Genomic DNA, 144,179 nt, shown 5'->3' with positions numbered 1-144,179 from the left:
GAAGATCAGCCATGATCTCATTGAATAGCAGAGCAGGCTTGAGGGACCAAATGGCCTACTCCTGCTCCTACTTCTTATGTTCTTAAGTTCTTAAGTCTCATCAGCAGACAGTGTCTCCAACAAAGCCACATTCACCCCGCGTTATACTGAAGTGTCAACCTTAGATCATGTGCCCAAATCCACAGTGGGGCTTGAACCCACAACTGTCTGACTCAGAGACACTACAAACTGAGCCAACCTGACACTTGAAGAAGAAGACTTTAGAGTCTTGACAATGAGAGAAGAATCAAAGGCAGCAAAGGAATGAGCGATAGCAAATAGAGAGATGCTGAAAGAATGAACAAAGAGCTCTTTCACAAATGAATTAAAAAATCACATTGAACAATTTCCTACTGGCTTGATTTATGTACTGTTATGTGTTCCAGTTTCAACTTTTGTTGTGAATCTGAAACAAACTTACTTCAGAAGAACACTCCTTTCTCGTCGAGGAGTATTGCAAACTTCACCTGAAGATACAACTTCGCTCTAAATGCTCAATCTAAGGTTACTTGAAGTGTAACAACTGCCAGTGTAATTTTGATTATAAACTCTACTGAGACTGCTGACTCTTTCACTTGTGACCTAATATTATCTTCAATCAAATACTACAAATTTCTTGAAGCTAGCCCTGCTTTAGATTTGGACTTGAGTTTTTTTTATAATTTGCTTCTTTATGGATTGATTTAATTACAGACAATATAAATATTATCTGAAATATAAAAGCATTCACTTTCAAACAATGATATGTTAAAATTGTTAATACTTAAGCGCTTAAAAGACCCAGTATTTCCTTCCATTTACTTCAATGATATTTTTGGCCTTTCATAGAAACATAGAAAGTAGGTGCAGGAGTAGGCCATTCAGCTCTTTGAGCCTGCACCACCATTCAATATGATCATGGCTGATCATGCAACTTCAGTACCCCATTCCTGCTTTCTCTCCATACCCCTCGATCCCTTTAGCCATAAGGGCCACATCTAACTCTATTTTGAATATATCTAATAAACTAGCTTCAATAACTTTCTGTGGTAGAGAATTCCACAGGTTCACAATTCTCTGATTAAAGAAGTTTCTCCTCATCTCGGTCCTAAATGTCTTACCCCTTATCCTTAGACTGTGACCACTGGTTCTGAACTTCCCCAACATCGGGAACATTCTTGCTGCATCTAACCTGTCCAATCCCGTCAGAATTTTATACGTTTCTATGAGATCACCTCTCATTCTTCTAAATTCCAGTGAATATAAGCCTAGTTGATCCAGTCATTATTCATATGTCAGTCCTGCCATCCCGGGAATCAGTCTGGTGAACCTTCACTGCACTCCCTCAATAGCAAGATTGTCCTTCCTCAGATTAAGAGAACAAAACTGCACACAATACTCAAGGTGTGGTCTCACCAAAGCCCTGTACAACTGCAGTAAGACCTCCCTGCTCCTATACTCAAATCCCCTCGCTATGAAGATCAGCTTTCTTTACTGCCTGCTGTACCTGCATGCCTACCTTCAATGACTGATGTACCATGACACCCAGGTCTCGCTGCACCTCCCTTTTTAGTAATCTGCCACCATTCAGATAATAATCTGCCTTCCTGTTTTTGCCACCAAAGTTGATAACCTCACACTTATCCACATTATACTGCATCTGCCATGCATTTGCCCACTCACCTAACCTGTCCAAGTCCCCCTGCAGCCTCTTAGCATCCTCCTCGCAGCTCGCACTGCCACCCAGCTTAGTGTCATCTGCACACTTGGAGATATTACATTCAATTCCTTCATCTAAATCATTAATGTATATTGTAAATAGCTGGGGTCCCAGCACTGAGGACTGCGGCACCCCACTAGTCACTGCCTCCCATTCTGAGAAGGACCCGTTTATCCCTACTCTCTGCTTCCTGTCTGCCAACTAGTTCTCTATCCAGGTCAATACATTACCCCCAATATCATGTGCTTTAATTTTGCACACTAATCTCTTGTGTGGGACCTTGTCAAAAGCCTTTTGAAAGTACAAATACACCACATCCACTGGTTCTCCCATATCCACTCTATTAGTTACATCCTCAAAAATTTCTAGAAGATTTGTCAAGCATGATTTCCCTTTCATAAATCCATGCTGACTTGGACCGATCCTGTCACTGCTTTCCAAATGCGTTGCTATTACATCTTTAATAATTGATTCCAGCATTTTACCCACCACCGATGTCAGGCTAACCGGTCTATAATTCCCTGTTTTCTCTCTCCCTCTTTTTTAAACGTAGGGTTACATTAGCTACCCTCCAATCCATCAGAACTGAACCAGAGTCCATGGAATGTTGGAAAATGACCACCAATGCATCTACTATTTCTAGGGCCACTTCCTTAACTACTCTGGGATGCAGACTATCGGGCTCTGGGATTTATCGGCCTTCAGTCCCTTCAATTTCCCTAACACCAGTTTCTGACTAATAAGGATTTCCCTCAGTTCCCCCTTCTCGCTAGACCCTCGGTCACCTAGTATTTTCGGGAGGTTATTCGTGTCTTCCTTAGTGAAGACAGAACCAAAGTATTTGTTCAATTGGTCTGCCATTTCCTTGTTCCCCATTATGAATTCCCTGATTCTGACTGCAAGGGACCTACATTAGCCTTCACTAATCTTTTTCTCTTCACATATCTGCAGAAGCTTTTGCAGTCAGTTTTTATGTTCCCTGCAAGCTTACTCTCATACTCTATTTTCCCCTTCCTAATCAGGTGGCAGTACTGTCAGCATCAGGCACATCGAACTTCCCTTGTCCGACGTGCAAGAGACTATGTGCATCCAGAATTGACCTATACAGCCACTTGAAGACACATGCCATTGATGATTAGCACATCAACGTCTTTGTTGGATACGACAGACTACCAAGAATTAAACCCTTAGACCTCCTCTGCTGAATTCTAAATTTCTCCCAGTCCTCAGTTTTGTGCTTTTTCTGACCTATTTATATGCCTCTTCCTTGGAGTTAACACTTTCCCTAATTTCCCTTGTTAGCCATGGTTGAGCCACTTTCCCTTTTTTATTCTTATGACACACAGGGCTGTACAATTGTTGTAGTTCATCCATGTGATATTTAAATGTCTGCCATTGCCTAGCCACTGACAACCCTTTAAGTATCATTCTCCAGTCTATCCTAGCCAATTCATGTCTCATACCATTGAAGTTTCCTTTCTTTAAGTTCAGGACCCTAGTCTCTGAATTAACTGTCACTCTCCATCTTTATGAAGAATTCTACCATATTATGGTCACCAAGGGGCCACGCATGACCAGATTGCTAATTAATCCTCTCTCGTTACACAAGACCTAGTCTAGGATGGCCTGCTCTCTAGTTGGTTCCTCGACATATTGGTCTAGAAAACCATCCCTTATACACTCCAGGAAATCCTCCTCCACGGTATTGCTACTAGTTTGGTTAGCCCAATCAATATGCAGATTAAAGTCACCCATGATAACTGCTGTACCCTTATTACACGTATCCCTAATTTCTTGTTTGATGCTGTCCCCAACCTCCCTACTACTGTTTGGTGGTCTGTACGCAACTCCCACTAAGTTTTTTGCCCTTTGGTGTTTCGCAGCTCTACCCATTTAGATTACTATTGCGTTAATCTCCTCTTTAACCAATAACGCTACCCCACCTCCTTTTCCTTCCTTGAATGAAAATTAATTTGTTTAAGCTATATACAGTAATCCTTGTGTTTATAGAAGCTGCAAAAACATCGTGAGCTAGACTTTCCACTATGATCGCTATTGCCCAAAAATGGGCGATATTTCCAGCCTTAGTGCTTTTTTTATTTTTCAGGATCGCTGGAATATTGCCCATTTTAAAAACCACTAGTTTCGCTTTTTTAATTTGGGCGATAGCCTGAGCAATGTGAAATGGGTGATAGCAATGTATTCAGTCGTGCAAGGCTGACATCCATAGCAATGGCCATCTTGCGCATGCGCGTTTTTTTTCAGGCAAATAACTTTTCCCGTGATTCAGGAAGTCAGGGGTCACCTGCACATGCTCAAAAGGCAAAGGGAAGGAGAGAGAAGCATGGTTTGTGTGGAATCATTTTTTGAAGGAATTGATAGCAAATAAGAGGGAGATAGAGCGTGAGGAGTCAGGAGAGAGTGTTGAGGGGTTGCAAGGAGAAGGAGGGCGAAAGCTTTCTCCGATGAGGCGAACAAGGCCTTAGTCCATGAGGTGGAGACTCAGTGGGGCCAATTAACCCGAGGTGGGTGTGGGAAACCACTCCCCTCGATATACCAGCGAATATGGGTGATATCGCCGCTATATTGTCATCTGTGGCCCACAATAGACAAGAGGCAGACCAGTGCCGCGAGCGCTGAAATAGTCTTGTTTCATCCGCAAGCGTAAGTATTAAATTATTAAATTGTAATGATGCACTGACTCATTAATTAGAATGTAAATCTGCCAGATTGTAATTAAGCTGGGTAGTCTTGGGTAGCTTCCCTGTTAAGATTTGGACTGGGGTCGGAACCTGTGCTCTTTTACTCTAATGTTGCTGAGACGCCTTAAACTTAATCGACAGTATTAATTATTATTTAAACGCTTTGATTGAAAATTCACGGCAAAGGAATGACTGGAAACAGACAGACAACAAACACTCAGCATTTCTACCACTTCAGTTTAGAAGGAGAATTATTAAATTATATTGCTGCTTGTGCACTGTGAGCAACTTGAACTTGGGCACCTTCTCCTTTTTGATTAGGTTGGTGGATAGGGGCATAACTGAGTACTGAGGGTTCCGGTCAGCTTTGCCCAGACTTGTGAGTCTCTCCGGCTGCTGTCAGTCACAAAGTGACCCAGCCTGGACTGGAGGAGAGCGGCCCGACTCACTGTATGCCCTTGGACACTTTGGGACATTAGCTCCACCCACATGGAGGTCTCTGAGCACAGCCCAGGGACACAGTGACCCTCCCATTATGGCCCTCTCATTGCCGAGCTCACCAGCTCAACAGCGGTCCTGATTCTCCACCCTCCCCCCCCCCGGGGACCTCCATCAATTCCAATAAACTGCCTTCCTCCCCTCAGGTGCCTAATGGCACGGCCCTTAGTGGATGGGGCCTTTCCTGGAGATTGTACGCGAGAGAGTTGGTGTCAAGCATTAGTTCCTAAACACGATCTTATTAAATATTTTCTCGGAATGTAGATGTTATAACCATGCATCCATTGGATAAAAACGGTATTAGCATACAATGTTAATGTTAACAATGAATTGCATGTGGGGTGACTAATTGTGGATTACACTATCGCTTGTGTTTTTGTAATAGTTGCTAGGCAATTAGCTTATGCCATGCTCTTGTCACGTTTGCAGAGGATGATATCTAAGAATCAGTTGAAGCAGAGATGGACCGGAGGAGGGCCTACTGACCTTCACCCTATGACCAATCTGGAGGAGCGTGCTGCAGCCTTAGAGGGCATGCATGGTCGTTCTGCCACCCGTGGTGGTGCAGATCCCATTGTTAGGCCACATGAGTAATGTGTAAACCAGTGGTAAACCAGTGGTAATTTAAAGTAATTTAATGGCATTTGATTATAATATATGAATGATGTAATGTTATGCATGCAGCTTCTGTACTTGTCTGTACTCTCATGTTAATCATATGTAACGTCGCTCATTCACATTTATTGAAGTAGTGTTGCTCTTCGTACATATGCCTGCACAGCGCAAGCATTCTCATGTCTCCCCTTCTCTTCTACTAACCTCAATTATATTTTCTAGCTCCCCAGGCTCCCCAGGCGCAATGGGAGGTCGCTGGAGCATCATCCCTACGACTGCCGGTCATGCTGACTACAGGGGAAGAACAAGAAGATATGACGGAGGAGGAGGAGGATGAGTCTGAAGGGTCATCTGTGGTACCTGTGGCCACATAATCCTCAACGGATGAAGTAGTGGGGCCAAGCGGCTTGCAGCAGGACACTACAAGTCGTCCAGTGCCCACGCCGACTCCGCGCTGCGACGGGCAGATATCAACGAGGACATGGTGTCACTGTCGAGGGCAAGCGTCGACATAGGTCGAGAGCTCCTCCAGGCGATTGGTGGGTTGACCGGCAACATTGCCACACTATCTGCCAGAATATTGGAAGGCATGGGGCAGATGGTTGAGGCAATGGGGCGAACGACCAACTCTGTCGATGCCTCGTGGCACGTGATAGTTTCGGGATATGGCACTGCACCCCAAGGTGCCATACCACCATCCAGCATGACAGATGCGAGACAGGAGGAAGAACTTCCTTCTGACTCGGAATATGTTTCTTCGCAAATGTCTTCTCCTCGATCCACTGGGGTCATTCTGCCAATGTCACCCCCCCCCCCCCGCTCTCCTCCCCCACCGCCCGCCCCCCCCACCCTGCCCCACCCACAGCAGCAGCCCTTGATGTGCTCTACTGCAAGACATCTTGGTCCCGTTACTGGGGATTAAGTGGGAAAGTGGGGGTTATGACGAGGGAGGGTAAAGTTAGAGGAGGGAAGCATGGCCGCAGGTGGGGAGGGGGTGGGGCATTTAATATTTGTGTTTATATTTAAAAAATGTGTTTATTGTTGACTGTTGGGGATGGTGGGTGTTATCGTTGTATTGTTCTTGAAAACATTTTGTTCACTTGTTTGGGATTGGCGGGGGCAGGAGGGGTGGTAGAGTTTGTTAAAAAATACTTTAAATCATTTGTTAAATTATTAAAAAATGTTATTTAACGTTACAATTGTTGTGAAGTGTCTTCTAATAACATACGGTAAAACATCAATACAAGGGTTGCAAACATTGGCCACGGTCAGGCAAAGATGAAGCATAACATTTATGAGCTGCTGATGCAAGTGTTTTGCATCTGCGTAACAACAATGGGGCTTTTCCAGTGATATGGGGGTGGGGGGAGCATGGGGGAATTGATTCATCGCCAGGCAGATCGTCCTCCCAGAGGTCCTCGTCCTCCTCTTCCACCTCCCCTCCCTCCTGAATTGGATCAGCAGTCCCATTTGGCAATTTTTGTCCTCTCCTGATAGCTAGCTTATGCAACATGCAGCACACCACAATAAACTCAGTGACCTGCTCAGGGTGGTAATGTAGGTTGCCTCCTGATTGGTCCAGGCATCTGAAGAACTCCAATTGTCTTTTCGATGATATTGCGTGTGTCTATATGGCTTTCGTTGTAGCGCTTCCTCAGCTTCTGTCTGGGTGAGTGGTGGTGGGGGGGGGAGGGGGGGTCATGAGCCAACTGGCAAGGCCATATCCTTTAGCCCCCAGTATCGAACCGTGACCTTGTGGCTGACTCTTAAACAGGTCAGAGACAGTGCTCTCACGCAAGATGTGCGCATCATGGATGCTCCCTGGAAAATTTGCATTTACTGCCATGATTATTTGCTTGTGGCCGACAACGAGCTGCACATTCAGGGAGTGGAATAATCCCTTTCGGTTCCGAACCACCTCTGCATCCTGTAAAGGTGCTCGCAGGGCGATGTGCATACAGTCTATTGCTCCCTGCACTTCGGGGAAGTTTGCTATTCTCGAGAACCCCAAAGCCCTCTCACTCTGTGCCTCCCTGGTCATAGGGAAGTTTATAATATCCATCCTACATGCGTAAAGGGCTTCAGTCACCTGTCAAATACAGCAATGTGTGGCATGCTGAGAGATACCGCAAGTGTCACCTGGTAAGGCCTGAAAGGAGCCCGATGCGTAGAAGGAAAGTGCCGCAGTAACCTTAACCTCAATGGACAGTGCAGTCCTGATGGTGCTGGTAGGCTGCAGATCTCCCTTAATTAGCTAGCATATCTCACTGATGACCTCCTTTCAGAAGCGCAACCTTCTAATGCATGTGTTATCGGACAAGTCCAGTTATGATCGCTTATCCCTGTAACTGCATTGGGTGTAATGTCTCCTCCTCCTCAGCAGTCTGCCACCTCTTTGATGGAGCACAAAATGCTCTTCAATGAACCTTCTCCATCTCTATTCTGCAGCATGTGAGTAGTCCTCAATACTGGTTGAGAAATTAGAGGCCCCATCACTATAAATCACTATAAATGCCCTGATCTGTCTTCTTAAATTGTCCTCAACAAATACAATATAAACTGGAAATTAACCACAATGTGATTAGGATGATTGGCAAGATTTAAAAACGTCCTTTAAAATCACTCATGAATTACTTCTCCTCCCAACCATTTCAAGCAGCCTTTTATTAAAGATCCTCCAAGTTACAAAATGGCATCCATAAGGTCAGGTAATTGCAGCTTCCCTTGAGCGTCTTTTTGGGTGAGCGATCATTTGGGCGAATTATGGGTGAAATGCCGAAAGTAGCGTTCGGCGATAATCTGGGCGATAATCAGGTGCTAGTTTCCATTATAAACAATATTCTGGGCCTTGCACGAGAATGACGTCATTTAAAAAAAAAAATAGGCCGGGTGATGCAGTTCATTCCTGTATGCCGAAAGTTGTGCCGGCGATAAATGGGCGATAATCGGGTGCTAGTTTCCATTTTTCATCAAATCTCAGCACTTATATGGGCGCTATATGGGCACTAAATTTGCAATGTGTGCTGAAAGTCTAGCCCATTTCTGACTAAAAGGGGCAGGATAAAACCATACTATGAACACCATTTTGGCTAGATTTTCTTAAAGTACTGTTGCCATGATGAGCAATGATGGTACTACGTACATAGAGCAAGTAACCAGTTCAGTTTTGTAGAAAGTTTTTCATTGGCGCTCAAAATATAAATAAAGTGACAAAGTCTACCCTATGTTATTCACCCTTGACTGGTTTGCTTTCCTCCACTGACATTTTAACGGTTGCAACATCTCAGAAACCATTAGATGCCACCGAGCATTTGATTATTTCTATCGCACATATCCCTACAATTCTGAATTCCTTTCCGAACTGGACAGTTAACCAACTCTTGTGAAAATAGCATTAACTGCTTTTGCTGGCAATCTGTTCCTTGTTAGTTTTATATTTGTGTCCTTTACTTCAGCATTTAAAATGACCTGCATACATCGCGGCATTACTTAAATCCAAATCAAGTCCCCTCTTAATTTCCTTTTTTCAAATGAAAATAAGTTAAAATCTATGAGTCACTCTTCAAACTTATGTCCCTAGGGGCCGAAATTGGTTGTCCACCCATTTCCAGGCGGTATGCCGGTGGTATGTCATTTCATACCGCCGGGTATTGCTGGGGCGGAGTGTGCGCGATTTTCATTACTATTTTCTCGGCGATGTGCCGAACAGAGTGCAGCGGGTGAAGCGGAGTGCAGCCGGCGGTGTGCGGGCGGTGGGTCCTTTTCACTCGGGAATCTTCGGGTCCCGAGTTCTGCGCACGCGCATGCTGCTGCGAAGCTCTGCCCCCCGAGAGACACAGACCAGAATCGACAGAAACTGCCAGCCTGAGAGCGATGTGCAGGTCATTGGGTTGGGGGTTGCTTCTTGGGCGGTGGGGGGGGAAGATCACTTCTTGGAGGGAGATTGCTATTTGTAGGGGAGCTCGCTACTTGCGGGTGCGGGGGGGAGAAAATCGCTTCTTGGGGGGATCACTATTTGGGGTGAGATCGCTACTTGGGGGAGAGATTGCTATTTGTGGGAGAGATCTCTACTTGGAGGGTGATTGCTTATTGGGGGTAGATCACTATTTGGGGTGAGATCGCTACTTGGGGGGAAGATTGCTTCTTGGGGGGAAATTGCTATTTGTGAGGGAGATCGCTACTTGGGTTGAGATTGCTACTTGGGGGTGAGATCGCTAGTTGGAGGGGAGATTGCTTCTTGGGGAATAGATTGCTTCTTGGGAGGAGATCGCTACTTGGGGAGGAGATCGCTGTGGGGGGGCGGGGGGGGAAGACTGGGGGGTGGGAGAGACTGGGGGTGTGACAGATAAAAACATTTTCACAGCTAAAGGTGCATACCGCCGATTGAAGATTGACTTAAAACCACCTTTTCCAGGGCGGTCTGCAAGGCCGGTGGTATGCCAGCGGTGTCAACAATTTGGCAATTTTGGGTGGTATGCTGGTGGTGTGCATGGGCGGACGGTATACATACTGCCCAACGGTACGTCACTGATGAATTTCCTTCCGGGCAGTATGTGAGCAGTATGTTGGTATTTTTCACGATTTTGGGCGGTAGATTGGCGGTCTGCGGGCGGAATGCGGCGGTATGTCCACCAATTTCGGGCCCCTAGAATTATCCTTGTCACTTTCTTTGAGTCTGCGAATGTTCTTTGGAAGGTGGGATGCTCAAAATGTTTTTTTTTTGACTTCTAATCAAATACCCTTGAGATGTTTGGTTAATGCTGTGATAAACGATTGACATTGGCTGGATATGTTTAATGAATGGATCGCATTTCCACCTTTGCTAACCAAGACGCTTTCGACTGCGTGTGTATTTGATTGCTCAGCTGATAGAAATGATAGCATAGTGGTAATGTTACTAGTACTAGTAATCCAGAGACGTGAGTTCAAATCCCACCATGACAGCTGGGGAATTTCAATTCAGTTAATTAAATAAATTGGAAAATAAAATTTGTATCAGTAATGGTGACCATGGGCTAAAACCTCCACTTATTTTGCATGCTTAACGCTCACTTAACGGTCATTTTACCGCTGAAATGATGTAGAACGCCCATATATCACTCATTTTGGCACAAAATGAAAACTAATGGGCATTTTTAGGAAACTTACCACCGAACGTTACTTTCTCCATGTGCTTAACACCGGGAAAAAATATTACCGCCTGCCCACTTTCTTTGGGTGGAATCATCAAAATGGGCAAAATCAAAGCCCAAAATATCGCCCAGCATTACTTTCCGCACGGAATTAACGCCGAGATTCAATAATACCGTCTGCCCACTATTTTTTGTCGTAAAGAGCACATTTGACGAAACTAACGCCCAGGAGATCGCCCACCGTCACTTTCAACACCTCGCACACATATCGCCCACAATATTGCTCGCCCAAAAAAACGCCCATAAAAAGTGAAATTGCTCTGAACGAACGCCAGCGGCGTGGCTGCCATTTTTTAAATCGCAGGTCGCTTCATTCAAAAGGCTGATTCTACTTCGAGGCAATTTGCATTGACTCTGGAGTTCTTCTCAGGTGAAGTGACCATCTCAACAGATATATTTTCAGACTCTGGACTATTGGGGGTTTACTCGAGGTGTATTTTAGTGAGGATATCATTGCTTCTGATGAATCGGTATTATACTTTCATTGCAATGGGGCCAGCCATTTCTCAGCCTGCATCGATTAACACACAGATGCTGCAGAGTGCAGATGGCTCAATGTGTGATGCATATCATTATGTCCCCAATTTAAGACATGCAAGAATGAGGAGGAGGGCCAGACCATACACACTCCGCATGTACAAGGAAAAGAGGTCTTACCTCGACATCTCCGACCACACCTGCTGTCGGAGACTGCGCTTCCACAAGGTGGTGATCAATGAAATATGTGAGCTTATCAGGCCACATATGCAGCCTGCCATCAAGACATCAGTGTCGGTCGAGGTCAAGGTCACCGCGGCACTGTCTTTCTTTGCGTCCGGTTCCTTTCCGGCCTCTGCAGTCCAGATTTGCCCTCTGTCTCACCATGCAAACCATCGCTGCATTAGACAGGACACGGAGGCCCTGTACGCGAGAAGATTGGACTTTATCAGCTTCCTCATGACCACGGATTCTCAGACTGACAGGGCTGGAGCATTCTACCACATTGCTAAGTTCCCCAGGGTGCAGGGAGCTTATACAGTGCACTCACATCACCATGCGGCCACCTTCTCAGGACCCGGAGCGTTTTCGTAACAGAAAAGGATTTCACTCCCTGAAGGTCCAACTAATTGTCGACCACAACCAGATCATACTGGCAGTGAATGCCAAATGTCCAGGCTCACATCCTGCGTGAGAGCGCTGTCTCTGACATCTTTAAGAGTCAGCCACAAGGACAATGCTGGATGCTTGGTGATAACCAATATGACCCAGCCACCTGGCTGATGACCCGCTGCGTGACACCCACACTGAGGCCGAGAAGCGATACAACCGGAGCCACAGAGACACACGCAATGTGGTCCAGAAAACAATAATTGTGCTTAAGCAGCACTTCAGATGTCTTGGCCACTCAGGAACGGAGCTACAATACAACCCTGAGCAAGTAAGTAAATTCGTGGTTGTGTGCTCAATGCTGCACAACCTGGCTATCAGGAGGGGCCAAGAATTGCCAGAAGGCACTGCTGCTCCACCTCAGGAGAGAGAGGAAGAGGACGACGAGGTCCTGGACCAAACAATCAGGCTGGCTATGCAACCATGCCCACGACCGTCTTCAGACCGTACGAAAAGGGCCCGTGGTGGCTACATAGCTGCAAGATTCTTACGTGAGGAGCTGATAGCTGAACGATTTGCCTGAAAGAACGTTGATGTGAGTGACTACGCAGACTGCTATGTGTGTGCAGCTCAGACATCAATGGTGTCCATTACCTTGGTGCCAGTTAAAGTTTACATTGATTGAAGTTAAGTTATATTTAACCCTTTCATGTTAAGGAATCACCAGTGTGTAACGGTCCAGCTATCTGTGACAATGCGCAACAAGGTTACGTTCAATAAACATTTTTTTATACTAACAATGGTCTGAAATCATAAGTATCACAGGCAATAACACCCAACCCCTGCCCACACCCAACTTTTTCCACCATTGACATCAATCAAATGTTCAACATGTCCAGCAACACAGAATACAAAGGCAACGCAGGAGGGTGAGCCCCAGCCCCCATACATTACAACAAATTGCATAGACCAAGATGGAGATATAACACAGCCATCACCTGCGGACATGCACCTCACTTTCATTCCCCCCTCCCCTTCTTCACCCCACCTCTACCCCATTCCCCTCCTCACTCCACGGCGCTTGGCCGAGGAGCTCCTGAGGTAGTGCCTCATTGGGGGGGATGAAGGCAGATGTGGTGGTTGCATGGAAACAGGAGTGGGGGGTGCCGAGGGGGCAAAATTCTCTGATGCAGAAGCAGGATCTTGGTCCTTGCTCTCATCTGTCGTTCGCAGTGGTGGTGCGGAACCTAGGAGTGGAGTGCCGCGCTCTGGGGTCACTGGGAGGCCTGCGCCAGCAGTGTTCCTGGCTATGCATCCAGGGCCTCCACCATCTGCGGAATGTACTCGGTCATGATGGCCAGCTGTCGGGGTATGCCCCCAGTGCTTTGATGAGCTGGTCACCAATGTCTACAGTCCTCCTGGACAACTGTACCATCTCTACGCTCTCATGTGGCACTCGTGGAACAGACCTGCCGCATCCATAAGGTCTCCATGGTGTTGGCGCCGTCCTGGGGAAAAATGGGGTGCTCTGTGGTGAGGTGCTTGGGGCCAGTACTTCCAGAGTGGAGTCGGGAATGACCGGAGGACCACTAGATGGTCTTGGGGTGGAATGGCTTCTGAAGCATGGCGATGCAGGTTCCTCGAAGTCTGTGCTCTCATCTGTGGAGAACAGACCCAGCGGGTTGGCGGGCCAGAATCGGAGCTCCTCAGCAGATGTAGGATTGTCCGGAGAGTCGAGCCCCACGGTACCCCCACCTTCTGGCCTCTGTGGTCTTGTCTTGGGACGTGCTGCTGGCTGAGCTGCAAAACACAAATGAGGTTATTAGAGGAGAGGGGAGTGCTAGGGTCACAAGGTGAGTCCAGTGCTGCACACAGCACATGCACAACAAAAGCACCACTGCTATCAAAATCATCACAGACATCACATTTCATAACCATCAACACATTTGCATTGCAATGATTTTCATTAGGCCATCATTATTTTTATGACAATTTTAGAAATCATTTATCACATATGATTGTTCGGATATGAGTTGGTTGGGTATCTATTGACTTTACATTACACAATGGTGTAAGCTTTACTCACATGGCATCACTTCAGGGTCTGCAGAAGCTTCCTTGGCTGTCGGGGTGTGCTTCCCCATGAGTGCGAGCACTCGCTCCCCCGTCTCTGTGATGTCATTGGGGGCTGGTGGCCTCCACCCGTTCACCTCTGCACAGACCTCATCATTGATAGCTTCTTCTGTAAAAGGTGACAGGACGACATGACATGAGATCATTGCATGATAACCTTGCTAGGTACTGATACAACACATAACCGACAGATGTAATCATTATTATTATAAAATTATCATTCTTTACCTAAAGACGTGCATTGTTACCGCAGGCTTAGAGTAAAACATTCCCGGTAAAAGTGAAAGACCTCACATAGAAACATAGAAACATAGAAAATAGGTGCAGGAGTAGGCCATTCGGCCCTTCGAGCCTGCACCGCCATTCAATGAGTTCATGGCTGAACATGCAACTTCAGTACCCCATTCCTGCTTTCTCGCCATACCCCTTGATCCCCCTAGTAGTAAGGACTACATCTAACTCCTTTTTGAATATATTTAGTGAATTGGCCTCAACTACTTTCTGTGGTAGAGAATTCCACAGGTTCACCACTCTCTGGGTGAAGAAGTTTCTCCTCATCTCGGTCCTAAATGGCTTACCCCTTATCCTTAGACTGTGACCCCTGGTTCTGGACTTCCCCAACATTGGGAACATTCTTCCTGCATCTAACCTGTCTAAACCCGTCAGAATTTTAAACGTTTCTATGAGATCCACTCTCATTCTTCTGAACTCCAGTGAATACAAGCCCAGTCTTTCTTGATATGTCAGTCCCGCCATCCCAGGAATCAGTCTGGTGAACCTTCGCTGCACTCCCTCAATAGCAAGAATGTCCCTCCTCAAGTTAGGAGACCAAAACTGTACACAATACTCCAGGTGTGGCCTCACCAAGGCCTTGTACAACTGTAGTAACACCTCCCTGCCCCTGTACTCAAATCCCCTCGCTATGAAGGCCAACATGCCATTTGCTTTCATAACCGCCTGCTGTACCTGCATGCCTACCTTCAATGACTGATGTACCATGACACACAGGTCTCGTTGCACCTCCCCTTTTCCTAATCTGTCACCATTCAGATAATAGCCTGTCTCTCTGTTTTTACCACCAAAGTGGATAACCTCACATTTATCCACATTATACTTCATCTGCCATGCATTTGCCCACTCACCTAACCTATCCAAGTCACTCTGCAGCCTCATAGCATCCTCCTCGCAGCTCACACTGCCACCCAACTTAGTGTAATCCGCAAATTTGGAGATACTACATTTAATCCCCTCGTCGAAATCATTAATGTACAATGTAAACAGCTGGGGCCCCAGCACAAAAACTTGCGGTACCCCACTAGTCACTGCCTGCCATTCTGAAAAATATCCATTTACTCCGACTCTGTGCTTCCTGTCTGCCAAACAGTTCTCAATCCACGTCAGCACACTCAGCCCAATCTCATGTGCTTTAACTTTGCACATTAATCTCTTGTGTGAGACCTTGTCGAAAGCTTTCTGAAAGTCCAAATACACCACATCAACTGGTTCCCCCTTGTCCACTCTACTGGAAACATCCTCAAAAAATTCCAGAAGATTTGTCAAGCATGATTTCCCTTTCACAAATCCATGCTGACTTGGACCTATCATGTCACCTCTTTCCAAATGCACTGCTATGACATCCTTAATAATTGATTCCATCATTTTACCCACTACCGATGTCAGGCTGACCGGTCTATAATTCCCTGTTTTCTCTCTCCCTCCTTTTTAAAAAAGTGGGGTTACATTGGCTACCCTCCACTCCATAAGAACTGATCCAGAGTCTATGGAATGTTAGAAAATGACTGTCAATGCATCCGCTATTTCCAAGGCCACCTCCTTAAGTACTCTGAGATGCAGACCATCAGGCCCTCGGGATTTATCGGCCTTCAATCCCATCAATTTCCCCAACACAATTTCCCGACTAATAAGGATTTCCCTCAGTTCCTCCTTCTTACTAGACCCTCTGACCCCTTTTATATCCGGAAGGTTGTTTGTGTCCTCCTTAATGAATACCGAACCAAAATACTTGTTCAATTGGTCTGCCATTTCTTTGTTCCCAGTTATGACTTCCCCTGATTCTGACTGCAGGGGACTACGTTTGCCTTTACTAACCTTTTTCTCTTTACATATCTATAGAAGCTTTTGCAGTCCATTTTAATGTTCCCTGCTGATCGTCACTCATGACTGTTACCCATCAAATTCTATAAATACATAAGTACATGTAAATAAATGTAAAACTTACTCTTGCGGATCCTACAAGGTCCTTCCATTGTTTGCGGCATAGGTTGCCCTCACAGACCCCGTTGGTCACCGACGAGACCACCTCTGCTATCTCAGTCCATATCCTCTGGTAAGCCTTTGCGGTGGGCTTCCCACGCCCTCCCTGTTTCAAATCACCCCAGCGTAACTCGACCTCCTGCAAGAGGGAGGCATTTGTCTCATCCGAGAACCTCCTAGCTCTTTTGCGCCCTCCAACGTGCTCCTCTCCCAACTCACTGTTCTCTCTAACTTCAGTCTTCACAGCGTGCTGTGATGCCTCTTCCTCTCCCTCCATTATAGGCCAAATTCGGGCAAATATGTGGCTGGTAACAGCTAATTTTTTCTTTCCCGACTTGCTGTGAAGCTCTAAAGTCTCCCTCCTTCCTCCCAAAGCAGCCACACCATGTCCAGACACGCCTTCTGTCCCTCTGAGCTCCCTCTCTCTCTGTCTCCTCTTCTGCGCATGTCATGATGACCCTTGACCTCCTGGTCACGGGAATCGAGCATCGCCATGCCATTGCTAAGGATGGCCACACTTTACGGCAGAAGGTCAGCGTGATTTAACGCTACCGCCCATTTCATATCGCTCGCGGTAACGACCATTTTCAAAAATGGAGACTTGGTGCTTTGAGAATGGGCAAGAAGCCAGCGATCTGAAAACCCTTTTTTACTGCCCACGCTGAAAATAATGCCCATTTTTGGCCGATTAGCACAAAAGTGTAAAATCTAGCCCCATGAAACCATCGGATTGTTGTAAAAACCCATCTGGTTAACTCATGTACTTTAGAGAAGGAAATCTGCAGTCCTTACCTGGTCTGGCCTATATGTGACTCCAGACCCACAACAATGTGATTGACTCTTAACTGCCCTCTGAAATGGCTCAATACCGAGAAACAATAAGAAGATTAAAACCGGATGAACCACCCGGCATCAACCTTGGCACCAGCCTCGGACATGACAATGGCATACCCAGCCCAGTCACCCCTGCAAAGTCCCCCTCACCAACATCTAGGGAATTGTCCCAAAATTGGGAAAGCTGTCTCACAGACTAGTCAACCCACAGCCTGACATAGTCATTCTCATAGAATCATACATTTCAGCCAATGTCCCAGACTCCTCCATCTCCATCCCTGGCCAAGCTCATATTCTACAGGGTTGTAGTGATAGCTGCCCTCATGTATGGCTCAGAGACGTGGACCATGTACAGTAGACAGCTCAAATCACTGGAGAAATATCACCAATGATGTTTCCGCAAGATCCTGCAAGTCTCCTGGGAGGACAGACGTACCAATGACAGTGTTCTTGGTCAGGCCAACATCCCCAGCATCGAAGCACTAACCACACTCGACCAGCTCCACTGGGCGTGCCACATTGTTCGCATGCCCAACATGAGACTCCCAAAGCAAGCACTCTACTTGGAACTCCTACACGGCAAGCAAGCCCCAGATGGGCAGAGGAAATGATTCAAGGACATCCTCAAAGCCTCCTTGATAAAGTGTAACATCCCCACCGACACCTGGGTGTCCCTAGCCAAAGACCACCCTAAGTGGAGGAATAGCATCCGGGAGGGCACTGAGCACCTTGAGTCTCGTCGCTGAGAACATGCAGAAAACAAGTGCAGGCAGCCAAAGGAACGTGCGGCAAACCAGACTCCCACCCTTTCCTTCAAAGACTGTCTGTCCCACCCATGACAGAGACTGTAATTCCCATATTGGACTGTGCAGTCACCTGAGAACTCACTTTTATAGTGGAAGCAAGTCTTCCTCGATTTGGAGGGACTGCCTATGATGATGATGTATGTCCTGTCCCACCGGCAGGACAGACCCACCAGGGGTGGCAGCACAGGGGTATACATTCAGTAAGGGTATTACTGGAAGTCCTCAATATTGACTCTGGACCCCATGAAGTCTCATGGATTCAGGTCAAGCATGGGCAAGGAAACCTCCTGCTGATTACCACTCCCTCAGCTGATGAATCAATACTCCTCCCTGTTGAACACCACTTGGAAGAAGCACTGAGAGTAGCAAGGGCACTGAATGTACTCTGGGTGGGCAAATTCAATGTCATCAAGAGTGGCTTGGTAGCACCACTACTGACTGAGCTGTCTGAGTCCTGAAGGACATAGCTGGCAGACTGGGCCTGCGGCAGGCAGTGAGAGAACAAACACGAGGGAAAAACCTATTTGACCCTCGTCATCACCAATCTACCTGATGCAGGTGCAGATGCATTGATAGCAGTGACCACTGCACAATCATTGTGGAGACAAAGTCCAGTCTTCACACTGAGGACACCCTCCATTGTGTTGTGTGGCACTACCACCGTGCTAAATGAGATCGATTCAGAACAGATCCAGCAGCTCAAAAGTGGGCATCCATGAGGCGCTGTGGGCCATCAGCGGCAGCAGAATTATATTCCACCAGAATCTGTAAGCTCATGGCCCAGCATTTCCCTCACTCTACCTTGACCATCAAGCTAGGTGACCAACCCAGGTTCAATGAAGAGTGCAGAAGAGCATGCAGGAGCAGCATCAGGTGCACATAAATATGAGGTGCCAACCTGGGGAAGCTGCAACACAGGACCAAATGCATGCTAAACAGTGGAAGCAGCATGCTATTGACATGGCTAAGCGATCCCATAATCAACAGATTAGATCAAAATTCTGCAGTCCTGCCACATCCAGTTGTGAATGGTGGTGGACAATTAAACAAGCAACAGGAGGAGGAGGCTCCTTGAATATCCCCATCCTCAATTAATTGTGGAGCCCAGCACACGATTGCAAAAGACATGGCTAAAGACATTTGCACCCACCTTCAGGCAGAGGTGCTAAGTGGCCCAAATATAAACCTCCTCCTGAGGTTCCCAACATCACAGAAGCCAGTCTTCAGCCAATTCATTTCCTCCACATGATATCAAGAAACAGCTGAGCGCATTGGATACAGCAAAGGATATGGGCCCCGACAACATCCCGGCTGTGTGCTAAAGACTTGTGCTCCAGAAGCCAAGTTGTTCCACTACAGCTACTACACTGGCATCTATCCGACAATGTGGTAAACTGCCCAGGTATGTCCTCTTCACAAAAAGCAGGACAAATCTAATCCGGCCAATTACCGCCCCATCAGTCTACTCTCAATCATCAACAAAGTGATGGAAGGTGTCATTGACAGTGTTATCAAGCGGTACTTACTCGGCAATAACCTTCTCACCGATGCCCAGTTTGGGTTATGGTAGGACCACTCAGCTCCAGAGCTCAGTACAGCCTTGGTCCAAACATGGACAAAGAGCTGAATTCCAGAGATGAGGTGAGAGTGACTGCCCTTGACATCAAAGCAGCATTTGACCAAGTGTGGCATCAAGGAGCCCCAGTAAGACTGAAGTAAATGGGAATCAGGTGGAAAACTCTTCACTGGCTGGAGTCATAACCGAACACAAAGGAAGATGGTTGTGGTGGTTGGAGGTCAATCATCACAGTCCCAGAACATTGCTGCAGAAGTTACTCAGGGCAGTGTCCTGAGTAACCATCTTCAGGTGCTTCATCAATGAACTTCCCTCCAACATAAGGTCAGAAGTGGGGATGTTCGCTGATGATTGCAGTGTTCAGTTCCATTCACAATTCCTCAGATAATGAAGCAGTTCATGCCCACATACAGCAAGACGTGGACAACATCCAGGCTTGGGCTGATAAATGGTAAGTAACATTCAAGCCACACAGGTGCCAGGCAATAACCATCTCCAACAAGCGAGAGTCTAACCACAGTCCCTTGACATTCAATGGCATTACCCCCCCCCATCAACATCCTGACCAGAAACTTAATTAGACCATATTGTGACAAGAGCAGGTCAGAGGCTGGGTATTCTGCAGCGAGTGTCTCACCTCCTGAATCGCCGAAGCCTTTCCACCATCTACAAGGCACAAGTCAGGAGTGTGATGGAATACTCCCCACTTGCCTGGATGAGTGCAGCTCCACCAACACTCAAGCAGCTTGGCACCATCCAGGACAAAGCAGCTCGCTTGATTGTCACCCTATCCACCACCTCCAACATTCATTCCCTCCATCACCAGCGTATCGTGGCTGCAGTCTGTACCATCTACAATGTGTACTGCAACAACTCGCCAAGGCTTCTTCGGCAGCACCTCCCAAACCCGCGATCTCTACCACCTATAAGGACATGGGCAGCAGACGCATGGGAACACCATCACCTGTGAGTTCCCCTGCAAGTCACACACCGTCCCAACTTGGAAGTATATCTCTGTTCCTTCATTGTTGCTGGGTCAAGATCCTGGAACTCCCTCCCTGACAGCACTGTGGGAGTACCTTCACCACACGGACTGCAGCGGTTCAAGAAGGTGGCTCACCACCACCTTCTCAAGGGCATTTAGGGATGGGCAATAAATTCTGACCTTGCCAGCGACACCCACCTCCCATGAATGAATAAATTTAAAAAAAAGAAAGGAGGACTGCAGTGCTAAAATAAAACAGAACTAGTCTGAGCTCACTGGTTTAACTGCAGTTCAAAGGAGTGCCAGTGTTTGGCCTCGCTGATGACGTAACTAGATTGAGTAATTGTGTCAGACAGGCCATGAACATCCCAGATTCAATACAGTAGTTGGGTGATTGGTGTTTTTGAGGACTCTTGTCTGACGTAAATTAAGAGGTAACACCCCGATAATGGTTGAGAATGACTTACACCATTCCTGTCATCGGTGTAGCTGCAGTAACCCTGCCCCGGGCCTATCAATGGGCAGCCGGAGTGCCTGTCTGAATCAGTTGAAGGCCCTATTAACATGCAAATTGGGGTCCATGACCTACATAGAGCCCTGGCTGCCATTTTAGGACACTACAGGGCGGAACTTGTGGCATGCACGTCCCGCCCACTGTCAGCTGGTGGTTCACCTGGAGTGGAACCCGCCATAGGTTTTATTGCATATCCACGGGGCTGGGAGAAGCAAGAGTGTTTCTCGCAGATCAGGGATCAAGTGGGATTCTGTACCACAATGGACAGTGCCTGTACCCGCTGTGAGCAACAGTGTAGCTTGTTTTCAAATCACTCAACAAAAATACTCAAGCATGAGGTATTCTCTCAAGTGCAGCTGGCTTTGTTGTAGAAATAAAACATTGGGGGTAATTTTAACCTAGCCCACCAGGCGGGAAACACACGGGATCGGGTGGAACGCTGGTTTTACGCCCTGCCCAATACTATTTGCCATTGACTTCAATGGAGAGTAAAGCCAGTGTTGCACCCGATCCCATCAGTTATCTCATCGGCGGGCTTGGTTAAAAATTTCCCCCACCATCTGTACCAGAGAGTATTCTTTTTGAAGGTAATATGTGGTTACATTTGTAAATAGAATGGCTCCATGGCATTACTTACCAAGTTTTCTTTGCTTTAGAAAACAGAATGAAAAGAATGATGATATTTGCTATTATTAAAAGGATAAAGATAATAGACATAACTGTGATAATAACTTTCAAGTTTTCTTGTTTGTTCATATATCCACAGTCACATTTTCCACGCTCTGTGAGGAAAAAAGCATGGAATTAGTTGATAGTTCCAAATTGTGTGACTCGTTCTAAATTGTGTGATTGAGGTGTTAACCATTACATAATACTGCGACAAAAATACCAATAGATATTAATAGTTTCAATCATAAAAACTAATCATAGAATCATAGAATTGTTAGAGCACAGTAGGAGGCCATTTGGCCCATCAAGCCCATGCCATCTCTCTGCAAGAGCACTTCAGATAGTCCCAATCTCCCGCCCTTTCTCCGTAGCACTGCATTTTTTTTTCCTTCAGTTACTTATCCAATTGCCTTTTGATATCCATGATTGAATCCATAATCCTTTCAGGCATAACCACTTGCTGCATAACATTTTTTTTCCTCATGTCGCCTTTGGATCTTCTTTCAATCACCTTAAATCTGTGTCCTCTGGTTGTCGACCATTCCGCCAATGGGAACAGTTTCTCTCTATCTACTCTCTATAGACTCCTCATGATTTTGAATCATTGTCTAACTCACCAGGAAGTAAACCCACGGGATTGGGTGAAACGCTGGTTTTATACCCCACACAATACTTTAAAAAAAAATTACGGACAACCTTTGTTGACATCAATGGGACATCTGGGAATTCTGAAAATAAAACAAAAATTGCTACAAATACACAGGAGAGATCAATCAGAATCTGAAAGAAAAAAACGTTTAAAATTTTGGGATTTAATGTATGGTTGCATTTGAAATGTGGTATCTTAAAAAGCCACACTACTGGTTGGGCATTCAAATTTCTTAGCTGATAGTACAGGTTCTTGGCTGAAGTTCCAATTCCAGTTTTGGTTGCTGAGCAGTCACTACCTGGCATTGTGTAACATGTCAAAATGGAGGGCAAGTCCAGTAAATAAATAATCAGTGCTTAGAAAGACAAATGAGATATTTTGCTGATGAGGATCGTTCAAGAATATTAATGAGAGTTTCATGGATACTTTTAGGGGAACTAATGATAAATTCAGGAGGAATGAATTAACCAATGTATGTTCTACAGGTTTCACAGAGCTGTGAATGAATGTCCATGTATGTCTGGAATTAATCAATAGCCAGAGATTCAGTGTACACTATATATCTACATCTGTCCAAGTAGCAATACAGTTCCACTAGCAAAATAGTCTCAGTATTGTCATATTTACTGTCATTAAACCTTCTTCAGATCCTTCAAGATGGGAGAAAAGGGAAAAATGATTCGAGTGCTCATGTGGGGATTTTAATATCACCAATACTTATGTGAAAAATAACTTTGCTTTGTATTAAGAGACAAACCTTTGCAAGAAATATTCTAATCACTATATACTACTAGAAATAATGCAAGCTATAAGGTTAAGAAAGCCTCATTTTATCCACAAGCAAAATATAAAATGTCAACCAATCTTATTTCAAAAGAATGAATAACATAAGAATGAATCTGTAGATGCCTTTCACTCATGCCTACACCAACATATGTGAAAGGAAAGCCTGCTTGTCTACTTGCCCTACATATAAGCATGACAACTCATTATTGAGATACCAACATTGGATGATGCTACTTGAAGGTAAGTTGAAGGACATCTGGGCCAAATTCCATATTCCTGTTGCTCATCACAAGATACCATTTGCTGCCCAAAGAAAATTGAAGCATAGCTAAATTGTGAACTAGTTGAAGATGCTGGTGATCCCACGTTACGAGTCTTATCTCTAGTCATTGTCCCCAAGCCCAAGAATCCTAATAAAATGTGTGTCAATATGAAACCATCAAATAAGGAAATAATGCATGAATGAGATGATACCACACCCCTGAATGGAAATATAACAAAAGTAAACAAATAAAAGTTGACCCTTAATCTGGATATCATCAGCTGGAGCTCAACAAGAAGTGCCACTCCATTACCACTTTGCAACACAGGTAGGCCTGAAATGATACAAAAGACTAATTTTCAGTATGTCATCTGTCATGTATCTGACATGGCTACTGTTGGTACTATTACAAGGTGTGCCACCAGAGGGCACAGCAGTGGGAGACTTGTAGGTTACCTGTACAGGTGTGCCTGGCCTAGTATAAAAGGCAGACCACCAGGTGTGTTCCTCACTCTGGAGTTAACAAATACAGGACTACAGTCACTACTGTTCAAGTACAACACATTGCCTCGTGGAGTCATTATTAGAGAATCCAAGGACATAACATTGGCGACGAGATTACGGACTTTCATGCGAAAATGGCTACCCTTGGTACGTTGCAGCAGTTCGCCAATGGTGATTATTGGATGCCTTTGTGGAGAGGCTCGACCATTTCTTCACAGCAAAAGACCTGGCAGGAAGCGACCCGGCCACACTGGCTGATAAGCGCAGAGCTATCCTGCTAACCAGTTGTGGGCCCACCGTCTATGGCCTCATCAGGGACTTGCTGGCAGCAAGACAACGACAAAGACGTACGAAGAGCTCGTAACCCTGATCCATGAGCAACTCAAGCACAAGGAGAGCATCCTCGCCAGACACCAGTTCTACACCCACCGACGGCCCGAAGACAAGGAAATTGCGAAATACGCCGCAGACCTCAGGAGGCTGGCAGCACCGTGCGATTTCGGCAACCACCTCAACAAATCGCTGCGGGACATTTTTGTCATTGGAATCGGCCATGAGGGCCTTCTTCATAAGCTACTGTGGGCGGATACCACAGTCACACTGCAGAAGGCCATCTCCGTGAGACAGGCATTCATGACCTCGACCTACGGTTCTGGGCAGATGACTCACCCTCAGGACTCAAACCCGGCAGGTACTGTGCACAGAGTGGCACCTTTTAGAGGCTGGACTGTAGAACACGAACCCTCTCAGGTTCTCTGAGTCCCTTAACTCAGAGTTCACCAAGGGGGGCTAATCGATTAGCTCCATGCTGGCGTTGTGGAGGGAATCACAGGGCTCACCAGTGCTGCTTTAAACACTATATATGCAAGGGATGCAGCACAAAGGGCCACCTCCAGCGAATGTGTAAGAGAAAAATTACACACTGTGTCGATGAAGAGTCTGCAGATAGCCATGAAACCAGCGCAGATTTTGAAACAATAGGTAGAGAGGCAGCTCAGCCCCACGATGAGATCTATAGCATGTTTACCTGCACCACCGAGTGTTCCCCATTGAGTATGGAAGTCAAGATAGATGGCGTTCCAGTCTTCATGGAAGTGGGCACGGGGGCGAGCCAGTCAGTAATGAATCAAGAAGTCTTTGAGAGGCTATGGAACAATCAAGCTGAATGACCAAAGTTGGTCCCAGTTCAGGCAAAGCTGTGCACCTACACCAATGAACTTATCCCAGTCGTTGGTAGTGCGAATGTAGAGGTACTCCATGATGGCGCGGTGCACAAGTTACCTTTGTGGATTGTTGCAGGTGATGGAACAACACTACTCTGAAGAAGGTGGATGGAGAAGATCCATTGGAAGTGGGAAGACTTCACCCCTCCAGTAATCGACATCCTCCATGTTCAGAGGCACAGCAAGCCCTTACCTGAGGGTGGACCCGGCACCAAAAAGCAGACCAGCACAGCACCCAAGACACAGACTGCCCAGCACGACTGCTTGGAGATGATCCAGCTGAGACGACCTGAACGCACCTTCCAGGCTCCCGTGGCAGGACTCCGGAGGAAGAAAATCTGATCCAAAGGCGATTTCCCAGCTTTGTTGGCAGAACCCGGGGAGAAGAGGAGCACTGCAGTTGACATCATGGATGGAGGAAAGCTGGCGCCCAAACCACGAAGTGAGGCGCTGAAGAAAAAGATGGCCGCGGCCAGATCACAAGGTGCAGCACTGCTGGAGCAACACGTGGCACCAAACGTAGAAGATGATTGGGGTAAAGAAAGCAAGGCTCTCTTTAAAGGAGGCCTGCAACCCACTACAATTAAAGGGACAGTTCCACACACTCAAGCAATGTAATAGCAACTGTAAGTTAGAGATAAAATGTGTAACTGATGATCAGAGTTGTGTACATGCAAGAAGCAAGGAAAATTCACACGATCATGTAAAATGTGTGAGTGATGATCAGAGTTGTGTATATGCAATAAGCAAGGAAAAGTCGCACGATCATGTAAAATGTGTAATTGATGATCAGAATTGTGTACATGCAACCAGCGAGGAAAAGTCGCGTGATCGCGATCGGAACTACAGAGTATCCACAATAAGTAATGAAAAGTTGTGCAATGTAGGATTTCAACTGCACGCAGCCAATGCAGCAGGCAGACATCCATCGGGAGCACACAGGTCCAGCGAGCTACCCAATGCTGTAGCCTGCATCCCGGGGACCAGAGTTATGCACCAGGGAGTGTGGCCACAAATAGCCAATACACACAAGATGCAGAGCAAGTGATCTCAGAAGGGCAACAGCACCGATATCGATACCCTGCCCCTGATCGGCTCCACCTCTCAGGCACCCGATGGCACCAACCGCCATGAGCCTGAAAGAGCAAACTGTGCTAAAGCGCATCCCCCCAGACCCCATCACCACCAAGGCCATACCCGGAAACGAAGGGTCACCCGCTACAGTACCCCCAAAGGGGACTGGAACCAGCCAGGATCCCAAACCAAACAATGCCCAGGCTAGCGAGTCAGCAGTTCCCTGTGCACTGCTAGACAACAGCTCCTCAGGGAGCAGCAGCGACCCAGGGCGCAAAGAAAGGACAGTGAACCTGCCCGACGCTAGGAACCACGGCAACAGCCCCAAGAGCAGGCAACTTGAGCCAACCGGGTTCCCACTGCGAGGACTGAGCATCGCACCACCACCAGACTGCAGGGACACCATCCAGCAGTTCTGGAACTAGTGTGCCCTTACGCACCGGTCACCGCATCGATAATGTATCTCACCAGTCTAACGTACTTGTCTCACAACGGAACCACAAATGTAATTCAAACTTGTTTTTCTGAACTTGAATGTATATGAATGCAATGAGCCTTCGGCATAATCTATATGTTGTGTGTGGGAGGGGTTGGGGGGGAGGAGAATGGAGTGGTCAGGGACAAACAGCAACCACCAGCACTCTACTGCACCAACCACTCACCCAAGATCGAAACGACCTGCCAAGGGTCAACCAGATAGAACCCCAGATAGAGCTAAGCCCAGAGCACAATCAACGCAGAGGCGATTAGCACTAAAGACTTAGGGGAGAGTGATGTCATGTATCCTACATGGCTACTGTTGGTACTATCACAAGGTGTGCCACCAGAGGGCACAGCAGTGGGAGACTTGTAGGTTATCAGCAGCAGAGATATTGCAACACAATACCTTACAAGTGTGCCTTTGCAGCATCCGTCACAGGTTGTGAGAAAATGACCTTATGCTGCACGCAAGAGTGAAGGAACATGTAGACTATTTTGGCCTAACCTTTACAAAGTAGGGCATTTCATCAGACCCCAAACAGGTCAATATAATCCACAATGCTGCGGGCCCAAGTAAGGCATCAGAATTCCACAGTCTTCTAGACAAACAAACATACGAACATTGACGGACAGGAAAATACCCTCTAGTCTATCCTGCCTGTCCCACACAATTGTGATATCTTTTGTAAATTTATGCAAGTAAATAATAAAGAACAACAGTCCTAAAACCAATCTCCTCTGGACATTACTGGTTCCCGGTCTCCAAACAGATCCAAATCCTTCTATAACTACTTCTGCCAATGTCCTTCCAGCCAGCTCTCAATCCAGCTCAATATATTAGCAATAATACCAGAGGCTTTGATCTTGTGGCCTTGTCTGGTACCTTGTCAAAAGCTTTTAGAAAGTCTAAGTGGACAATGTCTATTGGTCTCCCCTCATCCACCACCTTGGTGACTTCTTCAAAAATATAATCAAATTGTAAGATGGTATCTCCTCTTTTTGGAGCCATGTTGGATGTCCCCAATATGTCCCTCTCTATCCAATTAGTCATATACAGGTTGAACCTCTCCAGTCCAGCACCCTCGGGACCTTACTGGTGCCGGACCACAGAATTTTCCGGACCATAGAGTCCCACACTGGAGAGGTTCGACCTGTATTGCATCCTTAATAATTCCCTCAAGCATCTTTCCTGTTACTGATGTCAAACTAATGGACCAAAAGTTACTTGGATGCATCTTGTCTCCGTTTTTTAAAGCTGGGGACTGCATTAGCCTCCTTCCAGTCTGTGGAAACCGTCCCAGAGTGCAGTGAGCTATTAAAAATATGAGCAAAGGTCTCGCACACCACGTGTCCCATCTCCCTGAGGACCCACGGGTGGATGTTATCTAGCCCGGCTGTTCTATCTATTTTCAGGTTCCTAACTCGATCTAAAACAATAAGTTCATCTATGTTAATATTAGTTTTATTAACATCAGCATTAAATTCTAAAATCGAGTATTGTCTTCAAGTGTGAAGACCGATGCATAATATTTATTTAATATTTCTGCCATGCCCAGTGAGTCCTTTGTAACCCGTTCTTGAAAATCTCTCCGCAGCCCAATAAAGTTCTTGACAGTTCTATGACTCTTCACAGAACTGAAAAAGTTTTTCCCATTACTTCCACAATTGTCTATGATCGTATCCTTTCAGCTGATCTAATAGCAGCCCTCATTTACTTTAGCTGTTCCTTAGTACTTAACTTTGTTTAGTTGAGTATTCGATGTCTTTAATTTGTAGAAACATTTTTGTTTACATCTTATCTGTTCTTGTACATGACCAGTCAGCCACATTGGCATTTTCTTACTACATGCCCTTCTTTTGACTGTGGGGAGATGCTCACTTACTGTTCCTGTTTTATTTCCAATTTGGTTATAATTACAGAGCAACTGCTGACTCTAACGGAGCATAACATTGGGTGGAGTGTAAAACAGGTGTCTAAGCCTCCCACCTTCTCAAGGGCGGTTAGGGATGGGCAATAAATGCTGGCATTGCCAGCAAAGCCCACATCCCATGAATGAATAAAACATTTTAAAAACATTTTAAAATCCGAACCTTTCCTGTTCCTGCCGAATGGTTTAAGTTATATTCGGGGCTTAAGAATTTAAAAGGCTGCATTGCATTTTTTCATAATAGCCACCTGTAGAGGGAGATCTCAGATCATATTTATAAATATTTATAAATTCAGCAGAGGATGTAATTTTACAGAAAATCAAACGTAAAATCACTTGCCAGAGATTTAATACTCCTTGCATATGTAGAATTATCAAAGTGATACAAGGCATTAGAAAATGCTTCAAAAACAATTATCTAGAAGAAAGCGGCAAGGTATGACAATGTCATCCAATTGGCACATTTACACTACAAGTTTAGTGCCACTGCAAAGTGGTTTTGATTCCGTACCAACACTAAACTTGTGCAGCATACATCAGGGGGCCAAATTTGCCCCTTTTCTTCAGGCCTCTTAACACCGGAAATCAGCAGCCTCGCTGCGGAGTGCAATGGCCGTCAACTTTTCATGTAATGGCTACCGTTATCAAAATTCCGGCAGTGCCCCGCTTCCCCCCCACCCCCACTGCTTCGCTGCTGCCTATCTGTGCTCAGTACGTCATCACAGTGCGCACCGCCGATCTACCCCGCCTCCCCGATTGCAAAATTCCGCTGTGAAAATCTTCGGCCCACCCAGCGGTGCCAAAACAAGCTTTTTCACAGTGGCCCAGTGAGGTTGTGGACTTCTGCAATGGTGGAATGGCTCCCCTTAAATGGGAGGTCCTACTGCCGCTGCCACTATGTTTTTATCTTTGGCCGACTGCCATGTCAGCCTGACAATTATGCCCCCCGGGTTCGGCCGGGCTGCCAACAGCCAAAACCCTCCCTGGTGACCCAGTGGACTGAAGTTTAAAGGTCATGCAGGCTTTCCCCTTTAAGTGAAGGCGGAGGAGCCATGGTGACACGGTGCCGTGATGACATCATCGCAGCGGCCACTCCGCACTGCCCCCAACTTCCGCCCCTCTAGTGTTGTCACCGACGCATAACCGCCCCCATTAAGAGCGACTTCCGGATCCGAGTGAAAAAAAACAATGAGCAGAATTTCGCTCAAAAGGCCACTTCTTGAGCAAAAACCATAGAAGCAGGGTGCGTGCACACCGTTTCGGGCAGGGGGCAGTTTCAGCCCTCAGTTTTTAAAACCTGAACTGACTCGAGCGAAGTAGAGTGAGACTCACTCCTGCTGGGATGGGCCCCCAATATGAATTTCAGCAGCCCTCACGTTATAACTGTAGTATTGGTGTGAGTATGAGCACAGTATAAAGGAGCGGCAGGGAGCATCTTCAAAAAAACACTTGTCAGTTGACGAATGCCTTTGGTGCTTCTCAAAGCACCTTCCAAACAGCGTAAACCTATTTCTACAGATCAATCGATGTGGACAAATTGGTAAGATAAAGGTCTTCCATTTGTACCTATTAACTAACACTTTGCTTCTTGTTACATAATTGGGAGTTGGTGATCCTCAACGAAGGAAAGTTGAATGATTTCTCATTACCTTTAGCTTCCCTGATTAAGTAGGCTCTAAAGTCAGTTTTTAGTTCTCCCCTGCTGTGGCGTTTTTGCTCTTAATCACAATTAGTGTAGCCAAATGAGGGAGTGAGAATCTTTCTCAGTGTAAACATGTTGAATATGAGCTTGGACTCTCAAGGAAATGTACCGTTTATATAGGGAGTTTGCAAAAAAAGTAGGATAGTGAAGGATATCACAGAATAGTGCATTAAAGCACAGGGTTGTTGATATTTTACTCCAAACTACTTGATCTTTATTGCGTTTCTTTACTGATTATACTTATACACCATGATTTATTTAAAGAGAGCTCTCAATCATTTGAGCATGCTGGGCAATAATTTTACCATCTTCAGGCAAAAGATCACAGTAGGTTCTTGAGTCATTTCTTAACCAATTATCTGCACTCGTGATTAAAGTCCTTAGGTCACTGAAGATTCGTCAGAAGGATGGGAATGATATCGGACTGATCAATCCATGGATGCTGCTCCACCCAAAATAGTGGGATTATTATTTATTTTCCCCATACATGTTGTAAACATGGGTCAGTGCTCTGTGCATGCTTATCTTCTTAGTGGGGGGAGGCCAGCATCGCAAGACCTGGGTGGGCACGGGAGTACAAAGGGCAGCGGCAGCTTGGAGCAGTGGGAGGAGGCCAGCTGCAGTCGGGGCAGAAAGTTAAAAAAAACCAAATCGAAATGTGATGTCACAGCCAAGCAGGTAAGTGATTGGCTGATGGATTGGTGAGTATTTTTTCTTTTTTTCTTTTCTTTAAGAAAACTTTAGCATTGTTGTAGGTTAGGAACTGCAATTAAATAAATGTGATTTTTATTATCTGAGGAGAACCAGTTAATTAAATCGGCTATTTGCTGAGTAGCGGCTGGGTGTGTTTTGCTAAGGTTTAGAACTTAGAGGTTCTACTTGATAGTTGCGAGTGTAACTAGAGGGATGGCAGGGCAGCTCAGTCCCGTGGATTGCACATCCTGTGGCCTGTGGGAAATCCTGGATGCTTCGCACAGCCGGGATGACCACGTGTGCAGGAGGTGTCTCCAGCTGCACCAACTCGAGCTCCGTGTTTTGGAGCTTGAGCGGCGGCTGGAGTCACCGCGGTGCATCCGTGAGACTGAGAGCTACGTGGCTAGCACGTTTCTAGAGGCGGTCACCCCGCAGCTTAAGAGTGTGCAGGCAGATAGGGATTGGGTGACCCCTGGAGAGAAGAGGAACACCAGGCAGGTAGGGCAGGAGTCCCCTGAGTCCATCTCGCTCTCCAATCGCTACTCTGTTCTGAGTACCGGTGGGGGCGATGGTGGCTCTGGGGAGTGCAGCCAGAACCAAGTCCACGGCACCACTGGTGGCTCAGCTGCACGGGGGGGAGGAAGAAGAATGGAAGAGCTATAGTAGTAGGGGATTCGCTCGTCAGAGGAGCAGACGGGCGTTTCTGCGGCCGCAGACGTGACTCCAGGATGGTATGTTGCCTCCCTGGTGCCAGGGTCAAGGAAGTCACTGAGCCGCTGCAGGGCATTCTGGGGAAGAGGGTGAACAGCCAGAGGTTGTGGTCCATATCGGTACCAATGACATAGGTAGGAAGAGGGATGAGATCCTGCAGGCAGAGTTTAGGGAGCTAGGAGAGAGATTAAAAAGCAGGACCTCAAAGGTAGTAATCTCCGGATTACTCCCAGTGCCACGAGCTAGTGAGTACAGAAATAGGAGGATAGAGCAGATGAATATGTGGCTGGAGAGATGGTGCATGGTGCAGGTGGGAGGGCTTTAGTTTCCTGAGGCATTGGAAGCGCTTCTGGGGAAGGTGGGACCTGTACAAGCCGGACTGTTTGCACCTCAACAGAGCCGGGACCAATATCCTCACGGGGGGGGTTTGCTAGTGCTGTTGGGGAGGGTTTAAACTAGCTTGGCAGGGGGATGGGAACATGAAACTAGATTCAGCAGGGAGGGGAGTAAAGCTGGAACTAGAAAGCAAAAATAAAGAAAGTGAGTTTGAAGGAGAGAGGAAACAAGCAGGAAAAAAGGGTAAAAAAACTAAATGCACGTAGCATTTGTAACAAAATAGATGAGTTGACGACACAAATTGAGACAAATGGGTATGATCTGATAGTCATTACAGAGACGTGGTTGCAAGGTGACCAGGTCTGGGAATTATATATTCAGGGGTATTTGAAAATCCGGAAGGAGAGACGGAAAGGAAAAGGAGGTGGGGTAGCTCTATTGATAAAGGATGGAATCACTGCAATAATGAGAAACGATACTGGCTCAAATGATCAGGATGTTGAAACAGTTTGGGTGTAGATAAGGAATAATAAGGGGAAAAAGTCGCTGGTGGGTGTAATCTATAGGCCCCCTAACAGTAGCAACTCTGTTGGTTGGAGCATAAACCAGGAAATAGTGGGGGCTTGTAAAAAAGGAACAGCAATAATCATGGGTGATTTTAACCTCCATATTGATTGAACAAATCAAATTGGTCAGGGTAGCCTTGAAGAAGAGTTCTTAGAGTGCATAAGGTTCCTTGAGCAGTATGTAACGGAACCAACGAGGGGGCAGGCTATCTTAGATCCGGTCCTGTGTAATGAGACAGGATTAATAAAAAATCTCCAAGTAAAGGATCCCCTTGGAATGAGTGATCATAGCATGATTGAATTTCAAATTCAGATGGAGGGTGAGAAAGTTGGATCCCTAACCAGCGTACTAAGCTTAAACAAAGGAGACTATGAAGAAATGAGGGTTGAGTTGGCTAAAGTGGACTGGGAAAATAGATTAAAGTGTAGGACGGTTGATGAACAGTGGTGTACATTTAAGGAGATATTTCACAACTCTCAAGAAAAATATATTCCGTGAGGAGGAAAGGGCTTAAGAGAAAAGGTAACTAAAGAAATAAAGGACGGTATCCAATTAAAAACAAGGGCATACAATGTGGCCAAAACTAGTGGGAGGACAGAAGATTGGGAAGCATTTAAAAGCCAACAAAGAATGACTAAAAAAATGATTAAGAAAGGGAAGATAGACTATGAAAGTAAACTAGCATGAAATATAAAAACAGATAGCAAGAGTTTCTACAAGTATATTGTTGTGTCCTTCGATGCTTTAATAATGACTCCACGAGGCAGTGTGTTATACTTAAACTGTGGTGACCTTAGTCCTTTATTAGTTAACTCCAGAGTGAGGATGACACCTGGTGGCCTGCCACTTATACTAGGTCAGGCACACCTGTACAGGTAACCTAAAAGTCTCCCACTGCTGTGCCCTCTGGTGGCACACCTTGTGATAGTACCAACAGTAGCCATATAGGATACATGACATCACTCTCCCCTAAGCCTTTAGTGCAAATCGCCACTGCATTGACTGTGCTCTGGGCTTAGCTCCATCTAGGCTCTATCTGATTGATCCTTGGCAGGTTGTTTCAATCTTGGGTGAGTGGTTGGTGCAGTTTAGTGTTGGTGGTTGTTGTTTGTGTGCGTCTCATATACATTCATGTTCAGAAAAACAAGGTTGCATTACATTTGTGGTTCCATTGTGAGACAAGTACGTTGGGCTGATGTGATGCATTATCGATGCAGTGCGTAAGGACAAACTAGTTCCAGAACTGCTGGATGGGTGTCCCTGCAGTCTGGTGGTGGTGCCATGCCCAGTGCTGGCAGGGGGAACCCAGTTGGCTCAAGTTGTCTGCTCTTGGGGCTGTTGCCGTGGTTCCTAGCGTTGGGCAGGTTCACAGATGCCTGTGCCCTCCCTGTCCTTTCTTTGCGCCCTGGGTCGCTGCTGCTCCCTGAGGGTTACGGTTAGGGTTCGGGTTACTGTTACTGTTGTCTAGCAGTGCATAGGGAACTGCTGACTCGCTGGCCTGTGCGTTGTTTGGTTTGGGATCCTGGCTGGTCCTGGTCCCTTTTAGGTGGACTGTAGTGGGTGACCCTTCGTTTATAGGTATGGCCTTGGTGGCGATGGGGTCTGGGGACTATGCCTTAGCACAGTCTGCTCTTTCAGGCTTGTGGCGGTTGGTGCCATCGGGTGCCTGAGAGGTGGAGTTGATCAGGGGCAGGGTATCGAGACCGGTGCTGTTGCCCTGCTGAGGTCGCTTGCTCTGTAGCTCATGCGTGTTGGCTGCTTGTGATCACATTCCATGGTGCATAACTCTGGTCCCCAGGATGCAGGCTACAGCATTGGGTAGTTCGCAGGACCTGGGTGCCCCCGATGGATGTCTGCCCGCTGCATTGGCTGCGTGCAGTTGAAATCCTGCATTGCACAACTTTTCATTGCTTATGATGGATACTCTGTAGTTCCGATCGCGATCGCGTAACTTTGCCTCGCTGGTTGCATATACACAATTTAGATCATCAATTATACATTTTATATGATCAAGCGACTTTTCCTGACTTATTGCATGTACACAACTCTGATCATCACTTACACATATTACATGATCGTGCGACTTCCTTGCTTATTGCATGTACACAATGCTGATCATAAGTTATACATTTTGTCTCTAACTTACAGTTGCTATTACATTGCTTGAGTGTGTGGAACTGTCCCTTTAATTGTAGTGGGCCGCAGGCCTTCTTTAAGAGAGCCTTGCTTGCTTTACCCCAATCCTCTTCTCCACTTGTTGCCATGTGTTGCTCCAGCAGCGCTGCACTTCGTGGTCTGGCCGCCATCTTTTTCTTCAGGGCCTCATCCCATGGTTTGGGCGCCATCTTTCCTACATTCACGATGTCGACTGCGGTGATCCTCTTCTCCCTGGGATCTGCCACCGAAGCTGGGAAGTCGCCTCTGGATCCGATTTTCATCCTCTGGAGTCCTGCCACTGGAGCCTGGAAGGTGTGTTCGGGTCATCTCAGCTGGATCATCTCCATACAGTCGTGTTGAGCGGTCTGTGCCTCGGGTGCTGTGCTGGTCTGCTCTCTGGTGCCGGGTTCACCCTCAAGTGAGGGCTTGCTGTGCCTCCGAATGTGGAGGACATTGATCGCTGGAGGGTCTTCTCACTTCCAATGGATCTTCTCCATCCACCTTCTACCGAGCAATGTTGGTCCATCACCTGCAACAATCCACAGAGGTAACTTATGCACACTGCCATCATGGAGTACCTTTATATTTGCACTACCAACAACTGGGATAATTTCATCGGTGTAGGTGTGCAACTTTGCCTGAACTGAGACCAACTTGGGTTGTTCAGCTTGATTGTTCCATAGTCTTCAAAGGCTTCTTGATTCATTACTGACTGGCTCGCCCCCGTGTCCACTTCCATGAATACTGGAACGCCATCTATCTCGACTTCCATCTTCAGCGGGGAACACTCGGTGGTGCAGGTAAACATGCTATATACCTCATCGTGGGGCTGAACTGCCTCTCTGACTATCGTTTCATCATCCGCGCTGGATTCATGGCCATCTGCAGACTCTTCATCTATACAGTGAGTCATATTTCTCTTACACATTCGCTGGAGGTGGCACTTTGTGCTGCAGCCTTTGTATTCATAGTCTTTAAAACAGCACTGGTAAGCCCTGTGATTCCCTCCACAATGCCAGCATGGAGCTACTCTCGGCGGACTCTGAGTTAAGATACTCGGGGGCTTGTTCTCTCTTCCCTGAGAAGGTTCGTGCTCTACAGTCCAACAACTAAACGGCGCCACTCTGTGCACAGTACTTGCCGGGTTTGAGTCCTGAGGGTGAGTCACCTGCCTAGAACCGCAGGTCGAGGTCATGAATACTTGGCTCACGTAGATGGCCTTCTGCAGTGTGACTCTGGTATCCGCCAACAGTAGCTTATGAAGAAGGCCCTCATGGCCAATTCCAAATGACAGAAATGTCCCGCAGCGCTTCGTTGAGGTGGTTGCCGAAATTGCAAGGTACTGCTTGCCTCCTAAGATCTGCGGCGTATTTCGCGATTTCCTGGCCTTCAGGCCATTGGTGGGTATAGAACCGGTGTCTGACTGAGAGGATGCTCTCCTTGGGCTTGAGTTGCTCCTGGATCAGGATTACGAGCTTCTTGTACGTCTTGGTCATTGTCTTCTCTGGTGCCAGCAAGTCCCTGACGAGGCCATAGATGGTGGGCCCACAATTGGTTAGCAAGATAGCTCTGCGCTTATCAGCCAGTGTGACCGGGTCGTCTCCTGCCAGGTCGTTTGCTGTGAAGAAATGGTCGAGCCTCTCCAAAAAGGCATCCCAATCATCACCATCGGCGAACTGCTGCAACGTACCAAAGATAGCCATTTTCGCGTGAAAGTTCGTAATCTCGTTGCCAATTGTTGTGTCCTTAGATGCTCTAATAATGACTCCACGAGGCAATGTGTTTTACTTGAACTGTGGTGACCTTAGTCCTTTATTAGTTAACTCCAAAGTGAGGATCACACCTGATGGCCTGCCTTTTATACTAGGCCAGACACACCTGTACAGGTAACCTACAAGTCTCCCACTGCTGTGCCCTCTGGTGGCACACCTTGTGATAGTACCAACAGTAGCCATGTAGGATATATGACATATATAAAAAGGAAAAGAATGGCTAGAGTAAATATTGGTCCCTTGGAGGATGAGACCGGGGAATTAATAATGGCGAACATGGGGATGGCAGAAACTCTGAACAAATATTTTGTATCAGTCTTTATGGTAGGGGATGCTAACAATATCCCAACTGTGGATAGTCAAGGGGTTATGGGGGTGGGGGGGGGGCGAGGGAGGAACTTAACAAAATCATAATCACTAAGGAGGTGGCACTCAGTAAGATAATGAGACTAAAGGCAGATAAATCCCCTGGACCTGATGGCTTGCATCCTAGGGTCTTAAGAAAAGTAGCAGCAGGGATAGTGGATGCATTGGTTGTAATTTACCAAAATTCCCTGGATTCTGGAGAGGTCCCAGCAGATTGGAAAACTGCAAATGTAACACCCCTATTTTAAAAAAGGAGGCAGACAAAAAGCAGGAAACTATAGACCAGTTAGCCAAACATCTGTGGTTGAGAAAATTTTAGAGTCCATTATTAAAGAAGCAGTAGCAGGACATTTGGAAAAGCAAAATTTGGTCAGGCACAGTCAGCATAGATTTATGAAGGGGAAGTCATGTTTGACAAATTTGCTGGAATTCTTTGAGGATGTAATGAACAAGGTGGATAAAGGGGAACCAGTGGATGTAGTGTATTTGGACTGCCAGAAGACATTTGACAAGGTGCCACATAAAAGGTTACTGCACAAGAAAAAAGTTCACGGGGTTGGGGATAATATATTAGCATGCATAGAGGATTGGCTAACGAACAGAAAACAGAGAGTAGGGATAAATGGTTCATTCTTGGGTTGGCAATCAGTAGCCAGTGGGGTGCCGCAGGGATCAGTGTTGGAACCCCAACTATTTACAATCTATATTAATGACTTGGAGGAAGGGATTGAGTGTAACGTAGCCAAGTTTGCCAATAATGCAAAGATGGGAGGAAAAGCAATGTGTGAGGCGGACACACAAAATCTGCAAAAGGACATAGACAGGCTAAGTGAGTGGGCAAAAATTTGGCAGATAGAGTGTAATGTTGGAAAGTGTGAGGTCATGCACGTTGGCAGAAAAAAAATCGAAGAGCGAGTTATTATTTAAATGGAGAAAGATTGCAAAGCGCTGCAGTTCAGCGGGACCTGGGGGTACTTGTGCATGAAACACAAAAGGTTAGTATGCAGGTACAGCAAGTGATCAGGAAGGCCAATGGACTCTTGGCCTTTATTTCAAAGGGGATGGAGTATAAAAGCAGGGAAGTCTTGCTACAGTTGTACAGGGTATTGGTGAGACCACACCTGAAATACTTGCGTGCAATTTTGGTTTCCATATTTACGAAAGGATATACTTGCTTTGGAGGCAGTTCAGAGAAGGTTCACTAGGTTGATTCCAGGAATGAGGGGGTTGACTTCTGAGGAAAGGTTGAGTAGGTTGAGCCTCTACTCACTGGAATTCAGAAGAATAAGAAGTGATCTTATCGAAACATATAAGATTATGAGGGGGCTTGACAAGATGGATGCACTGTTGGGGAGACTAGAACTAGAGGGCATAATCTTAGAATAAGGGGCCGCCCATTTAAAACTGAGAGGAGGAGTAATTTTTTCTCTCAGAGGTTTGTGGATCTGTGGAATTTGCTGCCTCAGAGAGCTGTGGAGGCTGGGGCATTGAATAAATTTAAGACAGAAATAGACAGTTTCTTAAACGATAAGGGAATAAGGGATTATGGAGAGCGGGCAGGGAAGTGGACCTGAGTCCATGATCGGATCAGCCATGATCGTATTAAATGGCGGAGCAGGCTCGAGGGCCCGTATGGCCTACTCCTGTTCCTATTTCTTATGTTCTTATGTATAACAATTACTGCCAAATTAACGTATTTCCAGTCCTAACTCAACTCCTTTAAAAGAAAGAAAGACTTGGATTTATAAAGCACCTTTCATGACCACCGGATGTCTCAAAGTGCTTTACAGCCAATGAAGTACTTTCGCAGTGTAGTCACTGTTGTAATGTCGGAAACGTGGCAGCCAATTTGTGCACAAACAAATTCCCACGAACAGCAATTTGACAATGACCAGATAATCTGTGTTTTTGTTATGTTAATTGAGGGATAAATATTGGCCAGGACACTGGGGATAACTCCCCTGCTCAAAATAGTGCCATGGGATATTTTACTTCCACTTGAGAGAGCAGACGGTGCTTCCGTTTAACGTCTCATCTGAAAGACGGCACCTCCAACAGTGCCACTGCACTGGAGCATCAGCCTAGATTTCTTTGTGTTGACAAACCCACAACCTTCTGATTCAGAGGCGAGAGTGCTACCCACTGAGCCATAGCAAACACAAACAAACATAAATAAATAATTCATCCATCAAAGCTAACTGAAGATTTTGCCATGCTACGGAGACCATGTGCTAAATTGTGAACTGGAATCTGGCTCCTCATTTGAAAGTTTCTGCATTCACTAAAAGTGTTGGTGAGATTGAATCTTCGTTGAACGAATTACACTTTTCCAAGTAATATTTGAGGGAAAATAATTGTTTCCATCAGGCCAAAAAGAGAATCTGAAACAGAATAGAGCACCACTGAAATGGAAAATTAAATATTTGAGAAAATATCTAGCTTCTGGCTGCCCATTTGTTCCAAGTAGACTAATTAGTAGAAAGCATCTATTTTAATTCCTGTCAATCTGAAAACTTAAGTTTCTTTATTTCTCTCAAAAATGAATGCTTATGTATATGGAAAGAAGATGAGTGGCTTTACACTGGGACAGAGAGCTCCTGATGAATCTATCCAATTATTTACATTGGTGGATGGTGCAGCTTAACACATTTTATAAACAACCCCTTTCAGAGAATCAGCTTGGTTAGATTATTTTGAAAACTCTTCTCCAGCCTCTTTTTTAAGCTGTTATAAATCAGTTGGATCGGTTGGTTGAAATTAAAGGTGTTGAGCCAGTTTTCTCTGAACATTTTGGAAAGCTCCCTGTTAAATGTTCTAAGGTGTACGATAGTAAAGTGCTCCATGGAGCTGCAGATTCTTTTCACGAACAGTTAGTGGTGGAGATACTATAGATGCTCTTGTCTTCTGTTCTCATTCTGTTATCTTATAGAGCATAGTTGGTCCACTTCAGTATCAAAGCTACTGCTTTTGGTCCTTCAAAGCGATTTAAAATAACTTCCAAAGATACCACTACTTTATAACTTGAACCGCTCTTTACCTTGGTCAAGTTGGTTCTGTTTCATATAGTATGTTAGCAAACTTGATTCATCTGTGTAAAGATCTTGGCTGTCCAAGAAATATTGTTGGCGTAGATTCAGAGAAGCCCTTTGATAGAGGTACCTATATCTTTTCCATATAATTTGGGGTTATCGTCTACTTTTGCTCTTCATTACAATGTGCCCTTGGCTACAGTTACCTCTTCTGCTTGTTTCAGTCCTGAACCATTATTCATACTCACCTGAACAAAATGACTGCAACCATTTATTCAGACAAAAGCAAATCAACTTCCTTTGCCCTAATACTGGAGCAAATGAAAATGATTGTGCACACAATTTCTACATACCCAGCGTGGCTATTTTGATATACTCATTAGCTTTTTGTAATGTAGAAAGACGAAAGAGAAACCCAACTATGCTACTCAAATATTAGACTTATTATTAGGCTTAATAAACTCCACCTCTACCATTTTATCTTTATGGCCAACCAACTGAATCCATCAGTTGTTTAGTTGTCAGGCTCACTTCATCCCTGTTTGTAGAGGAAAAGAGGATGTACCCTATCATTACTTTGCATTCTCTCTCTACAAACACCAGGACCAAGAGGTGAACTGGAAGTCTTATGAGCAGAGTCACATCAGGTCTTTTGAGAGTCTTGTTACACTTGAATTTCTCATTTAGACAAAAATATTTGCAATTTGAAGGAAATGTCTATTTATTATGAAAGGTGGATCAATATGGGAGAATTTCCAAGAGTAGACAGAGTGTTCTAATTAAGTCCTCTTAGTTACACAGTTGAGGAACAAGGTGTTACTGCAAAGAAAGAAGTGGGTTGTGTATGTTGGATCTGGATCTCCAAACACTGCACGGATTTGGATAATATTTTGTTTAAGGCAACTGATTTAAGGAAAACTATTATTGAGTTTAAGTATTATTTTAATTATACAAAAATACTTCCTTTCTATTCAGTTAACTTTCTACATTCTATATATCCACTGTGGATAATCATTTCAGGACAGGACAAGCTCCTTTGCCCATGGTCAATTAGCCTGCCACCACTTACTTTCTAAGCTTACGAATAAAGAATGGTCACATGGACGGGATACCATACGATGCTTTTTTAACTAAATTCAAAGAAAAGTCACCGTCGTCAAGAGAGGAACCAAGTGAAGATAACTGAAGAAAAATTCTCATTCAATTGGTTTCCTGATCTAAATTCTGTCTAATCCCAAAGAGTAATTGAGCAGAACTCCACAATTTTTATCCATGCCCATATCTCTACTAATCAGTCTGAAAGAAAGAAAGACTTGCATTTATATAGCGCCATTCACGACCACCGGGCATCCCAAAGTGCTTTACAGCCAATGAAGTACCTTTTAAAAGTGTAGTTGCTGTTGTAATGTAGGAAATGCAGCAGCCAATTTGCACACAAGCAAGCTCCCACAAACAGCAATGTGATAATGACCAGAAAATCTGTTGATGTTGATTGAGGAATTAATATTGGCCAGAACACCAGGGATAACTCCTTTGCTCTTCTTCGAAATAGTGCCATAGGATCTTTTATATCCACCTGAGAGAGCAGGTGGTGCCTTGGTTTAACATCTCATACAAAAGACGGCACCTCCGACAGTGCAGTACTCCCCCAGTACTGCACTGGAGTGTCAGCATAGGTTTTTGTGCTCAAGTCTCTGGAGTGGGTTTGGAAACCACACCTTCTGACTCAGAGGTGAGGGTGATACCAACTGAGCCACGGCTGTTACGGCTATTCAGTTTGGGCACAGACAACACACCCACACACTACAAGCACAAAAACCACCTCAACAAAGAATGATCCATGAATATTTCTCGTGAGGTTTGTGAAAAATACTCCTACTCAGTTCCCATCCCTCACCTCTTTTTCAGATACATTGATGTCTGTATCGGTGCCGCTTCCTACTCTCATCCCAAATTGAAAAATTTCATCAACTTTGCTTCAAATTTCCACTCTTCCCTCACCTTCACATTATCTACCTCTGATGCTTTCCTTCTCTATCTCCATTTCTGGAGATAGGCTGTCAAACAATGTCGACTATAAGCTACCTTGATTACACTTCCCTCACCCGGCTTCCTGTTTCACTCTGCTAGTTTCTCCGTCTCCGTCGCATTTATTCTGATGATGCCATCTTCCACACCAGTGCTTCCGATATGTCTTCCTTTTTCCTCAATTCAGGATTCTCCTCCACCTCATTTGACATGGCCCTCAACTGTGTCCATTACATTTTCGGCACTTCTGCCCTCACCACTTCACCTTCCTCCCAGAACCATGACAGGGTTCCCCTTCCACTTCCAGCCCACTAGCCTTCACAGTCAACAAATATTTCCACCACCTCCAAACACATCTTCCCCTCCCCTTTCAGCATTCCAAAGGGACCATTCTTTCCGCGACACCCTAGTCCACTCTTTTAACACCCCAATACACACACCCCTTCCCACAGCCCCTTCCAATGCAAGTGCAGAAGATGCAACCCCTGCCCTTTCACCTCCATCCTTCCCACCGTCCAGGGCCCTAACCACTTCTTCTAGGTGAAACGGCGATTTACTTGTACTTCTTTCAACTTAATATACTGTATTCACTGCACAGACGCGGTCTCCTCTACATTGGGGAGATCAAACACAGATTGGTGATTGCTTTGCTGAAAACATCCATTCAGCCTGCAAATGTGACCCAGACCTTCTGATTGTGTGCCATTTTAATTCTTTGTCCCAGTCCTACCCTGACCTCTGTCCTCAGTCTAGTAATTTTTCGATTAGGCACTTTACAGTCTTCCGGACTCAACAGCGAGTTCAACAATTTCAGATCATAACCACAGCTCCCATTTTTTTGGACAGCTGCTACTGATAATGATTCTGATGTTGCCACTTACAGCTTTCTAGACCCATCTTTTGTTTCTTTACTTGTCCTAATACCACCCACTTTTGCCTTGCACCATCATCCCTTTTGTCATTTAATCTCTCCTGCCTGCCACCCTATCAGAGACCTTCCCTTTTAGTCTTTCCTCACCTCCCCACTTTCCCTGCCTCTGTACTTGCTTAAAACCTGTTACATCTGTGATATTTTCCAGTTCTGATGAAAGGTTACTGACCTGAAACATTAACTCTGTTTCTCTCTTCACAGATCCCGCCTGACCGACTGAGTATTTCCAGCATTTTCAGTTTATATTTCAGATTTCCAGCATCTGCAGTATTTTGCCTTTGCTCTAATTTTTAAAAATCCCACCTGAGGTTTGTTCATCTTGAGCTTGGTTCCTGTAGTTCCAATGCAGCTTGAAATGAGAACAACCCACACACCTGCTGAGCCTCAGTGGAGCAACATCCCAGAATCTGAAAGATTTGGAACACATCCCTCTTCCGTCTTCTTTTCTCCCATGAAAGCAAGCATCTGTTTAAAGCTCATTTGCATCCCATTGGCCAGCTATCTGGTCAAAACAGCAGAAAGATGCAGGGAAGTCTGGAGACCGCCCACTGGCACCAAGGTAAGTTATGGGAGGATCAGACAGTTTCACGGGTGGGAAGGGAATAATTTGGGACAGCAAGAACCCAAACCTTTCTTTTGAGGCCTGCAGGAGCATTCCTAGTCCTCCTGGCCCCAAGAAGGAAAGTTTATGATGTACCTAAAAGGGTCTTTCCTTCTCCCTTAGCAGATTTTACCATCAGGGTTCTAACAGCATCCTGGGACCCCAATGTTCATGTATTTATAAGGTTCTCACTTGCTTTTGGCAGGTACTGGGGCCTCTTAAAAAAGGTATGTGATTAAAATGGTGGCCGGCGGGAATCGAACAGGAATGGGGTGGCAAGCACTCCATAGCTATTTTAACTTTTCTACACCCTGTTCTTGCTGAGTGGGGTAGGTTAACATTTTCCCTTTGGAGTTACTATATAATCCGAATCATATGCGCTTGTGATATTTCCCAGTGGTTGATTCATTTTGTTGAAAAGAACGCTGTCTTGAATGTAAGCTATCAGTGATTGCATCCAAATCATGCTTCCCTTTCTATCTTTATTACTGGTATACTAAAAAATAGGATCTCCTTTTTCATGCACATACAATTCTGCTCAAGGAAACAATGATAGCACAATATAATATTGACACATATTAATGACATCATAATGATACTCAGAGAAGCAAAATTATGATACTGTATTAGAAAGCCATGATATATTCAGCATGGGAAAGTCATGCTTAAATGGCACATAAGCAAAAAAATGGAATCATTCAGCATTCTCCAGTGACACAGAGAAAGTGTTTCCACTTGTGGGGAAGAGCAAAACTAGAGGCCATCGATATAAGATAGTCACCAAGAAATCAAATTAGGAATTCATCAGAAACTTCTTTACCGAGAGAGTGGTGAGAATGTGGAACTCACTACAGCAGGGAGTGGTTGAGGCGAATAGTATAGATGAATTTAAGGGGAGGCTAGATAAGCATATGAGGGAGAAGGGAATAGAGGGTTATGCTGATAGAATTAGACGAGGAAGGATAGTAGGGGGCTCGATTGGAGCATAAACCGGCATAGACTATTTGGGCTGAATATCCCATTTCTGTGCTGTAAATTCTATATAATTCTATATCATAAGAAATCCAGTTTGGAGGTCTTTTACAAATACATTAACAAATACAAATACACAAAACTGATTCTAAAAGTATTTCTTGAATTACAAGACAATGGTATCATTCTGATATTTACCTTGTTCTATTTGTCTTTTCAATTGTTCCAAGAATTTTGGTTTTAAATTTGCATCTTTGGTAGATTTCTAAAATAATGAGAGATGTGAGAAAAATTTAGAAATAATGGCTTCTTTTACTAAACTGCGTGAAAACTTTTTCAGTCGAAAGCAAAGCTTTACCTCATTAATGTCAATGTATTCATCTACTGCTTCTTCCATATTCAACAGGTCATTGTGTGCTTGGATTGCATCTTTAGTCATTTCCTTTTTGAGTATTTCACCACTTTGGTCATCGCAAAATACTGAAAGCACAAAAATAGCAGAAACACAAATGCAAAGTTTATACAAATTGGTAAAATACTGGTCCAGCTAAGACAAACTAACACTGATTGGAATGAATAAGCAAAAAGGAATAAATAACTTGTACTGATAAAGCGGCTTATCATGCCCTCTGGATGTCAGCACTTTACATCCAATTAATTACTTTTGAAGTGTAGTCGCAATTGTTAAATACAACAGTCAAGTTGCATGCAACAAGATCCCACATACAATGTTCAGTTGTTGTTTTTTTTTCCCAGTGGTATTGGTTCGGGGAGAGTATTGACAAAGACACCAAGAGAACTTTCCGCTCTTCTTAAAATAAGACCATGCCATGTTTTATATCCACCTGAACAAGCAGTCAGGCCTCAGTTTAACATCACATCTAAAAGACAGCACTTTCAGCAATGCAGTACTCCCTTAACCCAGGACTGGAACTTGTGCTCAAGTTCTGGAGTGGGGTTTGAACCCACAATGTTCTGACATAAAGGTGAAAGTGTTACCATGTGAGCTTTCAATGGCTCATCTGGTGTTTCAGTGGACTCAAATTAAAAGAAAAAATTAAAAAGATTAATTTAAAACTAGTTTAAAAAAAAATCTCCAACAACAATTAAAACCTGAAGGAATGAGATCCATACGTGTAACAGTTAATTTTCAGTGCCAGAGAGGTTGACTGCCAATAATTGACACTTATCACATTGTTAAAAGGGTACGTCGACTTGAAATTACTTGATTTAACTTTTTGTGGGAAGTTTATTTTCTATCTACCGCGCAAGTACAGGAACTTCACGTCACTCAATGCATTTCAATGGGGAGCCAGACAGCAAGATGTAATTTTCGCAAAGTTAATGATGGAGCAGCGCACCTCCAGCACAACATTTGAATTTCACTTAAATAATAGCGAGCTCCATTACCCGCACCGTTATTTTGACAACAAATTTTGGGCTATCATGTACAATTCTGTCATTTATTTTAGTCTATTTTTACAATCAGATTTTTACATAGACACTTTATTTGCATATTTTCATTGGGTTTTAAACTATGTTAGTTTTGTGATAGCTTAGGTAGGGTGAGGATGATAGAGACTTTGCCTGTGATAGAGATTCCAATTAAAAACAAATATGTTACTGAGCCGGAGATATATTATTGGTGCACCTAATGATAACTCAATGCCAACAAATAATTAAATGACTTCAAACAAATATATGCTGGAAATAAATTTTGCCGAGGTTTAAGCTGTAAAATATTTCTCAACAAGCTTGCAATAATAATCTAATTTAGTGTGAAATGAGGATATGCCGTGTGCCGACAGTTTCTAACCACACAAAGTTATTCCAAAAATAAAGAAAAACTCATATTAAAATAGTGCAAAATATATAAAACTGCAATGCAATGTCAAGTTACAAATGATTGCTTTAGGCATCTTGATTTTCTCGGTGATCACGTAGGACATCATTTGAGTTCCTGAAGAAAATTATTAACTTGTAATGAAACAAAAGAAGAACAGGACTAGACCATTCAGACTGTCGAACTGGTTCTACCATTTGTTAGCCAAGGCAGCTCTACCTTTTTAAAGAAAATTCTCGGCCTTTTCGTTTTATCCCTGAGTACCCTTACTTCCCAAGTAAGTATCTATTGCCCTGTTACACACCTAAGTTGACTTTCCACCTCTGGTCTCTATTTGTGTGAAGAATATTTGCTGCTTTGTTCAAATTCTGAGATCATGTAGTCTTGGTCTGGATTCAGTGATGAGAGGGAAGTCATTCCTTATCTACCCTGTCAGTTTTATGTATTAATTTAAACACCAATATCAGATCATCACTTAACCTCTTGATTTACAAGTAACATAATGTATGTTTGTCCTGTCACTGTTCATAGGTCCTTTCATCCCAGGTAAAGGTCACTATTTTCCTACCTGTGGCCTTTGGTTTCCAACCCTTCTGCCACTGGAAATAGTTTCTCCTACTCTGTGAAAACCCTTCATGATTTTGCAAACCTATATCAAATCTTCCCTTAACCTTCTCTGCTATAAGGAAAACAATTCCAGCTTCTCTAGTCTCTCCACTTAACTGAAGTCCCTCATCCCGGGTACCATTTTAGTTAATCTCCTCTGCACCCTCTCCAAATCCTTGACCTCTTTTCCTAATGAATGGTGTCTAGAATTGGCCACAATCCTCCAGCTGGGGCCCAACCAGTGTTTTATAAAGATTTAACATAACTTCCTTGCTTTTGTAAAAGCCAAGGATCTGGTGTGCCTTTTTAACAGACTTCTCAATTTGCCTGGCCATCTTCAAAGATTTGGATACATACAACTCCAGGTCACTCTGTTCCTGCACACCAATTAAAATAATACCATTTAGATTATATTGCCTCCCTTCATTGTTCTAGGAGTAAGATGTTCCCGTAGTACCAGATTGTGCGCCTTTACCAAATGTTGGGTCTGTTATCGCTGAGCAGATCTGACACACAATGGCGGGGGAGGCAATTAAAATCATTAGTGGCTCATTTATAGCCACTTAACAATGCTCCTTTTCCAGCTTTTTGAATATGACAGGCCACCCATCGGTTTCCCATTGTGCCTATACATCGGCTGTGAAGCTAAGGGGTGGGAAGTCACTTGCCATTGTTTCAGCTGATGAGATGACAGCTTTAAATGTCAAGTCAAAGTTCGCAGCTGAATGAGAAATGTTCCCTTAGCCACTTGCTTCTGTTATCTGCATTTCCACTACAGATTCAAAATGCATCCAGTCTGACCTTATTACCTCTCCCACCATTGACTGATCGCTTGTCATCTCTACTTCACCTGCCATCTATTCCATCAGCATTGGTGCCCTCGAAACTATCTCACCTTGCTCCTTAGCATCCCACCACGATCAGCCCCAACACCAATATCACCAGGCACACGAACAGCACCAACAACAACACCAATCTTCTCTGCAATCACTTGATGTTGCACAGGACACAGGGCATCAGCACCTGACCACATTGCTGCCCCGGAAGGCCAGGGGTGGCCTCATCATGGCCGCTTTTACTCTACTTGGTGCTGTACTCCCTGGCTGCCACATGATGTGCCAGGTTGGCACCACTGCACACCAACACCATAAAGCATCCTTACTATGACCAAGCCATCCCTTTCACACTCGCCACCATTGCGGGGGGTACCGTTAGGTCTCACCATTCACTGCAACTCACTAAGCCACTTCTAAAGGTGCACACAACTCTGTCCAAGAACACAAATTGTTGAAAATATAGGTTCCAATGTTTGACACCATATTAACAGAAACTGAAAATTGGATAAAACACCCAAGTGCCTACCCTTGCGAGTTGTTAGTTGGTATGATTGCACTAGGATGAGTGTGAATGTGAGGAGTGACTAGTAAGATGTGGATGTGATAATGTAGATAGAGAGAGAGATGGGTGGAGGTGCAAGGTAAGTTGGTGTGAGTAAGGATGTGCAGGTGTAGGGCAGAGTGATGAGGATATGATGAGAGGCAGAGCAGGATGAGGTTGAGTGTGGCTTTGTACTAACATGATCTACTGAGATCATTGAAACATTTGCGGCACTGCACCCAGGTCCTCCTGATCACATCCATGCTTGTGCCCTCCTCTGCAGTGTGCAACCAGTCTGTGTTGATCTGCTGGGGCGGTCTGTTCCACCCATGAAACGGGAAGAGAGCCTCCCTGTGGGAGGGCCCGGATGCAGCCCTTGTCAGTGTCTGCAGCACCTGTATGCTGTAGAACACTGCCAGCACAAATTCCAAAATAAAGTTGGCCATGGTCCCTTTGTGTAAACCACCTGATGACACGTCATCAAATGATATCAACAGACACGCTTCCTCTAATTGGATGGAAAATGCGCTGGCTGAGCTTAACAAGCCCTATCATGGTAAAGTCATTTTACAGAGTGGGTTGGAGCCAGGAGCAGGGCCAGGACCCGCCACCGATTTTTCCCTCCACGGACACACCAAGATTCGTAATTGTGTCTATCTGAGATATGGCTGTGATGGGACAAAAAAAATCACCTATAGGACTACAAGGGTGTCAGAAAGGATAGGATAGGTCAAAGGGGATGTCGGGTTGCTATTTGTATCAGTGAGAATCTAACAGCTAAAGAAAGACTTGATGTTGCCTCATCAAGTACAGCTGAGGCTATCTGGCTTCAAGTGGAACAAGTTCACGGGACTAAATCTCAGGCCCCCGGGTCAACATCTGAATATAATGAGTTATTATGGAAACAGATTGCAAATGCTTTTAATATAAAATGCCATCTTTGTCTGATGGGTGATTTTAATTTTCCTGGCATTCAGTGGCACGATGGTTTATCCGCTATTATGGTGGGAAGTGCAGCTGAAATATGTGTCGAAAATGTACAAGCCTGTTTTCTAACTCAACATGTTAATGAAGTAACTAGGGGTAATCAGATATTGAATCTGGTGTTTAGTAGTGAGCCTGAACTCGTATCAGGCCTCCATGTCGGGGAACATCTGGCCAACAGTGACCACAACATTATACGGTTCCAGTTGTCTCGCAGAACGAAAGGTACTGAGAAGCTGCAACTCGTACCAGATTTCAGAAGAGCAAACATCACCAAAATGGCTGATGATTTGGCACAGGTAAATTGGCTAACTTTCCTGGTTGATGAGGAAAACAATGTAGAATATAAATGGAAAGTTTTTAAGAACAAGCTAAAAAATGTGGAAAATAAATATGTATCCAAAGTCAAAAGCAGGAACAGCAGGCGGTTAAGAAAGCGAATGGCATGTTGGCCTTCATAGTGAGGAGATTTGAGTACAGGGGCAGGGAGGTGTTACTACAGTTGTACAGGGCCTTGGTGAGGCCACACATGGAGTATTGTGTACAGTTCTGGTCTCCTAACTTGAGGAAGGACATTCTTGCTATTGAGGGAGTGCAGCAAAGCCTCACCAGACTGATTCCCGGGATGGCGGGACTGACATATCAAGAAAGATTGGATCAACTGGGCTTGTATTCACTGGAGTTCAGAAGAATGAGAGGGGACCTCATAGAAACATTTAAAATTCTGACGGGGTTAGACAGGTTAGATGCAGGAAGAATGTTCCCAATGTTGGGGAAGTCCAGAACCAGGGGTCACAGTCGAAGGATAAGGGGTAAGCCATTTAGGACCGAGATGAGGAGAAACTTCTTCACCCAGAGAATGGTGAACCTGTGGAATTCTCTACCACAGAAAGTTGTTGAGGCCAATTCACTAAATATATTTAAAAAGAAGTTAGATGTAGTCCTTACTACTAGGGGGATCAAGGAGTTTGGCGAGAAAGCAGGAATGGGGTACTGAAGTTACATGTTCAGCCATGAACTCATTGAATGGCGGTGCAGGCTAGAAGGGCCGAATGGCCTACTCCTGCACCTATTTTCTATGTTTCTATGTTTCCATGAAATGTGGTAAGAAAAAGCCAAGGTGGCTGATTGGTTATCTACAAAGACAAATAAGATGTAAACAAAAATGTTTCTATAAATTAAAGATATTTAATACTCAACTAAACAGAGTTGAGTACAAGGAACAACTAAATAAAATAAAGGCTGCTATTAGATCAGCAAAAAAGCTATTGGAAAAAAGGATTGTAGGCAATTGTGTAAGTTATGTGACACTTTCGAAGACTGTATTGGGCCACTGAAGGGTGTCCAAGGACAGGTTACAAAGGACTCATGGGTGTGGCAGAAACATTAAATGAGTATTTTGCATCGATCTTCAACCTTGAAGATGATGCTCAACTGTTAGAATTTAATAATGTTACTAACAAATCTAGTATTAACATAGATGAACATATTGTTTTAGAAAGAATTAAGATCTTGAAAATAGCTCGAGCAGCAGGACCAGATGATATCCACCCGAGGGGGTTCTCAGGGTGATGGGGCATGTGCTGTGATGAGAACAAGCACCTTTTTCAGGGTTTCATACACCTTGGGGTCTGCTTCAGTCAGGAAAATACTCTGTTTTCTTTCTAACACCATCCAGTTAAGGTTTTCATCATCGGGGACTTCGACGATACTATTTGCAGTGAAAAAACATTTCTAGCCACTCCACATATGCTCAGAAAGTCTCCCGGTCATGACAGAACTCACCCAAGTGCCCTGTTATTCCCTTAGGCACAGCCATCTGGACTCTGATAGTTCAGCCAAGTGTGCTTGTAATTTACCTTGGATTTTTAGCAGTGCTGCAAAACAAAGAACCTCTCAAAGATGTTCTATTGGTTGTTGGGATCATTCACCAACAAAAATTTCAGCTAGGAAATCCAGAAATCCTATCCTTATTTGCCAGTGTGATGTATTCCTTACGACATCACAAACACACATAGACTACAAGGTGCTCCATTACATCATGTGACTTTTATTGTATTTTATTGTATGTCAACGGACGGTGGCTAGACTCTCGCTTGTTGGAGATAGTCATTACAATAGGCCCATTAGTTTAACATCAGTAATAGGTAAAATGCTTGAAGGAATCATTCAGGATGCAATATATGAATACTTGGATAGAGAGGGACATATTAGGGACACTCAACATGGCTTCATAATAAGGAGGTCATGTCTTACAAATCTAATCGTGTTTTTTGAAGAAGTTACGAAGTTGGTGGATGAGGGAAGTCCAGTAGACATTGTCTACTTAGCTTTCCAAAAAGTTTTCAATAAGGTACTGCATAAGAGATTTCTAAATAAGATCAAAGCCTTTGATATTAGTGGTAATATATTGAGCTGGATTCAAAATTGGCTGGCAGGACATAGGCAAAATGTAATTATAGATGGATTTGGATCTGTTTGGAGACCCGTCACTAGTGCAGTCCCGCAGGGATCAGTGTTGGCACTGTTGCTCTTTATTATTTTTATTAATGATCTGGATGTAGGTGGTGGAGGCATAATCTGCAGATTTGCAGATGCTACCAAGATCTGTGCGACTGTTAGAAATGTGAATGATGTTTGTCTGCTTCAGGCAGATCTTAATGTGTTGGAAGATTGGGCTCAAGACTGGGAAATGATGTATAACTTAGATAAGTGCAATGTTATGCATGTGGGCAGGGCAAAGGTTCAACATTCATACACGCTTTAGGCTTTGGACAGGGTGCAGAGGACAGCCACTAGACTAATTCTCAGTCTAAAGCATCTTAGTTATCAAGATAGGCTAAAAGAGTTGGGACTCTATACCTTACAGAAGCATACACTTAGGAGAGACCTGATTGAGGTTTATAAGATAATGAAGGGAATAGACAGTGTTTCAGCTGAAAGTTTATTTCAATTAAAATGATTAGGCAGGACCACAAATTTAAGGTGTATAAGGCTAGATCTAGGTTAGATGCCAGGAGGTGGTTCTTTTCCCAGAGAATAGTGTGGAATATGCTGCCATCTGATATGATGGACGTGGACTGAATTAATTCCTTCAAGTGAGAGCGGGACCTGTTTCTGACTGGAGCGGATATAATGTCTTATAGAAGGTAGATAGTGCAGGGATTTCAAGGCCAGAGTGATCTCCTGGAATAGTTTTGATCGCCTAGATGGATCGGAGAAGAATTTCCCAGCTTTTTCTACCCCAAATTGGCCTGAGTTTTTTTAATCTGCTTTTTTGCTACTCCCAGGAGATCACATGGTTTTGGGTAGGGTTTATATGTTGTGATACACAAGGTATCGCAATTGTGTTTTCAAAAATTTGTTCATGGGATATGGGCTACGCAGGAAAGGCCAGCATTTATTGCCCATCTCTAATTGCCCTTGAGAAAGTGGCGGTGAGCTGCCTTCTTGAACGACTGCAGTTCTTGTGGTGAAGGTACTCCCACAGTGCTGTTTGGGAGTTCCAGAATTTTGATCCAGCGACGATGAAGGAATGGCGATCTGCTTCCAATTCAGGATGGTTTGTGACTTGGAGGGGAACATGGAGGTGGTAGTGTTCCCATGCGCCTGCTGCCCTGGTCCTTCTAGGTGGTAGAGGTCGGGGGTTTGGGAGGTGCTGCCGAAAAAGCCTTGGTGGGTTGCTGCAGTGAATCTTATAGATGATACACCCTAACGCTACGGTACAACGATGGTGGAGGGAGTGAATGGTTAAAGGGTACCAATTAAGCAGGCTGCTTTGTCCTGGACGATGTCAAGCTTCTGGAGTGTTGTGGGAGCTGCACTCATTCAGGCAAGTTGAGAATATTCCATCACACTCCTGACTTGTGCCTTGTAAATGGTGGAAAGGCTTTCGGGAGTCAGGAGGTGAGGCACTCACCACAGAATACCCAGTCTCTGACCTGCTCTTGTAGCCACAGTATTTATGTGGCTGGTCAAGTTAAGTTTCTGGTCAATGGTGACCACCAGGATGTTGATGGTGGGGGATTTGGCGATGGTAATGCCATTGAATGTTAAGGGGCAGTGGTTAGACCCTCGCTTGTTGGAGATAGTCATTGCATGGCACTTGTATGCTGCAGAATGTTACTTGCCACTTATCAGCCCAAGCATGAATGTCATCCAGGTCTTGCTGCATGCGGGCATGGAATGCTTCATTATCTGAGAAGTTGTGAATGGCACTGAAAACTGTGCAGTCATCAGCGAACATCCCCACTTCTGATCTTATGATGGAGGGAAGGTCATTGTTGAAGCAGCTAAGGATGGTTGGGCCTAGGATACTACCCTGAGGAACTCCTGCAGCGCTATCCTGAGGCTGTGATGATTGACCTCTGACCACCGCAGTCATGTTCCCTTGTGCTAGGTATGACTCCAGCCAGTGGAAAGTTTGCCCCTGATTCACATTGATTTCAATTTAACTAGGGGTCCTTGACGCCACACTTAGTCAAATGCTGCCTTGATGTCAAGGGCAGTCACTCTCACCTCAGCTTCAGAATTCAGCTCTTTTGTCCAGATTTAGACCAAGGCTGTAATGAGGTTTGGAGCCGAATGGTCCTGGCAGAACGCAAACTGTGAATCAATGAGCATTGGTGAATATGTGCCACTGATAGCATTGTCGATGACACTTTCTGTCACTTTACTGATGATTGAGAGGAGACTGATGGGTCGGTAATTGGACAGATTGGATTTGTTCTGCTTTTTGTGCACAGGACATACCTGAGCTGTTTACAACATTGTCAGGTAGATATCGGCGTTGTAGCTGTAGTGGAACAGCTTGGCTAGAGGCATGGTTGTTCTGGAGCAAAAGTCTTCAGCACAACAGCCGGGATGTTGTTGGAGCCCATAGACTTTGCTGTATCCAGCGCGCACAGCCATTTCTTGATATCATGTGGAATGAATCGAATTATCTGAAGACAGACTTCTGTGATGGTGGGGACCTCAGGAGGAGGCCGAGATGGATCATCCACTCAGCACTTCTGGTTGAAGATGGTTGCAAACGCTTTACTCTTTTGCACTCATGTGTTGGGCACTGACATAATTGGAGATATTCATGGAGCCTTCTCCGCTCATTCGTTGTTTAATGGCCTAGCACTATTCATGACTGGATGTGGCATGACTGAAGATCTTTGATCTGATCCGTTGATTCCGGGATTGCTTAGCCCTGTCTATAGCATGTTGCTTCCACTTTTTAGCATGCATATAGTCCTGTGTTGCAGTTTCACAAGTTTAGCACCTCATATTTATGTATGCCTGTTGCTGCTCTTGCATGCTCTTCTACACTCCTTATTGAACCTGGGTTGGTCCCCTGGCTTGATGGTAATGGTAGAATGAGGGATATGCCAGGCCATGAGGTTACAGATTGTGGTGGAATACAATTCTGCTACTGTTGATGGCCCACAGCACCTCATTGATGCCCAGATTTGAGCTGCTAGATATGATCTGAATCTCTCCCATTTTGCATGGTGGTAGTGCCACACAACACAATGGAGGGTGTCCTCCGTGTGAAGACGAAACTTCGTCTCCATAATGACTGTGTGGTGGTCACTGCTACCAATGCTATCATGGACAAATGGATCTGCGACATCTAGATTGGTGAGGATGAGGTCAAGTAGGTTTTTCCCTCGTGTTGGTTCTAGAACATAAGAATATAAGAAATAGGAGCAGGAGTAGGCCATACTGCCCCTCGAGCCTGCTCCGCCATTTAATACGATCATGGCTGATCCGATCATGGACTCAGGTCCACTTTCCTGCCCGCTCCCCATAACCTCATCAACTGTCGCAGACCCAGTCTCGCAGCTATATCCTTCAGGACTCAGCCAGCTCAGTCAGTAGTGGTGCTACTGAGCCACTCTTGGTGATGAACATTGAAGTATATTCAGAGTACATTCTGCACCTTGCTACTCTCAGTGCTTCTTCCAAATGGTGTTGAATATGGAGGAGTAATGATTCATCAGCTGAGGGAGGATGATAAGTGATAATCAGCAGGAGGTTTCTTTGCCCATGCTTGACCTGAAGCCATGAGACTTCATGGGATCCAGAGCCAATGTTGACTCCCAGGGCCACACCCTCTCAACTGTGCTCCAATGTGCCACCACCGCTGGTGGATCTGTCCTGCAGGTAGGACAGGACATACTCAGATAGAGGAGTCTGGGACATTGGTTGAAAGGTACAATTATGATTCTGTGAGTATGACTTTGTCAGGGTTTTGCCATTCTAGTCTGTGGGACAGCTTTCCAAATTTTAGCACAAGTCCCCAGATGTTGGTGAGGAGGCTTTTGCAGGGTCAATTGGGCTTGGTGTACTATTTTTGTGTCCACAGCCAGGTGGTCTTTCTGGTTTTATTCTTATTATTGTTTTTCATAGTGTTTTCTTTACAGCTAAGCCTTTTAAGAGAGCAGTTAAAAGTCTTCTACATTGCTGTGGATCTGGAGTCACATTTAGGCCAAACCAGGTAAGGACAGCAGATTTCCTTCCCTAAAGGACTTTAGTGAACCAGATGGGTTTTTATGACAATCTGGTAGTTTCATGGTCACAATTATTGATGGTAGCATTTTTTTTTCCAGATTTATTTAATTATTTGAATTTAAATTCCCCAATTACCATGGTGGGATTTGAACTCACGCCTCAAGATTACTAATCCAGTAACATAACCACTATGTTACCATTCCCAATCGCAATTGCATGGGGCAGACTCAATGGACCAGAAGGTCATTACCTGTCATTGTTTGTATAATTTGAAAAAAAAGAGTACCTTGAGTGTCACTGAGTAAGTTCTTGGATACGGAATTATTTATGAATATGGATTAATATCATTCACTTTTTTATGGATCATTTTTAACAAATTCATATTATAAAGCTATTATCAGATATCCTTCAGCATCGCATTTATTAGCTTTTCTGTCTGGAAAGATCTCTGTTTTCAATTATTTTCTAGTCTCTAAAAAACTATTGTTGGACATGGTATGCCTCTCATTGTCAAGATGATATCCCAGCAGCATATCGCACAACTGTGCGGTATCCTGGGTGCAGTAACAAGCTCAGAGGGAACTTGGTGAGAGAAAAGAAAAGAGAAAGAGAAAATTGCATTTATATAGTATCTTTAATGAGCTCAGGACATCCTAGAGTGCCACCAGTAATGTACATTTTGAAATGCAGTCAGTGTTGAATGTAAGGAAATACAGCAACCAATTTGCACATATCAAGGACTCAAAAGCAACAAAGAAATAAATGACCACTTAATCTGTTTTTTATGGTGTTGGTCGAGGGATAAATTTGCCCAGTGATATGTCCTTACTATATAGTACAAATGTACACGAGGCCCATACTAGAGAGAAGGTCACTCTGTGACCAGTAACCTTTATTAGCCAGCACTGAAGTGATGAAGATGGGTGGAGCTTCCCCTTTTATACCTGAAAGTCCAGGTTAGAAGTGTCTCCCACAAGTTCACCACCGAGTGGTCAGTGTTCTCACGGTGTACAACTTAGGTCAGTTTATACATGGATGACAATGACAGTTGAATACATGACATCACCTCCACCCTCAAAGTCTTATTGGGATCACAGGTTAAGTCTCTCTGGTGGTTTACGCTCCCTTGTAGAGCGCCTGATTTGGGGCTTCGGTTGTTGGGTGCTGGCCTGAGTGTCTGCTGTTTGTGGTGCCTCAGGCCTGTCCAGACTGTTCACAGTGACTGGGCTCTCCCCCACTTGGTTCCGGTGTTCGGTCACCTGTGGTGGAATGAACTCGACATCGTGTTCTTCCTCTGCTTCTTCTATGGGGTGGCTGAACCTCCTTTTTGTTTGATCCACGTGTTTGCGGCAGATTTGTCCATTGGTAAGTTTAACTACCAGAATCCTATTCCCCTCTTTGGCAATCAGAGTGCCTGCGAGCCATTTGGGCCCTGCAGTGTAGTTGAAGACAAAGTCAGGGTCATTGACATCAATACATCGCGCCCTCGCATTCCTGTCATGGTAGTCACATTGTGACCGGCGCCTGCTCCCAACAATTTCTTTCATGGTGGGGTGTATAAGGGATAACCTGGTTTTGAGCATCCTTTTCAATAGCAGCTCTGCGGGTCGGACCCCTGTGAGCGAGTGTGGTCGGGATCTATTGGCCAACAGGAGGCGTGATAAGCGGCTTTGTAGGGAACCCCCTTGGATTCTGAGCATCCCCTGTTTGATTATCTGCACTGCTGTTCCGCCTGGCCGTTTGAGGCCGGCTTAAACAGTGCCGTTCTGACATGGTTGATACCATTGTCTGCCATGAAGTCCTGGAACTCAATGCTTGTAAAGCACAGGCCATTGTCGCTGATCAAGACGTCCGGTAGACCATGGGCGGCTAACATTGCCCATAGACTTTCTACCGTGGCAGAGGATGTGCTTGAATTGAAAATGTCACACTCGATTCATTTGAAGTAGTTATCTACTACAACCAAAAATATTTTCCCATGAAAGGACCTGCATAATCCACATGGATGCGTAACCATGGCTTGGCGGGCCAGAACCAGGGGCTAAGGGGGGCTTCCCTGGGTGCATTGCCCAGCTGGGCACACGTGTTGCACCTGCGAACACAGAGTTCCAGGTCTGCATCTATCCCTGGCCACCAAACGTGTGACCTGGCAATTGCCTTCATCATGACAATGCTCGGGTGCTCATTGTGGAGTTCTCGGATGAACGCCTCTCTGCCCATCTGGGGCATGACTACTTGGTTTCCTCACAGTAGGCAATCGGCCTGAATCGAGAGTTCATCCTTGCGCCTGTGAAATGGTTTAAATTCCTCAGGGCATGCCCCATACGTGGCTGCCCAGTCCACATTCAGGACACATTTCTTGACTAAAGACAGTAGCGGGTCTCTGTTTGTCCTGACTTTAATCTGACGGGCTGTCACGGGTGAGCCTTCGCTTCCGAAAGCTTCAACAGCCATGACCATCTCTGCAGCATGCTCAGTTGCCCCCTCAATGGTGGCTAGTGGGAGCCTGCTGAGTGTATTGGCGCAGTTTTCCATGCCCAGTCTGTGCTGAATTGTATAATCATAGGCGGCTAACGTGAGCGCCCACCTCTGTATGCGGGCCAAAGCATTTGCATTTATGGCCTTGTTGTCGGCTAAAAGGGACGTTAGGGGTTTGTGATCTGTCTCCAGCTCAAATTTCCTGCCAAACAGGTACTGGTGCATTTTTTTTACTGCATATACACATGCAAGCGCTTCCTTTTCTACCATCTCGTAGTCCCTTTCTGCCTGGGACAGACTTCAGGAGGCATAAGCTATTGGCTGCAACTGACGCTTGGCATTAACATGCTGCAACACACACCCGACCATATAGGACGGCGCATCGCACTTTAACACAAGTTTCTTACATGAGTCATAAAATGTTAACAGTTTGTTGGAGCATAACAAATTGCGTGCTCTATCAAAAGCCTTTTCCTGGCTGTCCCCCTAGACCCATTCGTGACCTTTGCGCAGGAGCACGTGTAACGGCTCTAACAGCGTGCTCAATTTGGGAAGAAAGTTACCAAAATAGTTCAGGAGCCCGAGGAACGAACGAGGCTCCATCATGTTACTGGGTCTGAGTGCTCTCTGGATCGCTTCCGTTTTGCACGCAGTAGGTCTGATCCCATCTGCTGGTACCCTCATCCCCAGGAATTCTACCTCTGGAGCTAGGAAGACGCATTTCGCCTTTTTCAGTCGCAGACCTACCTGGTCCAGTCTGGGTAGCACCTCCTCCAGGTTGTGCAGGTGTTCTTCAGTATCGCAACCCGTGATGAGGATGTCGTCTTGAAAAACTACTGTCCTTGGAATTGACTTGAGGAGGCTTTCCATGTTTCGTTGAAAGATCGCGGCGGCCGAGCGAATCCCGAACGGACATCTGTTGTACTCAAACAACCCCTTGTGTGTTGTGATGTTGGTCAGCTTCTTGACTCACTCACCAGCTCCTGGATCAGGTCAGCTGAGGTCAGGTCCAATTTTGAAAAAAGTTTGCCATCGGATAGCGTCGTAAAAAGGTCCTTCGCTCTCGGTAACCAGTACTGGTCTTGGAGTGACACCCGATTGATGGTGGCCTTTTTATCACCACATATCCTGACCAACCCATCTGCCTTGAGCACCGGCACAATTGGGCTCACCCAGTCTCTCAATTCGACTGGCGAGATGATGCCTTCCCTCAGCAGGCAGTTCAATTCGCCTTCTATCTTTTCCCGCATCACGTACGGCACCGCTCTGGCCCTGTGGTGTACTGGCCTGGTCTCCGGCTTTATGTGAATCACTACCTTGATCCCCATGAAAGTGCCAATGCCAGGTTGAAATAGTGAGTCAAAATTGTCCAGGACCTGTGAGCATGATATTCGCTCCACAGAAGAAATTGCATTGACATCGCCCCATTTCCAGTTCATGACAGCAAGCCAACTCCTCCCCAGCAGTGCGGGACCATCACCGGGGACAATCCAGAGTGGCAATTGGTTCTCTGAATCTTTGTGGGTCACAACTACCGTGGCGTTGCCTAGCACCGGAATGATCTCCTTTGTATATGTCCGTAGCTGTGTGTCAATCGGCAATAATTTTGGCCTCCTGGCCTTGGACGCCCACAACTTGCCGAACTGTTTGATACTCATCATGGACTGGCTGGCCCCCGTGTCTAGCTCCATTGATACTGGGATGCCATTGAGGAGCACTTTCATCATTATCGGTGGCGTCCTGGTGTATGAACTGTATATGTGCTCCACATGAACTCGCTGAACTTCAGCTTCCAGCGATTTCCCCTCGTGTCCATTTGGCCTCGTAGGGCTTGCATCGGGCCCGTCCTCCTCATACATCAACCTGGCTGCAGGCTTCCTGCACTTACGCGCCAAGTGACCGCTGACATTGCAATTTCTGCAGGTGTATTGCTGATACCTGCAAGCTCTGGCTGTGTGTTTGCCTCCACACCTCCAACATGAGCCGCTGTTGGAAAAAAAAGGTCCATTACCAGTCGATCGTCTCTGACTGTCTCTGTAACTGTCCTTAAATGCACCATTGACAGGTGCTGATGGCCCCATTACTGGCCGCATTGTCCCTTGCGATGGCATGAATTGCCGTTCAGCTAGCCTTTGTCTCTGTTGAATTCCCCCTTTGGGTTCGACGACATGCTCGGGCATATCTGATTGCCCCTGTCTGTCTGGAGAACTGTGTGCCGCATTAACAATGTTGACTCCCTGTCCATTTGCTGCATTTAAACCAAGATTTTTGTCAAACATCATTCTGGTCTCTTCCTCCCCTGAGATAAATGTCAGGATCATCAAAGCCGCCGTTTCCAGGGTTAAGTCTTTGGTCTCAATCAGTTTCCTGAAAACCCCTGCATGCCCTCAATAAAAAAGTCTCGCAGCATCTCCGCTCTGCATGCATCTGGGAACTTAAATAGGCTCGCCAGTCGCCGGAGGTTTGCCACGAAGTCTGGAACGCTTTGCCCTTCTCGCCACACGCACCGGTGTCTCGCCATGTGCCAAGAGGAGTACACTTATTTTCTTCATGAGTAACACCATGGGAGAACAATTTATATTTGTTTAAAAGAAATAATGAAAATCATACAATATCCAGTTACCTCTGGTGTCTGGCTCGGTATTAGAGATGACTTAATGGAGCACCATTGTAAACAGGTTTTTGAGTTCACTACACATGGCATCAATGTCAATTCTTCCCTCCCCCCAAGCCCCCCTCCCCATTTAGTTATTAGATGAACCATAGTTCTAGACCCTCATATTTCTGATCTCTTCTAATGCTTTTGCAGGCATGATCCTGGACTTTGAGAAAACATTGGTTTACAGCTTGTATTATTTCAGGGGTAAAGTTAATTCTTATGACAATTCCCTAATTTAGTTTTGATGTAAGTTATGAAACTTTCACAAAATAACTTAAAGAGTTTAGATGTATTTTGCATACCTCGAGCCAAAGGCCAGGAAGCCTTTCACTTCCCTATAACTATTTCTAGCAGCAATTATTGTAATACAATAGAGATTTATCACTGCATATAATTCTGAAAAAATACAGCAACCTTCTCGGGAAAATTTAACAGAGCCTTTTGCTTGGAAAAAAAAATAAGGTGTTAACATGAAACTTTTTTCCACACTGGTTAATTCACTCCAGAGGGTGTTTTTCTGGCTGAAAGCAATTAGATGTCTTAAAAATGTTGCTAGCCCCATGTCAAAATATTGAAAAGGATACTGGCAGATAAAAGGGATGGGTTGAGGCTTAAGTGGTGTATACATTATCTGAACAAGGAGATTCACGTTCTGCTGTTAGAGACAAAATTCTTGGACCGGCATAAGACAAACAGAAACAAAATGATTTGCCAAGAATATTTTCATTTTGTTACCTTTGGGTTGAAAGTCTGCTGTGCAATATTTGTAACACATGAGCAATGAAATTCTTGTGTTCAATATGGTAACAAAGCTGTTAGCCTGGAGTTTCAACTCATATCTGTATTATATATATATAAAGCCTTTATCTGTCACATTCCAGATATTACACAGTTTATTCCAGATGTAAAATAGTCTTAGAAAATGCTGAAAGGAAGATAGCAGGGGCCTCAAACTGCAAAGTTCCTGACCAAGCAACAATTCAACTCTGACTGACCTAACATTGTGCTTATATAAACATAAGGACCAGATTTTTTTGGATCAGACTTGCGCTGAAATTTTGTCAAAACCTTTACCTGTTTTTATGTCAATCTTGCCAGCAGTAACTTACACCAAAATTTATCTGAACCTATTGGTTTCATAATTTATAAATTGCTGTAAAAGAAGCAGAGATCAGAATGAACTATCGGAGCCCAAGAAAACCGTGGAACATAAGAACATAAGAACATAAAGAAATAGGAGCAGAAGTTGGCCATTGGGCCCCTCAAGCCTGCTCACCATTCAATAAGATCATGGCTGATCTTTTACCTTAACTCCACTTTCCTGCACTATCCCCATATCCCTTGATTCCCTTAGTATCCAAAAATCTATCGATCTCTGTCTTGAATATACAACAACAGCAACAACTTATATTTATATAGCGTATTTAAGGAGAGAGAGGTGGAGAGGCAAAGAGGCTTGGAGAGGGAATTCCAGAGCTTAGAACATAGACCGCTGAATTCATGGCCACCAATGCTGGACGAAGGGAGTGGGGGATACACAAGAGGCCAGAGTTGGGGAATGCAGAGTTCTTGCAGGATTGTAGGAGAAAGTTGCAGAGATAGGGAGGGGCGAGGTCCTGAAGAGATTTGAACCCGAGGATGAGAATGTTAAATTTGAGGCCTTGCTGGACCAGGAGCTAATGTAGGTCAGCAAGTACAGGGGTGATAGGTGAAAGGGACTTGGGATATGAGCAGAGACTATTTAAGAAACTACATGCTTTTCATTTTTAACAGATTCTGACGCGAGAAAAATAGTGAAACATCCCAAGGTGCTTCACAGGAGTATTATGAGTAAAAATTTTGACACCGAGCTGCACAAGGAGAAATTAGGGCAAGTGATCGAAAGGGACAGGTTTTAAAGAGCGTCTTGAAGGAGGAAAGAGAGGCAGAGAGGTTTAGGCAGGGAATTTCAGAGCTAAGGGCCTGGGAAACAGAAAGCATGTCAACAACTGAGCCTCCACAGTCCTCTGGGGTAGAGAATTCCAAAGATTCACCACCATCAGAGTGAAGACATTTCTCTCGTCTCAATCCTTAATGGCTGACCCCTTATTCTGAGACTGTGATCCCTGATTCTAGACTCTCCAGCCAGGGGAAACATCCTCCCTGCATCTACCCTGTCAAGCCTGTAAGAATTTTGTATGTTTCAATGAGATCACCTCTCATTCTTCGAAACTCTAAAGAATATAAGCATAGTCTACTAACTAACATAGCCATCTTCCTTCTTCAATATCCTCTTTATCTTATTGATGTTATTAAAATGAAAGTTTGAAGTCATCAAACCATCCTTTATGCACATTAAGCACAATAACAATAATTTTCATTGATATAGAGCCTTGAACCTAGTAAAACATCCCAAGGCACTTCACAGGAGCACATTTAACGCAAAGCCAAAGAAGGAGACAGTAAGACAGTAAGACAGATGGTCCAATGCTTGGTTAAAGAGTTAGGTTTTAAGTAATACCTTAAAGAAGGAGAGAGAGATGGAGAGGCAAAGAGGCTTGGAGAGGGAATTCCAGAGCTTAGAAAATAGACCGCTGAATTCATGGCCACCAATGCTGGGTGAAGGGAGTGGGGGATGCACAAGAGGCCAGAGTTGGGGGAATGCAGAGTTCTTGCAGGATTGTAGGAAGAAGTTGCAGAGATAGGGAGGGGTGAGGTCATGAAGAGATTTGAACACGAGGATGAGAATTTTAAATTTGAGGCCTTGCTGGACCAGGAGCGAATGTAGGTCAGCGAGTACAGGGGTGATAGGTGAAAAGGACTTGGGATATGAGCAGAGACTATTTAAGAAACTACAGTTGTGGAAGCTTTTCACTTTTAGCAGATTCTAATGCGAGAAAAAAGCATTCAAAGATCTAGAAAATAAAGTGTAGGTCTCAAGGCGAAATAAAATTAAAAGTCACTTAAAAAAACACGATCAAACCCCAGAAATTGTGACTTCGGGTCTGCTGCACCTAAAATATTGGATGTAAATTTACTCCTATTCAGAACTGGAGTAAATGCAGAAAACTCATGTGCTTTGGTTGTTTGCATGGGGGCAGAGCTATGTTGATGAGGTAAGTGCAGTTACAGCGGAAGTAACACGGGAGTGGTGCTGATAAACGAGGAAATTCACAAGCAGACAAATTTTGGTATAAGACCACCATAAATCAATTACGCCCAAATTTCCTTGGAAAAAAGAAGGCACATCTCCACTCCGACACCACAGTTGTGCCAAAACTGTCCAGGAAATTCCAAGACCAATTGAACGTCATTGTCTCAAAAGAATGGAGCTCCAATTTCGAGCAAGTTATTGTGCAAGCACAGTATAATGCAGATGTTCTTTGTAAGTGGCACAGTGATAGGCAGTTGATGGGAGAAGGTTACCATGTACATTTTCCCATACACTTTGATTATTTTTCATAACATAAATGTAATCTGATGCTGCATACCAGAACAAACTTCCTTTTTGCATGCACTGCCAGTGCTGAGGTTTTTTTTTAACATGACTTGGCAACTGATCCTTTTAAACAGAGTCCCAGCCATACCTGCAGGCTACTTCGCTTTTGACATGCACTATCCTGGGCTTCTAAAAGCCGAGAGTCTCAGCTGCATGTCAGTTTCAGATCCATCTTACGGAAAGACTTGCATGTCCAAAATTTAGCTGAGATTCCCGGAGATCATGATGTTAGATTTAAATAACATTTGTGGTAGCTTAAAGTTGATCAATAAAGCATCCACAATATAATGAGACAAGTGATGAAATGCAATGGTACTTTTTATATCTATATTTCTTCTATCTACAATCGGAATATTAGGCCTGACATTTCTCTTTTCACAAAAAACTGGAGAAAAGCAATTTTTTTCTCCAATATTAATACAATAATATAATAGGAAAACATAGCTTTCACATGGGTAATATGTGAGCATGGGATTACATTCAGAGCAATAGCAATGCAGCTGCAAATCACGATGTGATGTTTCTCAAACAGCTAACAAGCCAATTAACCAGCAGAAATGTTGAAAAGTTTAACAATCCAACTGCAGAAAGTGAAATTGTTGGAGGGAATGTCTGAACATTAATAGAGATAAAGTTGATTCATCCATGAGGCCCTGCAAATGCTGTAAGCACAATAATGGAGGGAGGTGAACATATTTTGGGGGAGAGGACACTATCCCCGGATCCCGCACCACCCCCCCAACCATGTGGCAATATTTCACAGAGAAGGTCAATGTTGTTTCTGCATCTTATGAGGACCTAACAGGACGTTCTCAATATTTAGCTGGAGAATGCTAAGACTTATCCAAGCGTGGATGTCAGACAAGCAGGCCCCTTGGGGAAGAATGACCATAATATGGTAGAATTCTTTATTAAGATGGAGAGTGACACAGTTAATTCAGAAACTAGGGTCCTGAACTTAAGGAAAGGTAACTTCGATGGTATGAATTGGCTAGAATAGACTAGCAAATGATACTTAAAGGGTTGACGATGGATAGGGAATAGCAAACATTTAAAGATCACATGGATGAATTTTGACAATTGTACATCCCTGTCTGGAGTAAAAATAAAACGGGGAAGGTGGCTCAACCGTGGCTAACAAGGGAAATTAAGGATAATGTTAATTCCAAGGAAAAGGCATATAAATTGGCCAGAAAAAGCAGCAAACCTGAGGACTGGGAGAAATTTAGAATTCAGCAGAGGAGGACTAAGGGTTTAATTAAGAGGGGGAAAATAGAGTACGAGAGGATGCTTGCTGGGAACATAAAAACTGACTGCAAAAGCTTCTATAGATATGTGAAGAGAAAAAGATTAGTGAAGACAAACATAGGTCCCTTGCAGTCAGCTTCAGGTGAATTTATAATGGGGAACAAAGAAATGGCAGACCAATTTAACAAATACTTTGGCTCTGTCTTCACAAAGGAAGACACAAATAACCTTTCGGAAGTACTAGGGGACTGAGGGTCTAGTGAGAAGGAGGAACAAAGGATATCCTTATTAGGCGGGAAATTGTGTTAGGGAAATTGATGGGATTGAAGGCCGATAAATCCCCGGGGTCTGATAGTCTGCATCCCAGAGTACTTAAGGAAGTGGCCCTAGAAATAGTGGATGCATTGGTGATCGTTTTCCAACAGTCTATCGACTCTGGATCAGTTCCTATGGACATAGAAACATAGAAACAGAGAAAATAGGTGCAGGAGTAGGCCATTCGGCCCTTCAAGCCTGCACCACCATTCAATAAGATCTTGGCTAATCATTCCCTCAGTACCCCTTTCCTGTTTTCTCTCCATACCCCTTGATCCCTTTAGCTGTAAGGGCCATATCTAACTCCCTCTTGAATATATCCAATGAACTGGCATCATCAACTCTCTGCAGCAGGGAATTCCACAGGTTAACAACTCTCTGAGTGAAGAAGTTTCTCTTCATCTCAGTCCTAAATGGCCTACCGCTTATCCTAAGACTGTGTCCCCTGGTTCTGGACTTCCCCAACATCGGGAACAATCTACCCGTATTTAACCTGTCCCGTCCCATCAGAATCTTGTATGTTTCTATGAGATTCCCTCTCATCCTTCTAAACTCCAATGTATAAAGGCCCAGTTGATCCAGTCTCTCTAGAAGGTAGCTAATGTAACACCACTTTTTAAAAAAGGAGGGAGAGAGAAAATGGGTAATTATAGACCAGTTAGCCTGACATCAGCAGTGGGGAAAATGTTGGAATCAATCATTAAGGATGACATAGCAGCGCATTTGGAAAGCAGTGACAGGATCGATCCAAGTCAGCATGGATTTATGAAAGGGAAATTATGCTTGATGAATCTTCTGTAATTTTTTGAGGATGTAACTAGCAGAGTGGATAAGGGAGAACCAGTGGATCTATTTGGACTTTCAAAAGGCTTTTGACAAGATCCCATTCAAGAGATTGGTATGCAAAATCAAAGCACATGGTATTGGGGGCAATGAACTGACGTGGATAGAGAACTGGTTGGCAGACAGGAAGCAGAGAGTCGGGATAAATGGGTCCTTTTCAGAATGGCACGGCAGTGACTAGTGGAGTGCCGCAGGGCTCAGTGCTGGGACCCCAGTTCTTTACAATATACATTAATGATTTAGATGAAGGAATTGAGTGTAATATCTCCAAGTTTGCAGATGACACTAAACTGGATGGTGGTGTGAGCTGTGAGGACGCTAAGAGGTTGCAAGGTGACTTGGACAGGTTAGGTGAGTGGGCAAATGCATGGCAGATGCAGTATAATGTGGATAAATGTGAGGTTATCCAATTTGGGGGAAAAAACACGAAGGCAGAATATTATCTGAATGGCGGCAGATTAGGAAAAGGGGAGGTGCAACAAGACCTGGGTGTCATGGTTCATCAGTCATTGAAAGTTGGCATGCAGGTACAGCAGGCGGTTAAGAAAGCAAATGGTATGTTGGCCTTCATAGCTAGGGGATTTGAGTATAAGAGAGGATGGTCTTACTGCAGTTATACAGGGCCTTGGTGAGGTCTCACCTGGAATATTGTGTTCAGTTTTGGTCTCCTAATCTGAGGATGGACGTTCTTGCTATTGAGGGAGTGCAGCGAAGCTTCACCAGACTGATTCCCGGGATGGCTGGACTGACATATGAGGAGAGACTGGATCAACTGGGCCTTTATACTCTGGAGTTTAGAAGGATGAGTGGGGGTCTCATAGAAACATATAAGATTCTGATGGAAATGGACAAGTTAGATGCAGGAAGAATGTTCCCGACGTTGGGGAAGTCCAGAACCAGGGGACACAGTCTTAGGATAAGGGGTAGGCCATTTAGGACTGAGATGAGGAGAAACTTCTTCACTCAGAGAGTTGTTAACCTGTGGAATTCCCTGCTGCAGAGAGTTGTTGATGCCAGTTCATTGGATATATTCAAGAGGGAGTTAGATATGCCCCTTACAGCTAAAGGGATCAAGGGGTATAGAGAGAAAACAAGAATGGGGTACTGAGGGAATGATCAACCATGATCTTATTGAATGGTGGTGCAGGCTTGAAAGGCTGAACAGCCTACTGCTACACCTATTTTCTATGTTTCTATGTTTCTGATTGGAAAGAAACCGTGGAAGGGTTGAGCGAGGCAGTGGAAAGGTGCACCTGGTGGCGTCAGCATACATGTGGCAGCTGATCTCATGTATGCAGATGGTGACGATAATGATGCCAAGGGTTGGCAGATAGATGAGGAAAAGGAGGAAGCCAAGGTTGGTTTCTTGGCGGTTTCTGGAGGTGCACTATTCATTTGGGAAGGGAAGCAATTGCTGAAGATGCTTTGGCTACAATCAGATAACTATGAGCGGAATCAAGAAAAGGAAGTTCCCTCATACTGTCCAATGGAGCAGAAGCATTGTTAGATGCTTGGTATAGCCAACAATGTCAAAGGTCAAGGTAAACAAGGAGGGAGAGTGCATCATGACCACAAACACAGTGAATATCATTCCTGACCTTGGCTAGTGTTGCTATGGGTGGGCAAAAGTTTAGGCAGTCGAGATTTTAAAATGTCAGTCGTAAGCAACTTGGGCATATCTTCTTTCCCGGGCAGATGCTGAAAAAGTGGGGTTTCACGAAGTTAGGGAGATGTGAATGGTGAGCGATACAAGGAAATAGCTGGAGATAGGCTTGCCAATGATCAAAACCATGGGAGTGGAGATAATGGCAAGGTCATGGTGGCCATAAATATGAGTTGAAAAGATTATACAGAGCGGATTAGAAAGGGCAGCTGGGTGGTGAATTCGGCAGTGAGGCTGCAAGGGGAGCTGAGGTAAAAATTGAAATCATCAAGGATGAGAGACAGCTCTGTGCGGAGGCCGAGAGAAGGAAGGAGGTAAGCTAACTCAGGGAGCAACTTGGGATGGGCCTGGGTGCGGGCAGTAGACAATGAGGATTTTAAAGTATGAGTGAGGGGGTGGCTCAGGGTAATATGCTTGACGGAGAAGGAATTACCCGAGTATGGAAGAGATGTAAAATTGTAACTTGGTGATAAATTCCAGACATCTACCAATGTGGAACAGGTGTTGTGGTAGGAGGCTTTCGTAGAGGCATGCTATCACGTCCTAAGTTTAAGCAAAGCCAGGATATCAATACACAATTGTCCACAATAAGGTCACAGATAACAAGGGTCTTGATCGCAACTGAGCAGCCATTCTGGAAGGAAATGTGGAGAGTAACAGTGATGGTTCAGCCATTACTAGAGGCTTAGGGTGCTGGTGGTGGGTGGAGTGAGCAGGATGATGAGGAGGTTGGTGAGATCTACCCCAAACAAGCTGATTGGGCCGGAAGGTCAGCAAGATATTATGGACATTAAAGCAGAATTGGGTCAAAAATAAGTTGCATTGAATATGACACTATCAATCCATCTTTACTAAACTCTGTAGGAGTCCATTATATACATTTTTTTCAGTTTTCTCCCTCCTCTGAAGACAAAAGGGAGGAAGGGATAAACAGAACAATTACAGGCCAGTTAGTTTAACCTCGGTGGTGAGCAAATTACTGGAATCAATTCTGAGGGACAGTATAAACCTTCACTTAGAAAGACACAGATTAATCCAGGACAGTCAGCATGGATTTGTTAAGGGAAGGTCGTGTCTGACTAACTTGATTGAGTTTTTTCAGGAGGTAACAAGGAGGGTCGATGAGGGCAGTGCCTTTGATGTCGTTTACATGGATTTTAGCAAGGCTTTTGACAAGGTCCCACATGGCAGGCTGATCAAAAGAGTAAAAGCCCAGGCGATCTAAGGGAGAGTGGCAAATTGGATCCAAATTTGGCTCAGTGGCAGATAGCAAAGGGTTATGGTTGAGGGGAATTTTTGTGACTGGAAAGTTGTTTCCAGTGTGGTTCCGCAGGGCTCACTACTCGATCCCTTTCATTTTGTAGTATATATTAATGATTTAGACTTAAATGTAGAGGGGATGATAAATAAATTTGTAGATGATACAAAAATTGGCCATGTGGTTGACAGTGAGGTGGAAAGCTTTAGGCTGCAGGAAGATATCGATGAACTGGTCAGTTGGGCAGAAAAATGGCAAATGGAATTCAATCCCGAAAAGTATGAGGTAATGCATTTGGGGAGGGACAACAAGGCAAGGGAATACACAATAAATTGGGAGGACACTGAGTGGTGTGGAGGAATACAGAGGCCTTGGAGATTCTATGTCCACAGATCCTTAAAGGTAGCAGGACAGGTCGATAAGGTAATTAAAAAGGCATACAGAATGCTTTCCTTTATTAGCCGAGGCATAGAATACAAGAGCAGGGAATTTATGCTAAAACTGTATGCAAAACTAGTTCGGCCACTGCTTGAGTACTGCATGCAGTTCTGGTCACCACATTATAGGAAGGATGTGATTGCACTAGAAAGGATGCAGAGAAGATTTACAAGGATGTTGCCAGGACTGGAAAACTTTAGCTATGAGGAAAGATTGGATAGGCTGGGTTTGTTTTCCTTGGAACAGAGGAGGCTGAGGGGAGATTTAATTGAGGTGTATAAAATTATGAGGAGCCTAGATAGAGTGGATAGGAAGTATCTATTTCCCTTAGCAGAGGGGTCAATAAACAGGGGGCATAGATTTTAAGTAGTTGATAGAAGGATTAGAGGGGAGATGAGGAAAAATGTCTTCACCCAGAGGGAGGATGGTGGGGCTCTGGAACTCACTGCCTGAAAGAGTGGTAGAGGCTGAAACCCACATCAAAAGTACTTGGATGTGCACTTAAAAAGCCGTAATCGACAGGGATTAGGCTGGGTAGCTCTTCTTTGACCGGCACAAACACGATGGGCCAAATGGCTTCCTTCTGTGTCGTAATCTTTCTATGATTCTATGATTCTATGAAAGAATGAAATACAGTCCCATGGGTTAGCAGCCCTCCAGTACCTCACCAGAATGTTCATTCTTCATGAGTGAGCCTCGACGGGATGTGTCGGCAGGCTATTCAACCACAGACGGCACCATAGCTCAACTCGATTAGATTAAGAGCAAAAGGTATCTTAAGCAAAATTGCCACCAGAGGAAATGAAACCACAAGAATTCCATAACTTCATGTGGTTCAAAAGAAATTTTAAAAAACGACTGGAATCAGCAGATTACTTACCTGAGGTCAGCATAAATGATAAAAAGATTAGTGTTGCCATGCTGACATTGTCTTTTTGTTTTCCCGTTAGTGTTTTAACACAAAGCATTTAATTACAATTTAAATAGTGCCAAAGCTGCTTTTTCTCATCATGATGGATTACTGTTTCTAAGTGGATTCATAATGTAACTAAGTGGATTATTCATTTGGCCAGTTAGATTGTTACATCATAGAACACAGACAAAAGAGTTATTGTCAGGGAGTTTGACAAAGCATAATTGACAGGATTATTAACCAATCAGCATGGCTGACCCTTGTAAAACCAAGCTGTAAAAACCCAATCACCACCACTGTTGCAAAGTCAATTGTAAGAATTAAAAGCAGTTGTAAGTGGCCGTCTCAAATTCATCACCAAGGGATTGTTACTGTTTCACAAAAAGATCCTTTTGTTGTTCTTGTCCAGTCTACCTTTTGCAAACTCACTTTCTAAGTTTACTTTACCCAGAGAAAGGCTAGAATGTGGGACTTGGTACCACATGGAGTAGTTGAGGCGAATAGCATTTAAGGGGAAGCTAAATAGATGCACGAGGGAGAAAGGAATAGAAGGATATGCAGATAGGGTGAGATGAAGCAAGGTGGGAGGAGGCTTCTGTGGAGGATAAACACCAACATGGACCAGTTGGGCCAAATGGCCTGTTTCTGTGCTTGTACATTCTGTGCAGTTCTATATAATTCTTATTTTAAATATCTTATGTTCCCTTTTTATAAATAATAAGTATACAGTGAACTATAAATAAGAAAAAGTACAAAATAAAAGTGCAGTGTATGCAGTGAAGACATGTGGCACAGATCAGGGACTTAAATGTGCAAGCCATGAAAGACAGAATCTCTCTCAATGGAAATGAGTTCTGCAATACAGGCCTCTGTCAGATGCTCTGCTTCCCTTTCCCCTAGCACCTCCCTATTTTCTCCCTTCCTCTCCCAAAGGCACTGTCTCATGCTAGGGTGCAGTTCTAATGTGCATTTAGCCCTTTGATACCTGGCCCAAATGGCCATTCTTTATGTATGAGTCTAGACATTGGACCATACAGAACAAAAAAGTCACCCTCCCTCGTCTGATATTGTCATCCTGGCCTCCACACATTTACCCATCAACAGGGCTAATTGGATAGTGATCAGAAGTGCGAACCCAGACTGATTTCCCGCAATGCAACTCCAGGATGCTGTGGTCATTTTCAGCATTGCAACTTTCATACTGGTTAGGATAATTGAATAAAGCACAGACCAGGATCAAACCTGGTGCCTCCCTGGTCTCAATTCCATATTAGGCAGTACATTCCCCACTAAGCTGTTGACGGAGCTCACATACATTGACAACCTTAGCTCAGTGGTGTTACTCTCACCTCGTGGTTTCAAGCTCCACTACAATGACTTGAACACATAATCTAGGTTAACACTTCAGTCCAGTACTGAGGGAATGCTGCACTGTTGGAGGTGATGTCTTTTAGATGAGATATTAAGCGGATGTCTCAGGTGGACACAAAAATATCAGGGCAACACTTGAAGAAGAGCCCAGTGGGCGTGGGTGGGCGGGGGGCGGGGGGGGGGGGACGGTGGCTATGCGGTTCCTGCCCTATCCTGGGCAATATTTATCCCTCCTCAAACAATACCATTAAAACAGATTACCTGGTTATTTATTGCTACTGTTTGTGGGATCTTACTCTGCGGTAATTGGCTGCTGTGTTTCCCCACATTATAATAGTGACTGCAGCTCAAAAGTATTTCATTGTCGGTATAGCTCTTTGATGTCCTGTGGTTGTGAAAGGCGCTAAATCAATGTAAGTTCTTTCTTTCTATATTCTGTTTATACAAGGGCATTTCTTTTTTCAAATTCATCCATACATACGGACATACATATTGCTGGATGAAAGCTGCAGAAAAGATTGTGCTGTATAGAGCACGGACAAATTTTTTGATGCTGTGTTGAAGCAACAATTATACTGCTGAATTCTCTGCAGGCATATATTTTATGATTTCATTTTTGCCCACTTGAGAGAATAATGACGTATTATGTATGTTTTAATTGTAATATATTGATAATTTGATTAGGATTGTAACTTAGTTTTGGATTCATTCCGCCTGGCCTCCCAATGTACATCGCCCCTGCCCTCAAACAGCATTTTCACCTTCCTGGCCTCATTGCTAACATTTGCTCAGTGTTTCAACCTTCCTACTAGCAAACCCTTGGGTTCTAACTTTCATAACTACAAAATCTGCCTTGTCCCCAGATTGGCCTCTTGACTTGCATCCAGACCAAAGCTATGCTTCTCTGGGCCTCCTAGTTTCAGCCACCAGAATTAAACACTTCCATGATTCGTTCCTCACTCCCTGCTGAACCCAAGGCTTGCTCTCTCATGTTTTCTGACATTCATAACTCCAAACCTAAAGATTTAGGGCCCGCACTTGGTCAGAGTTCCGCCCACAGCCGCCGAGGTTCCTCCGAAAAATGTTTTTTTCACAGATTCCTCACGTACCGCTCATGTGCCACCCAGGTCCCGCTCGGCGGGAGACTCCTCAGTGAAGTACCGCCGGCGTAACCTCCTGCCGCCCGCCCACCCTGGAGGCTCCAAAACAGGGATTGTCTTCGTGCACCATCCTCTAAGGTCGTGCTCCCACCCACCAGAAGGACCGCTGGCAGAAAATTGGGCGGCAGGGAGAAACGCTCAGAGTGCTCCAGTGTTGCACATCCCGGGTAACGTCCATATACTGCACCATTATCAGAGGCTGAGAATGAGTTCTCAGATCGACCTTAACCTGCACAGAATGAGTTCAGACATCTAAGTTAAAAGTACTCCATTGAAGGGAAGGTGTGGTAGAGGAAGCAGCAATGAATTCCGAAAGATGGTAAAGGCTCAATGGAGATGCCCTACAAGAGTTATTGACAGAACGTGAATGCACACATAGTATGAGCTTATGTCAAAATATATTGGCAATAATGAAATCATGTAATGCTCTGGCAGGTTGCAGCATGTGATAGTGAGAAAAGCATGAGCTCAAGTATATAAGACGGAAAAAGATATATAATGGACTGCAAGGTTACTGAGGAACATAGAGGTGTACCGATGGATGTGGCGTATTTAGATTTCCAAAAGGCATTCGATAAGGTGCCACACAAAAGGTTACTGCAGAAGATAAAGGTACGTGGAGTCAGAGGAAAGGTATTAGCATGGATAGAGAATTGGCTGGCTATCAGAAAGCAGAGAGTCGGGATAAATGGGTCCTTTTCGGGTTGGAAATCGGTGGATAGTGGTGTGCCACAGGGATCGGTGCTGGGACCACAACTGTTTACAATATACATAGATGACCTGGAAGAGGGGACAGAGTGTAGTGTAACAAAACTTGCAGATGGCACAAATATTAGTGGGAAAGCGGGTTGTGTAGAGGACACAGAGAGGCTGCAAAGAGATTTAGATAGGTTAAGCGAATGGGCTAAGGTTTGGCAGATAGAATACAATGTCGGAAAATGTGAGGTCATCCATCTTGGAAAAAGAAACAGTTAAAGGGAATATTATTTGAATGGGGAGAAATTACAACATGCTGCGGTGCAGAGGGACCTGGGGGTCCTTGTGCATGAATCCTAAAAAGTTACTTTGCAGGTGCAGCAGGTAATCAGGAAGGCGAATGGAATGTTGGTCTTCATTGCGAGAGGGATGGAGTACAAAAGCAGGGAGGTCCTGCTGCAACTGTATAGGGTATTGGTGAGGCCGCACCTGGAGTACTGCATGCAGTTTTGGTCACCTTACTTAAGGAAGGATATACTAGCTTTGGTGGGGGTACAGAGACGATTCACGAGGCTGATTCTGGAGATGAGGGGGTTACCTTATGATGATAGATTGAGTAGACTGGGTCTTTACTCGTTGGAGTTCAGAAGGATGAGGGGTGATCTTATAGAAACATTTAAAATAATGAAAGAGATAGACAAGATAGAGGCAGAGAGGTTGTTTCCATTGGTCGGGGAGACTAGAACTAGGGGGCACAGCCTCAAAATACGGGGGAGCCAATTTAAAACCGAGTTGAGAAGGAATTTCTTCTCCCAGAGTGTTGTGAATCTGTGGAATTCTCTGCCCAAGGAAGCAGTTGAGGCTAGCTCATTGAATGTATTCAAATCACAGATAGATAGATTTTTAACCAATAAGGGAATTAAGGGTTACGGGGAGCGGGCGGGTAAGTGGAGCTGAGTCCACGGCCAGATCAGCCATGATCTTGTTGAATGGCGGAGCAGGCTCGAGGGGCTAGATGGCCTACTCCTGTTCCTAATTCTTATGTTCTTATGTTCTTATGTCGTATCAGGGGTGGTATTCTGCGATGTTGGACCTAAGAAAAAGTGGACTGAAGTGCAAGCCTTAATGTGTGCCCTGCAAGTTATGCAACTGTCTCTCATTCAATGGCAGCCTTCCTCCATTGGTCACCCTTACTTGCCATAGCGCAATCGCCTGATGACAGGACCCATTAAACAGTCGCATCATATGTCGACGGCAAGATATTCCTCAGACAACAGTGCACCTGAAGGAGATTTGTCTTTTTCTCAGGATGCACCCCAGATAATGTAAAAATGAGACACTGACCAAAAGTGGGTGAACAATGTGACTGTATTGAATAGTGCAGCATGCCAAAGTAACAGAACATGCAAACAATTGAATCTAACATATGTACAGTTATTCCGAGACCAGTCAAGTGACATTGACAACGACCCATGTGAAACAACATCCACAACTTAATGAGTAAAGAACATAGCCACCACCAACATCAAAGCCTCTACCCACTATCACCACCTCTCTTCCCCCCCCCTTGATGTGAGGCCCATCGTCCTCTTCATGGGTCCGCCTTCACCATGGCGAGCCACACCCCTGCCCCTCACTGCCTTTGTTCCATGACGTTGTGCAGGAGGGCAGCCGGAGCGCTGCTGATGTATTCGTCTTGGAGAGAATGTAGGGGGCATGATTGAAGGCGCCAGCATCTCCAGCTCCTCGTGATCTGTCGGCCTCGCTGGTGTGCGCTCGGGGGTTGCATGACATGGCCAGAAGCCTGCGCTTGCCTCATCGTCTCAACAGAGTTGGTGTTGTGCTCTACTGCACTAATGAGCCGCTCCATACTACCATAGTTTGCAGCAGATCTTGAGCTAGGTCGACGCTCATCATCTACAGCTGGACCATTTCCTGAATTGCTGCGAGCCATCCTGCATCCTCATCGGATTGTTGCCCATCATCCTGGGTGCTTGCGGCTTGGTGGTATTTCCAGCACGGCCTCTTCAACTCCCACCACTTGTTCCTGCTTCGTCCGACTCAAATCCTTAGAAGTCGGACCCCGACGCCGATGTTGGCCGGACAGGTGGCACACATGTCAGAAGGCTAGAGTCCTCCTCTTCCACCTCCTCAACCTCAAGTGGTTTGAAGACTGGCATTTCTCCCTCCCCTCCCTCCTGGTCTTCGTGACTCTGGGTGGCGGATCTGGATGCGGTAGATATGGGTGATCTTGGAGGGGGATGGGTGGAGGAAGGAGCTGGTGTGTTGGGCATGTGATAACGTCGGGGTGGGAGACGTTGATATCACACACAGCGTTTGTGTTCCAGAGGTGGATGGGTGCATTGTTCAGTGTTGTCCGAATCAACATCTGCAAGTAGAGGACAACATTTCAGTGTATAGCTGGGGAGTGTGGTTGATCAAGCTGACATGTGAGCCGTAACATTTCACATTCGTACTTCAAGGAGTTCCATTGCTACATGAGCGCACTATTAATCGCCAACACACAGTGCGTTAAAAGGCATTTGACTTAACATGACTTGCATTACATGAGCGTAACCCATAGCGTATACAGTTTAGTATAAGCTTACCTTGCTCTAGCATGGGATCTGCATCACCCTTTGTGGTGGCACAGCGCTGGTCACCCACCAATGCCAAGGCACTCTCCTCTAGGTTGCTCAACTCGATGACATCTGCTAGGCCCCCTCCCATGTCACTCAGGCTTCATGCCTTGGGTGTTCTTTTCTTCTGCAGAAAGAAACGTTGCAGCCTTTGCCCCTTTTGCTCATGCAGCTCACACACACACACACACACACACTCACACAAACACACACACTCACACAAACACACGCACACACATACACACACACTCACACACACACACACACACACATACACACACACACACACACACTCATACACTCACACACACACACACACACACACTCACACACACAGTCACACAAACACACACACACACATACACACACACACTCATACACTCACACACACACACACACACACATTCACACACACACACACACACACATACACACACACACACACACTCATACACTCACACACACACACACACACACACACACTCACACACACACACTCACACAAACACACACACACTCATACACTCACACACACACACACACATTCACACACACGGACACAACTGACACAGAACCTTTTGGAGTTGCACGGGAGTGGTCCAATAAATGTTTACTCACTTTTGCTGAAGCCACCACATCGTTCCATCATTTCCGACACTGGTCTTCATCCCGCACAATGTTGCCCACTGAGGACAGGGCCTCACCAATCTCCCTCCAAATGCGTCTATATTGGGGTGGTGGAGGTTTGCCACGACCATCCCGGATGAGGTCTTTATATTGACGCTGCACTTCAGATACATGCTCCTCCAGCTCATCATCATTAAACCAGGGAGCTCTGCGCTTGGCTCCATCAGACTTCTTGGAAGCTTTTTTTTGCACTCATTATTACTTTCCTTGATGGATGGCTGATGATGAATTTGTATCTCTCTCTCCAAAACTGACCCCTCTCCAACTGGCAGTGCAAATGAGTACACAACTGTTATGAGCCTGCTCAGCTGGGCCATCAACCCCAATCGTGGCAAAAGTGATGGCATTGCCCAGAGGAAACTACAAAAAAAAACAAGTCTCATGCATGCGTGGTGCATAGCCTCCGATGTTTGCCAAGTCGAGAGGCCTGCACCTAGCGCCCACTGCTGTCGCTGCCCACTCTCGCCCGCCAACTTCCACTGCCTGCCACTGCCGCTGCCATCGACACAACCATGGCGAATCTCCTGCCCGACTGGCCCCAGCAGCAGCGGGCAGCAAAAAGGTACATTACGCCCAAGGACCACTGAGAAATGGGTGGGCCTTAGCTTTGACCAAGTTCGGGCCCTTAGTCTCTCTCTGGTCTCCCAGCTTCCATATCCATAAAATGCAACTTTCCTTCCTCTGGCCTGCTAGTTCACAGCTCTATACAAGTGATATTGGGAGGGTGACCCAGAACCTGGTCAAAGAGGTGGGTTTTCAGGAGAATCTTAAAGGTGGAGAGAAGTAGAGCGGTGGAAAGCTTTAGGAAGGGAATTACAGAGATTAAAAGCTACACTGTTGAAGGCACAGCCACCAATGGTGAGGCAAATAATGGAGGTATACACAAGAGGCTAGAGTTGGAAGAACAGAAGAGTTCTGGGTGGGGTTGCAGCGTTGGAAGAGATTACAGAGTGAGGTAGAGGCAAGGTGTTTAAACATAAGGATAAAACTTTAAATTGCGCCAAGGGATCAGATGCTATGGAGGCTGGAGGATGTGAGACTAGTTAAGGGAGCATTGAAATAGAGACATTGAAACATAGTGATATGTCCTTACTATAGAGTACAAATGCATACGAGGCCCATGCTTGAGAGAAGGTCACTCTGTGACCAGCAACTTTTATTCCAGCACTGAAGTGATGAAGGTGGGTGGAGCTTCCCCTTTTATACCTGAAAGACCAGGTTAGGAGTGTTTCCCACAAGTTCACCACCTAATGGTCAATGTTCTCACAGTGCACAACTAGTCAGTTTATACATGGGTTACAATGACAGTTAAATACATGACATCACCTCCCCCCCAAAGTCTTATTGGGATCACAGGTTAAGTCTCTCTGGTGGTTTACGCTCCCTTGTAGAGCGCCTGAGTTGGGGCTCCGGTTGTTGGGCGCTGGTCTGAGTGTCTGCTGTTTGTGGTGCCTCAGACCTGTCCGGACTGCCCACAGTGACTAGGCTCTTCTCCACTTGGTTCCGGTGTTCGGCTGCCTGTGGAGGAGTGAACTCTACATCGTGTTCTTCCTCTGCTTCTTCTATGGGGTTGCTGAACCTCCTTTTTGTTTGATCCACATGTTTGCGGCAGATTTGTCCACTGGTAAATTTAACTACCAGAATCCTATTTCCCTCTTTGGCAATCACTGTGCCTGCGAACCATTTAGGCCCTGCAGCAGAGTTGAGAACAAAGACAGGGTCTTTGACATCAATACACTGCATCCTCGCATTCCCGTCATGGTAATCACATTGTGACTGGCGCCTGCTCTCAACAATTTCTTTCATGGTGAGGTGTATAAGGGATAACCTGGTTTTGAGCATCCTTTTCATTCGCAGCTCTGCAGGTGGGGCCCCTATGAGCGAGTGTGGTCAGGATCTATTGGCCAACAGAAGGCGTGATAAGCGGCTTTGTAGGGAACCCCCTTTGATTCTGAGCATCCCCTGTTTGATTATCTGCACTGCTCGTTCCGCCTGGCCGTTTGAGGACGGCTTGAACGGTGCCATTCTGTTATGGTTGATACCATTTCCTGCCATGAAGTCCTGGAATTCAATGCTTGTAAAGCACAGGCCATTGTCGCTGACCAAGGCGTCAGATAGACCATGGGCGGCAAACATTACCCGTAGACTTTCTACCATGGCCGAGGATGTGCTTGAAATGAGAATGTCACACTCGATCCATTTGGAGTCGGCTTCTACTACAACCAAAAACATTTTTCCCATGAAAGGACCTGCGTAGTCCACATGGATGCATGACCATGGTTTGGCGGGCCAGGACAGGGGCTGAAGGGGGCTTCCCTGGGCGCATTGCCCAGCTGGGCGCAAGTGTTGCATCTGCAAACACAAAGTTCCAGGTCTGCATCTATCCCTGGCCACCAAACGTGTGACCTGACAATTGCCTTCATCATGACAATACCCGGGTGCTCATTGTGGAGTTCTCGGATGAACATCTCTCTGCCCATCTGGGGCATGACTACTCAGTTTCTCCATAGTAGGCAATCGGCCTGAATCGAGAGTTCATCCTTGCGCTTGTGAAATGGTTTGAATTCCTCAAGGCATATTCCGTATGTGGCTGCCCAGTCCCCATTAAGGGCACATTGCTAGACTAAAGACAGTAGCGGGTCTCTATTTGTCCAGACTTTGATCTTACGGGCTGTCACGGGTGAGCCTTCGCTTTCGAAAGCTTCCACAGCCATGACCATCTCAGCAGCATGCTCGGTTGCCCCCTCGGTGGTGGCTAGTGGGAGCCTGCTGAGTGCATCGGCGCAGTTTTCCGTGCCCGGTCTGTGCTGAATTGTATAGTCATCGCGGCTAACATGAGTGCCCACCTCTGTATGCGGGCCGATGCATTTGCATTTATGGCCTTGTCGGCCAAAAGATGACATTAGAGGTTTGTGATCTGTCTCCAGCTCAAATTTCCTACCGATCAGGTACTGTTGCATTTTTTTTTACAGCATATAAATACACAAGCGCTTCCTTTTCTACCATCCCATAGCCCCATTCTGCCTGGGACAGACTTCTGGAGGCGTAAGCTACTGTCTGTAACTGAGCCTTGGCATGAACATGCTGCAACACACACCCGACACCATAGGACGACACATCGCACGTTAAAACTAGTTTCTTACATGGGTCATATAGCGTTAACAGATTGTTGGAGTATAACAAATTTCGTGCTCTATTAAAAGCCCTTTCCTGCCTGTCCCCCCAGACCCATTCACGACCTTTGCGTAGGAGCACGTATAGCGGCTCTAACAGCGTGCTCAATTTGGGAAGAACGTTACTAAAAATAGTTCAGGAGCCCGAGGAACGAATGCAGCTCCGTCGTGTTACGGGGTCTGGATGCTCTCTGGATCGCTTCTGCTTTGGACGCAGTAGGTCTGATCCCGTCTACTGCTTCCCTCATCCCCAGGAATTCTACCTCTGGAGCTAGGAAGACGCACTTCGTCTTTTTCAGTCGCAGACCTACCCCGTCCAGTCTGCGTAGCACCTCCTCCAGGTTGCGGAGGTGTTCTTCAGTATCACAACCCGTGATGAGGATGTCAGCTTGAAAAACTGCTGTCCTTGGAATCGACTTGAGGAGGCTTTCCATATTGCATTGAAAGATCGCGGCGGCCGAGCGAATCCCAAACGGACACCTGTTGTACTCAAACAACCTCTTCTGTGTCGTGATGGTGGTCAGCTTCTTCGACTCGCTCGCCAGCTCCTGGGTCATGTAAGCTGAGGTTAGGTCGAATTTTGAAAAAAGTTTTCCATCGGATAGCGTCGCAAAGAGGTCATCCGCTCTCGGTAACCGGTACTGGTCTTGGAGTGACACCCGATTGATGGTGGCCTTGTAATCACCACATATCCTGACCGACCTATCAGTCTTGAGCACCGGCACATTCGGGCTCACCCAGTCACTGAATTCAACTGGTGAGATGATGCCTTCCCTCAGCAGGCGGTTCAATTCGTCTTCTATCTTTTCCCGCATCACGTACGGCACCGCTCTGGCCTTGTGGTGTACTGGCCGAACGTCCAGGTTAATGTGAATCACTACCTTGGTCCCCATGAAAGTGCCAATGCCGGGCTGAAATAGTGAGTCAAATTTGTCCAGGACCTGTGAGCATGATAGTCGCTCCACAGAAGAAATTGCATTGACATCGCCCCATTTCCAGTTCATGACAGCCAGCTAACTCCTCCCCAGTAATGCGACACCGTCCCCCGGAACAATCCAGAGTAGCAACCTGTTCTCCGAATCTTTGTGGGTCACGACTACCGTGGCGCTGCCTAGCACCGGAATGATCTCCTTTGTATATGTCCGCAGCTGTGCATCAATCGGCAATAATTTTGGCCTCCTGGCCTTGGACGTGCACAACTTGTCGAACTGTTTGATACTTATCAGTGACTGGCTGGCCCCCGTGTCTAGCTCCATTGATACTGGGATGCCATTGAAGAGCACTTTCATCATTATCGGTGGCATCCTGGTGTATGAACTGTATATGTGCTCCACATGAACTCGTTGAACTTCATCTTCCAGCGATTTCCCCCAGTGTCCATTTGGCCCCGTAGGGCTTACATCGTCCCCGTCCTCCTCATACATTAACCTGGCTGCAGGCTTCCTGCACATACGTGCCAAGTGACCGCTGACATTGCAATTTCTGCAGGTGTATTGCTGATACCTGCAAGCTCTGGCTGTGTGTTTGCCTCCACACCTCCAACATGAGCTGTTGTTGGAAACAAAAGGCCCATTACCAGTCGATCGTCTCTGACTGTCTGTGTAACTGTTTTTAAGCACACCATTAACAGGTGTTGATGGCCCCATTACTGGCCGCATTGTCCCTTGCGATGGCATGAATCGCTGTTCAGCCATTGTCTCTGTTGAATTCCCTCTTTGGATTCGACTACATGCTCGGGCATGTCTGATTGCCACTGTCTGCCTGGGGAACTGTGTGCCGCATTAACAATGTTGACTCCCTGTCCATTTGCTGCATTTAAACCAAGATTTTTGTCAAACATCAGTCTGATCTCTTCCTCTCCTGAGATACATGTCAGGGCCATCAAAGCCGCTGTTTCCAGGGTCAAGTCTTTGGTCTCATAGAAACATAGAAACATAGAAAATAGGTGCAGGAGTAGGCCATTCGGCCCTTCTAGCCTGCACCGCCATTCAATGAGTTCATGGCTGAACATTCAACTTCAGTACCCCATTCCTGCTTTCTCGCCATACCCCTTGATCCCCCTAGCAGTAAGGACCTCATCTAACTCCTTTTTGAATATATTTAGTGAATTGGCCTCAACAACTTTCTGTGGTAGAGAATTCCACAGGTTCACCACTCTCTGGGTGAAGAAGTTCCTCCGCATCTCGGTCCTAAATGGCTTACCCCTTATCCTTAGACTGTGACCCCTGGTTCTGGACTTCCCCAACATTGGGAACATTCTTCCTGCATCTAACCTGTCTAACCCCGTCAGAATTTTATATGTTTCTATGAGGTCCCCTCTCATTCTTCTGAACTCCAGTGAATACAAGCCCAGTTGATCCAGTCTTTCTTGATAGGTCAGTCCCGCCATCCCGGGAATCAGTCTGGTGAACCTTCGCTGCACTCCCTCAATAGCAAGAATGTCCTTCCTCAGGTTAGGAGACCAAAACTGTACACAATACTCCAGGTGTGGCCTCACCAATGCCCTGTACAACTGTAGCAACACCTCCCTGCCCCTGTACTCAAATCCCCTTGCTATGAAGGCCAACATGCCATTTGCTTTCTTAACCGCCTGCTGCACCTGCATGCCAACCTTCAATGACTGATGTACCATGACACCCAGGTCTCTTTGCACCTCCCCTTTTCCTAATCTGTCACCATTCAGATAATAGTCTGTCTCTCTGTTTTTACCACCAAAGTGGATAACCTCACATTTATCCACATTATACTTCATCTGCCATGCATTTGCCCACTCACCTAACCTATCCAAGTCGCTCTGCAGCCTCACAGCATCCTCCTCGCAGCTCACACTGCCACCCAACTTAGTGTCATCCGCAAACTTGGAGATACTACACTCAATCCCCTCATCTAAATCATTAATGTACAGTGTAAACAGCTGGGGCCCCAGCACAGAACCCTGCGGTACCCCACTAGTCACTGCCTGCCATTCTGAAAAGTACCCATTTACTCCTACTCTTTGCTTCCTGTCTGACAACCAGTTCTCAATCCATGTCAGTACACTACCCCCAATCCCATGTGCTCTAACTTTGCACATCAATCTCTTGTGTGGGACCTTGTCGAACGCCTTCTGAAAGTCCAAATATACCACATCAACTGGTTCTCCCTTATCCACTCTACTGGAAACATCCTCAAAAAATTCCAGAAGATTTGTCAAGCATGATTTCCCTTTCACAAATCCATGCTGACTTGGACCTATCATGTCACCTCTTTCCAAATGCACTGCTATGACATCCTTAATAATTGATTCCATCATTTTACCCACTACCGATGTCAGGCTGACCGGTCTATAATTCCCTGTTTTCTCTCTCCCTCCTTTTTTAAAAAGTGGGGTTACATTGGCTACCCTCCACTCCATAGGAACTGATCCAGAGTCAATGGAATGTTGGAAAATGACTGTCAACGCATCCACTATTTCCAAGGCCACCTCCTTAAGTACTCTGGGATGCAGTCCATCAGGCCCTGGGGATTTATCGGCCTTCAATCCCATCAATTTCCCCAACACAATTTCCCGGCTAATAAGGATTTCCCTCAGTTCCTCCTCCTTACTAGACCCCCCGACCCCTTTTATAACCGGAAGGTTGTTCGTGTCCTCCTTCGTGAATACCGAACCAAAGTACTTGTTCAATCAGTTTCCTGAAAACCCCAGCGTGCCCGATGCCCTCAATAAAAAAGTCTCGCAGCATCTCCGCTCTGCATGCATCTGGGAACTTACATAGGTTTGCCAGTCGCCAGAGGTCTGCCACAAAGTATAAAACCGGTGTCTCCCCATGTGCATGCTGCTCGGCGGTTTAAAGTGTTCGCCGATCAATTTACTGAGCTCTTCAAAAATCTTGTCCGCCGGCCTCTCTGGCGCTAGAAGGTCCTTCGTCAGGGAGTACGTCCTGGACCCACAAACCGTCAGGAGATGAGCCCTGCGTTTGTCGGCCGAATCCTGTCCCAGCCATTCCTTAGTGACGAAGCTTTGCTGTAGTCTCTCAATAAAGTCGTCCCAATCATCACCAACACAGTACCTCTCATCTGTGCTGCTAGTGGCCATGCTCACGTGGTTTAAATCCCAGTTTCTCGTTGCCAATGATATGTCCTTACTATAGCATACAAATGCACACGAGGCCTATGCTTGAGAGAAGGTCACTCTGTGACCAGCAACTTTTATTCCAGCACTGAAGTGAAGAAGGTGGGTGGAGCTTCCCCTTTTATACCTGAAAGACCAGGTTAGGAGTGTCTCCCACAAGTTCACCGCCGAGTGGTCAATGTTCCCACAGTGTACAACTAGTCAGTTTATACATGGGTTACAATGACAGTTAAATACATGACACATAGAAAATAGGTGCAGGAGTAGGCCATTCAGCCCTTCGAGCCTGCACCACCATTCAATATGATCATGGCTGATCATGCAACTTCAGTACCCCATTCATTCTTTCTCTCCATACCCCTTGATCCCTTTAGCAGTAAGGGCCACATCTCACTCCCTTTTGAATATATCTAACGAACTGGCCTCAACAATTTTCTGTGATAGAGAATTCCACAGCTTCACAATTCGCTGAGTGAAGAAGTTTTTCCTCATCTCAGTCCTAAATGGCTTACCCCTTATCCTTAGACTGTAACCCCTGGTTCTGGACTTCCCCAACATTGGGAACATTCTTCCTGCATCTAACCTGTCCAATCCCGTCAGAATCTTATATGTTTCTATGAGATCTACTCTCATTCTTCTAAATTCCAGTGAATATAAACTTAGTCAATCCAGTCGTTATTCATATGTCAGTCCTGCCATCCCGGGAATCAGTCTGGTGAACCTTCGCTGCATTCCCTCAATAGCAAGAATGTCCTTCCTCAGATTAGGAGACCAAAACTGTGTGCAATATTCAAGGGGTGGTCTCACCAAGGCCCTGTCCGACTGCAATAGTTGAGTCTAAAGGTGACAAAGGAATGGATGAAGTTTTCAGCAGCAGATGGACAATGGTAGGGGCAGAATTGGTCAATGTTAGGGAAATGGAAGATGGCAGTATGCAGTCAGTAGATAAGGACAGTGGCTAGGGAGGGGATAGAATCAATGGGAAGTGCATGCAACAGCTGTTATGTGCAAATCAACTTACCTTCTATTTCCTTCAAATTTCAATATTCATGTTCTCAAGAAGAATCCATACTCAACACAAACCTCATCATATAATACTCCTATTGTCCAATTAATGGGCTTTCAGATGTTTTATTCCTACATCATACATCATATGCACTATTGTCTCACACAACAAAAAGTCCCTAAGAAATAAAATATGGAGTGCAAATGTTAGCATTTCTTAGTCCCAGAATAAGGGGTTGCCGATTTAAAACGCAAATGAGGATGAATTTCTTCTCTCAGAGGGTCGTGAATCTTTGGAATTCTCTACCTCAGAGAGCTGTGGAGGCTGGGTCATTGACTATACTTCAGGTGGAGATAGATGGATTTTGAGAGATAAGGGAGTCAAGGGTTATGCGGAGAGGGCGGAGAAGTGGAGTTGAGGGCAAGATCAGATCAGCCATGATCTTATTTAATGGCAAAGCAGGCTTGAGGGACCAGATGACCTACTTCTGCTCCTATTTTTTATGTTCTTATGTAACAGGGTAGTGAGGTGGATTAACATACTGGTCTTTCATCTCTGAAACTTGAATCTGAATCCTACCCAAACAGATGGGATGAAAGTTTTGTTCATATTTTGATCCTACATAAAATGAATTTAGTTCATATTGGGCAAGGTGGCACAATACAAGGCAGCCTCAAGTTCAATTGACATTGAATGGGCAATAATTCAGAAGGACCAGAGGGATGGCTGTTATGGGAAATTCAAAATGTCATTAAGTGGCACTTTGCTGTGGGTACAGGCCAAAATATATTATCAGGGAATGTATCACTTTACAATGCATCTAACCATGTGATGACTGAATTGAGTGAGTCTGGTTGCCCAACATGAGGAATTGTTCATTTCTCAGAAGTAACATTTCTCACTCTGATAAGCACAAAATATGAAGAAAAAAAATTGATTATTTAAAGAATGAAAGATTTACATTGATATAGCGCCTTTCATGGCCACCAGACGTCCCAAAGCTCTTTACAACCAATGAAGTACTTTTTGAAGTCTAGTCACTGTTGGAATTCAAGGAAACGCGGCAGCCAATTTGCACACAGCTAGCTCTCACAAACAGGAATGTGATAATGACCAGATGTTGATTGAGGGATAAATATTGGCCAGGTCACTGAGGATAACTCCCCTGCTCTTCTTCGAAATAGTGCCATGGGATCTTTTACGTCCACGAGAGAGAGTAGACAGGGCCTCGGTTTAACGTCTCATCCAAAAGATGGCACTTTCGACAGTGCAGCACTCCCTCAGTTCTGCACTGGAGTGTCAGCTTAGATTTTTGTGTTCAAGTCTCTGGAGTGGGACTTAAACCCACAACCTTCTGATTCGGAGGCAAGGGTGCTGCCCACTGAGCCACAGCTGACACTGTGAAGACCAATGCTATGGGCTAAGCTCATAATGCACTGAACTCCAAGGTTATAAGATTGGGTAGATTAATGGAATACAAGGGGGTGGAAGTTATGTTACAGTTGTACAGAGCTCTGGTTACATCCCATTTGAATTACTTGCATTCAGTTCTGGGCACCTCACCTCAGGAAGGATTTGTGTATTGGCCTTGGAGAGGGTGCAGCGCAGTTCCACCAAATGATACCAGGGCTAAAAGGGTTAAGTTATGAAGACAGGTTGCATAGACTAGGCTTGTATTCTCTTGAATATCGAAGATTAAGGGTGATCTATTTGAAGTGTTTAAGATGATTAAAGCATTTGATAGGGGAGATACAGAGAAACTATTTCCTCTGGCGGGAGAGGAAATAACCTTAAAATTACAAACAGGCTGTTCAGGGGTGATGGTCAGAAAGCACTTCTTCACAAAAAGGGTAGCGGGACTCTGGAATTCTTGCCCCCAAAATACTGTTGGGCTGGGGGGTTAATTGAAAATTTCAAAACTGAGATTGTTAGATTTTTGTTATGCAAGGGTATTAAGGGTTATGGAACCAAGGTGGGTAGATGGAATTAAGATACAGATGAGAGAACAGGCTCAAGGGCTGAATGAACTACTCCTGATCCGATGTTCTTTCCTTAGAAGTAATTGTTAGATAATGACATGATTGTATTTTCAAAAGCTAGAGGATTATAGGAGGAAGAAAAGACTAAAGAAGATAGCAACTTCCAAAGATCTGAGGTTGTTGCGAAACACATTAGAGCAGGAGACCTAATTTCATCATGTGGGGAAGGGGAAGACTATATTTGGGCTTTAGAAAGAACCAGAGGGAAATGTTCATTTCAGGACTGACCACAGCAATAGCAATAGAGAGAGAGAGGGACAGGAAGGATTATGATGGAGAAAGAGAGGTTGGAGCCAAAGATTGAAGATATTTGGGAAGTTATAGAGGTGGAACTGAAAACAAATGAGCAGTTCTTGATTCATAGTATTGTTGTTTGCAACTGCATAGAGAGTAGTACGATAACATATTTTAAGACCAACATTGAAGTTAACACGACGTTAACATCACAAAAACATGTTTGACAAATATGTTTTGTTTGCTGAGATGACATCTCAGAATGAAATGATGTGCTCTTACAGATCTTCTACGAACAATAAAGCAATTACCAGGCATGTTTTCTAAGAAGACAGCAGCCCTTTAAGATGCATCAGCTTTCAGGATCGGACAGGTACGACTTCTGGTTCATGTCAGTCGATTATCACCGGGCTCTATCTGAAATTGTAAAATGCAATGCTGATACAACTTTAAAAACAATCAATGCCGACAGAACCTTTGAATGGTTAAAATAGCATTAGTTTAGATGGTAATGCTTATTTTGTACGCCATGAAAGGAAAACATGAAATAACTGAGAATAAACTGGGGTACGGGGATCACACATCGACTGCACTTAGACTAATCAAATGCAATCTTTTCCACTGCTTTCATTCTGTCAACAATGTAACTTAAAACTGTGTGCCTGCTGGCTCTGGAACTCTGAAAACCTGCAGAATCAACAGAAGCTAAATCATGATGGAATGGGTCTGACATCTCACACACAGTCCTTCATTCAGCTCAAATTGCTTTGAAATAAATTCAAATTCAGTTTTAATGCAATACATCAGAGATTTATTTGGGGTGTTTTTTTATATAGTAATGAAGTCATATCTATTGTGACAGAAACAAAATAAAAGTTGCCAGTTTGCTCAAGGCTGGTGAACTTATGATTAGTTAGCACTGAGTCACACATTAATGCACTGAGCTGTGCGCCCAAAAACCATTAAAAAAATAAACAAGGCCAAAAAAGATCTTGTAGGTTTCAGCAATATACCTTTTAGCTCTCCTTGTTGAATTTTTAAATATTTCAAGTGCCAAGCCATTTTATGTATGATTGGGAGTCAAAATATTCAATACGAATGATTAACAATGAGCAATTCATTCTAGAGTTGAGGCAGAGCTGTTGCTTTATTTATGCCTTCATTCCATTTTGTTTTTATTTATCCAGCACGAGATTTCCCAATGTGATCTTACAGCCAGATGAATGGGCAGGCTGGATCGTACGAACTATCAATGGAACTGTGACTGGTAAATCATATAATCGTAGAATGATACAGCACAGAAGGAGGCCATTCCGGCCCATTGTACCTGTGGTGGCAATTAGTCCTGCAAGTGTTTCGCCTACAAGTAAATATCCAATTTCTTTTTCAAAGTTATTATTGAATCTGCTTCCTCTTTTCAGTGCAGTGCATTCCAGATCACAACAACTCGCTGCTGAAACATAATTCTCCTCATCTCCCCTCTGGTTATTTTGTCAATTACCTTTAATCTGTGGCCTGTGGTCGCTGACCCTTCTGTCACTGGAAACAGTTTCTCGCTATTTACTTGATCAAAACACCTCATGATTTTGAATACATCTCTTAAATCTCCCCTTAACCTTCTCTGCTGTTAAGAGAGCAACCCAGCTTCTCCAGTCTCTCCCCATAATTAAATTCCTGCAACCCTGGTACCATTCCAATAAATCTTCTCTGCACCCTCACTCAGGCTTTGACATCCTTCCGAAAAGGTGTGCTGCCCAGAATTGGACACAATTCTCCAACTGGGGCCTAACCAGTGATTTATAAAAGTTTAGCATGACTTCTTTGCTTTTGTACTCTATGGGGGTAGACTTTCCACAAGGCCCTCACTGCTAGATTGCAGTCCAGAAAATACCGCGAAGCTTCATCAGTTAACGCCAGCGAAAGTTTCCACTAATTAGGTCATTAAAACCACCCGGCGAGAAAATGGTTCTTACACCAAGATTTTCGGTGGTTTCTGGGCGGTTGCAGCTGAAAGTAACGAGAACGGGCGGTTCTTAAAATGTTTTTAAAAATTTAATCCGAGGTTGCGGTTGGGCCTAGGGAGGGGGGAAAACTCAAAAAATATTTTTTCACTTAAACAAAAAATAAAAAGTTATAAAACATTCAAGACATTTTTTAATATAATCGCCATTTTAGAATTTTAAAAAAAATTATAAAAACCTTTAACTTACCTTTCTTTGCAGGGTACTCACCTACCGCCCTGTTTCAAGCAGCTTTTCGTGGGTGGTTTCCTCGGCATTGTGTAGGGGCTTCCGTTGAGGCCAAAGAAAACCGCTGAAAATGAAGGCGAAAGTTTAGCCTATGCCTTTGTTTAGAAACCCAAAGGTCCCCTCTGCTTTTTTAACAGCCTTCTCAACTTGTTCTGACACCTTCAAAGATATGTACACCCCCAGGTCTCTCTGATCCTGCACACCTGTTAAAATTGTACTTTTTAGTAAATATCGTCTCTCCTCATTCTTCTTACAAAAATGTATAACTTCTCGGTGTTAAATTTTTATCTACTTTATGTCTGCCCATTGCACCAGTCTGTCTATGTCCTCCTGAAGTTTGTTATTATCTTCCTCATTGCTTACTGCATTTTTTGTTTTGTGTCATCTGAAAACTTTAAAATGATGTCCTGTATACCCAAGTTCAGGTCATTAATATATATTAAAAAGAGCAGTGATCCTAATACAGACCCCTAGGCAATACCACTGTATATGAGCCTCGAGTATGAAAAACAACTGTTCACTGCAACTCTCTATTTTCTGCCTCTTAGCCATTTACATATTCACTGTGCCATGGCCCCTTTCATCCCATGGGCTTCAACTTTGCTAACATGCCTATTATGTAATCATCATCATAGGCAGTCCCTCGGAATCGAGGAAGACTTGCTTGCACTCCTGAAGTGAGTCCTTTGGTGCCTGAACAGTCCAATACGAGAGCCACAGACCCTGTCACAGGTGGGACAGACATTTGTCGAGGGAAGGGGTGGGTGGGACTGGTTTGCTGCACGCTCCTTCCGCTGCCTGCGCTTAACCTCTTCACACTCTCAATGTTGAGATTCGAAGAGCTCAACGCCCTCCCGGATGCACTTTCTCCACCAAGGCAGTCTTCGGCCATGGACTCCCAGGTGTCGGTGGTGATGTTGCACTTTATCAGGGAGGCTTTGAGGGTGTCCTTGTAACGTTTACGCTGCCCACATTTGGCTCGTTTGCCATGAAGGAGCTCCGCATAGAGCATTTGCTTAGGGAGTCTCGTGTCTGGCATGCGAACTATGTGGCCTGCCCAGCAAAGCTGATCGAGTGTGGTTAGTGCTTCAATGTTGGGGATGTTAGCCTGGACGAGAACACTGATGTTGGTGCACCTGTCCTCCCAAGGGATTTGCAGGATCTTGCAGAGATATCGTTGGTGATATATCTCCAGCGACTTGAGGTGTCTTCTGTACATTGTCCATGCCTCTGATCCATACAGAAGGGCGGGTATTACTACAGCCCTGTAGATCATGAGCTTGGTGGTAGATTTGAGGGCCTAGTCTTCGAACACTCTTTTCCTCAGGCAGCCGAAGGCTGCACTGGCACAGTGGATGTTGAATGTCCGCATCAATGTCTGCTTTTGTTCATAAGAGGCTCCCGAGGTATGGGATGTGGTCCACGTTGTCGAGGGTCGCGCTGTGAATCTTGATGACTGGGGGACAGTGCTGTGCGGCGAGGACAGGCTGATGGAGAACTTTTGTCTTACGGGTGTTAAGCGTAAGGTCCATGCTTTCATATGCCTCGGTGAATACATCGACTATGTCCTGGAATTCAGCCTCAGAATGTGAGCAGACGCAGGCGTCGTCCACGTACTGTAGCTCAACGACAAAGGTTGGGGTGATCTTGGACCTGGCCTGGAGGTGGCATAGATTAAACAGTTTCCCACTGGTTCTGTAGTTTAGTTCCATTCCAGCGGGGAGCTTGTTGACTGTGAGGTACTTTATCCAACACCTTTTGAAATGCCATATACACAACGTTAACCACCCTGCCCTTATCAACCCTCTCCATGACTTCATCAAAGATCTCAATGTAGTTAGTCAAACACGATTTACCTTTAACAAATCCATGTTGGCTTTTATTTATTAACCCATATTTTTCCAAGTGACAATTAATTTTGACCTGAATTATTGTCTCTAAATGTTTCCCCTCCACCCATGTTAGACTCACTGGCCTAGGGACTGCCTGCTACATTATTTTCAATTTTCATTGCTGTAGCTCATTACTGCAAAATGATCAAGCCATTTTATATTATTTCTTACAAATTCAAGGAAATGGGAAAAAAATTGTCGTTAAAGTATACTGTAGGATGTTATAGTTAAGGGAAAAGTGGCCAAATGTCGCAACCATGGACATCATCTGTACATCATAATGCATTGAGATTGAAATTACTCCATGACTAGAGCCAATGCAGGCAGTAAATATTAGTTAATGGGTGGCAATTTGGTGCCTCAGCATGAATGCAACATTAGAGCATTTTGCCCAAAAGTCCTGCTGAGTCCTAATTATCTTAATAAATGTTTATTTAGGCATCGAGGGATCAATTCTCTAAAGTTGACCTTGACTCTCCACAAGCTTCAACTCATCTGTAATGTAACAGTTTGTGTTCTCACCAACAAAGTGCTGCTTTCTCATTAATCCCCACCACTCCACCCCACCTCCATCCCTCCGAATGCTCTTCAAGCTCCAATGTCTTCCAGTATGCTTATGCCTTCTGTAAATTTCCATTGGTCCTTTTGCCAAACCATCTCCCTACCTGATTTCAGAAACCTCCTTAGCGGCTTCATTTTACTTTTTGCGATTCGGTTCCATTCCACTGTTTCTCTTCGTCCTGTAGACATCCCGAAGATATTTATAGAAGTGCAGGCGATTGTTCTTGTTGCAGTTAAGAGCTTCTAAGTGGCAACTGAAAAAAAATGTGTAAACTTGCACATTTTTGTCTTCAACCCCCACATTATCTTAATGTTACCCATTGTAAAAATACAGTTACATAGAAACATAGAAACATAGAAAATAGGTGCAGGAGCAGGCCATTCAGCCCTTCTAGCCTGCACCGCCATTCAATGAGTTCATGGCTGAACATGAAACTTCAGTACCCCCTTCCTGCTTTCTCGCCATATCCCTTGATCCCCCGAGTAGTAAGGACTTCATCTAACTCCCTTTTGAATATATTTAGTGAATTGGCCTCAACTACTTTCTGTGGTAGAGAATTCCACAGGTTCACCACTCTCTGGGTGAAGAAGTTTCTCCTCATCTCGGTCCTAAATGGCTTACTCCTTATCCTCAGACTGTGACCCCTGGTTCTGGACTTCCCCAACATTGGGAACATTCTTTCTGCATCTAACCTGTCTGAACCCGTCAGAATTTTAAACGTTTCTATGAGGTCCCCTCTCATTCTTCTGAACTCCAGTGAATACAAGCCCAGTTGATCCAATCTTTCTTGATAGGTCAGTCCCGCCATCCCGGGAATCAGTCTGGTGAACCTTCGCTGCACTCCCTCAATAGCAAGAATGTCCTTCCTCAAGTTAGGAGACCAAAACTGTACACAATACTCCAGGTGTGGCCTCACCAAGGCCCTGTAGAACTGTAGCAACACCTCCCTGCCCCTGTATTCAAATCCCCTCGCTATGAAGGCCAACATGCCATTTGCTTTCTTAACCGCCTGCTGTACCTGCATGCTAACCTTCAATGACTGATGTACCATGACACCCAGGTCTCGTTGCACCTTCCCTTTTCCTAATCTGTCACCATTCAGATAATAGTCTGTCTCTCTGTTTTTACCACCAAAGTGGATAACCTCACATTTATCCACATTATACTTCATCTGCCATGCATTTGCCCACTCACCTAACCTATCCAAGTCACTCTGCAGCCTAATAGCATCCTCCTCGCAGCTCACACTGCCACCCAACTTAGTATCATCCGCAAATTTGGAGATACTGCATTTAATCCCCTCGTCTAAATCATTAATGTACAATGTAAACAGCTGGGGCCCCAGCACAGAACCTTGCGGCACTCCACTAGTCACTGCCTGCCATTCTGAAAAGTACCCGTTTACTCCTACTCTTTGCTTCCTGTCTGACAACCAGTTCTCAATGCACGTCAGCACACTACCCCCAATCCCATGTGCTTTAACTTTGCACATTAATCTCTTGTGTGGGACCTTGTCGAAAGCCTTCTGAAAGTCCAAATATACCACATCAACTGGTTCTCCTTTGTCCACTTTACTGGAAACATCCTCAAAAAATTCCAGAAGATTTGTCAAGCATGATTTCCCTTTCACAAATCCATGCTGACTTGGACCTATCATGTCACCATTTTCCAGATGCACTGCTATGACATCCTTAATAATTGATTCCATCATTTTACCCACTACTGAGGTCAGGCTGACCGGTCTATAATTCCCTGTTTTCTCTCTCCCTCCTTTTTTAAAAAGTGGGGTTACATTGGCTACCCTCCACTCCATAGGAACTGATCCAGAGTCAATGGAATGTTGGAAAATGACTGTCAATGCATCCGCTATTTCCAAGGCCACCTCCTTAAGTACTCTAGGATGCAGTCCATCAGGCCCTGGGGATTTATCGGCCTTCAATCCCATCAATTTCCCCAACACAATTTCCCGACTGATAAAGATTTCCCTCAGTTCCCCCTCCTTACTAGACCCTCTGACCCCTTTTATATCCGGAAGGTTGTTTGTATCCTCCTTAGTGAATACCGAACCAAAGTACTTGTTCAATTGGTCTGCCATTTCTTTGTTCCCCGTTATGACTTTCCCTGATTCTGACTGCAGGGGACCTACGTTTGTCTTCACCAACCTTTTTCTCTTTACATACCTATAGAAACTTTTGCAATCCGCCTTAATGTTCCCTGCAAGCTTCTTCTCGTACTCCATTTTCCCTGCCCTAATCAAACCCTTTGTCCTCCTCTGCTGAGTTCTAAATTTCTCCCAGTCCCCAGGTTCGCTGCTATTTCTGGCCAATTTGTATGCCACTTCCTTGGCTTTAATACTATCCCTGATTTCCCTAGATAGCCACGGTTGAGCCACCTTCCCTTTTTTATTTTTACGCCAGACAGGAATGTACAATTGTTGTAATTCATCCATGCGGTCTCTAAATGTCTGCCATTGCCCATCCACAGTCAACCCCCTAAGTATCATTCGCCAATCTATCCTAGCCAATTCACGCCTCATACCTTCAAAGTTACCCTTCTTTAAGTTCTGGACCATGCTCTCTGAAATTACTGTTTCATTCTCCATCCTAATGCAGAATTCCACCATATTATGGTCACTCTTCCCCAAGGGGCCTCGCACAATGAGATTGCTAATTAATCCTCTCTCATTACACAACACCCAGTCTAAGATGGCCTCCCCCCTAGTTGGTTCCTCAACATATTGGTCTAGAAAACCATCCCTTATGCAGTCCAGGAAATCCTCCTCCACCGTATTGCTTCCAGTTTGGCTAGCCCAATCTATGTGCATATTAAAGTCACCCATTATAACTGCTACACCTTTATTGCATGCACCCCTAATTTCCTGTTTGATGCCCTCCCCAACATCCCTATTACTGTTTGGAGGTCTGTACACAACTCCTACTAACGTTTTTTGCCCTTTGGTGTTCTGCAGCTCTACCCATATAGATTCCACATCATCCAAGCTAATGTCTTTCCTAACTATTGCATTAATCTCCTCTTTAACCAGCAATGCTACCCCACCTCCTTTTCCTTTTATTCTATCCTTCCTGAATGTTGAATACCCCTGAATGTTGAGTTCCCAGCCCTGATCATCCTGGAGCCACGTCTCCGTAATCCCAATCACATCATATTTGTTAACATCTATTTGCACAATTAATTCATCCACCTTATTGCGGATACTCCTTGCATTAAGACACAAAGCCTTCAGGCTTGTTTTATTAACACCCTTTGTCCTTTTAGAATTTTGCTGTACAGTGGCCCTTTTTGTTCTTTGCCTTGGGTTTCTCTGCCCTCCACTTTTCCTCATCTCCTTTCTGTCTTTTGCTTTTGTCTCCTTTTTGTTTCCCTCTGTCTCCCTGCATTGGTTCCCATCCCCCTGCCATATTAGTTTAAATCCTCCCCAACAGCACTAGCAAACACTCCCCCTAGGACATTGGTTCCGGTCCTGCCCAGGTGCAGACCGTCCGGTTTGTACTGGTCCCACCTCCCCCAGAACCGGTCCCAATGCCCCAGGAATTTGAATCCCTCCCTGCTGCACCACTGCTCAAGCCACGTATTCATCTGCGCTATCCTGCGATTCCTACTCTGACTATCACGTGGCACTGGTAGCAATCCCGAGATTACTACTTTTGAGGTCCTACTTTTTAATTTAGCTCCTAGCTCCTTAAATTCGTTTCGTAGGACCTCATCCCTTTTTTTACCTATGTCGTTGGTACCAATGTGCACCACGACAACTGGCTGTTCTCCCTCCCATTTCAGAATGTCCTGCACCCGCTCCGAGACATCCTTGACCCTTGCACCAGGGAGGCAACATACCATCCTGGAGTCTCGGTTGCGGCCGCAGAAACGCCTATCTATTCCCCTCACAATTGAATCCCCTATCACTATCGCTCTCCCACTCTTTTTCCTTCCCTCCTGTGCAGTTATGGAAGTAGACAGAGTGCAGAGGTCCAGCATGGAACAGAGAAGGAAATCATGTAAAGAGTACTCCGCTGTTTCAGTCCATACCTCAGAATGGAAATCTGACTTTGTTGGACATGCTGGAGGAAGAACAAAAGAACATAAGAAATAAGAGCAGGAATATACTGTACAGTCCCTTGAGCCTGCTCCGCCATTCAATGAGATCATGGCTGATCACCATCCTCAACTCCACTTTCCCGCCCAATCTCCATATCTCTTGAATCCCCTAGAGTCCAAAAATCTATCTATCTCAGCCTTGAATATACTCAGAGATTCAGCAGTCACTGCTTCTCTGGGTCAGAGAATTCAAAAGATTCACAAACCTCTGAGTGATGAAATTCCTCTTCATCTGTGTCTTAAATGGCCTACTCCTTATCCTGAGACTATGCCCCAAGTTCTAGACACTCCAGCCAAGGGTAACAACCTCTTCGCATCTACCCTGTCAATCCCCTTCAGAAACTTGTATGTTTCAATGAGATCACCTCTCATTCTTCCAAACTCCAGAGAGTATAGGCCCATCCTACACAATCTCTCATCATAAGATAGCCCTCTCATCCCAGGAATCAATCTAGTGAACCTTCGTTGCACCGCCTCTAAGGAAAGTATATCCTTCTTTAGATAAGGAGACCTAAACTGTGCACAGTACTCCAGGTGTGGTCCCACCAAAGACCTGTACAATTGTAGCAAGACTTCTTTACTCTTATATGCCAACCCCCTTGCAATAAAGGACAACATGCCATTTGCCTTCCTTATTGCTTGCTGTACCTGCATGCTAGCTTTCTGTGTTTCTTGCACGAGGATACCCAAATCTCTCTGATAACTAACATTTAAACGTTTTTCACCATTTAAAAAATATTCTGTTTTTATATTCTTCCTACCAAAGTGAATAACCTCACATTTCCCCACATTATACTCAATCTGCCACCTTACTGGCCATTCACTTAGACTATCTATATCCCTTTGCAAACGCTTTGTGTTCTCCTCACAGCTTACTATCCCACCGAGCTTTGTATTGTCAGAAAACTTGGATATATTACACTCGGTCCCTTCATCTAGGTCATTAATATAGATTGTAAATAGCTGAGGCCCCAGCATTAATCCTTGCGGCACCCCACAAGTTACAGTTACCAAACTGAAAAAGTCCCTTATATCCCTACTGTTTGTTTTCTGTCCATTGATCAATCCTCTATCCAATTATCTCCAATCCCATGAGCCCTTATCTTGTGTAATAACCTTTTATATGGTACCTTATCGAATGCCTTTTGAAAATCCAAATATACTACATCCACTGGTTCCCCTTTATCTACCCTGCTAGTTACATCCTCAAAAGATTCTAATAAATTTGTCAAACACAATTTCCCTTGCCTAATCAGTTAATGATTTTCTAAATATCCTGATACCACTTCCTTAACAATGGATTCCGGTAATTTCCCGACGACTGATGTCAGGCTAAGTGGCCTGTAGTTCACTGTTTTCTCTCTCCCTCCTTTCTTCAATAGCGGTGTTCCATTTGCTAACTTCCAATCCACTGGGACCATTCTAGAATCTCGGGAATTTTGGAAGATCAAACCCAATGCATCCAGTGTCTCTGCAGCCACCTCGTTTAGAACCCCAGGATATAGGCCGTCAGGTCCAGGGGATTTGTTGGCTTTTAGTCCCATTAGTTTCTCGAGTACTTTTTCTCTACTTATATTAATTACATTAAGTTCCTCACCCTCATTAGACCATTAGTTCCCCACCATTTTAGGTATACTTTTTGCATCTTCTACTGTGAGGACAGATACAAAATATTTCTGCCATTTCTTTATTCCCCATAATGATTTTCTTGTCTAAGCCTCTAGGGGACCAATTTTGGTTACTCTCTTCCTTTTTACATACTTGTAGAAGCTCTTGAAGGTTGGCATGCAGGTACAGCAGGCGGTTAAGAAAGCAAATGGCATGTTGGCCTTCATAGCGAGGGATTTGAGTACAGGAGCAGGGAGGTGTTGCTACAGTTGTACAGGGCCTTGGTGAGGCCACACCTGGAGTATTGTGTACAGTTTTGGTCTCCTAACTTGAGGAAGGACATTCTTGTTATTGAGGGAGTGCAGCGAAGGTTCGCCAGACTGATTCCCGGAATGGCGGGACTGACCTATCAAGAAAGACTGGATCAACTGGGCTTGTATTCACTGGAGTTCAGAAGAATGAGAGGGGACCTCATAAAAACGTTTAAAATTCTGATAGGTTCAGACAGGTTGGATGCAGGAAGAATGTTCCCAATATTGGGGAAGTCCAGAACCAGGGGTCACAGTCTAAGGATAAGGGATAAGCCATTTAGGACCGAGATGAGGAGAAACTTCTTCACCCAGAGAGTGGTGAACCTGTGGAATTCTCTACCACAGAAAGTTGTTGAGGCCAATTCACTAAATATATTCAAAAAGGAGTTAGATGAAGTCCTTACTACTAGGGGGATCAAGGGGTATGGCGAGAATGCAGGAATGGGGTACTGAAGTTGCATGTTCAGCCATGAACTCATTGAATGGCGGTGCAGGCTAGAAGGGCCGAATGGCCTACTCCTGCACCTATTTTCTATGTTTCTATGTTTCTATGTTTCTTACAATCTGTTTTTACATTTCTTGCTAGTTTTCTCTCATCGTCTATTTGTTCCCTTTTGTATCAAATTTTTGGACGTTCTTTGCTGGTTTCTGAAACTCTCCCAATCCTCAGGCTTACTACTATTCTTTGCAACATAATAAGCTTCTTCTTTCAATCTAATGCTGTCCTTAACTTCTGTAGTTTGCCATGGATGGATCTCTTTTCCTGTTGTTTTATGAAATATTTATTTAAATGCTAGACACTGTTTATCTACTGCCATACCTTTTAATTTATTTTTCCAACCTACCTTAGCCAAATTGCCCTTCATATCTATATAATTGGCTTTATTTAAGTTTAAGATTCTAGTTTTGGACATAGGCAAGTCACTCTCAAACGTAATGTGAACTTCTATCATATTGTGATCACTCTGCCCCAGAGCATCTCTTACTATGAGATTGGTAATTAACCTAGGGCTAGGTTTTACACTTTGTTTGCATGCATAACGCCCACTTAACGTCCATTTTACCGCTGAAATGACGTATAACAGCCAGATATCGCCCATTTAGCCACAAAATGGAAACTGATGCCCATTTCTTGGACCCTTATCGCCAAGCGTTACTTTCCCCATGTGTGTAATGCTGGGAAAAAAATAATACCATCCGCCCACTTTTTTGGGGCGGAATCCTCAGAATGGGAGAAACCACACACATAATATCGTCCAGCGTTACTTTTCGCATGTAATTAACGCCGGGATTCAATAATACCAACCGCCTACTTTTGTTGTCGTAAAGAGCATATTTACCCAAACTAGCGGCCATGGAGATGGCCCAGCGTCACTTTCACCACATCGCACACATCTCACCCACAATATCGCTCGCCTAAAGCAACGCTCAGAAAAAGTGGAACTGTTCTCAACGAATCACAGCGGGCACCATTTTTAAAATCGCAGGTCGCTTCATTCAAAAGGCTGCTTCAACTTTGGGGGAGTTTCGATTGACTCTGGAGTTCTTCTCAGGTGAAGTGAATATCTGAACAGACATCTTTTCAGACTGTGGATGATTGGGTTTTACTGTAGGCATCTTTTAGCGTTGAAATTTATTGCTTGTGAACAATCAGCATTAAACCTTTATTGGAATGGGGCCAGCCATTTCTCAGCCTGCATCAATTATGACGCAGATGCTGCAGAATGCAAATGGCTCAATGTCTGATGCACATCATTATGTGCCCAATTTAAGACATGCCAGAATGAGGACGAGGTCTAGGCCATACACGCCCCGCATTTACAGGGAGAAGAGGTCTTACCTCGATGTGTCCAAGCACACCTGCCTTCGGAGACTGCGCTTCCACAAGGTGGTGATCAATAAAATATGTGAGCTCATCAGGCCACACATGCAGCCTGCCATCAGGACACCAGTTTCGGTTGAGGTCAAGGTCACCGCGGCATAGTCTTTCTCCGCGTCCGGTTGCTTTTGAGCCTCTGTGGTCGAGATTTGGCCTCTGTCTCACCATGCCACCCATCGCTGCATTCGACAGGTCACGGAGGCCCAGTACGCGCGTAGGATAGACTTTATCAGCTTCCCCATGACCACAGAGGCTCAGACTGACGGGGTTGGAGCATTCTACCCCATTGCTAAGTTCCCCAGGGTACAGGGAGCAATACAGTGCACTCACATCACCACGTGGGCACCTTCTCAGGAACCAGCTTTTTCATAACAGAAAAGGATTTCACTCCCTGAAGGTCCAACCAATTGTTGACCACAACCAGATCATAATGGCAGTGAATGCCAAATGTCCGGGCAGCTTCAATGACGCTCACATCCTGCGTGAGAACGCTGTCTCTGACATGTTTAAGAGTCAGCCACAAGGGCAATGCTGGATGTTTGGTGACATTTGATATGGCCTAGCCACCTGGCTGCGTGACACCCACATTGAGACCAAAAAGCGATACAACCAGAGCCACAGAGACATACGCAATGTTGTCCAGAAAACAATAACTGTGCTTAAACAGTGCTTTAGATGCCTGGACCACTCAGGAGAGGAGCTATAATATAACCCTGAGCAAGTAGCTAAATTCGTGGTCATGTGCTCCATGCTGCACAACCTGGCTATCAGGAGGGGACAAGAATTGCCAGAAGGGACTAATGCTCCACCTCAGGAGAGAGTGGAAGAGGAGGACAAGGGGCTGGACGCTGATCTAGGGCCAGACAATCAAGCTAGCAATGCAACCATGCCCACGCCCCCCTCCAGACTACAGGAAAGGGCCCGTGGTGGCTACATAGCTGCAAGACTCTTACATCAGGAGCTGATAACTGAACGATTTGCTTGAAAGAACGTTGCTGTGAGTGACAATGCTGATACACTTTTGTGTGTGTGCAGCTCAGACATCAATGGTGTCCATCACCTTGGTGCCAGTTAAAGTTTAAGTTGATGAAGTTAAGTTTTATTTAGCCCTTTCATGTTAAGGAATCACCAGTGTGTAACGGTCCAGCTATCTAAGACAATGCGCAACAAGGTTATGTTCAATAAAAAAAAAATTATACCAACATTGATCTGAAATCATAAGTATCACGGCCAAAAACACCCCACCCCGCCCACATCCCACATTTTCGACCATTGACATCAATCAAATGGTCAAGATATCCAGCAACACATAATACAAATGCAAAGCAGAAGGGTGGCCCCATCCTCCATACATTACAACAAATTGCATACACCCAGATGGAGATATAACAAAGCTGTCACCTGCGGACATGTACCTCACTTTCCTTCCCCCCTCCCCTTCTTCTCCCCACCTCTACCCCTTCACCTCCTCGCTCCACGCTGCCTGGCTGAGGAGCTCCTCGGGCGGTGCCTCATTGGTTGGACGGGTATGGGAGCGGGGGATGCCAAGGGGGAACATTCTCGGATCCAGAAGCAGGATCTTGGTCCTGCCTCTCATCTGTCGTTCGCAGTGATGGTGTGGAACTTAGGGGTGGAGTGCCGTACACCGGGACCACTGGGAGGCCTGTGCCAGCAGTGTTCCTGGCTATCGCATCCAGGGACTCCGCTATCCGTGGAACGTACTTAGCCATGGTGGCCAGTGTTAAGTATGGAAGAACTCAACAAGACTGAGTATTGTGAGCTAAGACTGATGTGACCTTAGTCTCTTTAATAAAACTCCAGAGTGCATGGCAGACAACCTTTTATACTCCCTTGCACGAGGTGTGCAGGTGACCGTTGGACCTCCAACCCTCTGCTGGCAAGTCTTACACAGTTACAATGTTTACTTACATAACAGCCAGGTGTCAGTATATGCCCCCCAATGCATCGAGGACCTGGTCACCAATGTCTACAGTCCTCCTGGACAACTGTACCATCTCTCCTCTGTCATGTAGCACTCGTGAACAGACCTGCGCTTCCACGAGGCCTCTGCGGGGTCGGCACCTTCCTGGGGACAAATGGGGTGCCCTGTGGCGAGGTGCTTGGGGCCGGTATGACTGGAGCACTAGATGGCCTTGGGGTGGAATGGCATCTGGAGTGTGGTGATGCAGGTTCCTCAAAGTCCGCGCTCTCATCCGTAGAGAACAGACCCAGCGGATTGATGGGTGAGAATCGGAGCTCCTCAGCACCAGATATAGGATCGTCCGGCGAGTCCGGCCCCACACCCCCAACTTCTGGCCTCTGTGGCCTTGCCTGGGGCTGCACTGCTGGCTGAGCTGCAAAACACAAATGAGGTTATTAGAGGAGAAGGGTGTGCTAGGGTCACATGGTGATTCCAGTGCTACACAGAGCATATGCACAACAAAAGCACCATCGCTATCAAAATCATCACAGACATCACATTTCATGACCATCAACACCTTCTGCATTGCAATGATTTTCATTAGGCCAGCATTATTTATAGGACAATTTTATAAATCATCTATCATATATGATTGTTCGGATATGAGTGGGTGTGCCATCTATTGACTTGACATCACTCAATGGTGTAAACTTTACTCACGTCGCATCACTTCAGGGTCTGCAGATGCTTGCGTGTCCATCTGGGGGTGCTTTCCCACGAGTGTGAGCACCCGCTCCTCCATCTCAGTGATGTTGCTGATGACTGGTGGTCCCCCACCTGTTCACCTCTGCACGGACCTCATCGTCAATAGCTTCTTCTGTAAAAGGTAACAGGATGGCATAGCATGAGATCATTGCATGATATCATTGCTAGGTACTGTCACAGAGACTGATACAACACACAGCCAACAGATGTAATCATGATTATTGTTATGTATGAATCAAGAGTCTGACTGGATACTGTGAGCTCAAAGTGAAGTGTGACCGTAGTCTTTTATTGCAGGTCTCCAGAGTGCCTCTCCAGCCTGTGAGGCCTCCTTAAGTACAGGTGCTCCCAAGGGATTATGCGATTCTTTGGGACTCCAGGGGATGAGCCCTCTGGTGGCTGTACAAAGTATATACAAGTTTACATATATAACAACACTCCCCCCCCCACAAAGTCAACAGTGTAACTATTTACAAGGAGAGACGATCTGGGGCCCTTCTTTGCTTGGTTGATCGTCTCAGTGCAGATGCTGGGATTGGTGAACCGTCTGTTGGGCCCTCGCTGGGCTGCTGTGCAGCTGGCCTTGCTGGACTGCCTGGTGTGGTGAGTCCTGCTGGGCTGCTGCGGATGATGGGTTCTGTTTCGTGGCCAACTGCGGTGTTGGTTGCCTCTGGTATGTATGTTGGGGGGTCAAAGAAGGTAGGGTCCAAAGTGTTTTTGCCCAGCATAGTCCTTGAATCTGAGTTTAATTTGGTCCAAGTGTTTCCGGTGAATTAGTGCATTTGAAAGTTTGACCTGAAACACCCTACTCCCCTCTTTGGCCACAACAATGCCAGGAAGCCACTTGGGACTTTGTCCATAATTCAATAGAAATACAGGATCATTGATTTCAATTTCGCGTGACACATTTGCGATATCATGATATGTACTTTGGTGAAGCCGCCTGCTCTCTACCTGTTCATGTAGATCAATGTGAACTAACGAGAGCCTTGTCTTCAGTACCCTTTTCATGAGCAGTTCAGCGGGTGGGATCCCAGTGAGCGAGTGGGGTCTTGTGCGGTAACGGAGCAGGACTCGGGAAAGGCGAGTCTGCAGTGAGCATTCAGTCACACTCTTCAAGCCCTGCTTGATTGTTTGCACTGCTCTCTCTGCCTGACCATTGGATGCTGGTTTGAACGGGGCAGATGTGACATGTTTGATCCCGTTGCAGGTCATGAATTCTTTGAACTTGGCACAGGTAAAACATGGCCCGTTGTTGCTCACAAGGACATCGGGTAGTTCGTGCATGGCAAACATGGCCCGCAGGCTTTCAGTGGTGGCGTGCTTGCCGACATTATCTCACATTCAATCCATTTGGAGTACGCATCTACAACCACAACAAACATTTTAACCAAGAACGGGCCTGCATAGTCGACATGGACCCTAGACCACGGTTTGGAGGGCCAAGACCATAAGCTTAGTGGCGCCTCCCTGGATGCAATAATTAACTGCGAGCATGTGTTACATCTATGCACGCAGTACTCTAAGTCCGCATCGATACCGGGCCACCACACGTGGGATCTGGCTATCGCTTTCATCATTACCATTCCTGGGTGGGTACTGTGGAGGTCATTGATGAAGGTGTCTCTGCCCTTCTTGGGAACCACTACTCGATTGCCCCACAGAAGGCAGTCTGCCTGTATAGACATTTCATCTTTGCACCACCGGAACGGCTTTATCTCTTCCTGCATTTCCACTGGGACACTGGACTAGCTCCCATGAAGCACACAGTTTTTAACTAGGGACAGTAAAGGGTCCTGGCTCATCCAGGTTCTAATCTGTCGGGCTGTGATGGGTGATTGCTCACTCTCAAATGCTTCCATAACCATGACTAAATCTGCGGGCTGTGCCATTTCCACCCCTGTGGTGGGCAATGGCAATCTACTGAGAGCATCGGCACAGTTTTCTGTGCCTGGCATGTGTCGGATGGCGTAGTTGTATACGGACAACGTGAGTGCCCATCTCTGGATGCGGGCCGATGCATTCGTATTTATCCCCTTACTCTCGGAAAACAGGGATATCAGAGGCTTATGGTCAGTTTCCAATTCAAATTTTAGCCCAAACAGATATTGATGCATTTTCTTTACCCCATCGACACACGCTAACGCTTCTTTTTCAATCATACTGTAGGCTCTCTCAGCCTTAGACAGACTCCTGGATGCATAAGCAACCAGTTGCAATTTCCCAAAATCATTAGCTTGTTGCAACACACACCCGACGCCATATGACGATGCATCACATGCTAGTACCAAACGCTTACATGGATCATACAACATAAGCAATTTGTTTGAGCATAACAATTTTCTAGCTTTTATAAAGGCAGTTTCTTGGCTTTTGCCCCATACCCATTCGTCTCTTTTATGCAGTATTGTGCAGTGGTTCTAACAGTTTGCTGAGAGCAGGTAAGAAGTTACCAAAATAGTTCAGGTGTCCGAGAAACAACCGCAGCTCCGTCACGTTCTGTGGCCTCGGTGCGTTCTCGATTGCCTCCGTCTTCGAATCGGTGGGCCTGATGCCATCCGCCGCGATTCTTCTCCCCAGGAACTCCACTTCAGGCACCAGGAAAACACACTTCAAGCGTTTTAACCTGAGCCCCACGAGGTTGAGTCGACTAAGAACCTCCTCCAGGTTCTGCAGATGCTCACTTGTGTCCCGACCTATAACCAAGATGTCGTCCTGGAAGATCACCGTGCAGTGGGCCGACATCAGTAAGCTTTCCATGTTTCTGTGGAATATCGCCACCGCTGATCGAATTCCAAATGGGCATCTGTTACAAATGAAGAGACCTATGTGCATGTTGGTGCAGGTGAGGGCCTTCGATGATTCCTCCAGCTCCTGTGTCATGTAGGCCGAGGTCAAATCCAGATTCGTGGACATCTTTCCTCTCGCCAGCGTTGCAAAGAGGTCATCGGACATTGGTAGTGGGTATTGGTCCTACAGGGAGAAACGATTGATAGTTACTTTGTAATCACCACTGATTCTGATGGTGCCGTCTCCCTTGAGGACAGGAACGATCGGGTTGGCGCACTCGTTGAATTCGATCGGCGAAATGATGCCCTCTCTTTGCAGCTGGTCTAGCTCGATCTTGATCTCTACCTTTCTCTCATCATGTACAGTACTGCTCTCGCCTTGTGATGGATGGGTCGCGACCCCGGAATTAGGTGGATCTGCACTTTTGCTCCTTGGAATTTCCCGATGCCTGGTTCGAACACCGAAGGGAACTTGTTTAAGAGCTGGGCACACGAAGTGTCATCCCAGTTCCAGCATATCTTTCCTAGCCAGCTCCTACGGAGCAGTGTGGGACCATTGCCCAGTACCATCCAGAGTGGTAGCTTGTGTACCGCTCCATCGTAGGAGACTTTTACAGTAGCACTGCGGATTATGGGAATCAGTTCCTTTGTGTAAGTTCTCAATTTCATGCGAATTGGAGTCAAGGCTGGCCTAGAGGCCTTGCTGCACCACAATTTTTGCTCATGATGGACTGGCTCGCGCCCGTGTCCAGCTCCATTGACACCGGGAGTCCATTTAGTTCAACCTTCAGCATTATTGGGGGACACTTTGTGGTGAGTGTGTGCACCCCATATACCTCTGCCTCCTCAGCCTGAGGCTCTGGTTCATCGTGATCCGTGGTGGATCTGTCCTCCTCTGCAACATGGTGGTTTGCAGGATTAACAGGATTTGCAGCTCGCCTGCACATTCATTGGAGGTGTCCCATTGTTCCACAGCCCTTGCAAACATACCATTTGAAGCGGCATGAATGGAAACGATGATCAACCCCGCAGCACCAACAAGGTGCTAATGGCCTTGCATTCATCACCCTTGATGGTGGATTCTGAGACATCTGCGGATGTGCAGCTGCAGGTATGTGGGGCCTGCCCTGTATGTTGCAATTTGAAAACAACATCACTTTGTTCACAGTACTTGTAGCAGCACTCGTGTGCTGAGAGTTTTGCTTAGTATTGTCACTGGTGGCAATGAACGCCTGGGCTATCACTATGGCCTTACTCAAGGTTGGGATCTCTACAATCGAAAGTTTGCAAAGTATCATTTCATGGCCAATGCCAAGTATGAAAAAGTCTCTGAGCATGTGCTCCAAATATCCTTCAAATTCGCAATGTCCTACAAGGCGTCTTAGCTCGACGACATAACTCGCCACTTCCTGGCCTTCAGACCTTTTGTAGGTATAGAACCGGTACCTCGCCATCAGAACGCTTTCCTTCGGGTTCAGATGCTCCTGGACCAGTGTGCACAAATCATCGTACGATTTCTCTGTGGGTTTCACTGGAGCAAGCAGGTTTTTCATGAGTCCATATGCTGATGCCCCGCAGACGGTGAAGAGAATCGCTCTTCGTTTGGCAGCGTTCACTTCTCCTTCCAGCTCATTGGCCACAAAGTATTGGTTGAGTCACTCTATGAAGATTTCCCAATCATCTCCCGCCGAGAATTTCTCCAGGATGCCCTCTCTTCTCTGCATCGTTGGGTTCATCACTTGTATCACGTCGCCAGTTGTTATGCATGAATAAAGAGTCTGACTGGATACTGTGAGCTCAAAGTAAAGTGTGACTTTAGTCTTTTATTGCAGGTCTCCAGAGTGCCTTTCTGACCTGTGAGGCCTCCTTAAGTACCTGTGCTCCCAAGGGATTATGGGGTCCCTCAGGTCGCCAGGGATGGGCCCTCTGGTGGGTGTACAAAGTATATACAAGTTTACATATATAACAATCATTATGATAATTATCATCCTTTACCTAAAGACATGGACTGGGACCGCAGGCTTTGAATAAAACATTCCCGGTAAAAGTGAAAGACCTCACATCTGCTGATAGTCACTCATGACTCTTAAAATCAAATTATATAAATACATAAGTACATGTAAATAAATGTAATACTTACTCTTGCGGATCCCACAAGGTCGTTCCATCTTTTGCGGCATTGGTTGCCCTCACGCACCTCGTTGGTCGCCGACGAAACCACCTCTGCCATCTCGGCCCATATCTTCTGATAAGCCTTTGGGATGGGCTTCCCAGCCCTCCTTGGGTCAAATCATCCCAGCATTACTCGACCTCCTGCAGGAGGGAGGTATTTGCCTTGTCCAAGAACCTCCTCGCTCTTTTGCGCCTTCCAATATGCTCCTCTCCCAGCTCACTGCTGTTGCCAGTGTCAGTCTCCACAGCGTGCTGTGATGCCTCCTCCTCTCCCTCCATTATAGGGCAATTTTGGGCAGATATGTGGCTGGTAACAGCTAATTTTTGTTTCCCTATTTGCTGTAAAGTTCTAAACTCTCCCTCCTTCCTCACAAAGCAGCCTCACCTCACCCACACACGCCTTCAGTCCCTCTCAGCTCCCTCTCTCTCTGCCTCCTCTTCTTCGTATGTCATGATGACACTTGACTCATGAAACATAGAAACATAGAAAATAGGTGCAGGAGTAGGCCATTCGGCCCTTCGAGCCTGCACCACCATTCAATAAGATCATGGCTGAACATTCCCTCAGTACCCCTTTCCTACTTTCTCTCCATACCCCTTGATCGCCTTAGCCGTAAGGGCCATATCTAACTCCCTCTTGAATATATCCAATGAACTGGCATCAACAACTCTCTGCGGCAGGGAATTCCACAGGTTAACAACTTTCTGAGTGAAGAAGTTTCTCCTCATCTCAGTCCTAAATGGCCTACCCCTTATCCTAAGACTCTCCCCCCTGGTTCTGGACTTCCACAACATCGGGAACATTCTACCCGCATCTACCTGTCCCGTCCCGTCAGAATCTTTTATGTTTCTATCAGATCCCCTCTCATCTTTCTAAACTCCAATGTATGAAGGCCCAGTTGATCCAGTCTCTCCTCAAATGTCAGGCCTGCCATCCCGAGAATCAGTCTGATGAACCTTCGCTGCACTCCCTCAATAGCAAGAACGTCCTTCCTCAGATTAACAGACAAAAGTGAACACAATATTCCAGGTGAGGTCTCACCAATGCCCTGTACAACTGAAGTAAGACCACCCTCTCTTATACTCAAATCCCCTTGCTATGAAGGCCAACATACCATTTGCCTTCTTCACCGCCTGCTGTACATGCATGCCAATTTTCAATGACTGATGAACCATGAGACCCAGGTCTTGTTGCACCTCCCCTTTTTCTAATCTGCCGCCATTCAGATAATATTCTGCCTTCGTGTTTTTTCCCCCAAAGTGGATAACCTCACATTTATCCATATTATACTGCATCTGCCATGCATTTGCCCACTCACCTAACCTGTCCAAGTCACCCTGCAGCCTCCTAGCGTCCCCCTCACAGCTCACACCGTCACCCAGTTTAGTGTCATCTGCAAACTTGGAGGTATTACACTCAATTCCTTCATCTAAATCATTAATGTATATTGTAAAGAGCTGGGGTCCCAGCACTGAGCCCTGCAGCACTACACTAGTCACTGCCTGCCATTTTGAAAAGGACCCGTTTATCCCGACTCTCTGCTTCCTGTCTGAGAACCAGTTCTCTATCCACGTCAGTATATTACCCCCAATACCATGTGCTTTGATTTTGTCACACCAATCTCTTGTGTGGGACCTTGTCAAAAGCCTTTTGAAAGTCAAAATACACCACATCCACTGGTTCTCCCTTGTCCACTCTACTCGTTACATCTTAAAAAAATTCCAGAAGATTTTTCAAGCATGATTTCCCCTTCATAAATCCATGCTGACTTGGACCGATCCTGTCACTGCTTTCCAAATGCACTGCTATTTCATCGTTAATGATTGATTCCAACATTTTCCCTATTACTGATGTCAGGCTAACTGGTCGATAATTTTTCGTTTTCTCTCTCCCTCCTTTTTTTAAAAGTGGTGTTACATTAGCTACCCTCCAGTCCATAGGAACTGATCCAGAGTCGATAGACTGCTGGAAAATGATTACCAATGCATCCACTATTTCTAGGGCCTCTTCCTTAAGTACTCTGGGATGCAGACTATCAGGCCCCGGGGATTTATCGGCCTTCAATCCCATCAATTTCCCAAACACAATTTCCCGCCTAATAAGGATATCCTTCAGTTCCTCCTTCTCACTAGGCACTCGGTCCCCTAGTACTTCCAGAAGGTTATTTGTGTCTTCCTTCCTGAAGACAGAACCGAAGTATTTGTTAAATTGGTCTGCCATTTCTTTGCTCCCCATTATAAATTCACCTGAATCCGACTGCAAGGGACCTACGTTTGTCTTCATTCATCTTTTTCTCTTCGCATATGTCAGTCAGTTTTGCAGTCAGTTTTTATGTTCCCAGCAAGCTTCTTCTCGTATTCTATTTTCCCCCTCTTAATTAAACCCTTTGTCCTCCTCTGCTGAATTCTAAAGTTCTCCCAGTCCTCAGGTTTGCTGCTATTTCTGGCCAATTTATATGCCTCTTCCTTGGATTTAACACTATCCTTAATTTCCCTTGTTAGCCACAGTTGAGCCACCTTCCCCGTTTTATTTTTTTTCCAGACAGGGATGTACAATTGCTGAGGTTCATCCATGTGATCTTTAAATGTTTGCCATTGCCTATCCACCGTCAACCCTTTAAGTATCATTTGCCAGTCTATTCTAGCTAATTAATGCCTCAAACCATCGAAGTTACCTTTCCTTAAGTTCAGGACCCCAGTTTCTGAATTAACTGTGTCATTCTCCATCTTAATATGGAATTCTACCATGTTATGGTCACTCTTTCCCAAGGGGCCTCGCACAACAAGATTGCTAATTAGTCCTTTATCATCACACATCACCCAGTCTAGGTTCGCCAGCCCTCTAATTGGTTCCTCGACATATTGGTCTCGAAAACCATCCCTAATACACTCCAGGAAATCCTCCTCCACCGCATTGCTATCAGTTTGGTTAGCCCAATAAATATGTAGATTAAAGTCACCCATGATAACTGCTGTACCTTTATTGCATGCATCCCTAATTTATTGTTTGATGCTGTCCCCAACCTTACTACTGCTGTTTGGTGGTCTGTACTCAACTCCCTCTAGCGTTTTCTGCCCCTAGGTATTCCGTAACTCCACCCATTCTGATTCCACATCATCCAAGCTAATGTCCTTTCTTACTATTGCATTAATTTCCTCTTTACCCAGCAATGCCACAACGCCTCCTTTTCCTTTATGTCTATCCTTCCTAAATGTTGAACATCCCTGGATGTTGAGTTCCCAGCCTTGGTCACCCTGGAGCCATGTCTCCGTGATGCCAATTACATCATACCCGTTAACTACTATCTGCGCAGTTAATTCGTCCACCTAAATTCCGAATATTCCTCGCATTGAGGCACAGAGCCTTCAGGCTTTTCTTTCTAACACACTTTGCCCTTTTAGAATTTTGGTGTAATGTGGCCCTTTTTGCTTTTTGCCTCAGGTTTCTCTGCCCTCCACTTTTAATTTTCTTCTTTCTATCTTTTGCTTCTGCCCCCGTTCTACTTCCCTCTGTCTCCCTGCATAGGTTCCCATCCCCCTGCCATATTAGTTTAACTGCTCCCCAACAGCACTAGCATACACTCCCCCTAGGACATTGGTTCCGGTCCTGCCCAGGTGCAGAATTTCCGGTTTGTACTGGTCCCACCTCCCCCAGAACCGGTTCCAATGTCCCATATATTTGAATCTCTCCCTGCTGCACCACTCCTCAAGCCATGTATTCATCTGAGCTATCCTGCGATTCCTACTCTGACTAGCACGTGGCACTGGTAGCAATCCTGAGATTACTACTTTTGAGGTCCTACTTTTTAATTTAGCTCCTAGCTCCCTAAATTCATCTTGTAGGACCTCATCCCGTTTTTTACCTATATCGTTAGTACCTATATGCACCATGACAACTGGCTGTTCACCCTCCCTTTTCAGAATGCCCTGCACCCGCTCTGAGACATCCTTGACCCTTGAACCAGGGAGGCAACATACCATCCTGGAGTCTCGGTTGCGGCCGCAGAAACATCTGTCTATTCCCCTTGCAATTGAATCCCCTATCACTATAGCTCTCCCACTCTTTTTCCTGCCCTCCTATGCAGCAGAGCCACCCATGGTGCCATGAACTTGGCTGCTGCCCTCCCCTGATGAGTCATCCCCCTCAACAGTACCCAAAGCGGTGTATCTGTTTTGCAGGGGGATGACCACAGGGGCCACATGCTCTACCTTCCTTGCACTGCTCTTCCTGTTGGTCATCCATTCCCTATCTGGCTGTGTACCCTTTACCTGTGGTAAGACCAACTCACTAAACGTGCTATTCACGTAATTCTCAGCATCTTGCATGCTCCAGTGTGAATCCACCCGCAGCTCCAGTGCCGCAATGCGGTCCGTCAGGAGCTGCAGACGGATGCACTTCCCGAACACATAGTCGTCAGGGACACCGGAAGCGCCCCTGACTTCCCACATAGTACAGGAGGAGCATAACACGTGCCTGAGCTGTACTGCCATGATTAATCTTGAGATAAACTTAAATTGGTAACAACAATGGTAAAGGTTACTTACTGATATAGAAAAGAAAAAGAAAAACTACTTACCAATCACCAGCCAATCACTTACCCCCTTGGCTGTGACTTCACCTTTCGATTTCTTTCGACTTCTTTCTTGCCTCCCCGACTGCTGCTGACTGACCTCTCCTCTGAACTGCCCGCTCGACGCTGCTCATCCTCCTCGCTCTCCCGCTCCCCGACTGCTGCTGACTGACCTCTCCTCTGAACTGCCCGCTCGACGCTGCTCATCCTCCTCGCTCTCCCGCTCCCCGACTGCTGCTGACTGACCTCTCCTCTGAACTGCCCGCTCGACGCTGCTCATCCTCCTCGCTCTCCCGCTCCCCGACTGAATCCCAGGAATCGAGCATTGCCATGCCGTTGCTAAGGACGGTGACACTTTACGGCAGAAGCTCAGAGAGATTTAACGCTACCACTCATTTCATATCGCTCGCGGTGACGCCCAATTTCCAAAATGGAGACTAGGGACTTTGAGAATGGGCGACAAGCCGGCGATCTAAAAACACATCTTTACCGCCCACGCCAGAAATACCGCCCATTTTTGGACGATCTGCACAAAAGTGTAAAATCTAGACCCTGGTCTCATTATACAAAACAAGATCTAAAATAGCCTGTTCCGTGATATATTGTTCTAGGAAACTGTCCCAAATGCTTTCCGTGAACTCGTCCTCCAGACTACCTTTGCCAATTTGATTTGTCCAATCTTTACGAAGGTTAAAGTCCCCCATGTTTATTGCATTACCTTTGTTACAAGCTCTTGACTATTTCTTGACTAATATTCTGTCCAATGTTTTAGCTACTGTTAGGGGGCCTATATACTACTCCCACCAGTGTTTTCTGCCACTTGTTATTCCTTTTCTCCACCTATAGTAATTCTACTTCCTGATCTTCCAAGCCGAAATCCTTTCTCTCCACTGTCCTTATTTCATCCTTCATTATCAGGGCTACCCCCACCGCCACCTCCTTTACCATTCTACCTGTCTTTTAAAATGTCAAGCACCCTGGAACATTTAGTTCCCAATCTTGGTCATCTTGGAACCACTTCTCTGTAATGGCTATTAGATCAAACCCTTTTATCTCTATTTGTGCATTAGTTATGAATGCTTCATGCATTCAGATAAAGAGCCTTTAATTTAAACTTTCTACCATTATTCCCTGCTTTGACCTTATTTTCTGCTGCACTGCTACCATTAAACTCGCTGTCCCCTCGTGGCACATTCTGCTTATTTTTACCCAAATCGTTACATTGCTCCATTGCATTGATCTTCCTCTTCAGATTTCTAAATGTCCCTTCACCTGACCCCTGACCCCCATTTTTCAGTTTAAAGCCCTATTTACAGCCTAGTTATTCGATTCACCGGGACATTGGTCCCAGTCCAGTTTAAGTGGTGCCTCTCCTAGATGAACAACTCCCTCTTTCCCCAGTACTGGTGCCAGTGCCCCCTGAATTGAAACCTCTTCTTCCCACACCACTCTTTGAGCCACGCATTTAACTCTATGATCTGCTTGACGCCAAGCCAATTTGTGTGTGGCTCAGGTAGTAATCCAGAGATTATTACCCTTGAGGTTCTACTTATTCATTTAGATCCTAGCTCCTCAAACTCCTTCAGCAGAACCTCATTCTTAGTTCTACCTATGTCATTGGTTCCTACATGGACCACGACAACTGGATCCTCCCTCTCCCACTCCAAGTTCTTCTTCAGCCACAAGGAGATATCCTTAACCCTGGCACCGGGCAGGCACACAACCTCTGGAACTTCCTGTCGCGGCTGCAGAGAACAGTATCTATTCCCCTGACTATACTGTCCCCTACCACTACTACATTCCTTCCTGCTACCCCCACTTGAATGGCCTCCTGTATGATGGTGTGTTGGTCAGTTTGCCCATCCTCCATGCAGTCCTTTTCCTCGTCCATACAGGGAGCAAGTATCCGGACCCGTTGGATAAGGTCATGGGCTGAGGCTCCTCCATCATTGCATCCTGGATCCACATAGCTTCCTGTCTCGCAATCACACCCTCCTGTCCCTGACCATTGACTAACTCTAAAGTGCTATTTAACCTTAAGGGTGTGACTGCCTCCTGGAGCAAAGTGTCCAGGTAACTCTCCCCCTCCCTGAGGCATTAAAATGTCTGCAGCTCCCACTCTAGCTCAATAACTCTGAGCCGAAGTTCCTCGAGCGGCAGACACTGCAGATGTGGTTGCTCGAGATCATGATGCTCTCTGCCAATTCCTACATGCTGCAGTTACGACACACCACCTGCCCTGCCATCTCTATCCTTGCTTTATTTATTACTTAATTAGTTAAAGCTTTTGTTCAATCAATATTTTAGGGTTACTGTTTAATTATTTTATCTGTTTTCAGTTCTTAATTTAATAAGTACTGGCAAGTTACAGTTTCTCAGCTCTTAATTTAACTCCCTTCCCTAACCCTTCCCTAACTTAGATGGCAAAGAAAAGCTGTAGTACTTACCAACCAATCACCTACCTGCTTTCCTGTGACATCACGCTTTGATTTGTTTTTGTTGTTTTTGAATCGGAGCCTCGCGGCTGCTGCTGCTTTAATTATGGTCGGCTCTTGGGCTGCTCTTTACCCTCTGACCTCTGCTTTAATTCTGGTCCGCTCTTGGGCCGCTCTTTATCCTCTCACCGCTGCCGCTGCTCTTCAAAGGTTGATGAGTGACAGAGCCGAACTAAAGAGATTTGAAACCACAGAAGGAGATCCACTCAGGCCGTATCTCGACTTCCAGCAACAGAAATACCTCAACCTCACCAAGGAGGAAGCTACACCTCACCAAAACATCAAAGATGAATTTCTCACACATAAGGCCCAAGTTTCGGGCCGCGCCTAAAACGGCGCAGCCTGGACCTGGACCTGGACGCCCATTTTTCGCGCCACAAAGTGCGTCTATAAAAAACGTACCTATTCTCCGGCTCCCTGTAGGTCCTCTGGAGCTGGCCGCGGCGCAGCACGAGCTGTGGGGGGCGGAGCCAGGTCCCTGCACTGAAAACAGTGCTGGGACCTCTGCACATGCGCGCTACAGTGGGCGCGCATGTGCAGTAGCTCCAGGCGGCCAAAACTGTAGGAGGGGCCCGAAGCACGCAGCCCCTAGCCCTGACCGAATGGCCTCACTGGAGCTGCGTGGATAAGGCTCCTCCCACCCGACCGGACCCAACCCAACCCCCGCTCCCCCCCCGCCCCCCGGCGACTCGACCTCTGCTTCCCCCCACCTCCCCCCCCCCCCCCCAGCGACCCGACCCCCCGGCCCGACCCGACCTCCACGACCCCCCCCCCGACCTCCGTGAGTCTTCCCCCCCGGACCTCCACAACTCCCTTTCCCCCCCCCCGACCTCCACGACTCTCTCAACCTTCGCTCCGACCTCCGCGACTCTTCCCCGCGCCCCCCCACCGGACCTCCGCGACCCCCGCTCGAGACCCGACGCCACCTACCTGTAAATCCAGCCCGAAGTCTTGGGCCCGGCCAATTAGCCTCTTCTCTCCTTCCCTCCTTCCCTCCTCCCTCCTTCTCTCCTCTCTCCTTCCCTCCCTCCTCTCCCTCTCCCTCCCTCCTCTCTCCCTCCCTCCCTCCTCTCTCCTTCCCTCCCTCCTCTCTCCTTTCCTCCCTCCCTCCCTCCTCTCTCCTTCCCTCCTCCCCTCCCTCCTCTCTCCTTCCCTCCTCTCTCCTTCCCTCCCTCCCTCCTCTCTCCTTCCCTCCTCTCTCCTTCCCTCCCTCCTCTCTCCTTCCCTTCCTCCCTCCTCTCTCCTTCCCTCCCTCCCTCCTCTCTCCTTCCCTCCCTCCCTCCCTCCTCGCTCCTTCCCTCCCTCCCTCCTCTCTCATTCCCTCCCTCCCTCCCTCCTCTCTCCTTCCCTCCCTCCCTCCCTCCCTCCTCCCCTCCCTCCTCTCTCCTTCCCTCCCTCCTCTCTCCTTCCTTCCCTCCCTCCCTCCTCTCTCCTTCCCTCTCTCCATCCTCTCTCCCTTCTCCCCCTATCCCCCCCTTCTCCTCCCCCACCCCCTCCTCCCCCTCCCCTCTCCTCCCCCTCCCCCTCCCCCACCCCTCTTCTCCCCCTCACCCCCCTTCTCCCCACCACCCCCACCCACCTTCTCCCCCCCACCCCCTTCTCCCCCACCCCCTTCTCCCCCTCCCCCCCACCCCCAACCCCCGTCTCCCCCTCCCCCCACCCCCCTTCTCCCCCTCCCCCCCATTAAACCTCCCCCCACACCCCCATTCCCTACGCCTAATTTGTAACCTACACCTGATTTTCTAAAGTGTAGACAAGGTTTTTTCGAACGTACAAAAATCTTCACTTACTCCATTCTAAGTTATTTTGGAGTAAGTTTTCACTGCCTAAACTTTGAAAACAGGCGTAACTGGCCGGACACGCCCCCTTTTGAAAAATAAATTCTGTTCCAAAGTGAAACTGTTCTAACTGACTCGAACTGGAGCAAACTAAATGCCGAGAATTCAAATTTCTAGGATATTCCATTCTAAACCAGTTGCTCCAAAAAAACAGGAGCAACTCAGGCCGAAACTTGGCCCCATTTTGTGCACTCCATATCTGGATTGGCCCACTTGTTTAATGGCTTTTTAGCCAATTGAATAAAGTTGTAGTGGATGCCAAATGACCCCTCAGTTGCGATTTAGTTTTAGCTTTAGCACACCTTAATGCAAAAAAGCACTGAGTAAAAAGATGCACCTAACACACTACCTGCGCTCTAAGTGTAATTTTACCTCAATATGTATATCATAGAAGTGCATTATAAGTAAATATTAAAAGATTTATTTTTTTGGGACATCAATGACAGAGAGGACATATCTTTTATACATTGGATCGAATCATACACTTGAATACAACAAGGCAAAGGGCAATAGGTACATTGTCCTAAAAAAAATATTTGCTAGTGCTGTTGGGGAGGATTTAAACTGATATGGCAGGGGGATGGGAACCAATGCAGGGAGACAGAGGGAAACAAAAAGGAGGCAAAAGCAAAAGACAGAAAGGAGATGAGGAAAAGTGGAGGGCAGAGAAACCCAAGGCAAAGAACAAAAAGGGCCACTGTACAGCAAAATTCTAAAAGGACAAAGGGTGTTAAAAGAACAAGCCTGAAGGCTTTGTGTCTTAATGCAAGGAGTATCCGCAATAAAGTGGATGAATTAACTGTGCAAATAGATGTTAACAAATATGATGTGATTGGGATTACGGAGACGTGGCTCCAGGATGATCAGGGCTGGGAACTCAACATCCAGGGGTATTCAACATTCAGGAAAGATAGAATAAAAGGAAAAGGAGGTGGGGTAGCATTGCTGGTTAAGGAGCAAATTAAGGCAATAGTTCGGAAGGACATTAGCTTGGATGATGTGGAATCTATATGGGTAGAGCTGCAGAATACCAAAGGACAAAAAACGTTAGTGGGAGTTGTGTACAGACCTCCAAACGGTAGTAGTGATGTTGGGGAGGGCATCAAACATGAAATTAGGGGTGCATGCAATAAAGGTGCAGCAGTTATAATGGGTGACTTTAATATGCACATAGATTGGGTTAACCAAACTGGAAGCAATACGGTGGAGGAGGATTTCCTGGAGTGCATAAGGGATGGTTTTTTAGACCAATATGTCGAGGAACCAACTAGGGGGGAGGCCATCTTAGACTGGGTGTTGTGTAATGAGAGAGGATTAATTAGCAATCTCGTTGTGCGAGGCCCCTTGGGGAAGAGTGACCATAATATGGTGGAATTCTGCATTAGGATGGAGAATGAAACAGTTAATTCAGAGACCATGGTCCAGAACTTAAAGAAGGGTAACTTTGAAGGTATGAGGTGTGAATTGGCTAGGATAGATTGGCGAATGATACTGAAGGGGTTGACTGTGGATGGGCAATGGCAGACATTTAGAGACCGCATGGATGAACTACAACAATTGTACATTCCTGTCTGTCGTAAAAATAAAAAAGGGAAGGTGGCTCAACCGTGGCTATCAAGGGAAATCAGGGATAGCATTAAAGCCAAGGAAGTGGCATACAAATTGGCCAGAAATAGCAGAGAACCCGGGGACTGGGAGAAATTTAGAACTCAGCAGAGGAGGACAAAGGGTTTGATTAGGGCAGGGAAAATGGAGTACGAGAAGAAGCTTGCAGGGAACATTAAGACGGATTGCAAAAGTTTCTATAGATATGTAAAGAGAAAAAGGTTAGTAAAGACAAACGTAGGTCCCCTGCAGTCAGAATCAGGGGAAGTCATAACGGGGAACAAAGAAATGGCGGACCAATTGAACATGTACTTTGGTTCGGTATTCACTGAGGAGGACACAAACAACCTTCCGGATATAAAAGGGGTCAGAGGGTCTAGTAAGGAGGAGGAACTGAGGGAAATCCTTATTAGTCGGGAAATTGTGTTGGGGAAATTGATGGGATTGAAGGCCAATAAATCCCCAGGGCCTGATGGACTGCATCCCAGAGTACTTAAGGAGGTGGCCTTGGAAATAGTGGATGCATTGACAGTCATTTTCCAACATTCCATTGACTCTGGATCAGTTCCTATGGAGTGGAGGGTAGCCAATGTTACCCCACTTTTTAAAAAAGGATGGAGTGAGAAAACAGAGAATTACAGACCGGTCAGCCTGACATCGGTAGTGGGTAAAATGATGGAATCAATTATTAAGGATGTCATCGCAGTGCATTTGGAAAGAGGTGGCATGATAGGTCCAAGTCAGCATGGATTTGTGAAAGGGAAATCATGCTTGACAAATCTTCTGGAATTTTTTGAGGATGTTTCCAGTAGAGTGGACAAGGGAGAACCAGTTGATGTGGTATATTTGGACTTTCAGAAGGCTTTCGACAAGGTCCCACACAAGAGATTAATGTGCAAAGTTAAAGCACATGGGATTGCGGGTAGTGTGCTGACATGGATTGAGAACTGGTTGTCAGACAGGAAGCAAAGAGTAGGAGTAAATGGGGACTTTTCAGAATGGCAGGCAGTGACTAGTGGGGTACCGCAAGGTTCTGTGCTGGGGCCCCAGCTGTTTATACTGTACATTAATGATTTAGACGAGGGGATTAAATGTAGTATCTCCAAATTTGCGGATGACACGAAGTTGGGTGGCAGTGTGAGCTGCAAGGAGGATTCTATGAGGCTGCAGAGTGACTTGGATAGGTTAGGTGAGTGGGCAAATGCATGGCAGATGAAGTATAATGTGGATAAATGTGAGGTTATCCACTTTGGTGGTAAAAACAGAGAGACAGACTATTATCTGAATGGTGACAGATTAGGAAAAGGGCAGGTGCAAAGAGACCTGGGTGTCATGGTACATCAGTCATTGAAGGTTGGCATGCAGGTACAGCAGGCGGTTAAGAAAGCAAATGGCATGTTGGCCTTCATAGCGAGGGGATTTGAGTACAAGGGCAGGGAGGTGTTGCTACAATTGTACAGGGCCTTGGTGAGGCCACACCTGGAGTATTGTGTACAGTTTTGGTCTTCTAACCTGAGGAAGGACATTCTTGCTATTGAGGGAGTGCAGCGAAGGTTCACCAGACTGATTCCCGGGATGGTGGGACTGACCTATCAAGAAAGATTGGATCAACTGGGCTTGTATTCACTGGAGTTCAGAAGAATGAGAGGGGACCTCATAGAAACGTTTAAAATTCTGACGGGGTTAGACAGGTTAGATGCAGGAAGAATGTTCCCAATGTTGGGGAAGTCCAGAACCAGGGGACACAGTCTAAGGATAAGGGGGAAGCCATTTAGGACCGAGATGAGGAGGAATTTCTTCACCCAGAGAGTGGTGAACCTGTGGAATTCTCTACCACAGAAAGTTGTTGAGGCCAATTCACTAAATATATTCAAAAAGGAGTTAGATGAAGTCCTTACTACTAGGGGAATCAAGGGGTATGGTGAGAAAGCAGGAATGGGGTACTGAAGTTGCATGTTCAGCCATGAACTCATTGAATGGCGGTGCAGGCTAGAAGGGCCGAATGGCCTACTCCTGCACCTATTTTCTATGTTTCTATGTTTCTATTGTAATTTTCAGGAATCCCTCAAATTCTCCAAAACCTGGGCTCACCGATGCTCTGTCTAGCACCGAGGTTTGACTACTTGGGTAAAGCCATTTTTGTTTCAGCTCAAAGATTCCGCATGATGCACTTGCAGAATGGACAACGAGTGCCAAACTCCCTCTACATGAGGATAAGGCTGATAGTTAGGAGCTCATATAAGATATAGTGCGGAAAATGTCCTGTTGTTCTGCCTGATTATGTTGCATCACCTCTGAATATTGTTTAGCAGAAAATTGGAGATGGGAGGGACGGAGAAGTCTATGCCCATGAGAGAATCTGCCCAATTTTCTTTCCATGGATGGGAAATCGGGTGTGATCCTCCCAGCCCAATTTTCTTCTGTGTGCTGCACCCAGGTGATCCAATATACCCAGGGACCGGAACAGGACAACTTGCCACATCCTATCAAAGAGATTAACATATAGCTTATGAAAGTTTCTTAATCAAAGAACCAACTTCAGGTGAAAAATACATTTTTATACGACTGATACCCTATAATAAATGGTAGCAAATCTATTATGGCAAACCCTTATGAGCTTCGGCGTCCCTCGAGATATATGAGGTAACTCCTCAGTATTTAAGCCCATTATTTCCTCATTAAAATAGCAAGCCATTAATCAAGGTCCACAACACAATAAGTATTCTGCATGGATTAAGATTTTTCCATTTTATCTTACAACCTAATTTATTTGATGTAACTAGACAAATGTCATATGCATATAGCAGATATTGATGCCCAGTATAGTAACTTGGAAGTTGTACTGAAATGTAATAGCTTCAGTTAACCATTCAAAAATGAGAAGCAACAGCAAAGGGTTTGTTTTGGCTTTGCATATTTATATAACTTGAATATAGGCAATATCCATCCACCAGTACTAACTGCATTGGGATATCACACAGACACCTATTTATCAGAAATGTTTAATGTCATAAATTGGAGCATTTGATATGATCAAATTTCTTCTTAACATCCAATAATACCACTGCCATTTGATCACTGAAGATGGATGACAGGTCAATTTGTATCTAAAAATGCGTTGTTTAGTCCCGGGGTCTCATGTGTGCAGAATAAATATTTCTATACGAATCTGCATTGTCTGTGATCCAATAGCTTTACCTGTCTCTGTGATCTATTTGTTTGCCTTACCCGGAAGCTGGTTATTTGATTAAGATACTTTCATAAGCTATATTCTAATATCTTTGATAGGATGTGGCAAGTTGTCCTGAGGCCTGCTGGTTGAAACTTGCCCAGATTTTGCAGGGGGGGGTGGTCAGCGGGCGCGATTGGCGGTGGATTGGGTGGTAAAGTGTTTGTTTTTCTCCAGCAGGTCGGGACCCCGCTTTGAACCCGCTGTCACACGCCATTCACAATGTCGGGTCTGTCAGTGCTGCACAGACCCAAAACGCAGCGGCAGGGGACCCAATTCAAGTAATTATGACCTTGTTTAGAGATCATTAAGAATATATTTTATTGTGTCTGTAAGCACTCTAGTAATGACTCCACGAGGCAAGGTATTGTACTTGAACTGTGGTGACCGTAGTCCATTTATTACAGCTCCTGAATGAGGGTACAGCATGATGAGCTCCCTTTTATACCTGGTCACCTGTCGTGTACGGGTGACCCCATTTGTGCTAACCATCATCCAACATACCAAGCCCTGCGGCGATGGGGGAGGGACGAAGCGACAGGTGGAGGTGATCACTGGGAGTCGTAGCCTCAAACCTGCACGTAGGCGGCCTGTGGGCAAGTGGTCGTTTGACTCTGTATCCAGGGCAGCAGAGGAACCCGGCAGCACCCCAGGCGACTGAGCAGCCCTCTTTAGGACAGCACTGCTCACCCTTTATAAGGGAGGGGCCGAGAAAAGGTGGCCCAAACATTGCCTGTCCTTCCATTAACTGGCCAGTATACTGCGGCTGGCAGTTCAACCCACTTTGCGGTCGAAAATATAGCAACAGTCGAAAACTTCATAACACAAGAAAACTTCTTCTCGGACAATGGAATGTTCGCACACTCTTAGACAGAGCTGACACTACAAGACCGGAAAGAAGGACTGCCCTTATTGCAAGAGAGCTGCAGCGTTATAACATCGATGTAGCGGCTCTGAGTGAGACAAGACTTGCAGAGGGGGGCTGCGTGAGTGAACTAGGTGGCGGCTACACCTTCTATTGGAAAGGCAAGGCAGAGATTGAGAATAGGATCCACGGAGTTGGCATAGCAGTGAAGACTTCTCTTATGCAACAGTTACCGAATCTGCCTGAAGGGATTAACGAAAGACTTATGAAACTGCATTTCCCCCTGAATGCCAAGCGCCACATCACCATTATAAGTGCTTATGCACCCACCCTTCCAAGCTCCGATGAGATGAAAGAGAGGTTCTATGAAGATCTAGACAGACTGGTCAGGTCCACACCTGCTGGGGACAAGTTGATCATCCTGGGTGATTTCAACGCACGAGTTGGAAAAGACAGCAAGCACTGGAAGGGAGTCATTGGACAGCACGGCACAAGAAAATTAAACAGTAATGGCCTCCTCCTCTTGAGTATGTGCGCGGAGAATTACTTGACTGTCACAAATACTCTATTTAGGCAGGCCGACAAATACAAAACAACTTGGATGCAACCCAGGTCTAAGCAATGGCACATGATAGACTATGTCATTGTAAGAAGGCGAAACATCAAAGATGTAAAAATCACAAGAGCCATGCAGGTAGCAGAATGCTGGACAGATCACCATCTAGTCAGATCCACTCTCCAGCTGTACATTGCTCCACTTCAGCGCAAGTGTCCAAAACCGAGCAGAAGTGCCTTTAACACAGCTAGGCTGAAACATCAGTGCTACCGTGAGCAGTTCTGGGATGACCTCGATAACAGGCTGATGTCTCACGGACCGCTCATCGGCAACACCACACAGACGTGGACAAAGCTCAAACAGATGGTGACAGACTCAGCAAAGACAACTCTTGGACTTAAAAAGAAGGTACACCAAGACTGGTTCGATGAAAACAACGTTGAGATCTGCAAGACGCTGGATGAAAAGAAAAAAGCATACCTAGAATGGCAAAATGACCCTTCCTCAATTTCCAAGAGGGACCGCTACAGACACATGCAGAGAAAAGCACAAAGAGACCTTCACCAGATGCAAGATAAATGGTGGCAGACGAAAGCAGAGGAAGTGGAACATTATGCTGAAACTCACAACACCAAGATGTTCTTCAGCGCCATCAGGTCAGTCTATGGACCATCAAAACCCAGCACTACTCCACTCCTTTCAGCAGATGGCAGCACTTTGATCAAAGACAGGACTGGCATAAATGAGAGGTGGAGAGAACACTTCAGGAATCTTCTTAATCGACCTTCAACAAAGAACGAAGAAGCACTTGACTCCATACCCCAGCAACCTATCAAAGAAGATCTTGATCTTCCTCCCAGCAAGGACGAAGTAAAGAAAGCCATCAACCAGATGAGTATTGGAAAGGCTCCAAGAAAAGATGGAATCCCTGCTGAAATCTACAAGGCAGTAGGCCCAGCAACTCTCGAGGCCTTTCATGACATAATAACTAGCATCTGGGAAGGTGAAGACATGCCACAGGACTTCTGTGATGCTATGATAGTTTCCCTATACAAGAACAAGGGTAACAAAGCAGACTGTGGCAACTACAGGGGAATATCGCTTCTGTCCATTGCTGGGAAGATCATTGCCCGCATAGTATTGAACCGACTCATAGCTAGTGTCTCAAATCTTCCAGAAACACAATGTGGCTTTCGACCTGGTCGGAGCACAGCGGACATGATCTTTGCACTCAGACAAGTGCAGGAGAAGTGCATTGAGCAGAACATGGACCTGTACACTGTATTTATTGACCTCACCAAGGCCTTTGATACTGTCAACAGAGCAGCGCTGTGGTCAATCTTGACAAAACTTGGGTGCCCAAGGAAGTTTGTCCACATCATTGAGCTGTTTCATGACAACATGACAGGAGAAGTGCTCTCAGACGGTACAACCACGGCCCCATTTGCCATCTCAAATGGAGTGAAACAAGGTTGTGTACTCGCTCCACTTCTGTTCAACCTATTCTTTACCTGCGTCTTGAACTATGCCATAAAAGACTTGGAGTTTGGGGTCTATCTGAAATATCGATTAGATGGTTCACTGTTCGACCTCCGCCGCCTTGCTGCAAAGACCAAAGTACGGAAATGACTCATCCTCGAGGCACTCTTTGCTGATGACTGCGCCCTTATGGCATACAAGGAGAGTGACCTACAATTCATACTCAGCAAATTTGCTGAGGCAACAGAATTGTTTAGCCTAACCATCAGCCTTAGTAAAACCGAGGTTCTCTATCAGTCTGCCCCTGGCACCACAGCACCTGCTCCCACAGTCTTCATCGGCAGTATACAACTAAAGTCAGTGGACAGCTTCAAGTACCTTGGCAGCACCATATCAAGTGTTGGTGAGAGGGGAGCGACCTATCAAATGCCCAGAGGAAGATCGAGAGCCAGCGGCAGTTGGTGAGAGGGGAGCGACCTATCAAAAGCCCAGCGGGAGATCGAGAGCCAGCGGCAGTTGGTGAGAGGGGAGCGGCCTATCAAAAGCCCAGCGGGAGATTGAGAGCCAGCGGCAGTTGGTGAGAGGGGAGTGGCCTATCAAAAGCGTACCGGTGCAGCTACAGCGGGAGAGAAAGCAAAATAGAAGAAGAAAGGAATCAAAAAGTGACGTCACAGCCAATGGGGTAAGTGATTGGCTGGTGATTGGTGAGTAGCTTTTCTTTTCTTTTTTATATCAGTAAGTGAACTTTAGCATTGTTATTACCAATTTAAGGGTATCTAAGGTTAAGGCATGGCAGGAGAGCTCGGTCACGTGATATGCTCCTCCTGTACCATGTGGGAACTCGGGGACACTTCCAGTGTCCCTGGGGGCTACATGTGTGGGAAGTGTATCCGCCTCGAGCTCTTGACGGTCCGCGTTGCGGAATTGGAGCTGAGGGTGGATTCACTCTGGAGCATCCACGATGCTGAGAATGACGTGAGTATCACGTGTAGTGAGTTGGTCCGACCGCAGGAGAAGGGTCCACAGCCAGATAGGGAATGGAAGACCAGCAGGAAGAGCAGTGCAAGAAAGATAGTGCAGGGATCCCCTGTGGTCATCCCCCTGCAAAACAGATACACCGCTTTGAGTACTGTTGGGGGGGATGACTCATCAGGGGAGGGCAGCAGCAGACAAGTTCATGGCACCGTGGCTGGCACTGCTGCACAGGAGGGCAGGAAAAAGATTGGGAGCGCGATAGTGATAGGGGATTCGATGGTGAGGGGAATAGATAGGCGTTTCTGCGGCCGCAACCGAGACTCCAGGATGGTATGTTGCCTCCCTGGTGCAAGGGTCAAGGATGTCTCGGAGCGGGTGCAGGACATTCTGAAATGGGAGGGAGAACAGCCAGTTGTCGTGGTGCACATTGGTACCAACGACATAGGTAAAAAAAAGGGATGAGGTCCTACGAAAAGAATTTAAGGAGCTAGGAGCTAAATTAAAAAGTAGGACCTCAAAAGTAGTAATCTCGGGATTGCTACCAGTGCCACGTGCTAGTCAGAGTAGGAATCGCAGGATAGCGCAGATGAATACGTGGCTTGAGCAGTGGTGCAGCAGGGAGGGATTCAAATTCCTGGGGCATTGGAACCGGTTCTGGGGGAGGTGGGACCAGTACAAACCGGACGGTCTGCACCTGGGCAGGACCAGAACCAATGTCCTTGGGGGAGTGTTTGCTAGTGCTGTTGGGGAGGAGTTAAACTAATATGACAGGGGGATGGGAACCTATGCAGGGAGACAGAGGGAGACAAAAAGGAGGCAAAAGCAAAAGACAGAAAGGAGATGAAGAAAAGTGGAGGGCAGAGAAACCCAAGGCAAAGAACAAAAAGGGCCACTGTACAGCAAAATTCTAAAAGGACAAAGGGTGTTAAAAAAACAAGCCTGAAGGCTTTGTGTCTTAATGCAAGGAGTATCCGCAATAAGGTGGATGAATTAACTGTACAAATAGATGTTAACAAATATGATGTGATTGGGATTACGGAGACGTGGCTCCAGGATGATCAGGGCTGGGAAATCAACATCCAGGGGTATTCAACATTCAGGAAGGATAGAATAAAAGGAAAAGGAGGTGGGGTAGCATTGCTGGTTAAAGAGGAGATTAATGCAATAGTTAGGAAAGACATTAGCTTGGATGATGTGGAATCTATATGGGGAGAGCTGCAGAACACTAAAGGGCAAAAAACGTTAGTGGGAGTTGTGTACAGACCTCCAAACAGTAGTAGTGATGTTGGGGAGGGCATCAAACAGGAAGTTAGGAGTGCATGCAATAAAGGTGCAGCAGTTATAATGGGTGACTTTAATATGCACATAGATTGGGCTAGCCAAACTGGAAGCAATACGGTGGAGGAGGATTTCCTGGAGTGTATAAGGGATGGTTTTCTAGACCAATATGTTGAGGAACCAACTAGGGGGGAGGCCATCTTAGACTGGGTGTTGTGTAATGAGAGAGGATTAATTAGCAATCTCATTGTGCGAGGCCCCTTGGGGAAGAGTGACCATAATATGGTGGAATTCTGCATTAGGATGGAGAATGAAACAGTTAATTCAGAGACCATGGTCCAGAACTTAAAGAAGGGTAACTTTGAAGGTATGAGGCGTGAATTGGCTAAGATAGATTGGCGAATGATACTTAAGGGGTTGACTGTGGATGGGCAATGGCAGACATTTAGAGACCGCATGGATGAATTACAACAATTGTACATTCCTGTCTGGCGTAAAAATAAAAAAGGGAAGGTGGCTCAACCGTGGTTATCTAGGGAAATCAGGGATAGTATTGAAGCCAAGGAAGTGGCATACAAATTGGCAAGAAATAGCAGCGAACCTGGGGACTGGGAGAAATTTAGAACTCAGCAGAGGAGGACAAAGGGTTTGATTAGGGCAGGGAAAATGGACTACGAGAAGAAGCTTGCAGGGAACATTAAGGCGGATTGCAAAAGTTTCTATAGGTATGTAAAGAGAAAAAGGTTAGCAAAGACAAACGTAGGTCCCCTGCAGTCAGAATCAGGGGAAGTCATAACGGGGAACAAAGAAATGGCAGACCAATTGAACAAGTACTTTGGTTCAGTATTCACTAAGGAGGACACAAACAACCTTCCGGATATAAAAGGGGTCAGAGGGTCTAGTAAGGAAGAGGAACTGAGGGAAATCTTTATTAGTCGGGAAATTGTGTTGGGGAAATTGATGGGATTGAAGGCCGATAAATCCCCAAGGCCTGATGGACTGCATCCCAGAGTACTTAAGGAGGTGGCCTTGGAAATAGCGGATGCATTGACAGTCATTTTCCAACATTCCATTGACTCTGGATCAGTTCCTATCGAGTGGAGGGTAGCCAATGTAACCCCACTTTTTAAAAAAGGAGGGAGTGAGAAAGCAGGGAATTATAGACCGGTCAGCGTGACCTCAGTAGTGGGTAAAATGATGGAATCAATTATTAAGGATGTCATAGCAGCGCATTTGGAAAATGGTGACATGATAGGTCCAAGTCAGCATGGATTTGTGAAAAGGAAATCATCCTTGACAAACCTTCTGGTATTTTTTGAGGATGTTTCCAGTAAAGTGGACAAAGGAGAACCAGTTGATGTGGTATATTTGGACTTTCAGAAGGCTTTCGACAAGGTCCCACACAGGAAATTAATGTGCAAAGTTAAAGCACATGGGATTGGGGGTAGTGTGCTGACGTGGATTGAGAACTGGTTGTCAGACAGGAAGCAAAGAATAGGAGTAAATGGGTACTTTTCAGAATGGCAGGCAGTGACTAGTGGGGTACCGCAGGGTTCTGTGCTGGGGCCCCAGCTGTTTACATTGTACATTAATGATTTAGACGAGGGGATTAAATGTAGTATCTCCAAATTTGCGGATGACACTAAGTTGGGTGGCAGTGTGAGCTGCGAGGAGGATGCTATGAGGTTGCAGAGTGACTTGGATAGGTTAGGTGAGTGGGCAAATGCGTGGCAGATGAAGTATAATGTGGATAAATGTGAGGTTATCCACTTTGGTGGTAAAAACAGAGAGACAGACTATTATCTGAATGGTGACAGATTAGGAAAAGGGGAGGTGCAACGAGACCTGGGTGTCATGGTACATCAGTCACTGAAGGTTGGCATGCAGGTACAGCAGGCGGTTAAGAAAGCAAATGGCATGTTGGCCTTCTTAGCGAGGGGATTTGAGTACAGGGGCAGGGAGGTGTTGCTACAGTTGTACAGGGCCTTGGTGAGGCCACACCTGGAGTATTGTGTACAGTTTTGGTCTCCTAACTTGAGGAAGGACATTCTTGCTATTGAGGGAGTGCAGCGAAGATTCACCAGACTGATTCCTGGGATGGTGGGGCTGACCTATCAAGAAAGACTGGATCAACTGGGCTTGTATTCACTGGAGTTCAGAAGAGTGAGAGGGGACCTCATAGAAACGTTTAAAATTCTGACGGGTTTGGACTGGTTGGATCAGGGAAGAATGTTCCCAATGTTGGGGAAGTCCAGAACCAGGGGTCACAGTCTAAGGATAAGGGGTAAGCCATTTAGGACCGAGATGAGGAGAATCTTCTTCACCCAGAGAGTGGTGAACCTGTGGAATTCTCTACCACAGAAAGTAGTTGAGGCCAATTCACTAAATATATTCAAAAGGGAGTTAAATGAAGTCCTTACTACTCGGGGGATCAAGGGGTATGGCGAGAAAGCAGGAAGGGGGTACTGAAGTTGCATGTTCAGCCATGAACTCATTGAATGGCGGTGCAGGCTAGAAGGGCTGAATGGCCTGCTCCTGCACCTATTTTCTATGTTTCTATGTTTCTATGGGTCCTTGGACAAGGAGATTGATGCAAAGATCTGTAAAGCCAGCCAGGCACTTGGTCGTTTACGCGCTAAGGTATTGAGTCACCACCACATCCGACTGTCAACTAAACTGTTGGTGTATAGAGCAGTCGTTATTTCATCTCTCCTTTATGGATGTGAGACCTGGACACCCTACAGGCGTCACATCAAACAGTTGGAAGCTTTCCATATGCGCAGTCTCAGATCTATACTCCACACACGCTGGCAAGACCGGGTATCAAACTTTGAGGTTCTGGAGAGAGCACAATCAACTAGCATCGAGGTGATGATCATGCGAGCCCAGTTCCGGTGGGCTGGACATGTCATCCGCATGGATGAGTCAAGGATCCCTCGTCAGCTTCTTCACGGCGAGCTCTGTGAAAGTCAAAGACACCAGGGGCGCCCCCGTACGCGCTACAAAGATTGCATCAAGGCTAACCTCCAGCACTGTGGCATCCGACCAAAAGACCTAGAGAATACAGCAGCTAATAAAATCCAGTGGCGAACCCTCACGAGGACTGCCTGCCAGACCTTCGAAGAAAGCCGATGTTAACGCCTGTGGGACACTAGAGATAGGCGACATCAGGTGGCAGTACTGTCAGCATCAGGCACATCGAACTTCCCTTGTCCGACGTGCAAGAGACTGTGTGCATCCAGAATTGGCCTATTCAGCCACTTGAAGACACATGCCATTGATGATTGGCACATCAACGTCTTTGTTGGATACGACAGACTACCAAGACAGGTGACCCCTAGGTCTCCACCAGTTGCATCCTCTAGTGGTACAGGCATAATATATACAGTGTGAAGGTACATCCAGTAGTCTTATGTAACGGTACAATGAGTGTGCAGAGAGTATACTTATATTATACATACACAACATCACTCTCCCCTAAGTTTTGTGCCACTGGCCTTTGCATTGTGTGCTCTGGCCCTAAACTTGATTGCCCAAAGCCCTTGTACCTTCTCTCTGCTTTGGCTTGGCTCTCTCCCTGTTGACCCCCAAGTCCTTATCGCCACAACATTGGGAAATAGTCAGCAGTGGACAGTTTGAGGTTGCAGTGGGGGTTGAGTGGGTTCTGGGTGTGATCCATGTGTGTCCATGGCTACATCCATCCATTTCCGCACCCCCCCCCCCCCACGCCGCCACCGCCCCCCCCATACATAGACCATGTGTGTGGCTCAACACCTGCATGTGCATACATGTACAGAAAGAAAGAACAAAAAAAAACATAGGATTAATTACTGTTTGGGTTCTGCAGTAGTGGAACAAGTATATTTTACAGGTAAGGTACATGTGTGGTATCACAGTCTTGCCGCTGGGTTGTGTAGGTGCAGGTAGGTGAGGACCGAACTGTGTCCAGATTGTCTGATGGCAGCGCTGCGCCCTCTGCCAGCTGGGTGGGCTCAGATCGCTCACCTGGCTGAGTCTCAGGGCCTTTGCCGTTGTCTAGTGGTGGGCAGAGCCACAGGAATGTGTGGCCTCCCTGTCCTCCTTTGAGGGCAGCAGTGTCTCCCTGCTGCCCTTCAGTGATAGTGGGAGCCTGGTCATCCCAGGTCCCGTTCAGAGAGCTGGAGGGAGCTCGCCTCTTGCTCCCGGTATTGGTCCTGGTGGCCAGAGAGGTAGAATCGAACAGGGGCAGGGTACCAGTAGTAGTGTCTTTGCCGTCTGCTGATCACTGGCCCTGCAGCTGGTACGATCCCTCTGTGTGTGGCCTTGCTCCCTGCGGCATCACATTGGTCCCGGAGGCGCAGGCTACATGATCAGGTAGCCCACTGGACCTGGGTGCTTCTGATGGGAGGTTGCCCTTGGTTTTGTCGGCGTACATGTAGAACCCGGCGTCGCACATCATTACTTCACTTACTGTCATGACACATTGGTTCCGACCACAATCACCCGACTTAACATGGTTAGTTACATTTACATACTTGCATTTGTCAATTACATCGCTTACATAAGGATCACCGGCATCGCTGCATAAAGAGTGAAACTGTCCCTTTAATTGTGATGGGTTGCCGGTCTCCTTTAAGAGGGCCTTGCAATCTTTACCCCAATCCGGTTCACTGCTCGGCATCACATGTTGCTCCAGCAATGCTGCCCCTCGTGGTCTGGCTGCCGCCATCTTTACTTCAGGTGCTTCACCTTGTGGTGCAGGTGCCATCTTCTTTCTCTCCATGAGGTAGGCTGCGGTGATCGTTTTTTCCCCAGGTTCTGCCACGGAAGCAGGGAAGTTGTCTTCTGTGCCGATTTTCTTCCTCCAGAGTCCTGCCACTGGAGCCTGGAAGGTAAGGTCGGGTCGTTTCGGCTGGATCATCTCGCCGTTGGGTTGAGCGGTCTTTGTCATCTCCACACAGTCAAGTTGAGCGGGTGATTTCTTAGGTGTTGTGCTGGATCCAAATTCGGGGCCGCGGAGGATGTCGATCACCGGAGGCTGGAGGTTTTCCCAGCTCCAACGGATCTTTATCAGGAGGACGTCGATCGCCGGAGGCTGGAGGTTTTCCCAGCTCCAACGGATCTTTATCAGGAGGATGTCGATCGCCGGAGGCTGGAGGCTTTCCCAGCTCCAACGGATCTTTTTCATCCATCTTCTACCTCGCAGCATTGGACCATCACCAGCAACAATTCACAAAGGTAACTTGTGCATCGTGCCGTCATGGGACACCTGGACATCCACGCTGCCAACGACTGGGATGTCGTTTGTGTAGGTGAGCAGCTTCACTTTAATGATTTTAGGTCGTACGACTGGATTATCCTAGAGTTTCTCAAAGGCCGCCTGATTCATCAGTGCCTGGCTCACTCCTGTGTCCACCTCCATCGTGATTGGAACATCATTGATTTTGACTTCCATTTTCAACGGGGAACTCTCGGTGGTGCAGGTAAACACCCCATGCACCTCATTGTGGAGCTGAGCTGCCTCATGGACTCTCTCTTCATCGTTGCTGGAGTCCGGGTGATCGGCCAACTCTTCATCGATTCGGTGTGTACAATTCCTCTTGCACATTCGCTGGAGATGGCCCTTCATGTTACAGCCTTTGCATGTATAATCTTTATAGCGGCACTGTTGCGCTCTGTGATTTCCGCCACAGCGCCAGCATGGTGTTAGCCGGTTGGCTCCATGTGGCGGACTCAGGGTTGCGGGACTCGGGGTTTTGTTATCTCTTTCCTGCGAGAGACTGCTTGCAGCAGCCTTGCCTCTAAAAGGCGCCAGTCAGTTCATAGTACGTGCCGGATTAGAGTCCTGGGGATGATTCATCCTCATATGTTTTGTTTTCGCTGTGGTGAGCGAGTCCCTGACGAGGCCATAGACGGTGGGCCCGCAACTGGTGAGCAGGATAGCTCTGTGCTTATCAGCCAGCGAGGCTGGGTTGTCTCCCGCCAGGTCGTTCGAGCCTTTCCACAAAGGCTTCCCAATCTTCTGCATCGGCGAATTGTTGAAACGTGCCAAGATTAGCCATTTTCGCGTGGAAATTCGTAATCTCGTCGCCAATTATTGTGTCTGTAGGCACTCTAGTAATGACTCCACAAGGCAAGGTATTTTCCTTGAACTGTGGTGACCTTAGCAGATTTATTACAGCTCCTGAGTGAGGGTACAGCATGGTGAGCTCCCTTTTATACCTGGTTACCTGTCGTGTACAGGTGACCCCCTAGGTCTCTACCAGTTGCACCCTCTGGTGATACAAGCATAGTATATACAGTATGAAAGTATACCCAGTTGTCTTATGTAACTGTACATTGAGTGTACAGGGAGTATACTTATATTATACATACACAATATATTTGAGCTTACCTTTTGATTGGACGTGCTCGCCTACCGGGTCCATGTTGGTCTATCAGGCTGAGGCAGGATTCAGCAGCCATTGAATCAACTGTTGAGTTGACAGCTTCAAATGTACAATAAAAGCTCCCATCTTACATCGATATCTTCCCCCAGCCACAAGCTCTTCCTCACTACATTTCCACAACATATTCGCCATGCTGCAAGTCTTTACACAACTCTCCATCCAGCCTGACCTCATTGCCTCTCTCACCATTGACAGATCACTTTTGTCATCTCTACTTCACCTGCCATCTATTCCATCAGCATGGATGCCTTTTATATTCTCTCATCTTGGTCCTCAGAATCCCACCATGATCATCCCCAACACCAGCAGCACCAGGCACACCAGCAGCACCAACAACACCAACCTGCACAGGACAGAGAGTATTAGCACCTGACCACATTGCTGCCCGGGAAGCCAGGGATGGCCTCAAAATGGCCAGAGTTACTTCACTCTGTACACCCTGGCTGCCACATGATGCGCCAGGTTGGCACCAGCCCACACCAACACCATAAAGCAAGCCTACAATACCTAAGCTATTCCTTTCACACACATCAACATTGTGGGGAGTGCCGTTATCTCTCACTATTCACTGCAATTCACTAAGCCACTTCCAAAGGTACACTCGAATCTGTCCAAGAATGCAAAGTGTTGAAAATAAAGGTTTCAATGTTTGACAGCACATTAACAGAAATGTTACATTGCATAAAACACCCAAGTGCCTACTCTTGTGTGTTGTTAGTTGGTATGATTGCACTAGGAGGGATGGCTAGTGAGATGCAGATGTGATAATATAGATAGAGAAGGATGGGAGGAGGTCCAAGGTAAGTTGATGTGAATAAGGATGTGCAGGAGTAGTGTAGGGAAAACAGAGTGGTGGGGATGTAATGAAAGGCATAGCAGTATGAGGTTGAGTGTGGCACTTTATTAATGTTTCGTAATCTACTGAGATTTTTGAAACGTTTGCGACACTGCAGCCAGGTCCTCCTGACCACATCCCTGCTTGTGTCCTCCTGTGCAATGTGCAACCTGGCTGAGTTGATCTCCTGGGGAGGTCTCTTCCATCCATGGGAAGGGAAGAGGACCTCCCTGCGTGCTGTGACTCCCTTCATAGTCCTATGGAGGGAGTCATGGGAGAGCTTGGGTGCAGCCCTGCACCTTTGTACAGTCATTGTCAGTGTTTGCAGCACTTCAATGCTGTAGAACACTGACAGCACAAATGTCAATATAAATTTGGACATGGTCCCTTTAAGAAAACCGGCTGATGACACGTCACCCGATCCGCTTTCTTCAATTAGCCGGGAAGTGTGCTGGGCGATTTTAACAATCCCAATCAAGGGAAATTCTATTTACAGCGAGGGATGGAGCCAGCAGTGGGATCGGGACCCGCCACCAACGTTGCCCACCATGGACCTGCTGGGATTAATAAAATCCAAACCACGGTGGCTATTGGTCCTAACCATTACAAGGTGTCAGACATGGAATCAATTCCACTGAAAACTAAAGAAAACAAGATGAGAAGCTACATAAGCTGTTATTTTGAGTGTTCTCATTAGCCATCCAGTGTGAATGTCAAAGAGGATAGTCAAGGCCACATGCACTGCCTGGGAATCCTGTCAGTATGATCTGAAATGTGAGTTAAGTAGCAAGTAAAACTAAATATGATTGAGGCTGGTATTGCCAAAGTTTCTCCAGTGAAATGTAATTTCTCCAACCTTGAGGAATGGCCAATCTGTAAAAGAGTACGGGACTGTTATAGGATTACATCAGCACTAACTGATATAGCTGAAATTAGACAAGTACATATACTGATTTACTGCACGCTCATGAATTGGAGATATTCCTGTATCATTCAACTTGGCAAATGATGAAAGTAAAAAGCATGATACAGCATTGGGAAAGTTCAGTGGATATTGCGCCATTAAGAGAAATGTGATTTATGAAACAGTTAAATTTCATAAAAGGAAACACAGAGAACTTGCATAATCATTCATAACTGATCTTAACAGAGTGCTGTCGGTATGCTTGAGTTGTCCAAAGAAGAAATGATTAAGGACAAGCTGGTAGCGAGGCCTTGAGTGATTGTGTGTAGTTTGGCACGAACGTGATGTTATAAAATGGTGATCTACTGTGAATATTACAATCCACAGCACCCATAGATGCAATCAAGCACACAGACAAGAAAGTATACAACTTCAAACATAAGAAGACTTGTAATAGGCCCAGCAAGTATAGGTGCAGACAACTGCCGCACTGGAGGGAAAACTGCTAAACCAATAAATGCCAAATACTGCAAGTGTAGGAAAATTGGGGATTACACCGGATCGCTGCCCATTTTTGCCTTATCCAATTTAAGAATTATGATTTAAATTGCCTCAGGAACATCGGTCGGTTTGTGGGTGGATGTATGCAAATGAGACCAAGATGGATTATCCATTCATCGGACAGTATAATGCTACATATAAAAAGAGCATCTACTGTCACTAGAATTTGAGCTATATACTGAAATTCATTTCAAGACTACTGTAAGAAGAGTTTTTGAATATTACAGGCCATTTCTGCACCCTTTCCAAAGCCTTGTGAGGGGCCTAGATATAGTGGATAGAAAGGGCTTATTTCCCTCAGCAGAAGGGTCAACAATCACCATGTGAGACCAAAACTATACACAGTATTTCAACTGAGGCCTGACCAATATCTTGTACAAGGACAAAACAGTATTCCTCGTCTTCTAATCAATTGTCATCTAAACAATGAATGCACCCCAACACCCTATTCGCTCTTGCTATCACTTCATGCTATAGCTCATGATCCTTTGGAGATCTATGCTCTAGAACGCCCAGATCTCTTTCTTTCTCCAACTTCTTTAATGCTTAGAATCATAGAATCAGAAGTTTACAGCACGGAAGGAGGCCGTTTCAGCCTATTGTATCCATGCCAACCAACAAGAGGCTATCCAGTCTAATCCCACTTTCCAGCTCTAGGTCCGTAACCCTGCAGGTTACGGCACTTCAGGTGCACATCCAAGTACTTTTTAAATGTGGTGAGGGTTTCTGCCTCCACCACCCTTTCAGGCAGTGAGTTCCAGACCCCCACAACCCTCTGCATGAAGAAATTTCCCCTCAAATCCCCTCTAAACCTTCTACCAATTACTTTAAATTTATGCCCCTTGGTTGTTGACCCCTCTGCTAAGGGAAATAAGCCCTTTCTATCCACTATATCTGGGCCCCTCATAATTTTATACACCTCAATGAGGTCTCCCCTCAGCCTTCTCTGTTCCAATGAAAACAAATCCAGCCTATCTAATCTGTCCTCATAGCTTCGATTCTCTACTCCCAGCAACATCCCCGTAAATCTCCTCTGTACCCTCTCCAGTGCAATTCCTTCAGAGTAATGCGGTGACCAGAACTGCACGCAGTACTCCAGCTGTGGCCTAACTAGTGTTTTATACAGTTCAAGCATAACCCCCCCCTGCTCTTGTATTCTATGCCTCGGCTAATAAAGGCAAGCATTCTGTATGCCTTCTTAACCACCTTATCTACCTGGCCTGCTACTTTCAGGGATCACTGGACATGCATTTCAAGGTCCCTTTGTTCCTCTACACTTCTCAATGTACCAGCATTTAATGTATATTACCTTTCCTTGTTAGCCCTCCCAAAATGCCTAAGAACATAAGAAATAGGAGCAGGAGTAGGCCACATGGCCCCTCGAGCCTGCTCTGCCATTTAATACGACCATGGCTGATCCGATCATGGACTCACACTTCTCTTGAGCTTTTCCCTGAGGGTTTATGAATGTTGAGCATTTTCCCTGCCCACATGCATAATACTGCACTTTTCTAAATTAAACATAATTTTCCAGTCATGAGCCCAATTCCCAACACATCAAGATCGCTTGAAGCAGTCGAGCATCTTCTACAGTCCGAATACTCACACAGGTTTTAGTATCATCTGCAATTTGCTGATTGTGCCCCAACACTAACACCTACATCGACTCTGGGGGATTGCCTAAGAAGAAGAAGAAGAAGACATCTACATCATTAATAAAAATAGTAAAGGTCAATGATCCTAACACCAATCCCTGTGGGATATTACTGGTGCCCAGTCTCCCAACAGATCCAAATCCATCTAAAACTACTGCCTACGTCCTTCCAGCCAGCTCTCAATCCAGCTCAATATATGAGCACTAATACCAGAGGCTTTGATCTTGTCAAAAGCTTATTGGAAATCTAAGTAGAAAATGTCTACTGGGCTTACCTAAGGAAGAATGAGGAGAGGCAATATGAACTAAATGGTACAGTTTTAAAAGGGGTGCAGGAACAGAGAGACCTAGGGGTGTATGTACACAAATCTTTGAAGGTGGCGCACCAAGTTAAGAAGGCTGTTAAAAAGTATATGGAATCCTGGGCTTTATTAGTAGAGGAATAGAGTACAAAAGCAAGAAAGTTATGCTAAACCTTCATAAAACACTGGTTCTGCCTCAGCTGGATTATTGTGTTCAATTCTGAGCACGCACTTTTGGAAGGATGTCAAAGCCTTAGAGAGGGTGCAGAAGAGATTTACTGGAACGGTACCAGGAATGAGGGATTTCAGTTATGTGGAGAGACTGGAGAAGCTGGGGTTGTTCTCCTTGGAGCAGAGACGGTTAAGAGGAGATTTAATAGAGGTGCTCAGTTTTGATGGAGCAAATAAGGAGAAATTGTTTCCAGTGTCAGAAGGGTCGGCAACCAGAGGACACAGAGTTAAGGTGATTGGCAAAATAATCAAAGGTGACATGAGGAAACATTTTTTTACATAGTGAGTTGTTGTGATCTGGAATGCACTGCCTGAAAGGATGGTGGAAGCTGATTCAAAAGAGAATTGGATAAAAATTTCAAGGGGAAAAACATTACAGGTCTATGGAGAAAGAGCAGGGGAGTGGGGTTAATTGAATAGCTCTACCAAAGAGGTGGCACAAGCACGATGGGCTGAACGGCCTTCTGTGCTGTATATTCTATGATTATATGATTCTATAATCCACCATCTTGGTGACTTCCTCAAAAAATATAATCAAATTTGTAAAATATGACCTACTTTTGATTTTATATCATTGTCCCTTACATGTCCCTCTCTATCCAAGTAATCATATGTTGCATCCCGAATAATTCCCTCAATCATCTTTATGCTTCAGTATAATATTAGGGTACCACAAGAAACATCAGCAACATAACATATCAGCAGCCCATAGATATCTAAAGCAAGTGACCGATGCCTTGTTTGTTCAAACAGCAATTTTGTTTCCTTCCCCATAGAAAAGTTAGAGCAGGTTGAGAGGGCTTTGCAATATTATTGAATGTCAAGATTCCTAGAGATCTGGAGATTGTACCCCTGTGGCTTTATTAAACTAGTGAGATATCTGTGACTGGTTTCATTTAATTCATTGGGCCCTCTATAGTGTGAGCTAAATGGAACCATACATCACAGATACATCACTAGTTCAATAGCTTCACAATAAAGGGAAAGAATAAGTTATTGAGCCTCATTTGAAGCTTTCTTAAAAACGATTCTGAAGATTCTGCGGATAAGGTGGCCAAGGTTAGTGGGAAACTAGAAGATTGGGAAAATTTTAAACAACAGCAAAGAATGACTAAGAAAGCAATAAAGAAAGGAAAGATAGGTTACGAAGGTAAACTTGCGCAAACATAAAAACAGATAGTAAAAGCTTTTACAGATATATAAAACGGAAAAGAGTGACTAAAGTAAATGTTGGTCCCTTAGAAGATGAGAAGGGGGATTTAATAATGGGAAATGTGGAAATGGCTGAGGCCTTAAACAATTAATTTGCTTCGGTCTTCACAGTGGAAGACACAAAAACCATGCCAAAAATTGCTGCTCACAGGAATGTGGGAAGGGAGGACCTTGAGACAATCACTATCACTAGGGGGGTAGTGCTGGACAGGCTAATGGGACTCAAGGTAGACAAGTCCCCTGGTCTTGATGAAATGCATCCCAGGGTATTAAAAGAGATGGCGGAAGTTATAGCAGATGCATTCGTTATAATCTACCAAAATTCTCTGGACTCTGGGGAGGTACCAGTGGATTGGAAAGCAGCTAATGTAACGTCTCTGTTTAAGAAAGGGGGCAGACAAAAGGCAGGTAACTATAGGCCGGTTAGTTTAACATCTGCAGTGGGGAAAATGCTTGAAACTATCATTAAGGAAGAAATAGCGGGACATCTAGATAGGAATAGTGCAATCAAGCAGATGCAGCATAGATTCATGAAGGGGAAATCATGTTTAACTAATTTACTGGAATTCTTTGAGGATATAACGAGCATGGTGAATAGAGGTGTACCGATGGATGTGGTGTATTTAGATTTCCAAAAGGCATTCGATAAAGTGCCACACAAAAGGTTACTGCAGAAGATAGAGGTACGTGGAGTCAGAGGAAATGTATGAGCATGGATAGAGAATTGGCTGGCGAACAGAAAGCAGAGAGTCGGGATAAATGGGTCCTTTTCAGGTTGGAAATCGGCGGTTAGTGGTGTGCCACAGGGATCGGTGCTGGGACCACAACTGTTTACAATATATATAGATGACCTGGAAGAGGGGACAGAGTGTAGTGTAACAAAATTTGCAGATGACACAAAGGTTAGTGGGAAAGCGGGTTGTGTAGAGGACACAGAGAGGCTGCAAAGAGATTTAGATAGGTTAAGCAAATGGGCAAAGGTTTGGCAGATGGAATACAATGTCGGAAAGTGTGAGGTCATCCACCTTGGGGAAAAAACCAGTAAAAGGGAATATTATTTGAATGGGGAGAAATTACAACATGCTGAGGTGCAGAGGGACCTGGGGGTCCTTGTGCATGAATCCCAAAAAGTTAGTTTGCAGGTGCAGCAGGTAATCAGGAAGGCGAATGGAATGTTGGCCTTCATTGCGAGAGGGATGGAGTACAAAAGCAGGGAGGTCCTGCTGCAACTGTATAGGGTATTGGTAAGGCCACACCTGGAGTACTGCGTGCAGTTTTGGTCACCTTACTTAAGGAAGGATATACTGGCTTTGGAGGGGGTACAGAGACGATTCACTCGGCTGATTCCGGAGATGAGGGGGCTACCTTATGATGATAGATTGAGTAGACTGGGTCTTTACTCGTTGGAGTTCAGAAGGATGAGGGGTGATCTTATAGAAACAGTTAACATAATGAAAGGGATAGACAAGATAGAGGCAGGGAGGTTGTTTCCACTGGTAGGGGAGACAAGAACTAGGGGGCACAGCCCCAAAATATGGGGGAGCCAATTTAAAACCGAGTTGAGAAGGAATTTCTTCTCCCAGAGGGTTGTGAATCTGTGGAATTCTCTGCCAAAGGAAGCAGTTGAGGCTAGCTCATTGAATGTATTCAAGTCACAGGTCGATAGATTTTTAACCAATAAGGGAATTAAGGGTTATGGGGAGCAGGCGGGTAAGTGGAGCTGAGTCCACGGCCAGATCAGCCATGATCTTGTTGAATGGCTGAGCAGGCTCAAGGGGCTAGATGGCCTACTCCTGTTCCTAATTCTTATGTTCTTATGTTCTTATGTTCTCTTCCAGTCAAACATTAGTAATATAATGTTCTCTAGTCATTTCCTTCATTTAGTTTCCAGACTTTCCTTTACTTCATAAACGGCCCAAAATTCCAGATTGCCCTTTTTTGGCACTATTTAAAATTAACGGCCGATTTTTTTAGCTGAAGTAGTGGCAAAAAAAAAATCTGAAATTTCGCCATTTTTCTTTTTGAATTTGGCGCCGCGCAGAAAGACCTTAGCTCCTGTGGGTGGAGCTAATTGATAGCGCCGAAAGACTGTGGCCCCGTACTGCGCATAGCCTAGCAGTTAGGTTTCCAGGGTAACGTGTAAATTGTACAGTTTTACTCTGTAGCTAATCCGTGCTGATTTTTCGCGTGCCGACCTGCTGAGATATCCAGCATTTTCTGCCCCTATCCCCGGCCAAAAGGAGCCCCTGCTGATGCCCCTCTGCCCGGCTTGGGTTCCAGCTCCCTCACATGCTTCTTTGAAAGCTGAGCGCAAAGCTCATGTGTCCAGCCGAGGGAGAGATCTTGCTGGCCGGCACTCCGACCCTGTGTGCCTCGAGCCCGTTGAGCAGCAGTTTGGTGGTGAACATAAGAAAATAAGAACATAAGAAATAGGAACAGGATTGGACTATTTGGCCCCTCAAGCCTGCCCCATCATTCAATAAGATCATGGCTGATCTGATCATGGACTCAGCTCCACTTTCCTGCCTGCTCCCCATAATCTTTATTCCCTTATCGTTCAAAAATCTGTCGATCTCCGCCTTAAATATATTCAATGACCCAGCTTCCACAGCTCTCTGGGGCAGCGAATTCCATAGATTTACAATCCTCTGAGAGAAGAAATTCCTCCTCATTTCAGTTTTAAATGGACGGCCCCTTATTCTGAGTCTATGTCCCCTAGTTTTAGTTTCCCCTATGAGTGGAAATATCCTCTCTGCATCCACCTTGTCGAGCTCCTCATTATCTTATATGTTTCGATAAGATCACCTCTCATTCTTCTGAATTCCAATGTGTATAGGCCCTAACCTACACAACCTATCTTCATAAATCAACCCCCCTCTCCGGAATCAACCTCGTCAACCTTCTCTGAACAGCCTCCAATGCAAGTATATCCTTCCTTAAATACGGAGACCAAATCTGTAGGCAGTACTCTAGGTATGGCCTTACCATGATCCTGTACAGTTGTAGCAGGACTTATTATACTCTATTCCCCTTGCAATAAAGGCCAACATTTGCCTTCCTGATTACTTGCTGTACCTGCATTCTAACTTTTTGTGTTTCATGCACAAGGACCCCCAGGTCTCTCTGTACTGCAGCACTTTGCAATTTTTCTCCATTTAAATTATAATTCACTTTTCTATTTTTTCTGCCAAAGTAGATAACCTCACATTTTCTCACATTATACTCCATCTGCCAATTTTTTTCTCACTCACTTAGCCTGTCTATAACCCTTTGCAGATTTTTTGTGTCCTCCTCACAATTTTCTTTCCCACCCATCTATGTATCATCAGCAAACTTGGCTACATTACACTTGGTTCCTTCATGCAAATCATTAATATAGATTGTAAATAGTTGAGGACCCAGCACCGATCCCTGTGGCATCCCATTAATTACTGTTTGCCAACCGGAAAATTACCCATTTATCCTGACCTTGTTTTCTGTTTGGTAGCCAATCTCTATCCATGCTAATATATTACCCCCAACCCCGTGAACTTTTATCTTGTGCAGTAACCTTTTATGTGGCACCTTATCGAATGCCTTCTGGAAATCCAAATGCACCACATCCACTGGTTCCCACTTATCCACCCTACTCGTTACATTCTCAAAGAACTCCAGCAAATTTGTCAAGCATGATTTCCCCTTCATAAATCCATGCTGACTCTGCTTGATTGAATTATGCTTTTCCAAATGTCCCACTACTGCTTCCTTAATAATGGACTCCAACATTTTCTCAACGACAGATGTTAGGCTAACTGATCTATAATTTCCTGCTTTTTGTCTGCCTCCTTTTTTAAATAAGGGTGTTACATTTGCAGTTTTCCAATCTGCTGGGACCATCCCAGAATTCAGGGAATTTTGGTAGATTACAACCAATCTATCCACTATTTCTGCAGCCACTTCTATTAAGACCCAAGGATGTAAGCCACCAAGTCCAGGGGACTTGTCCGCCTTGAGTCCCATTATTTTACCAAGTACTACTTCATTTGTGATAGTGATTGTATTAAGTTCCTCCCTCCCTATAGCTCCTTGATTATCCACTATTGGGATGTTTTAGTTTCTTCTTACTTGAAGACCGATACAAAATATTTGTTTAACGTCTCTACCATTTCCCTGTTTTCCATTATTAATTCTGCAGTCTCATCCTCTAGGGGACTAACATTTACTTTAGCCACTCTTTTCCTTTTTATGTACCTGTAGAAACTCTTATTATCTGTTTTTACATTTCGTGCTAGTTTACTTTCATAATCTATCTTCCCTCTCTATCATTTTTTTAGTCGTTCTTTACTGGTTTTTAAAAGTTTCCCAATCGTCTGCCCTCCCACTAGTCTTGGCCACATTGTATGCCCTTGTTTTTAATTTGACACATCCCTAATTTCATTAATTAGCCATGGATGGTTATCCCTTCTCTTACAGTCTATCCCATTGGGATATATTTTGTTGCAAGTTATGAAATATCTCTTTAAATGTCTGCCACTACTCACCAATTATCCCGTACTTTAATCTATTTTCCCAGTCCACTTTAGCCAACTCTACTCTCATACCTTTGTAGTTTCCTTTATTTAGGCTTAGTATGCTGGTTTGAGATCCAACTTTCTCGCCCACCATCTGAATTTGAAATTCATCCATGCTGTGGTCACTCATTCCAAGGGGATCCTTTACTAGGAGATTGTTTATTAATATTGTTATGTATGCAATAATGGTTCAAACTGAGTACTGTTTAACTAAACAAGGTGCAATCTTTCTTCTGC

This window comes from Pristiophorus japonicus, chromosome 20 (genome assembly GCF_044704955.1).
Source record: "Pristiophorus japonicus isolate sPriJap1 chromosome 20, sPriJap1.hap1, whole genome shotgun sequence".
Lineage (NCBI taxonomy): Eukaryota > Metazoa > Chordata > Chondrichthyes > Pristiophoridae > Pristiophorus > Pristiophorus japonicus.
Note: the sequence above shows the minus strand (reverse complement) of the source record.